This window comes from Mesoplodon bidens, assembly GCF_964165515.1.
Source record: "Mesoplodon bidens genome assembly, chromosome: 15".
Classification (NCBI taxonomy): domain Eukaryota; kingdom Metazoa; phylum Chordata; class Mammalia; order Artiodactyla; family Ziphiidae; genus Mesoplodon; species Mesoplodon bidens.
This window is the reverse complement of record NC_138171.1, coordinates 64827106-64932704: the sequence shown is the minus strand read 5'-3', so window position 1 is coordinate 64932704 and position 105599 is coordinate 64827106. Positions and strand designations below refer to the sequence as shown.

The window sequence follows — 105599 nt, the reverse complement described above, 5'->3', positions numbered from 1 at the left end:
TTCAAATCTTGACCCTATCCCCTAACTAGTGCAGGCACGGCATTTAAACTTCCTGAACCTCAATTTCCTATCCCTAAAATTAAAATAATACCAAACTCAAAGGTAATTAGTATTTCAAAGTGAAATGAGAAAAAAACATAAGTGCTTATCACAATGCCTGGCACATAAATGCCAAATAAATAGTAGTATAATGGGAATATAACTAGAGACTTATATCTGGTCTCTGTAATGAGGATTCAGAAAAAAAAATTGAAGGCAATTACTGGATAGGTAGAGAAGTGGATTATTAGTATGTGACAAACATCTTAAAAACCGTCTCTCCCCCTTATTCCTCACAGACTGCACCCCTTCCCTCCCAACAAAAGTGTTGGGAAAAACTATGAACCTGGCTGACTGGTCCTTCTCTTCACCCTGCTTCTCTTAATCTTTTTTAATTTCAGGAACCCATCCTTCCCATTTCTAACTTACATTGGTTACACCTTGCAATTTTTTTCAAACCCCTTCTAAACCTGATCCTAGTTTTGCATAACCAAATCCAGAAACAGAACTGGCTGACTCAGAATTTCCCTTATATGGAAGGTGAGGGTAGGGGCACTGGGAAAAGAATGACCATGCAGATCCAGACAGACATCTGGGGACTTCCCTGGTGGTGCAATGGTTAAGAATCCGCCTGCCAATGCAGGGGACACAGGTTCAAGCCCTGGTCCGGGAAGATCCCACATGCCGAGGAGCAACTAAGCCCGTGCGCCACAACTACTGAACCTGTGCTCTAGAGCCTGCGAGGCACAACTACTGAGCCCACATGCCACAACTGTTGAAGCTTGAGCGCCTAGAGCCCATGCTCTGCAACAAGAGAAGCCACCACAATGAGAAGCCCGTGCACCGTAACGAAGAGTAGGTCCCGCTCTCCGCAACTAGAGAAAGCCCGTGTGCAGCAACAAAGACCCAACACAGCCAAAAATAAATAAATAAATAAATTTATTAAGGAAAAAAAGACAACTGCAAAGAGTTCTATATCTTTGTTCTTAATCATGTTAGGGTGCCTGCTATTGTAATTATATCAATTATCATAATCATGAACGGGAGGGTGTGAAGGTCACTGGCAAAGGCAGATTGTCACATGCAAAGATTCCAGGCTCTGGACTCCTGTTCAAAAACAACTGCCCACAGTGGGCTGGACTCTTCTGATGCTCTTCAACAATCACTGAAAAATCCACCAATGTTCTGCTCAAGGCCCACTACTGAAAAAAACAACAAACCTAGATGCTCCACCTAGTCTTCTCCTTCCATTGGGAGGCCCACATAATGGTCATAATTTTGTTCATAGTACACAGTAGAGATGAGACCGGAACCCAGGTGTTCAGGTTCGTGAGCTCTTTAATATTTTCTGGTACATGAATTACCCACATTCATATGCCATGAATATATGCATAGAAATTACATGGTATACTTCTTGGGATTCACATGGCTCAGATATTTCTCAAGATTGATGGCAAATGTTAAAGTCGATGGTGTCACTCATAAACAAATGTTATGGCTTTACAAAAGGCAGTAAACCTAGTCATTATAATAGTTGGCTGACATACATAATAATATACCTATGTATACTATATGCGTTTTTAAAATGAAACCAATATTTTAGCACCTATTTCTTTTGAGGGGCACAATACTAGCTAGCTACATATGCTTATATATGTATTTTTTTTTGTATGGTAGTTACTGGTATTCAATGCAGAATTTATTTTATTTAATTAATTTATTTGGTTGTGCTGGGTCTTAGTTGTGGCAGGCGGCCTCCTTAGTTGCGGCATGCAAACTCTGAGATTTTGCATGCGTGTGGGATCTAGTTCCCCTACCAGGGATTGAACCTGGGCCTCCTGCATTGGGAGCACGGAGTCTTACTCACTGCACCACCAGGGAAGTCCCCAATGCAGAATTTTAGAGTAGGGTTTCTCCAGTTGCTTCCATAGGACTATGTTATAATTGGGGGATGCCTTCTAGACTAAGGGCTGTACACATACTCCTTTATTCAATGATTAAGAGGCATTATATTGTAGTGGTTAAAACTGGTTATAGACTCTGGCTACACAGCCTCAAATTGAATCCCAGATCTTAATGTCTTAAATTTTCTGTGCCTTGGTTTCCTTGTGTAAAATGGGGATTGTATAGTACCCACTTCATAGGATTGTTGTGAGTATTCGATGTATCAAAACATATAAATCCATGGTATATTTCTCCATCTGTTTGTATCATCTTTAATTTCTTTCATCAGGGTCTTATAGTTTTCTGCATACAGGTCTTTTGTCTCCTTGGGTAGGTTTATTCCTAGGTATTTTATTCTTTTTGTTGCAGTGGTAAATGGGAGTGTTTCCTTAATTTCTGTTTCAGATTTTTCATCATTAGTGTATAGGAATGCAAGAGATTTCTGTGCATTACTTTTGTATCCTGCTACTCTACCAAATTCATTGATTAGCTCTAGTAGTTTTCTGGTAGCATCTTTAGGATTCTCTATGTATAATGTCATGTCATCTGCAAACAGTGACAGTTTTACTTCTTCTTTCCTGATTTGGATTCCTTTTATTTCTTTTTCTTCTCTGATTTCTGTGGCTAAAACTTCCAAAACTATGTTGAATAAGAGTGGTGAGAGTGGGCAACCTTGTCTTGTTCCTGATCTTAGCGGAAATGGTTTCAGTTTTTCACCATTGAGGACACTGTTGGCTGTGGGTTTGTCATATATGGTCTTTATTATGTTGAGGTAGGTTCCCTCTATGCCCGCTTTCTGGAGAGTTTTTTTTATCATAAATTGGTGTTGAATTTTGTCAAAAGCTTTTTCTGCATCTATTGAGATTATCATATGGTTTTTATCCTTCAATTTGTTAATATGGTGTATCACACTGATTAATTTGTGTATATTGAAGAATCCTTGCATTCCTGGGATAAACACTACTTGATCGTGGTGTATGATCCTTTTAATGTGCTGTTGGATTCTGTTTGCTAATATTTTGTTGAGGATTTTTGCATCTATGTTCATCAGAGATATTGGGCTGTAGTTTTCTTTTTTTGTGACATCTTCATCTGGTTTTAGTATCAGGGTGATGGTGGCCTTGTAGAATGAGTTTGGGAGTGTTCCTTCCTCTGCTATATTTTGGAAGAGTTTGAGAAGGATAGGTTTTAGCTCTTCTCTAAATGTTTGATAGAATTCGACTGTGAAGCCATCTGGTCCTGGGCTTTTGTCTGTTGGAAGATTTTTAATCACAGTTTCAGTGCTTGTGATTGCTCTGTTTATATTTTCTGTTTCTTCCTGGTTCAGTCTCGGAAGGTTGTGCTTTTCTAAGAATTTGTCCATTTCTTCCAGGTTGTCCATTTTATTGTCATATAGTTGCTTGTAGTAATCTCTCATGATCCTTTGTATTTCTGCAGTGTCAGTTGTGACGTTTCCTTTTTCATTTCTAATTCTGTTGATTTGAGTCTTCTCCCTTTTTTTCTTGATGAATCTGGCTAATGGTTGATCAATTTTGTTTATCTTCTCAAAGAACCAGCTTTTAGTTTTATTGATCTTTGCTATTGTTTCCTTCATTTCTTTTTCATTGATTTCTGATCTGAGCTTTATGATTTCTTTCCTTCTGCTAACTTTGGGGATTTTTTTGTTCTTCTTTCTCTAATTGCTTTAGGTGTAAGGTTAGGTTGTTTGAGATGTTTCTTGTTTCTTGAGGTAGGATTGTATTGCTATAAACTTCCCTCTTAGAACTGCTTTTGCTGCATCCCATAGGTTTTGGGTCATCGTGTTTTCATTGTTATTTGTGTCTAGGTATTTTTTGATTTCCTCTTTGGTTTCTTCAGTGATCTCTTGGTTATTTACTAGTGTATTGTTTAGCCTCCATGTGTTTGTATTTTTTACAGTTTTTTTTCCTGTAATTCATATCTAGTCTCATAGCGTCGTGGTTGGAAAAGATACTTGATACGATTTCAATTTCCTTAAATTTACCAAGGCTTGATTTGTGACCCAAGATACACTCTACCCTGGAGAATGTTCCATGAGCACTTGAGAAGAATGTGTATTCTGTTGTTTTTGGATGGAATGTCCTATAAATATCAACTAAGTCCATCTCGTTTCATGTGTCATTTAAAGGTTGTGTTTCCTTATTTATTTTCATTTTGGATGATCTGTCCATTGGTGAAAGTGGGATGTTAAAGTCCCCTACTATTATTGTGTTACTATTGATTTCCCCTTTTATGGCTGTTAGCATTTGCCTTATGTATTGAGATGCTCCTATGTTGGGCACATAAATATTTACAATTGTTATATCTTCTTCTTGAATTGATCCCTTGATCATTATGTAGTGTCCTTCTTTGTCTCTTGTAATAGTCTTTATTTATTTATTTTTTTTGCGGTACGTGGGCCTCTCACTGTTGTGGCCTCTCCCGTTGCGGAGCACAGGCTCCGGACGCGCAGGCTCAGTGGCCATGGCTCATGGGCCCAGCCGCTCCGCGGCATGTGGGATCTTCCCGGACTGGGGCACGAACCCGCGTCTCCTGCATCGGCAGGCGGACTCTCAACCACTGTGCCACCAGGGAAGCCCCCCAATAGTCTTTATTTTAAAGTCTATTTTGTCTGGTATGAGAATTGCTACTCCAGCTTTCTTTTGATTTCTATTTGCATGGAATATCTTTTCCCACCCCCTCACTTTCAGTCTGTATGTGTCCCTAGGTCTGAAGTGGGTCTCTTGTAGACAGCAGCATATGTATGGGTCTTGTTTTTGTATCCATTCAGCCAGTCTGTGTCTTTTGGTGGGAGCATTTAATCCATTTACATTTAAGGTAGTTATTGATATGTATGTTCCTATTACCATTTTCTTAATTGTTTTGGGTTTGTTATTGTAGGTCTTTTCCTTCTCTTGTGTTTCCTGCCTAGAGAAGTTTCTTTAGCATTTGTTGTAAAGCTGGTTTGGTGGTGCTGAATTCTCTTAACTTTTGCTTATCTGTAAAGGTTTTAATTTCTCCATCGAATCTGAATGAGATCCTTGCTCTGTAGAGTAATCTTGGTTGTAGGTTTTTCCCTTTCATCACTTTAAATATGTCCTGCCACTCCCTTCTGGCTTGCAGAGTTTCTGCTGAAAGATCAGCTGTTAACCTTATGGGGATTCCCTTGTATGTTATTTGTTGCTTTTCCCTTGCTGCTTTTAATATTTTTTTCTTTGTATTTAATTTTTGATAGTTTGATTAATATGTGTCTCCACGTGTTTCTCTTTGGGTTTATCCTGTATGGTACTCTCTGTGCTTCCTGGACTTGATTAACTATTTCCTTTCCCATGTTAGGGAAGTTTTCAACTATAATCTCTTCAAATATTTTCTCAGACCCTTTCTTTTTCCCTTCTTCTTCTGGGACTCCTATAATTCAAATGATGTTGGGCTTCCCTGGTGGTGCAGTTGTTGAGAGTCTGCCTGCTGATGCAGGGGACGCGGGTTCGTGCCCTGGTCTGGGAGGATCCCACACGCCACGGAGCGGCTGGGCCTGTGAGCCATGGCCGCTGAGCCTGCGCGTCCAGAGCCTGTGCTCCCCAACGGGAGATGCCACAATGGTGAGAGGCCTGCGTACCACAAAAAAAAAAAAAAAAAATGGCGTTGTGTTTAATGTTGTCCCAGGGGTCTCTGAGACTGTCCTCAATTCTTTTCATTCTTTTTTCTTTATTCTGCTCCCTGGCAGTTATTTCCACCATTTTATCTTCCAGCTCACTTATCCGTTCTTCTGCCTCAGTTATTCTGCTATTGATTCCTTCTAGAGTATTTTTTTTTTTTTTTCTTTTTGCGGTATGCGGGCCTCTCACTGTTGTGGCCTCTCCCGTTGCGGAGCACAGGCTCCGGATGCGCAGGCCCATCGGCCATGGCTCACGGGCCCAGCCGCTCCGCGGCATATGGGATCCTCCCAGACCGGGGCACGAACCCGTATCCCCTGCATCGGCAGGCGGACTCTCAACCACTGCGCCACCAGGGAGGCCCTAGAGTATTTTTAATTTCAGTAATTGTGTTGTTCATCACTGTTTGTTTGCTTTTTAGTTCTTCTAGATCCTTGTTAAATGTTTCTTGTATTTTCTCCATTCTGTTTCTGAGATTTTGGATCATCTTTACTATCATTACTCTGAATTCTTTTTCAGGTAGTTTGCCTATTTCGTCTTCCTTTCCAATTTGGATTCCCTTTATTTCTTTTTCTTGTCTGATTGTTATGGCTAGGACTTTCAATACTATGTTGAATGAAAGTGGCAAGAGTGGACATCCTTGTCTTATTCCTGATCTTAGAGGAAATGCTTTCAGCTTTTCACTGTTGAGTATTATGTTAGCTGTGGGCTTATCATATATGGCCCTATTAGGTTGTGGAATGGTCCCTCTATACCCACTGTGTGGAGAGGTTTTATCATAAATTGATGTTAAATTTTGTCAAAAGCTTTTTTTTGCATCTATTGAGAAATGATATGGTTTTTATTCTTCAGTATGTTAGTGTGGTGTATCATATGGATTGATTTGTGGATATTGAGCCACCTTTGCATCCTTGGGATATATCCCACCTGATCATGGTGTATGATCCTTTTAATGTGTTGTTGAATTTGGTTTGCTAGTATTTTGTTGAGGATTTTTGCATCTATGTTCACCAGTGATATTGGCCTATAATTTACTTTTTGTGTGTGATATTTTTGTCTGGTTTTGTTATCAGGGTGATGCTGGCCTCATAGAATGCGTTTGGAAGCATTCCTTCCTTTGCAACTTTTTGGAATAGTTTAGAAGGATAAATCTTAACTCCCTTTTTTATTCTTAATTAATATGTCAGTGTGTTGGCTCCCTTTTTGTGTTGACTTGGTGTGCTAGTGGATTATTTATTTTAGGGGTTTTATTTCCCAACCATCAATCCTTCTTTTCTCTTTTTAAATTTAAACTCTCTGCTATGAAACAATATCTTCTGTTTCTAAGAAATTTAGAATAAAGAAAACACATTACATAAACAATTCTTTCAATTGGAAAGCGTTGTTATAGACTAGAGATAGTCATGCGTACTATAACAGTGATCCTCTTCTTGCCAGAATCTCAACTATCATATTTTAAAAATACCTTTCAAGTTATAACTACATAAATGGAACATTTGATTACATCTATATTTTGTTTAAGAAGGACTGCCTTTCTTTCCTCTCATCAACAATACTTTCATTAAGCTAAAGCATCATACACATCCTTAGTATCCCTAACAATGGGTGATAAAGATGTTAATGACCTATAAGAAGCTCTTGCAGCTGTGTAACTGCGCAGACCTAGTTCCTTGAATCAGTTTAACCAGTTATGGTCCGTGTAATAAAACATTACACACATTCCCAATTAATTGATTTTTAATTTAATTTATAGGACTTTAAAATTTTTCTAATTTATTAGTGAAGGGGTTTAGGATTATGAATTTTCCTGTTGATACAATTTTGCATCAGTATAGTTTTTTAAATAGAGTTTATTTTTTAGAGCAGTTTTAGGTTCACAGCAAGATTTAGAGGAGAGTACAGAGATTTTCCATATACTCCTTGTCCCCTTACAGACACAGCCTCTTCCATTATCAACATCATTATTCCCCAAAGTCCATAGTTTACAGTAGGATTCACTCTTGGTGTTGTACATTCTATGGGTCTTGACAAATGTATAATGACATGTATCCACCATTATAGTATCATACACAATAATTTCACTGCCCTAAAAATCCTCTGTGGGTCACCAGTTCATCCCTCCCTCCCCAACAACCCCAGGCAACCACTGATCCTTTCACTGTCTCCATAGTTTTGCCTTTCCAGAATGTCATATCATTGATATCGTACAGTGTGTAGGCTTTTCAGATTGGCTTCTCTCACTTAGTAATATGCATTTAAGTTTTCTCCATGTCTTTCATGGTTGATAGTTCATTTCTTTTTAGTGCTGAATAATATTTCATTGTCTATGTGTACCACAGGTTGTTTTCCATTCACCTACTAAAGGACATCTTGGTTGTTTCCAAGTTTGGGCAATTGTGAGTAAAATTGCTATAAACATCTGTGTGCAGATTTTTGTATGGACATAGTTTTTCATCTCATTTGGGTAAATGCCAATGAGCACATTTGCTGAATTGTATGGTAAGAATATGTGTACTTTTGTAGGAAACTGCAAAACTGTCTTCCAAAGTAGCTGTTCCATTTTGCATTCCTACCATTAATGAATGAGACTTTCTGTTGTTCCATGTCCTAGCCAGCATTTGATATTGTCAGTATTTTGGATTTTGGCCATTCTAATAGGTGTGTAGTGGTATCTCATTGTTGTTTTAATTTGCAATTCACTATGATGAATGACGTTGAGCCTCTTTTCATGTACTTATTTGTCATTTCCTTAGTTCAGGTCTTTTGCTCATTAATTTTTTTTCATTTTTTAAATCTGACTGTTCATTTTCTTACTGTTGAGTTATGAGTTCTTTTTATATTTTAGATAACAATCCTTTATGATATATGTCTTTTGTAAATGTTTTCTGGCAGTCTATGTCCTATAGACTCTCATTTTTCTGGTCTATATAGTGTTTTGTGGTTTAGGAGAGAGTTTTTAATTTTCAAATTTTTGCAGTGGGTTTTTTTGGTTTTTTGGTTTGTTTTTCCTGTGCTTAGTGCTTTTATTTTATTAATATTTGCATTCAGTGCATTTTGGTCTAGGAATATGGTCAGCATTATTCAGCTCTTTAGAATCTGACATTTTCTTTATGGTTGACACAACTCTGTTTTCATGAATAGTCCATGGATGTGTATGAACTTTTCTGACCCACTTATATTGACCCCTTTTTCATATGGTGGACATTTTGACCCCAAGGATGATTTGAATGCATACTTTAAGTCAGAATTACACCAGCAATGATGAATTTTCATTTAGAAAGTATTTTCAACAAGAACTCCACTAAACTAATTTCAGTGAACCACATCAATATCTTAGTCCTTTTGGAGTCAGGGGTCAAGTCTTCTAGAAGTAGTAAACTGAGAACCTGGGAGACCTTATCTGTGGAAAGAGACAGAACTCCATGGCTGCCATCCAAACTCAAGTCCTGTGGTTGGACAGAGTATCTGGTTTTAGTTCCTAGCTTAAGGAGCCAACATAATGTAAATTGACTGGCAACTGACTGATATTTTACTGGAGTTTTATTTCTGGGGCATGGGGGGAATGTTTAATAAGCAAAATTCTGTAATTGTTCAACCCCTAACTTAGTCTCTAGGTGTTTCTCAAAATCACACCAGTAGGAAGTGGGCTACTAAGGGTCTGCAGCTGCCCAGAAGGGAAATTGTCTCCTATTCCCTGCTTGTGAAAGGCCATGAAGGATGGCAAATACAACCAGTTTTCCCTCTTTCAGTGTATGTTGGATGACTTGGGTGGTCATATTCTCATCTTTTAGCCCAAACTACCATAGCCCAGGGAGTCATATGTAGACTAGGACCAGAGAAATGCGCATTGCCCAGACAGCCTAGCCTTGATCTTGGATACAGAAACTGCACAAAACCTAGCAGATCTTCTTTTGAAGAGGGAGCAAGTGTGTTTTATGTTGCACATAGATGGTTTATTATATTAGGCTGAGAAGTTTGGAAATTTTGTATGTAGGAAGGATTTCTGTTTTCTGGAGAGCAAAGGAGGTATGCTTTGTGCACCCCCCCCCATTTCTGCTGGTAATAGAAACCTTCTTTGTGTGTGTGTATGTGTGTGTGGGGGGGTAACTATTCCATATAGCTTAGGAGGTGCTGACCTCTTCTCCCCCATTTTCCATACCGTCCTTCCACCTGCCACTCTGCTGGGACCCAAGCTAACCCAATAAGAGTCCTCCTAGGAACTACCAGGAAGGAGATACTCTTCTCTCTGGGATTTTGATATAAGCCTAGAGCTCCTGGGGGCCATCTCCTCCCCCCACCCCACCATGTATTTAGAGACTGCCTGACAAGAAGATATACAGAAGAAAGTAGAATGGAGAGAGAGAGAGACAAACTTTGATTACATTATTTGAATACTTGGATTCAGCTGTGTTCTGCAGTTTATTCCACTTTGGACTTCCAGTTATGTGAGTAATGAATCCTTTCTGGGGGCGGGTACTTAAGCTAGGTTGAATTGGACTTCTGATACTTGTAACTGAAACAAGAAAAGAAGTGGATGGCATTGAGGTATCTTTCAGAGGCAGAATCATCAGGACTTACTGATGGATTTGATATGAGAGGTGAGGGAAAGAGATTAAGGTTAAAACCTAAATTTTTGGCTTAAGCAACTGGTATAGACTTACCATTTACTGAGCTGGATAGTAGAAAAGGCAGAGAGAATAAAATCAAGAGTACCTTTGTGGACACTTCAAGTTTGAGATGCACATTAAATTCAGTGCCCACTACAAGTACTTTCCTGTGAAAGCTGCCCCATTTCTGAGTTATTTGGAATCATTTGAGCACTGATTGCATTTCATCCTCAATTTTTTTCAAGTGTGTTTATGGGTCCATCGATGTTTGCGTGCTTGAAAATGGCTGCCTGTTAACTTAGTTGATTATAACATCTTAGAATTGTACTCTTTTGCCTCCATCCTCTGAGGATATTCCTGTACTGTCTGCTGACAGTCTCTGGAGAGGGGACTGAAAGAGGGTGGACTGATTTTCTCCCTTCTGGTCAGTAATTTGAGTTGGTATTTTGGGGTTTTTTTCGCCTGGATGCTTGTAGGAGTCTTTCTTTATCTTTGAAGTTCGGTGATTCACCAGGATGGTCTCTACTTTTACAGTGCTATTTAGGTTTTTATTGGAACATGATGATCTTTAAAACTTTTTTTCTGATTTAGCTATTCCTTCATTTGACACGTTTTCTCCTAATACACACGTATTTAAATATATATATATTTCTGTTCTAATTATGCCATTTGCTATGGATTGAATTGTATTCCCCTAAAATTCATATGTTGAAACCTGAACTCCCAATGGGGCTCATCTGGAGATAGAGTTTTTAGGTAATTGAGGTTAAATGAGGCCATAAGAGTAGGGCCCTAATCTGATAGGACTGGTCCTATAAGAAGAGGAAAAGAGAGGGAAGTCTCTCTCCATCATGGGAGGACACAGTGAGAAGGTGGCCATCTGTAAGCCAAGAAGTAAGCTCTCACTGGGACCTGACTATGCTGGCACCCTGATCTCAGTCTTCTAGCCCCCAGAACTGTAAGAAAATAAATTTCTGTTGTTTAAACCATCGAGTCTATGGTATTTGTTATGGCAGCCCAAGAAGACCAACACACCATTCGCTATTTCAGGAACATTAATTATCTGCATCTTGCATATCTTTTAATCTTTTCTATCTATAATCTTGTCTCTATTTCTTTTGTCTCTATTCTTTTTCTCATATATTTTCTCACATTTATTATAAATAAGAAAATTATTTTTTCACATATATCTTGCAGATCACAGATTTCTGCTAGTACATAGAGCTCTTCCTTTTTTTTTTAAAGATTGCACATTACTTCATTGTTTAGATAAATAATAGTTTTTATAACTAATCCCCTATTGATGAATACTGGGCTGTTTACAATTATTTGCTGTTATGAACACTGCTGCAGTGAATAACCATGTACATATGTCATTTCATACTTGTGCAAGTATGTCTGTAGAGTAGATTCCTAGAAGTGGGATTGGTGGGTCAAAGGGGTAGTAATATGTTCTTGTAGAAATTCTGAATAGTTGCTTTGTTGCTTATTTTAAGCCCATTTTTTCTTTTTCGATCTCAGTCACCTGTTTTCCCAAATATAGCATAAATGGACTTTCCTTAATCCCCTTCCTACTTATCTGGGACCTGTTTGAATCCTGTCCTCATAATTGAGCTTGAGGCTGATAATTCATCATAGTTTGTGTATGGTTGTGATGTTGTGATCCTGCAGAAATGACTGAGGCCTTTATTCTGACTGCATTGCAGCCTGGCTTCTCTCTGCCCAGGCCTGCTTCCTTTACTCTCCAAAGCACTGATTTTGAGAGTGCTCCCCAGTAAACTTCCTGTGCAAAATCTCCATCTCAGCGTCAGCTCTTGGTTTTAAAATGCATTTCCCTGATGACCAGATAGGTTGAACACTTTTTCATGTTTATTAGCCATTTGGTATTCTCTTTTGGAAGTCATCTGTTCAAATCTCTTGCCTATTTTTCTACTGGGATGTCTGTCTTTTTCTTAGTGACTTATAGGAGCTCTTTAAATATTCTATATACCAGTTGTTTGTCAGATGTATGTATTATAGTTGTTGTAGATGTCTTTCATGGAACAAATATTCTTAATTTTGATATAATTCCATTTAGCGTTTTTTCTTTATATTTAGCGGTTTGCAGTCATGTTTAAGAAATCTTTACCTACTTCAAGGTCATGAATATGTTCTATTTTTTTTCTTAAAAACTTCATTGTTTTATCTTTCACATTTCGATCTGTATTTCCCCTGAAGTGCTATTTTGTGTGCGGTGGAGGCAGGAGTCAAGATACATTGTTTTCCATGTGGACAGCCAATTGACTCTGAGCCATTTGTTGAAAAGACTGTTTCCCTGTGTTCTGCAGTGTCAGCTTTGTTATAAATGAAGTGACCATATACCTGTGACGTCTTACTAGACTTTTATTTTGTTTCATTTGTCCTTAAGTTTGCTTATCCTTAAGTGCATCTCTTTTGATTCTCACTTTACTTGTGCTATAATGTTTTCCTTTGTATATATTATTTTCCTTTACTAGGCTTATTTTCCACTGCTGGGTTCCATGAAAATGAGCTCCATTACTGATCTTTTTATATCATTTTCCCCAGACACAGTGCCTTCAAAACATAATTGCTTTAGTGCATAATTGCCAGTTATTGTACATTACAAGCATCTAAATAAACTTTCTTTATTTTTTAAATTAATTTATTTATGGCTGTGTTGGGTCTTCGTTGCTGCGTGCGGGCTTTCTCTAGTTGCATCTAGTTGCGGCGAGCGAGGGCTACTTTTTGTGGCAGCGTGCAGGCTTCTCATTGCGGTGGCTTCTCTTTGTTGTGGAGCATGGGCTCTAGGTGTGCGGGCTTCAGTAGTTGTGGCACATGGGCTCTAGAGCACAGGCTCAGTAGTTGTGGCACACAGGCTTAGTTGCTCTGTGGCATGTGGGATCTTCCTGGACCAGGGCTCGAACCCGTGTCCCCTACATTGACAGGTGGATTCTTAACCACTGCGCCAGCAGGGAAGCCCCCTGTCTTATGTTGCCAGTGATCCTAACCCAACTCCAGTTAGCTTAAACAAAGCAAGGCCACACATGTCCGGAATCCCAGGCCACCCCTCGAGTTGTGCACAGCCCCCCTGCAGGCTGGCAGCAGTACCCCACTCCTGGGACAGGGAAGTCAGAGGCGGTTAGATGACGTCGCCCTGTCTCTTTCCTCTGTTGACTTCGGTTTCAAGCATGTTTTTGTGTTTCCTTTCATCTTTTGATGATTAAATGAGTTAACACCTGGGACGTTTAGAACAGTGCCTTGTACATTGTAAATGCTATGTGTTCATTAAATAAAGTTAGCTAAAACGGCCCTATGTTCTTACCCCACTAACACCCATAGAGACCCTCAAAGGAGATTCATGGACCATATGCTCACCCTGGACCTATCCCTGTGTCCAGGGAAATGGCTTAGATGCTGAGTGGACAGCCAAGTCACAGTGCACCCCTGGGGGAGCGTGGTGGGCCATGTTACTGAATGCCCCACCATGGGGCGTGAGCACTTTCTTAATAGAGAAGAAAAAAGGGGGGAGGATTGTATTACTGGAAACTTAAGATTGCCAATCACCCAACTTCTCCCCCTCTGCCCCAGCGGTGGCAACAAGCGGAAGCTGAGCGCCGGCATTGCCTTGCTTGGAGAGCCCACGGTCATATTCCTGGACGAGCCGTCCACTGGCATGGACCCCATGGCCCGGAGCCTGCTCTGGGGCACCATCGCAAGGGCCTGCAAGTCTGGCAAGGCCACTGTCATCACCTCTCACAGGTAAAGCCAGGACCGGGGCTGTGGGAGGGGTGGACCAGGAGGGGCTGGGTGGAGAGAAGACCTGTCAGCATCTGGTAAGAGTCTGTGAGGAGAGTCCCCAGGCTCTACCATGTGGGCTACACCCCGAGCATGGGAATCAGGAACAGCCTGATCTGGGCATCAACACCTTCCCATCTGCACAAGCCTTTGATGTGGATGGTGGGCATCAGCATCTCCCAGCCGTTTGTCAGGCCTCCACCCCCTCTCCCCAGCATGTAGGACTGTGAGGCCTTGTGCACCTGGCTGGCCATCATGGTGCAGCATCATTTCAAGTGCCTGGGCAGCCCACAGCACCTCAAGAGCAAGTTTGGCAGTGGCTACTCCTTACGGGCCAAGATCTGGAGCGACAGGCAGCAGGAGGCCCTGGAAGAGTTCAAGGCATTCATGGACCTGACCTTCCCAGGTATGTGCTGCTGTGCAGAGGTCATCTGTGCGTCTGTCCATCCCTGACCTCTGGGACTAGGGCCATGATTCCAGGGGCCTGGGCCGCCCTCCCCTGGCCATCCAGCCCGGCCCTCAGGGGGACACTGTGCAGGCAGCATCCTGGAAGATGAGCACCAACCACCTGCCTGGCAATGACCTCAGCTGGGTGAAGGTGAGCACATACCTGGGCATCAGAGGGAGCACACCTCTGATGTCACCCACTTTCTGGTGTTCTCTCTTTCGGGTGGAAGTCTTACTCAGTGCTGCTGCAACATTCATGTGGATTTCATAGAAAATAAGAATGTTTGAGTTGGAAGGGACCTCAGAGATCAGCTCCTCCCGCCCCCTCATTTCACAGAGAGGTGAGCAGACCCAGAGGGGGACACCATATGCCCAGGGTCACACAGCAATCCAGGGACCCAGCTGGAGCCTCTGCCTTCTGGCACCACTCGCAGCCAGGGTCCCTTTCCCTAAAATCACAGAGAGCTCAATTCTGTAGGACTGACTTCTTGAGAGGTGGTCTGGGAGCAGCTGAGAGAGGGATGGGCCTTGGGGGGGCTTTGTAATAACCCCAAAGACCCTTCCTCTTTCCAGCCCCTGTTGCCCCCTCTCCCCTTCCCTGTGCCCATCGTCTATAGCGGCTTCCTCCTTTCCCACAGGTGTTTGGCATTTTGGAGCAAGCCAAGAAAAAGTACATGTTGGAAGACTACTCAGTCAACCAGATCTCTCTGGAGGACATCTTCCTGAGCTTCATCTGCCCTGTGCCCACCAACCAAGGGGAAAACAAACAAGCGAAGGCAGAACCAGCAGGCCCCCTGTTACCCTTTCCACTTCCCTCTCCACCTTCTTCCCAGCCTCCCTCCCTGCCTCCCTCCCAGCCTCCCTCTCCACCTCTCACTCCACCTCCCACTCCATCTTCCTCCCAGCCTTTCTCCCAGCTTTCCTCCCAGCCTCCCTCCTGGCCTCCCACTCCACCTCCCTTCAGGTCTTCCTCCTGGTCTTCCTCCTGGCCTCCCTCACAGCCTCCCTCACCACTTCCCTCAAAGGCTGTCTTGCTGTAATAAAGAGTTCCCAGTGCCAGGTTAGCCCAGGTGCACACAGCCTGCCATGGGCTGCAAGGGTTACAGAGGCAACTTGAGGACCCAGTGAGCTCAGCTTGGGGGTGGAGGGGAGGGGGCAGCTCTCTGCCAGATTGAGGCCACTCACCTTAGAGGCCTGATGGAGGACCCAGGTGCATTTCTGTGGAAAAGGATCCCCTCGAGTCCCACCTGGGTGGCCTTCAGCCTCACTGAGACCTGGCCATAGAAGCAGCCTCAGAGGAACAACACCTGCCATGTCCTGTCAGGAGTATGGAGGCCTGGGGGTGACCATGGTTGTAATGATGCCGTAGTTCTGAAGGTAGGAGGAGAGAAGAGATTGACAAGTTTGCAAACTTAAGGCACCATTTTTCAATATTTGGATTTGTGGGGCTCCATTTGTTCTCTGCCCTGGCCCACGCGAATGTTAGGGGTGAGCCTGTATGTGGCCCTCCGTCAACCCATGATGTGGACATGATTATTATCCCATTGCCCAGAAGAGTAAGCCGAGACTTAGAGATATCCAGCAACTTTCCATGGTCAACAGATGGTAGAGCCAGGATTCAACTCAGGCAGAGGTTCTCAAAGTGGAGTCTCTGACCAGAAGCATCCACGTCATCCCGAAACTTGTTAGAAATGCAGATTCTTAGGCCCCACCCCAAACCCACTGAATCAGAAGTCTGGGGGGTGAGGACCAGCAATCTGTGTTAACAGGTGCTTCTGATGCAGCTCAGGCGTGAGAAGCACTAAGCTAAGCCTGTGAGCTCAGACCATCCAGCCTGAGTGCAGATGGATGTGGCCGTGTACCTTTGACACGAGGGCTCTCCTCCGAGAAGTGCCCTGCCCAATAGCCTTTCTCCCTGCAGCATGGTCACACCAGCCCCTCTACAAAGCCCCATTCGGCTTCTCCTTTGCAGGTAGTTCTCTCCCTCCCTTCTCAGCTCAGCTCTGAGAAAGTGGTGTCTACTATCCCTGCCCGCACTCCCTACCTCCCCTCACCACTCACCAAAAGTACAGCGTTGTCACATGCCTGGCTGCCACACCCACTCTCCATTTTTCCTGTGACTTCTCTGAGGCATCTCAGTGTCCCCTGCCCCCTTCTCCCCACTGCACCAGGCCCCCCATGGCCCCTCATCTGCCTCCTCTGTAGGCTCCTCTTCCTTTCTCTCCGAGTGGGGGATGCCTCAGGCTCCCAGCCTGCTTCACTTTTCCTTACTCTCCCCTCTGCACCCTGCCACCCTTGAGTTTCCTTCTCATTCACCCCCAGGCCTTCAACTGCCATTTTATTCCAGTCAGAAACTTGCCTGAGCTCCCAAAAATCTAGACTCTTCCAGTGAGTTCTCTCAACTTCCTGAAGCCCAATGGGAAATGGGCTCTTCTCACACCTTCTGGGAGTGGTGGCTCATCACCCCTCTGGGCCCAGGGGCTCTTACTGCCAGGGCAGTGGGTGGGGGTGATGGATGGCATGGCTGCAGCAGAGCCAAGAGAAGAACACCTATTTCCTGATAAACAAGAAAACTTTACCTCTGAATAAATAAAAAGAGTGGTAAGGACATAGGAGCAAGATAGAGGACAACTGAGAGACTGGTCAGGGTGCCGCTTGGACTCCACAGACACGCAGCGTCACAGGGGAGCGAGAGCGTGACTTACTTACTCACTGGTGAAGCCAATGCCACCAAAATCTAACACAGAGTGCACCTCTGCCCTGGGGAGACCAGCAACAAAGAAAGTAACAGTGCAGGGGGAGGACAACAAAGTACCAAATTGGGAAACAGTAACCAATGGAAACAAAGGTGAGGTGAAGAAGACTGAAAACCCTTAGGAGTCCTGTGGATTCTCCTGTCCTCTGGTGTGGGAACGTGGGGGCATCTGGGGAGCAAGTTCCAAGCTTGCTCTGCTCTACCCACTCCTCTTCCCGTGCACATCACCCAGCTTCCAAGGCCTCATATTCCACGCTGTGATCATCCGTTCGTCTCCTGCTCCAGACTGGCATGGAGCCTTGGCACCATGGCTCCTGTGTGTGTTCGGCTGCTGAGCACAGACCAAGTACCCTGAAGGGGTTCAGCGAGTATAAGTGGTAGCGGGACAGAATGCTGTCTGAGGCTGTGGGGAAGGGGGAAGGAGAGTCTTGACCCAGATTCCCCGGCTTCTCCAGGAAAAGCCACTCTGTCCTCTTCCATCAAACACTTCTCCCAGGAGATTGCATTTCTTTCCTTGTCCGAAGGTCTCATGAAAGAGGTGGGATGTGAGCTGGTTCCGGAAAGACAGACTGGGTGGGCACTGCCTAATACCCGAGTAAACAGAACGCTCAGCTGTGGCTGAAAGCAGCCAGTAAAGCAAGCAGGTGTGCACTTCTATTTTAGTTGGGCTCCCAGGTGACCAAGAGGAGACAATGGGGACTGACAGGGGACGATATCTAGTCCAAGTGAGAAGGTGAGGGCTTGCCCTGGGCAGGGATGGAGGAGGGGTGCAGGGTGAGCCACGTTTCAAGGGAAGAAGGAGTCAAACGTGCTGGATGAGTCAATGAAGATTTCGAGCACCAGGTCTCTGGACTCCACTTTCTGCATTACGATCTATGCCAACAGCGACTCGGCCACCGAACCAGGGGTCTCCTCGCCTGAAGCAAGGGCTGGAAGCAGGGCGTGCGGCCTCGGGGTGCGGGTCGGAAAGGTCAGGGCCAGCCTCGGTGAGGCGCAGCCCGCGGGTGCCGGCTAGCCTGCGTCCCCGCAGGTAGAAGACCACGTCGGGGTCCCGGCTCCGAGACCCCGAGCTCGGAGGCGCGGCCAGTCCGCTCAGACCTTCACTGACAAACCATTGCACGCCGTGGCCTCCGGTCGCCGGGACCTCTTGCCGCCGAGTAGACCACAAGGCCTAAGCACAGAACAGGCCAGGTCCATGCGGGCCGGAGCGGATTCAGAGACGCCGCTGCAGCCAGGCCCGGAGCCACGCTCCTTAGGAACCCCCGCCAGGGCAGGGGAGGCGGGGCGGCCGCGCAAGCTCTACCAATCAACAGCCGGCGTTCGAATTCGCATCCTGGCGCGGCCAATCGCGAGCGCCCGAGCCTGAGGGGGCGGGGTGGGGGCGGGGCCCGGCCGAGCAGTGGCGCGCGCCCCCCCGGGCGGGCCAATGAGAGCGTCTGGTGCATTTGAAAACTCCGGCGGGCGGCGGGCGGGTCTGCGCCTGCGTGGGGAGTTGCGCTTTGGGCCGGCCGGCCGCACTGGCAGCAATAGCGGCGACGGCAGCGACGGCAGCCACGGTTATGGGGAGCGGAGGCGGTGAGCGCTGGGCGCGGGGCGCGGCGGGGCGGCCTCGAGACTGAGCAGGGCTGGCTCGAGCCTTTCGGCCCGGGGTGCGTGTCTTCCCGGCGGCGCCCGCCCGGCGCGCGATTTAAATGCCCGGGAGTGCCTTGCTCCGCGTGAAAGCGGTGCGCGGGGTCTGCCACCTGTCGAGGGCCGTGAGCGCCGCTCAGGTTTCCGTGGTTATTATCGTGGCTGTCCTAGAGCAAGGGGATGAGAAAAATGCGGTAAAACGCGGGGATCGGTCGCCCTGCGTGTACGCTTGGCTTTCGCAGCATGTTAATTGATGATGGGAAGACCCAGGTGAAGAGCGAGGGGAGGGGGGCAGGAAGAAGCCCTGAGGAGGGAGTCGTGCGGGTGCGAGAGCAGCCACCTCCTGTCGGGACTGGAGGAAGGAACGGGTGGGAAACCAGGTGAATTGTAGGTGATGGGCTCCTCCTGCCTCAAGCTTCTATGTTGTCTGCTTAGAGTCAGCAGAGACTTGCTGAAGTTGAAGTTGGAAGGACCTCCTGTGGGGAGAGAGGACACTGAGACTGGCTGGGCAGCTCTGACATCCGCAGAGCTGGGACAGGCCTGGCCTCCAAGTCCACCTTTGGCTTCTCTGCAGGGTGGACCCTCCTAGTTTGGACTCGGAAACCAGACTGTTCAAGTCCACAGATCCTTGTTAACATTATGCATTTTAGTCATGTGTGCAGATAGAAGCAAAGAGATCAGGAAGGGTCAAGGCGCCTCCCTGAGAGTGAAATGCAAGGCTAACCATCATCAGCGTTGGCTGCTTTTTTCCCCCTTCCTGGTTGTCACCTGGGCTCTGAATCAGAAGGTTTCCCAATAGCCAGGTTACATGATTACTGCTCACCATCAATGTTCATTGAATATTTGAATGAATGATGATGTCTTCTGTACCACTACTACTCTTTTATTTAATCTTTGTTTAGGACTGTAAATATGGCTGGGGCAGAGGACAGTAACTATTAAATCATGTTCAGATGTAACTTTTCATATCAGCACAACTCGTTTCCAACACATCACTTAGACCATTCTGATTTTTTTTCTTAAGTGATCCACTGTAGGTGTGCCAAGTGTTTCTGTTATCCTACAAAGCGGAGAATAAGAAGGAGACCCCGAAACCTAACGATCTTGAGTCTCCCTGAAGATGTGCTCTTTCATATCCTGAAATGGCTTTCTGTTGGAGACATCCTCGCTGTCCGAGCTGTAAGTTGTCAGATGAAAATAGTGTCAGGCCTGGCATCATTGATTATATTGTACCATGAAGGCTTCGTGTCTTAAATGTCAGAACAAAAACTTTGGCTACAAATGAGGGTAGAGAAAACAACGGTGATATTGGTAATAGGTGCCTGAGGTTGTTCTGATTGCAGGAAAGCTAAAACATAGGACAGCAAGGTTTGAGTCTGCTCATTGTAATGTTTATTTTGACAGAGAAAATACCCTTTTATGGCAGTGAAATTTGCATCCCTCAAGAAATAAGATAGTATTAAGAAGAAGAAGAATATGTTTTTGAGGACAAAGCCCATGTAATATTCAGCACTGAAAGGGACTCTGGGAGTTATTTTGCAGACTTCGGAACTGAAGCCTCACTTTGAGTGATTTAACCAGGGCATACAGCAAATTAGTGGGGGAACACCAGTAAGAACCCACTTCTCTTGACTCCCAAACCTGCCTCCATTGCGTTCATACTATCCATGGGTGCTGAATTTCCAATGGCAGTGGAAGCTTTAGCACTTAAAATGCTCACCTGTGCTCAGGGCCCCCTGCCTGGGCACTTCCTGCTATCACCCAGGACAGAAGTCCTACCTGAGGCTGCTGTCATGTGTTTCAGTCTTTTCTAAGAGCCCTCATTGACCTGCAGGCCCCAGCTGTGCTCCCACTAGCAAGACCCTAAGTAGAGGAGCTCAAAACAGATTTCTGACCTACCTGTTCCCATTAGAGTTGATTTCCCTGATCCTTGCAGGTATTATAGCATTATATCCCCTTTCTCAGCCTAGGTGCTTATTCCCCCTTCCAGGACCACTGTCCCCATCTTTAGAGCCACAGAGAAAGTTGTTTCTGGGCTCTTTTCTCTATTTAAAGCAATTTTTAGTTACTTTGATACACAGAGGCTGGGCCTTTACTACTAGAGTGGGGAGGGAAACAGGAGACCCTACATCTGTCTACACCCTGTCTTCAAGAGCTCCAGAAGCGGGGCTTCTGGGAGGTCCCTTGATTAACCACCACTCCCCCTCTTCCATTGTTCTTCAGGTGCACTCCCACCTGAAGTACCTGGTGGATAACCATGCCAGCGTGTGGGCATGTGCCAGCTTCCAGGAGCTGTGGCCTTCTCCAAAGAACCTGAAGCTCTTTGAAAGGTATCTCTGCACCCTGAGAAGAACGTGGCTTTCTCCCACCTTTGGGCCTCCCTGCTATGCCAGTCTGTGTCTCAAGGCCTGGGAATGATTTTTCTCTTGCTTGTTGCTCCCGCCAACACCTTATCCCCCAGGGAGTGACTGAGGGCTGTCGACCTCACCCATCGAGTCACACAACTTCCAGCACAGTCATGGGTCATCCACACCACCAGCACAGGCCTGACTCTCATTAGTCACAGTGGTGCTTCTGAAGGGTCCACTTGAGCTGTGACCCATTGTGTGTGACTCAGATGCAGGTCACCTGCCTGTGGAAACTTTCCTCAGCCCTCTTCTTTTGGTCAGAACAATGCGATTTGAATGCTATTACATTATACTCACTGGCTGATCCCACCTCCCCGGCCGGGGTTGGGACCTAGAGGAAGGGCCGGAGGGGCTGCAAGCTGCAGTGTGCCAGTGGTCACAGGCAGGCTGCCTGAGACATAGTCCACCAACCACACAATTTACCCTTTTAAAGTGTACAACTCAATGGTTTTTAGTATGCTCACAGAGTTGCACAGTCATCAACACTATCTAACTTTAGGACATTCTCATGACCCCCAAATGAAGCCCCATAACCATTATCAGTCACTCCCTATTTTCCCTATAGTAATGCAAACCCTACGCAGCCACTAATCTGCTTTCTGTCTCTATGGATTTGCCTATTCTGGACATTTCATATGAGTGGAATCATACAACATGTGGCCTTTTGTGTCTGCTTTCACAAGTGTGTTTTCAAGGCTCATCCATGTTGTAGCATGTCATGGATAATTGATATTTAGCTTCATTGCCAAAAAATTTTTCTGTTCAGAAAATAGGTACTGTAGTTTTAAGTGCTCTGGTGGAACATAACCTTTATGGAATAAAATCATGTGATGTTTCATGTTCTTAATGTTCTAGGGCTGCCGAAAAAGGGAATTTTGAAGCTGCTGTGAAGCTGGGCATAGCCTACCTCTACAATGAAGGCCGTAAGTCCTCGTGAGGCTGGGGCTGGGGCTGGCGCTGGGGCTGGCCTCACCCCACTTGGTACTGATGTTTTAGAACAAGCACAAGGGACTTCCCTGGTGATCCAGTGGTTAAGACTCTGTGCTTCCACTGCAGGGGGCGCAGGTTAGATCCCTGGTTGGAGAACTAAGATCCCGCATGCTGCGTGGTGTAGCCAAAAACAAAAAACCTAATAGAACAAGCATGAGCTCTTGCCTGTGTCAGCAGTTTAGTCGCTGTTCTTGCTGTGTCTGGCTGTGTACTGTCCCCCCTGGGGAGCTTGTGCCAGAGGTGTCCTACTCAGGGACCCATGGATGAAGTTTGATTTTGTAGTTTGGGGGAGTTGCCTCTTTTTTTAATGAACCATTAATTTCGGTTGACAACGAGTGACTCTGAGCAGAGACTCAGAATGGGGGCTACTCAGGCAAGCCAGCGCTCCCTGGCTGCCTAGTTAACACCACAGCCCATGCGTAGACCCCAGCTTCTCTCCTTGGCACAGCTCATCTGAGGAACCTGGGGCAGCGGTCAAAGCGTGCCTGATGCCAAGTGTCAGTAACACAGGGAGCCAAGGCTCCAAGTGGGAGGCAAGTACAAACAGGTCAAAGCCAGCCTGGTACCTAGATTCCTTCACCCCTAAGGGGCAGGTGCTCCTCGAAAGAACCTGGTGTGGCCCTCTCTCCCAATTCCTGCCTGTCTGCTGAGCACACTAAGGAGCGAGCCTGCAGTTGATCCTGTCCCAGCTCCCAAGATGCATAAAGACTTGGGAATAGTCGCCATTTTTCTGCTTCTGAAAGACCTGGCGTCTTGCTGAGAGGTCACCCCGGTCACAGCTGGTTGACAGGACTGTTGGACCTGCAGACGATGAGCAGTCCTGCGCCCACCCTCCTGTCAGATGGCTTTGCCCAGACGAAATTCACACACCACTCAGCTCACCTGTCTAGTGTGTACAGTCCAATGGTTTGGGTATCTTCAGAGTCGTGCAGCCATCACCACGCATTTTGGAGCCATCATCTCATTACCCCACAAAGAAACCCCCTACCCATTAACAGGGGTCTGAGCAGCAGTTCCCCACAGGAAGGAGGGTGGGCATCTGATGCCTCCACGGCAGGGATTACCTTCCCAGATCTTCGGAATCCAGGCCGCTGGGAGGAGCCGCAGGGCACTTAGTTCACAAAACATGGGAAGAAAAGGGAGGAGCCCCCATCCCAGCTCTTCTGTCCTAAGACACCAGCAACTTCACGTTGTAGCGGCTTAAGGCTTTAAACTTTCCAAAAAGACTGGGGAACTTCCCACACCCCTCCTCCAGAGACATCCCAGGCTGTGTTCTGTCTGTCTCTTCAGTGTCTGTGTCTGATGAGGCCCGGGCGGAAGTGAACGGGCTGAAGGCCTCTCGCTTCTTCAGTCTCGCGGAGCGCCTGAATGTGGGCGCCGCGCCCTTCATCTGGCTCTTCATCCGCCCACCTTGGTCAGTGTCCGGAAGCTGCTGCAAGGCCGTGGTTCACGAGAGCCTCAGGATGGAGTGCCAGCTGCAGAAAGTGAGTCCTGGCAAGGGGTGCAAGTAGGGCAGGCCGTGCTGGGCGGGCTGAGCCCCGTAGGGTCCCGGGAGGTGAGAAAACCTTGAGGGGATATGCTGTGGACCATGTAAAGTCAGGGACCCGAGAGCAGTGGAGGCACAGAAAATAGTGCGGATGTGGGAGCATCTGCTAATGACTTGCAGGAGAGGAGGCCTCGGAGCCAGGGTCAGGGGAATCGGGTGAGGGGCTGGGCTGCAGACGGGTCGACTGCTGGAAAGGCAAGACTGAGGCTCTGTGAAGCAGTTGGCGGAGGCCTGGAATCAGGGAGCGGTCCTCTGCGCAGAGGGGCTGGGCAGGGAGCAAGGAGGACCTACACACTGAGGGACAGTCCCCGGGAAGTTCTGTCTGCTGACAGTCACCCCTCCTCCTCCACCTCCTTTCTCTAGACTCCCAGAGCGTCCATACTGCACTGCCTGGGGAGAGTGCTGAGTCTTTTTGAGGTGAGTCCCCTCTGCCATCCCATGGGGCCCTGCGTTGTTTGGCGTCCTGGCCCGGGTGAGCACACAGGGCACGGCGGGTCTGCATTTTTGTGCTGCTCGCCTTTCTGGCCGCTTCAAGCACCAAGAACCAGGAACTGTGTGAAAGGCAGCAGAAGGGGGCTTCCGGGGTTCCAAGCCAAGATGAGCCCTGTCTGTGAGGCTGTGTGGAGCCAGGAAGAGCGAGTGGGACAGGACCCCGGGTCTTTTTGTTTCACGGCTCTGCTACTGGCGGCTCCCTCCCACTCCTCATGCAGACCTCTCCACTTAGTGAGCCTTGTGATGTGGGAACCCCCTCTGCAGCAGTCTTGGGGGAGGTGGTGGCTCCTGGTGCTAGGTGCTCTGACAGCAGCAGGGAGGGACACTTAGTATGAGCGAAAGACCTTGGGAAACCCTCCCCCATCACCGTCCGGGCAGTGCCCGGAGCCGAGTCCAGCACAAACCTCAGGTAGGAGGAAGCAGGGCCTGAGGGCAGAACTCGTGGGCTTGCTTTCACGAGTTGGTTGTCAAATCGTGTATCTTCAGAGAAGTTGTTTTTACTCTAATGTAGTTAACTCATTTTATTAAAGATGAGAACAGTATATGTGGTTACTTAGAGGTACTTATTCTAGGATGAAGAGAAACAGAAGCAGGCCCGGGACCTGTTTGAAGAGTCTGCTAATCAGGGGTGTTTGACCAGCTCGTACCTCCTCTGGGAAAGTGACAGAAAGATGGATGTGAGTGGGCCTAGGTCTGGGTAAAGAATGGATTATGTTGGCCAAAGGCACAATCTCCAGAGTAGCCCTTGGACAAGGTTCTGCCCCTGCAGCCGGGGTCCTCCTGGGGCTCCAGGAGCTGCTGGTCATGGGGCTGCTTTCAGCACTGCCCCTGAAACGACCACCACCATTTGGGGGATAAAGGGCTGGGAAGAAAGCACAGCTGGGGACCCTCTGGAGGTGTCAGGGGGAACATATAAGAAGACTATGGGTTGGTTCTGAGTTTCTCCAGAGATATGACCATGTAAGGGCATGGTGACTCTCCCGTTGACAGATGTCAGATCCCGGACGATGCCTCCACAGCTTCCGGAAACTCAGGGACTTTGCTGCCAAAGGCTGCTGGGAAGCGCAGGTGAGCTGGGAGCTGGCCTTTGTCCTGACACCTCCTCTTGTGGGGACCATGGGGGCAACACTGCCAGGTTCCCACCCAGGACGAAGTAAGAGTGGCCCAGGGTTTGGAACTGAGTCTAAGGGAGTTCAGCTCTAGGGTGTGCGGGGAGGAGTGCCCAGAAGCACTTTCCTCATCTCTGCCCGTTGCATCTAAGACAGCCAGCCACTTAATTTCTAAGTGCTGTGGACTACATCTGCATCAAAATTTATACAGCTCCCTAAAGTTGGCCTGTAGGGAAAGCATCTTGGCAACAGAACTTAGAGTTCCTTAGAGCAGATGGGTGTGTGGAATGCTGTCCTCTTCTCATTATCTGACCTGCTCACCAGGTTGTCCAGTGTTGGAACCAGGACATCAGGGGTCTGTAGTTGGCGTTCTCCAGACAGTCCCCCTGTGCAGCTGTAAAGAAGTCATTATTTCAAGACAAATCAAAGAAAGTCCCCCTTTGCCAAGCTGGTAGACGCTTGCTCTTGTCACCCCACCAAGTTGGGGGTTGAGAGTCATCTGCCCTTAAAAGCTAGGGAGGAAATCACAGAGGGATGGCCCGCCTGACACATCACAGGACGTTGTAATGTTTATGTCCAAAAAGGCACTTAACAAGTTTACAAGAAATACAACAATGAACAATGTGGTTCTAGTTTAAGCTCAGACTAATCAATAAGAATAGTAAGGCCCTGTAGAAGTTCACAGGGCCTCAGTATACTCAAAAAAGAGGAAATAAATACAAGCAGTCAAAATACGGAGCAGGTTTGACCTCTCTGCTAGTCAAAAAGGCACACGTTTAAAGAGATCATGGCTGATCACACTAACAAGTCATATACACGTAGTCTTTGTGTTTTTGAGTGGATAGCTAGTAACTTCTGAAAATACACTTCGGCTTTTCTTTATTGTTTTTTTTTGGCTGTGTTGGGTCTTTGTTGCTGGGCACAGGATTTCTCTAGTTGAGGCAAGTGGGGGCTACTCTTTGTTGCGGTGCGCGGGCTTCTCATTGTCGTGGCTTCTCTTGTTGCAGAGCACACGTTCTAGAGTGCAGGCTTAGTAGTTGTGGCACACAGGCTTAGTTGCTTCACGGCATGTGGGATATTCCCGGGCCAGGGATCGAACCCGTTTCCCCTGCATTGGCAGGCGGATTCTTAACCACTGCACCACCAGGGAAGCCCTGAAAATATACATTTTTAACGATAGCAGTTTTTGCTGGCAAACATGTGATAAAATAGTGTTCCTATGAGTGTGTGTGAAAACGCGCGCAGGAATTTCAGAAAGCACCTGGGCACAGGTAGCGCCTGTGGGTCGACTGCGTGAGCAGAAGGTGCACAAGACTGCACAAAGGTGACCCTCAATGTGACAAAACCAACAGAAACCCCCTCAAAGGAAGAACAAGGAAAACACGCTTACAGAAGTCTCCTATCACAAAGAACCACGTTATCGTGAGGCAGGCAAAGAAAAGGTAACGTGTGTTCCGTGATCACAAATGCACATGCACACTGCTACAAGTGCATAGAAAACTCTGGAAGGAAATACGTAGAGATGGTCGACAGTAACCACTGAGGGCTTGGTGGGCCCCGGCAGGTCCTGAGCAAGGTGTTCGTGCATCTCATTCAATCATCACGGCATCTGCCAAAGCAGCTGCTGTTGTGCCATTTGGTGAAAAGGGAAACTGAGGTGCAGTGAAGCCCCCAGTTCGCCTGTGGTCACACATAGACCCAGGTCTTAAAGCCGGGTCATTCGAGCCCCCAGCCAGCTCTCGGCCACTGTGCTACATGCCCTCCCCCAGAGCATCAGCTTTCACTAGGGAGTGGTGAGCAGAAACAAACTTAATTTAAAAGAAAATGCTGGCAGAAGACTGGAATTGGCCGTGACGCTGTGCCGGGCAGGAAGTCAACTGATATCCCATTATGCACCTTTTGTCCCTTTTAAAATGTTCTGTCGTGATATATTATTTATTTCCAAAAGATTAAAATCTTGGCCCTCCTGGTTTCAGAAGGCTTAGAAGGTTTAAGTGGGCCAGTGTATGTACAGGCAGAATCCTGCTCGCGTTCAGAAGCAGGAGCCTCAAAACCCCCTGCTCATCCCTCGAGTCTTTTCGTCCTCAGCTGTCTCTAGCCAAAGCCTGTGCACATGGAAACCAACTTGGACTGGAAGCGAAAGCCTCCAACGAGATAGTCTGCCAGCTGTTCCAGGCCTCCCACGCTGTCAGTAAGCAGAGGGTCTTCTCTGTGCAGAAGGGACTCAATGACACAATGAGGTGAGGGGTCTGAGCCAGAGCTTCCGATGAGGAGGCAGAGCGACAGCCGTCCCGTCTCCGCGTGACAGGGTCTGCCTGTTGTTTCAGCTGAGCCTCCTGTCACAGGGTCCCTGCATCATCAACCCCACCGGGGGTGGGGGGGTGGGGTGTGGGGTGTGTGTGTGTGTGTGTTTTCTAAAACCAGTAATGCCTAAGTTATCCAGGGCTTTGAAAAGAAAAATTTCCCACATAAATGTGTGCTCTCTCCAGTTTTCCTTTTTAAGCCTCAGACTATATTAAACCATACTAAACATCTTTCAAAAATGATGCCAAAAAAACACCTTTTCTTTCCAACCCATCATCACGCGCATCAGCGTGCGCAAGTGTGGGGGCAGCTGCCATGTGCCTGCAGCCTCAGAACCCCCACGAACTGCCTCTTCCTGCAGGTCCATTTCCTCCAAGGTTTGGAGATAACTCACTTTTACACTCAGTCACAGAACATGTTTAGAGAGTAAAATGGAAAATGTGAATAATCTTTTAAGCTTACACCAGAGATTTCAAATACATTTTAGATTTATAATGGGCAGGCTCTGGCTGTACTGCGGCAGACAAAGCCCAGCACCTGGTAAGCTCTCTTCCCTGGAGAGGCTCCGTCTTTACTCACAGCAGGGGGTGCAGTGTCCTTGGCTCCCACATTAAATGTCACCAAGCTGCTGTGATTTTGAGTCCTGTGCCTGTGCTGGGGGTGGTGCCCCCTCCCCCACACCGTGCCCTCCCAGTCTGCCTTTCTTTTGGCGGCGGGAGCCAGGGGACTGTTGCTATTCCTTTCGTGTGCTGGGGGTGGGGGTTAACATAAACTTAACCTTTCTTTTCTTTTCAAGAGCTAAAGTAGTTTTATTGAAATAATATCATTTCAACCCCCGAGTTAAGCATCTTTACATTTTCCTCTATGTTAAGCAACAGCTGACTTTTTCTTCCTTTTTTCTATTGAGTTATAATTGACATGTCACATTAGTTTCAGGTTTAACCATTTTAAAGTGTACAGTTCCGTTGGTCTGTTTTTATAAGTCAGATCATTGAGCTTGTCAAAGGTGTCTGCGTAGGAAGCTTCCTCTTCTGCCCCTAACCCTCAGACACCTGGCCTTGAGTGTCTTCCTCCCCAGCCCGTTCCCCCTTCATCCCGCCTCCTTCCTCCCCTCACCAACTCCAGCACTCCCTCCTTCCCTCTGCCTATGAAAGATGCTCCTGTCCGGGCTGACACCTGGAGCAGTCCCTCCTGTCTGCCTAGAATCACTCACCACCACGTTTCTTCTCTCTCTTGCTTCTCTTCTCCCCGTGTCCTCTCCCTTGTGCAAGAAGGCGTTCACCATGCTTGGGCATCCTTGATGTTGCATGCAGTATCCCCTTGTGATGTCTGTGTCCCTGGCCCGGCTTTTAGCCCCATCGAGGAGGGACCCTATGTCTGTTGGCTCTGCCAGCCCAAGTCCGCCATCACGGTTGCTGGGTGACTGAGAATACCAGCACACAGGCTCAGGGAATCCTGCTTTAGCTGCATTTCTGGCTCTTTGCTCCACTGCGGAGGGTTGTGGTAAATGACCCCATGGGTGAGAGTTCCTCAAAGAGAAGACAGGTTTGCAGGACGATAAACTTTGACTTTTCTCCTGTCCTGTGACCTGTCCCAGGTCCACAGAGCAGACCTGCTTTGCTCCCTTACAAGTGACGGTCCAGGCTTTTCCAGTGCCTGGGGGCCCCGGGGTGGGGGAGGCAGAGTACACATATGTGCAGCCCACCTGCCTCCCAGGAACAAAGTCGGGAGTCATGGGGCCTCCCAGCCCCTTGGACAGGGTGTCTCAGCCTTGGACAGGTGCCTGGGTAAGCCAATGATGCCTAAAGTGATTGCTCACCCCTCGGGACAGATGGCTGGGCAGGAATAGGATTCGGGACACACATGAAGGCTTGGCCTGGTTTTCAGGGATGGTGCTCTTCCCACAGGTACATTCTCATCGATTGGCTGGTAGAGGTCGCGACCATGAAGGACTTCTCGAGCCTGTGCCTCCACCTGACTGTGGAGTGCGTGGACCGGTACCTGCGGAGGCGGCTGGTGCCCCGGTACAGGCTCCAGCTGCTGGGCATTGCCTGCATGGTCATCTGCACCCGGTGAGAAGCCCCACAGGCTGGGCCCGCAGACGGAACACAGCATGCTGGCGCTGCCCAGTTCACAGGCTGGCTTTTCAGTGGAACAAGCCTTCAGCACCCCACCTCCTTATGACAGGGGTTTTCATTTTAGGGGGTGCCCATGCCGAGTGGTCCTACCCACACGGGGGTGGCAAGGCTGACCCTTGGTGTGTGGGCAGCCGCTCATCCCAACACGTGGCCTCAGGACCCAGAACATGGCCTCTGTCGGGCAGGCTCAGGCTGGAACCCTCTTCCCCTGGCCCCTGAGGGCAACACAGCGATGAGGGAGGGTCACAGGCGGCTGCCCTTGCCAGTCCAGTTCTCAACTCTGCGTCCAGAGACCTGCGTTTCATCAGTGTCATGTGCCCCCCACCCCCAACTCCCCACAGACCCCCTCCAACCACGTGGGCAGGATGCGTCCTCAGAGAGGCAGCCTACCCCTGCAGCAGCTCTGACTTCAAATCAGACCATTTTTAAGTTTTACCTAAATCCACCTTTCCACCCAGTTTTGCCTTTGGACACAATGTGGATGGCAGTCCCCACCATACATTTTGCATTTTCTTGTTTTCCTAAAGCAGACTTCTCCTACGTGGTCTGCTATCTCCCCTGGGTGGTGCTTTCCAGACCAACATCCTTATCTGTAAGGCTTGCGAGGGAGGAACAGGCTCATTGCACACAGTGGTGTCAACTATGGAGAGACTGATTTGTCTTCTGCACGGTAACCCAGAGGCCTGTGTCACTGGGATGGTTCATCTGTTTCATGACGTCATGAAGGAGGCCCAGGTCCTGACTTGCTCTCTGCTACCTGCCATGACCCCTGGGGCCACCAGGTCCACCTTTGCAGTGAGCGCGGTCATGTGGCCACGACAGGAACTGGGAAGTGGGGTCTCTAGGTGGCTGTCGAAGCAGGGTCCGTGGGCTCAGCGTCGGTGAGCAAATGGCACACGCTGTCTGGCACCTCTCATGTGTGCTCTTGGAACCCGGCGTTCCAGGTCTTGTCACCAGAGAGGGCTGAACAGACGGGTCTCCAGCCTCCCTGGATCTAAATGGCATAGTTACGTCCTTGCAATGAGAGACTGAGGTACCAGACCACGGGCTGCTGGCAATGAGATGATAATTACTTTAAAAGATTTTTAGAAGCCGAGATGCCGCTACATCCACTCTCAAAGCAGCACCTGCCACTACTCTGAGCACAGGGCTTTCGCCCGCCCCACTCACATAACATCCCCCAGCACCTGCGGTCCCTACAACTCCTGTCCTCTCTCTTGGCCCAGCCAACAGCAAACACGGGAGCTGCAGAGTCCCCATGACAGAGCAGCCAAGGGCCCAGTCCCAGTCCACCCTTGTGTGGGGAGGTGTCCTCGGCAGGCCGCTGGACTAGCGTGTTCCCTGATAGTTGGAGCTGGTGGAGAGTAGAGAACAGGGTGACCACCTGCCTAAGGACAGTCCAGTTCCCATGGCCAGACCCCGTGCTGGGTCCACACCTTCAGACAACCTCTATCTCTGGTTCTGCTGGCTCATCTGCCTTCTGGGTTAAAGCTGATTATACTCGCTCCATAAAAGCTGACACAAGGCAGGGCGAACCCTCATCCCTTGGGTCGTTAAGAGGATTGACCGATCATGTCATTTGTGGGTGCGTTTTGCAGAAACACCTGCATGCCTAGCAGTCCAGCAGCTCTCACTGCCACTGATCTGTGACACTAATCCCCCTTCCCTTCCAGCCCCCATGATAGGCTCATCTGACCTTTTCAGTTCCCCTCAGCGGCTAGGGGCAGCCGGGTCCACTCTTTGGACCCCCCAACCCCATCATTGAAGCCTAAAGTGATCACCCCACTAAGGGGAGTGGGCTCAGTGCTCAGACCCCTTCTTAACACTCCAGGTTCATCAGCAAAGAGATCCTGACGATCCGGGAGGCTGTGTGGCTCACAGACAACACGTACAAATACGAGGACCTGGTGAGGATGATGGGAGAGATCATCTCTGCCTTGGAAGGGAAGATTCGAGTAAGTGACCACTTGCTTTTTCCTTTTGAATCAAAGTTGAGGTCATGTGAGGGCATGGAGGGGCAGAGGGTATCTGCATGGCTTTGAGCTTCCCTGCTCTGGGAAGCCCTCCTGGACCCAGAGGGCGCGAGGCCACAGCTGTTTGGTGTGCACAGCAGTCGGGCCAGATGCTGGGCTGACCACGCCGAGGGTGGTGTTTCTAAGGTCCAGCCTCCCCACCGAGTGGGTGGAGGGGTCCTCTGTGTGCTGAGACCCCACGTCCGCCTCCCCGTTCCCTCTAGGTCCCCACTGTGGTCGATTACAAGGACGTCCTGCTGACGCTGGTCCCCATGGCGCCAAGAACCCAGCACCTGTGCAGCTTCCTCTGTGAGCTCTCCCTGCTGCACACCAGCCTGGCCGCCTATGCCCCGGCCCACCTGGCTGCAGCTGCCCTGCTCCTGGCGAGGCTGACACACGGGCAGAGTAAGGAGTTGGCCTTCCCCACCAGCCACTCAGAACATGGGCTGAGCCAGTGGTCCGGGGGATTCCTGGAGTCAGGAGCCAGTGCTCAAATTCAAGGGGGTTGGAGAGAGAAAAAGAAGTGTGTTCATCTCCTGGAGAAGGAAACACCAGAATGGACTAAAAGCCATTGTCTGAGGGTGAGGTTAGAGACAGTTCTAGCTTAATGTTTCCCACGCTGTCGACAGTGAGCACGCATGCTCTGTACCTGGGGCCTTTTCAACCCTGAGCCCTAGGAAACTCCATCCCAGAACTATCAGGGCTGTGGGGCATGAGTGGGCGTCAGAACGGCCCCACTATTCCTGCTTTCCTCCCCAGCACAGCCCTGGACCACTCGGTTATGGGACCTCACTGGGTTCTCCTGTGAAGACCTCATCCCCTGTGTCTTAAGCCTTCATCAAAAGTGGTAAGCGTGTAAGGAAGCAATTCCCTCCCCACCCCACCCCCGACTGTCCCCACACACAGAGGGTGTGTCCTCAATACCACAAGTCCAGGGGGAATTTGCTCTCACGTGAGGGCTGTCAAGACACTCAGACCTTCCCTGCGTGAGCCGCGTGTCTCAGGATTGACATTTAGAAATTCCAGGGCCATGTTGCTTATTTCATACGTTTTTAACATTTGATGTGTGGGCAGCAGCTCCCCCCAACCCAAACCTAATTCCATGGGCAGTGGAACATAAGAAAAGAGATTGTCTCCCTCACCAGCGGTAATTTCAGTCTAGGACTGGTTGGCCTCCAGCTCTGGAGTTGGCAGACCGCAGCTCCGGGCACACAGCTTGGCCCTTTCCCTCGCCTCCTGTCTCAGCTTGGCTGGCAGACTCGCTCCTCCCACTCCTCAGTCTCACCTGCACTCCCCACTGCATGCATATCTGCTAAAGCCCCCAGGGACCTCCTCCTTTCTCCGCCAGGCCACGCTGCCTCAGTGTCCCCTTCCCCGACACGAGGGCCCGGGTAATTCTGCCTTTCTGCCTGTCCCCAGACACTCCCTGGGAGACTTAACCACTTCCAGGATTCAGAACACATCTAAAAGCCAACCTCTGACCCGAACCACAGACCCCCCTGCCAGCTTGTCTACGCCAGGCCATTCCTCCTCGTAGATTTCATTTGGTGCTTGGTGGACAAGGCCCCGGTCATCCTTTCAGAGCCCTCAGGCCAGCCCATTTCTGCTTCTCTGTCCCTGCATCCCAGCGGCTCTCGGGGCTAATGCACTTTCTTCACCTGCCCACAGTCATTGCCCCAGCCGCCTCCTGGATTTCCACAGGGCAGCCTCTGAGCACGGCACTTCTGCTTACACCTTGGGGATGAGATCAGAACTTGGGCACGAGTCTAGAGATTCCTCTGACCAGCCCCTCTGGCCCATCTGCCGCTTCTCCCCCTCCCCGCTAACACGGGGAGCCTGTCAGCATTTCCTGGGGTAGTGTGTGCACCACGTTTCTCCTGCAGGGCCCAGACCTCGTCGCTGGTGGATGGGAGCATGGGTGACGGTGGCAGGTCAACACGTGTCTGACCCTGAGGCTGCTCAGACCTGTGCAGAGAGTCGGTGCCTGACCAGGCTGCCAAAAGCTGCTGCTTGGCTGCCTTCCTACACCCATCCCCCGCCCCCCACCGAGTTTTTTTTTTTTTTTCCCAATCCAGATAAACTGGAAACATATTTATTTACCAACGAAACTTTTTTTTTAAGTGTACAATTCAACAGGCTCTTGGTATTTTCAGAATTGTGCAGCCATCACCACAAACCACAATCTATTCGAGAACATCCTCCCCACCCTCAAAAGAAACCCCACCCTCGCTACCTATTACCTTCATGTTTCCCCTCCCCACCAGCCCCCAGCAAACACTCATCTATTTCCTGGCTCTTTCTGTTCTGGATGTTTCACCAACATGGAATCGTACAACATGGGGCCTTTTGTGACCAGCCTCTCACCTACATAATGCTTCCACTGTACAAATAGCCCACCGGATGGAGGGACCACATCTTCTTTATTCAGCCATGCACTGATGGACCTTTGGGGTTTTTCTACCTTCCAGCTGTTGCGGGTAGTGCCACTGTGAACATATGTGTCCAGGTTTCTGTGTGGATCTCTGTTCCCCTTTCTCCTGGGGATGCACCTGGGGGTCATAGGTGACTCGAGGAACCGCCAGACTGTGCACAGCAGTGCTGGGCTTCACTCCCATTGCTGGGCTGGTTTTGAAAATGTCTTGTCCTCTCTCACTTCAGTGAGTGGCGGCTAAAGATGGGAGCCTTTGGGGTGGAGGTGCCGGCACCGTCTGCCCCCCACTACCCTTCATGTGTCCCTCTGTCGGCAGCTTCCATGACGATGCCCCCAAGGACTACAGGCAGGTCTCTCTCACCGCCGTGAAGCAGCGATTCGAGGACAAGCGATACGAAGAGATCAGCCAGGAAGAGGTGCTGGTGGGTGCTAGGGAGCGGGGGTCCCCGTCTGCCCCTCGGGGCTTCGGCCCTCCCTGACCCCGGCTTCCCCTCAGGTGCTGAGCTACGGCCAGTTGTGTGCAACTCTAGGGGTGAAACAAGAGAGCCCAGAACCCGCGTCTTTCCTCAGCACAGGGGACATTCACACCTTCCTCAGCTCTCCCTCTGGAAGGAGAACCAAGCGGTGAGTGAGCCCTGCGGGCCAGGCCTGGGTTCCCTTGTGACCTGTGCAGCCATCGGGGCTCCTGAGGAGCGGCAGGGAGAGAGCAGATCCCCAGAAAACTGAAGCTGCGGGTGGTAGTCTCCACTGCCTACAGTACCGTCTCCTTTCCCCATTGTGGCTCTCTGACTCCAGCCTGGCTCCCTGTGAGGGATGGTGGTCCCGAGCACAGGTTGAGCTCCCTCAGGCTCTGGCCCCGCCCCACGCCCGGTGTGAGCCGTTCGGGACTGCTCTGCTCCACCACGTTGTGTCACTCCCAGCACTCCAGCTGTGCCCTCATTGTGTGCATCCCTTTTACCCCGGTCTCTTCCATCTCAGTGTCCCAGCTGTACTGCCTGGAATAACCTCCCCCTCCACCTCACCCACCTAAAGAACTCCTATCCATCCTACAAAGTCCAGATGAGCAGGAACCTCGCCGTGCTGCTGGCTCTGCCTCTGTGAATCTGCCCTGAGCTTCTGAGGGCAGTTCCTGGGTGGCTGTGTTGTCCCTGCTCACAGCACATGGGGGCAGGGTCAGGCAGGTGCCAAGAACCAGACTGGGCCTCCCAACACTGCTGCCTATGACCCAGCTCCTGGCTCTCCCACTGCACAGGAAACGGGAGAACAGCCTCCAGGAGGACAGGGGCAGCTTTGTCACCACGCCGACCGCAGAGCTGTCCAGCCAGGAGGAGACACTGCTGGGCAGCTTCCTGGACTGGAGCCTGGACTACTGCTCTGGCTACGAGGGTGACCAAGAGAGCGAGGGCGAGAAGGAAGGCGATGGTGAGTGCCAGGGCCAGAGACCACCCAGTGCTGCCCCAGAGGGGACAGCGGGCAGGAGGGCCCCCAGCCTGAGCTGCAGGAGAGTGTGTCCAGACACAGGTAGACATGAGAGAGCAGAGCCCCTGGAATACCAGCCCACAGAGAGGATAGGATGTGGGCCCAACCTGCGCCCAGCTCCAGCTGGATCTGTGCTGGTGGAAGGACCTCACAAGGTCAGGGACAGAGGAATAGACCTTTCTAGAAGGTTGTGTGAGATGTGCCCCCTGCTGGGCTCTGTCCCTCAGGCACCCGTCCAGGGCAGGCTGCAGGAGGCTCTGTCCCCATGTCTCGTCAGCCATCTGCACAGGAAGCCCAGTTCGACAGCTTCTGTTGATTTTCCAGCTGCTATTTTTGTGTCCACTCGGGATTACCTAAATTATTAGATGGCCAGTTTGTGTCACTTCCTACTGTCCCCTAAGTCACATTGGGTATTACCCCAAGTTTGAAAGGAGACACTTCACCCCCAATTTCTTACGTAAAGGAAAGGGGACTGTCCAGCGAGGTTCAGGATGTGTGGCCGAGAGCTGGACCCTGGGCTCCCCTGGGTCCTGACCGGGCATGGGGTCACCCTGATGATCAGGCTATGGCCTGACCTCTCCCCCATCTCCCATAGTGACGGCTCCCAGCGGTGTCCTCGATGTCACTGTGGTCTACCTGAACCCGGAACAGCACTGCTGCCAGGAATCAAGCGATGAGGAGGCCTGCCCGGAGGAGGAGGGGCGTCAGGACACACGGGCGTCAGCACCAGGCAGCCAGACGCCTTGGACCCCAGGGCTCGAGCGCCCTCTGTGCAGCAGGAGGGGGCCAGGCAAGGACATAATGACCTCAGGGTACTCCTCTGTCAGCAGCACGAGTCCCACAAACTCCGCAGACGGCTTGGGGGGCCTTCCCCGATCTACCTCAGTACTGTCCCCGGGCAGCGACTTGAACACACAGCCTTGCAACCATCATGCAAGGAAGTCGTGTGTACAGTGTCGTCCCCCAGGCTCCCTGGAGAGCTGTGCTCCCCAGCAACAGGTGAAGAGGAAAAACCTGTCCGCCCACAGTGAGGAGGAGGACATGAACTTGGGCTTTTTGAAGCTGTGAGTGTGTCAGTGCGTTTGCTGCAGTGAATGTTTGCTGAAGTAAATGTTTGCCGAGGCAGGGCTGCTATTGCACTAGCAAGGGGGAGGGGGGGCGCTGGAGATGGATCCCTGTAGACCCCTGGCGGCAGTCACACGGGGAATAGAAAGGAGAATTTGGGGCAGTAAGTTTCTTTCTCTAGGGGAGCCCATTGCGAACCATCAGAATGTCTAAATCACAACAAAAACTCAGTTCCTTCTCTCTGGAAAGTTTAGCCTCAAAGCAATCATGCCATACTGTGTGAAGCCTATTTCTCTGTCCCCTCCCATGTTTGTCCTGCTTTCTCTGGGAAACTTAAGCCCACATCCTGAACTTCCCAGCCCCATGGAGCCCCAGGCACCCCGGGAACTGAGAGCTTTCACAGCTGAGAACATGTGTGACCCAGGTATCCTGGCACAGCTCACCCCCTCCCACATTTATCTGGTTCGGGGTTCCAGGGGGAGCCAACAGCTCTGAGCACACCATCCCTGCGCCCACATTGGCCTGCCCTGCCCCAGGCAGCCATTCCTTTCCTCACTGGGTGGTGGGTCCTATCATGAGGGAACTCTGCCCCGCGGATCGTTTCAGACTGCGTGTGAATACCGGGCGAGTGGGCCCTGACATTTTTGCAGGCCAGGGCCTTGATGTCTTGGTCACAGGCTCTCTTCCTCGCATATTCTCAGCTCATTTGAGAAATCTGCCCCTTCTCCTGTGATGGTTTGTCTGTGTCCCCAACAGATAATGTCCATATGAACATCGGAATGTCTGGGCCATTTCTTTCCCTGTCTTTATTTCCATCCTCCATCCCTCTAAGATAAAAAGCAAAAGAAAAATTAAAAATAAAAGGTATGAGGGCTTCCCTGGTGGCGCAGTGGCTAAGGATCCACCTGCCAATGCAGGCGACACGGGTTCGAGCCCTGGTCCGGGAAGATCTCACATGCCACAGAGCAACTAAGCCCGTGCGCCGTAACTACTGAGCCTGCGCTCTAGAGCCCGCAAGTCACAACTACTGAAGCCTACGTGCCTAGAGCCCGTGCTCCACAGCAAGAGAAGCCACTGGATCGAGAAGCCTGTGCACCTCAAGGAAGAGTAGCCCCCGCTCGCCGCAACTAGAGGAAAGCCCGCGCACAGCAACGAAGACCCAACACAGCCAAAAATAAATAAAATAAATTTAAAAAAAAACATTAAAAATATAAGGTATTAATTTTTTTAAATTCTCAACATTATTTAGGCTGAACTAAAAAAAGAAAATTCGATTCAAACCCCTCAGTGCTATCCTGACACTGTATGCAAAACCAATTTTCCCAGAGACGTTAGCCAGAAAAAAAATTAAATGTCATTTGTAACATCTGAGGTGACCAAGATACAGAATAGCAAGATTCAGAGGACCTGTTTGTTGGGGTGAGGGTGGATCTGCTGTGAGTTCCTGAGAATAATGACCACAGGGACTTGGGATCTGACGAAGACTGACCCTGACCTCTCTTCCCTGCTGACACACTCACCCTGCTGATAGCTTTCTTTGTTTGTTTGGAAAAAGAAATGTTTTATTTCTCTTTGTGCAGAGCAGTATATGAAGGTGGCTATCATCCTGACTCCGTACATCTCTTACACAAAAATGCCTCCTCCAGGATGCCCAGTTATCCGCCCCACGTGGAGAACTGGCAGTTAGTGGGTGGGGGCAGGACGCTAAGTCTCAGGAAGGTTTCTTGAGACATTTTTGTGGGAAGTTTTGGGTCAAGGGGAAACATGACCCAACAGTGGGTGTGCCAACCTCCGTCTTCCTGCGGAAAGCCAAATCCCAAAGGTCTTCTAAAGAAAGGCACCTCTCTCAGCGACCTAGGGAAGGGAGGCGCCCAGACCTACTGCCTACATTCTTTCTCCTGCTTTGATCTGAAGCGTAGCTGCAGCAAAGGGCACAGAAGTGGAGGAGGAAATATGGGGGATAGGAGAGCATGGGAGCATAATCCAGCTGAGCAAGGAAGAGAGTGCTTCCCCTGCCCTGTGTCCAAATCTGCTGAGAGCTTTACTCCCAGAACTGCAAAAAAGAGAAGGAACAGGAAGCGTATACAGGTTTGCGAGGGGGCAACCACAGACAGGATGGAGATTTAAGGATCCCTGTTATCCCCGAGATGACCCTGAGAGCATCAACTGGGGGGCTGGATGAGAAGTCACAGCAGACGTGGATTTTTTGAGGGGGGTGAGGAGCCAGGAACAGTGGGATCTTCACCGAAGGAGTGACCACTTGATCTGTTTTTTGGCTGACTGCAGCATCTGAGACACGGTCTGCTCCGTAAGGGGTACATCTTCTCCCCTTAATGCCACCCGGTGTACCACTTGCTGGGGATCGCTCTCCAGGATCACCCCTCCATCTATGATTTCATCCACAGCCAAGAAGAGCCCCTCCATGTTCTCCAGCAGAGCTCACTTTTCTACATTTTTCCTCAGCATCTGGCTCAGTGAGTCGAAGAGGCAATTCAGAACAGCCATGAGCATCAGCTCATTTTCATAGGAGCTGCCGATCACATAGAAATAGAGATCAATGCTGCTTTTGTATACCACTGTTGGGCCTTCCAAGAGGGCAATTTCACTGTCAGTCCGGTGGCTCTTGTTGAAAATGTTCTTCTCAAAGGTCTTTTGCTCCTTGACACTGGGGTAGGTATCGTCATAGTACTTGGCAAAAAGTCGATCTCCATCATTGTCCAGAATCAGGATGGCTTTGACAGTATACAGGGAGGGTTCCAAAATCAGCGCCTCCATTTTGCCCCGCAGCTGGTGCCGACGTGGAGCCCTGCTGATAGCTTTTGCTTCCTCTTGAAAATGTCAGAAAGAACCACTTATCCAGGAGTGTCCCCCAAATGGTCTTGAACCAAAACGACAGGGACAGGGAGATGCTGACTCCGTGAGGCTTTTCTGGGTGTTGATTTCCCTGTAGGAGCTCTTTTTGCTACTGTAGTAGAATTCTGACCACCCTGGGTCAGGCATGGTTGAGTAAGGGAATCCCAGCATAGGGATTGCAGACCTCCCTGTTGACTGTATGCCCCTAGGCATGTGTGAGCCTCAGTTTCCTCATCTGTAAGATGGGGCAATAATACCTACCTCACAGGGGTGTTGTGAGGATTAAATGTGATGAGGGTAGTAGCAGCCACGTGATGTGCATGACTGAACTGCCTTCTCCCACTCCAGTGGGGACCTAGTACCACCTGACCGTGGGGTGGGGTGGAGTCTCCCTGCATCTTCTAAGCACTGACTGAAGCCCTCTCCCCTCCCCTCCTACCTCACAAAGAATCTCATTTTAGTCAGAATGCTGTCAGCCTCCCCGCACTAGGCAAGAAAACAGGCCACTACTGATGGAGGGGCCCACCCTAAGGGCAGTCCCAGGGCTGCCTGGGTCCTCACCCCCTTCCCCTTCTCTGCCTGGCACCCTCAACTCCCCTCCTTTGTGTCTCTGTCCTCTGCTGCAGCACCTTCCTATCAGCACTATGAAATGGACACCTCGTCAACTTGAAACAACCCCTCCCAGGTCTGTCACCCGTCCTGCTCTCCCCTGAGATTTCTTGGCCCCTGAGGGGTTGGCATTCATCTGTTTTTCCTGTTATCTCCAATTACAGTGGACCCTGCTGCCCGCACCACTCCTTCCAGCCAGCATCTGTCCCCACAATCCCTCCTCACCAGGTGTCTCCTGATTCTCTGAAGGCCCCGTTCCCCCATCCCGCAGACATTCCCTCCTGGGATAGCCTCCTGTGGTTTCTGAGACACCAGGCTCTGCTGTCCCTCCACCTCTCTGGGCTCCAGCTCCCCCTCACCTGTCCCCATTCACGCACACCTGCCCCACCTTGGACCAGCTTGCCCAGGCCCATTGCTCCATGTGTCACATCCTTGGCTCCTGGGCTTCATCCGCCTCTGCCCAGGTGCCCACTGATGCCTCCCCGGATGTCATCACCTCACCAACATATCCAAAAGTTGACACTCCCTCCTCCCTTGTCCCTGCTCCCAACACACATGTAATCCTCACTTCTATCGACTGCAGTAAATACCTACTGGGCCCCTCCATGTGCCTTGCCCTGTGCTAGGTGGCCCGGGGTCAGCAAGGCAGCAGGGCCCTGCTTTAGAGCGCCTTCAATACAAAGACGAAGCCAACCGTTAAGCGATCACAGGTGCCACCATCTACCCGGTTATCCAACCCAGAAGCCTGCGCGTCACCCGAGGTCCTCACCCGCGTTCCCTCCACGGCTCCCGGCCCGAGCTCAGAACCGGAGTCACGGCTTGGACCCCGCGGGAAGCGGGGGACCTTGAGGCGGGATCGTCATCGGGTAGGGCGGGCCCTGAACTCTGGGCTCGGGATTGGGCAGTCCGGCCGGAAGGGGCGATCTTCTAGGCCGGAAGGGGCGGGATTTGGCGGCGGCGGCAGATCGCGAAGAATGGGTACCACCTTCATGTTGCTTGCCGGCAGCTCGCGCCGGTGGGTCCCGCGCCGCTGGAGGGGGCGGGAGGCTACGCGGCCCGAGGCTGGCCAGGGTGCTGAGCCTCTGGTGCGTCCTTACCAGGCTAGTGGCCGAGCTGCGTGACGCCCTGGACTCCTGCGCCGAGCGACAGCGGCAGCTGGAGCGGAGCCTGCGAGTTTCCCGGCGGCTGCTGCGTGCCTGGTACGCGGACCCCGGGACCACCCGGCTAGGCCTCCCTCGGGCCGTCAGAACCCCGCTTAGAGACCCCGGGCTGGGAGACCCGGCCCAGCGCTCACTTCGGAGTTGCGGGTTGTCAGTGCTCCCCGCTTTTCCTGCAGGCTCTGAGGCTGCGGCTCTGCCCTTAGGCCAGGCGGCCCTGGAGGCCTCTTGGGCCCGGGCCGTGCCTCCTGGCCGTGCCACGGCTGCCTTGTGTCTTTGCAGGGAACCAGCCGAGACCCTGGCTCCGGAGCCAACCCCAGGGCCAGAAACTAATGAAGAGGCCCCATCTGCAGGTAAACCTCAGCCATCTACCTTCTCCAGGTGCTGCCCCTGGCCTGTCTTCTGACATGCAGTGGTGAGGGACCTCTACATGACTCTTGGTTTTTGCAGCATGCATACCCAGCCCGCAAGACCTCAAGGAGCTGGAGCTTCTGACCCAGGCGCTGGAGAAGGCTGTACGGGTGCGAAAAGGCCTATCAAAGGCTGGAGAAGGAGACAAGGCCCCCAGCCTGAAGTCTGGGTCCATTGTCACCTCCCCTGCCACCAGAGCCTCTGCCCCACCCAGCACCTCACGCAGGGCTGGCAGCCGTGCATCAGAGACAAAACCCCCCAGGGGCATCCGCCAAACCAGGGTGCATGCCAAGGACCTCCCTGAGCGCAGGCTTCTGTCAGTGGGGGATCAGGCCTGTATGGGGCAAGGGGCTGGAGCCACCAAGCCTGAGTCAGGCCTCAGGAACGAACAAATAGTCCTGTCGGCTGCTCCTCAGGCCCCAGAAGCTTTTACACTCAAGGATAAGGGGTAGGTTTCCAGACCCTCATTAGAGGAACTACTGTCTCTACCTGATCAGATCCTGGGCAGTAGCAGGAGCCTGGGTTTGGGGTGACAGGGAGGACAGGGCATTGAGCTGGATGTGGGCCAGGGGAACCCCAGGATGCCACCCCATGAGGCCCAAGCCCAGAAGCTGGCAGAGTGGAACAGCTGGCTGTGAAGGTGCCATGTTTGATGCACTGGGGCCTGACCTGTGCCCTATCCACTTATCCACCCAGCCCCAGGGCTCCACATGAGCTCTCGAAGGCCTGGGCTCTGCTTTCTCTTCTCTCTGCCAGGTGGGACCTGGACTGGGCTGGCTCCTGTGGTCACCCTGGAAGCCCTGTCTGAGGGGTGGGTGAGCTTCATCCCTCACTGGGCTCTGAGTAGGGAGTGGGGCCTGCAGCCCCCAGAGTGAGACAGAGCTGCCCTGAGCACCGGCTTCCCTGACAGGATCCTGCTGCAGCTGCCCGAGGCCTTCAGGAAAGCGGCTTCCCGGAATTCCCGGTGAGGCTGAGTCTTGTGGCTGGGTGAAGGGGGAGGGGAGACCAGGGGAGTGTGGAGAGCAGGGAGGCTGAGGCTTCCCACTGGTAAGACTTTTCCCACGGGTCCCTTGGCTTTCTTTGCTGGGTGGCGACACTCCACATTAGGAGAGTCAGCCTCCCTAGGATGGCTGTAGTCACCTTAGACTCAGCCAGCAGCCTCTGAGGCCCCAAGGCACTTAGTGTCTCCAAGTCCCCATTTGTCTTCCTTGTGGAGATGACAATAATAGTACCAGCTTCTAGAGGTGTTGTAGGGGTTAAACGAGGTGGTGCCTTTTCGGGTGTCTGTGCTGTGCCTGGTACAGAGCCAGCATCCAAAGCTCTTACCAGACATTTTGGTCGCCAGTCACTGCTGGCTCCTCTCCCCTCTTTCCTTGAATTCTCTCCTAGAATTTCCCAGAGTGGGTCAGCTCTGTCCCGTTTTCACGGATAGTGTCCCCCTCGGTTCCCCAGGACCCCCAAAGGTCCCTCCTGACATTCAGCAGAGCCAGACACCCCAGGCTGGGGCTGCTACCCTGGCCGTTGCCTACTTTTCGTGGCCCAGCCCAGCTGGCTGGAGTAACCACGTTGCTTTCTGGTTTGTGGGCTGTGCATGTGTGCATCCCAGCCTGTGGGCCCAGCTCAGTTCTACACAGACCAGTGATTCTGTGGATGCTGCTACCACCGCCAAAACGCAGTTCCTCCAGAAAATGCAGACAACTGTATCCTTCCGGGGCATGGGGGAGTGAGGGGTGGGGGGCAGAGGTTCTGGCTCTAAACCTGGCGAGTCTGAGGAGGAGCAACTCCACGAAGGGCCAGAGCTACTCCAGGACCCAGCCCTTGGGGAAAGCGGAGGGGCCTGACCACAGGGGACTTTCCCTGACCCACATGCAGTCAGGCTGGCCTGGCCCCAGGCTCAGTGCCACCGAGGTGGAGGCGGAGGTGAGGCACCTGCAGAAGGCCTACTTGCTGCTAAGACTTCGAATGGGGGACGAGCTCACGGCAGGTTAGTGGGCCCTTAGTTGAGTCTCTGGTCAGGGTGTGGAGGGCTTCAGGACCGGCGTGGACCTGGCCTGCTCCCCCTGGCTCTCGTGTAGACCCCAAGGACTGGATGCAGGAGTACCGCTGCCTGCTCACCTTGGAGGAGCTGCAGGCCATCGTGGGGCAGTGTCTCCACAGGCTGCTGGAGCTATGCACAGGTGAGGCCTGCCCCGCCCGTGCTGAAGTCTGGTCAGGGCCAAAGTCCTTTAGCCACGGGGTGGTGTTGGGACTTTAACAGCAGCCTGGGAGCGGAGGCAGGCAGGCAGGCCGGCCCTTCCCTTTGTCACCCCACTGCATTCTGACTTCTCTGCAGTTGTGCTGTGGAGCTGGCCAGCACAGCACCCCTGCTCCAGTCTCTCTCCCAACACACAGACCCCACCACTCCGAGTAGCTTACTTATTTATCCAGTTATTGAAAAAGTGCCTTGTGACAATCAGAGAGGTACTGGCAGATGCCTGGTATTGCAAGAGTTAGTTGTTTATGGACAATAGGGCTTCATACAGGAGGCAAGGGGAGACTGCATCCCCTTAAAGGGGCCTGGGGAGGAGGTGCCTGGCTTGTGCCCTGTAAGGCCATGTCCCCTGTCCTCGCAGCAGTGGTGGAACAGCAGCTGGGGCCGTGGCCTGAGGGGAGGTTCCCCAGGGCCTCCTTGCCCTGTGGAGGAGGAGCAGACCCTATCTGGAGCCCCCAGCTGCTTCTCTACTCTAGTACCCAGGAGCTGCAGACCCTGGCGGCCCTCAGGCTGCGAGTGGCCATGCTGCACCAGCAGATCCACCTGGAAAAGGTACTTATGGAGTAGGGAGTGGGTAACTGAGTGTCGGGGAGCCATGGGCCCTGGGGAGGACTCTAGGTCTGGAGCCTCATGAGGGCTTGGCCTCAAGAGCATATCTGTGCTCCTCCCGCCAGGACCTACCAGGGAAGGGTGGGAGCTGCTGGGCCTGTGCCCCTGTGAGGGTGCTGGAGCTTCTGGAGGAGGGATGGGCTGGGGCATGGTGCCTCAAAGCCAGCCCTGGTTTGAGCCCTCCTCTGGGGGCCCTGGGCCAGCTGGGACAGGGCCCCCTTGAGACCTTGGTCCTACACCACCCCCCAGGTCCTGATGGCCGAACTCCTCCCCCTGGTGAGCAAGCAGGAGCCGCTGGGGCCACCCTGGCTAGCGCTGTGCCGGGCTGTCCACAGCTTGCTCTGTGAGGGAGGCCAGCGCTTCCTCACCATCCTACGAGAAGATAAGCCTGCTGACTGAGCCCTTTCCATGGCCAGGTCCACCCCCAGTCCCCCAGAACCCTGCAGCAAAGGCAGGCTGGCTCTGCCCCTAGCCTGACTGTCGGTGAGAGCCCCCCTTCCCTAGGAGGAATCAAATGAATGGGCATTGAGGGGATTTTCACTGGTACAGTGAGCCAGGGGCCCAGAGATGCCTGTACCCCCTTAGGAAACCAGGTTTCCAAGGGGCGGGGACTGCCCCCTGGCTCTTCCTGAGGAACTTGGGGCCTTTCTAATGGCTGCTAAACCTGCTGGTCAGGGCTCAGCTTGGCTTTCCACAGGCTCAGGAGACCTGAGACTGGTGGGGGCTTTTCTTAGCTACTTCTGTTTTCTCTTGCTGTACACTTAAAAGCTACTTGTGTGACATTAAAACTACTTTAGAAAATTTATATATTTAAATCATACCAAGGTGCGACTTGGTGCATGTTTGTTTTCTTCTTGTGTTTATTATGTACCAAGAATATATCAAGTATATTTACCAAGAATAGGTATATCCCTTGTGTACTGAAGGGAGGGGGCAAAGCCACTCAAGGTGGGCTGCCCTGGGGACTTGCCTCATGCACTGGCTCTAGCATACCTGAAACCTCTCCCCACAAGTGCCTACATTTGTACCGGGCTTATCAAAAGACAAAAAAGCCACAAGCCAGTATCGCAGTGGACGGCCACTGTCTGCCCACAGCCATCTTTCCTGGCACCCATGCCCAGCACCTGCTCCTGTGCCATTGCTGTGGCTGATGTTGGCCCCCTAGACTGAGTCCACCCCTCCCCTGCTCCACTGTCACCTCCAAGGCTCCTACCTCCCCTGTTGAAGGAGCCACTGTTTCTTGGAAGGCAGAAAAGTGTAGAGGTCAAGGTCACAGCCTCTGGGTTTACAAGTCACACATCTTGGGTTTACATCATGACTTGTTTGCTGCTCTGGGACTTCCAGCAAGATTCTTGAAGACTCTGAGGCTCAGTTCCCAGTGTTGTCCCCACTGTCATACTGGGGTAGTGGTTATTAACCACTGGGCTGAAGATGAATAAGATGGTGTTAGATGCTTCACAGCTCTGGACCCTGGTGAGGGCTTCGAGGCAGTGTCCCTTTCATGAGCTTTTAGTGAGCACCTGTGTGGACTAGGCACAACCCTCAGAGCTAGGGCAGTAGCCCTTTGTGTGGACAGTGATGTGTGAGACCAAATAACATCTGCTTCTGCCCTGAGAAGCCCAGGCCCAGGAGGCAGATGACTCCTGGAGAAGGCCAGGTCTTCTGCAAGCCTGATGAAGTGCTGCAGGTATGGGGGATGAACTGGGTGAAGTTGAAGCTGCCTCAGAGTAGCCCCACCCTGCAGGAGGCCCTACTTGTAAAGGGCCCCACAGTCCAACAGGCCAGAAACCTTGGACATGGAGTCCCAGGTCCTTGGGGCTGCTGGGGGCCAGATGACAGACCAAAGTAGAAAATGAAAAATCAGGGCCCTCACTGCACTGAGGGGGCCTCCAGGGAGTGGAACTCCAGAGTAGGAAACCCAGGGAAGGGGGAGAAAGAGAGGGAGCGAGCCTGGGGTACAACCACCTCCTTCTGGCCACTCCATTCTGCCTCCAGAGCTTATGTCCAGGTGCTGGGATCTGGAGGAACCCTTAATCTCCAGGGCAAATCCCACCACCCCCCCTGTTACTGGCCACCCCAGAATCCGTTTCCATAGCAGGTGGTCTTCACTGCAATTATTTCACCCACTGGTTCTCTTAGTTTATTGTGCACCTTATCTGTTGTCAGGGATTCTGTCCACTTGCATCTCTAGCTAAGCGCAGATGGGCACCCAGAGGTTGTTGACTCAATGACCCACCTCTCCAGGGCCAGTCCTGGGCACTGGTGGTGTCCTGCGGACCTCTGTGGGCACCTGGGCCTTCATGGGCAGGGAGGTGCCAGCAGATAACATGAGGGGAGAGATCTGGGTAGGTCCCAACACAAGGCACCCAGAGCAGAAAAGGGAGACCCCCTGCGAGTTAGCGCCCGCCCACCTTGATTCCACACCACGCCGGGAGGCTGCAGCGAAGAACTGTCCCCGTGGCGTCACTGCATCGCCGGCCAATCTGCTCCGACGTGGCGGGCAAGCGGGGCTGCAGGGGGCGCCCACACCCACCCGGGGCGCAGACCCCGCTTCTGCAGCATGAGCGTGGCCGAGCACCCGCCCCCGGCCGAGGCCCCTGAGCCCCACGGGGCCCTACGCTCGCTGCTCTTGGCTACCGGCGTCACGGGGGGCTCTTGGCCGCGCTGCGTCCTGCCGTTCGGCGCCGTGGTTCTGCTTGCAGGCGCCGCTGCCACGGCCATCACCTCGTTGCGCGGATCCCGCCTGGACCTGGCCCAGGGCTCGGCGCGGGCCTCGGGCTACTGGCCGCCGCCTTCCTGTGCTGGCGCGCACGGCAGCGGCGGCAGAGGGCCGGGCGCGGGGGGCGGCGGGAGCCGGGGACGCCCTGAACCCACGCGCCAAGCCCTCTCCCCTGCGAGGTCACGGCGAGCCGGCGCCTCCTCTCTCCGGATCTCGCCTGGGCCCGGCTGGCGCAGTGCCAAGCGCGTGTCGCGGAAGCCTTCTCCCCAGACGCCGTCCCCAAACCATTCTATTCTGAACCCTCAGGATGCCCGAGCTTTGGGCACTTCGAGCCATCTCCCTCCCCTCCCCCGACTCGGCTCTCCCGCTCCCGCACCCGCCTCCGCCCATGTTGCTTTTGAGCGTTTCGCTTGGCGCGCAGAGCCGGCCTGGCTGAGCGCGGGGCTGGCGGCAGTCTGCGCGGCACGGGGGCCCTGCAGGGTATGCAGGGTCCTGGGCGGCGGCGGGCCGGGGACTTGACGTGGCTACCCTCCTCGGGGCGAGACACAGTGGGCTGTGTCCCCCTCCCCTAGCTGTCTTCCCCACTGGTTTGGAAGCCCCTCGAGGCAAAATAGGCGCTCAATAAATGTTTGTGCTATATATGAACAAGTGGTGGCTTGCAAGAGTCTGGCGGGGACAGTAGGTCCTGGGCTAAGCCGGGAGTATTTGACCAGTTGGCCTTTTAAAAGAAAGACCCCAGCTCCCTGAGACATGTCAGGACCCCCTCGGTCCCTTTTCCCCCATAGAGGTTCCTGGAGCCCCCGAGATAGCAGCTGTCACTCTGAGTGGGGGCAGGGGAGGGGAGGCCTGCAGCAGCCTGAGTTGCAGGTGGGGAACTAGAGGCTGAGCCTCTTCTAAGGTGCCAGGAAGGGGCAGGGCCAGCAGAGAGGTGTGAGGTCTGAGAGGCCCTAGTCAAGGACTGGGGACAGATGGTTGAGTCCCAAGGAGCACTGAGCCTGGGTGGGGGGCTGTGAGGAAGGCCCTCCCTAACTCCCTAACTCCCGTCGCACCATCTGCCAGGGCTGCCCCAGGGGCCAGAATAGAAAGCACACCTAGGGCCACTCCAGAAAAGTGGGGCAACGACGCTCTGGGCCAGGTACCTGACTGCTGACCCCGATGAACACTCTGCAGGCTGAGCCCTGGGGGCCTTCACCCACACCAGAGGCCACCAGATGTTCTGCAGACCCTACCCCCAACTCATGAGGAGGCTGTGCTGCACACAAAGCCTGCAAGGCTGGGGAGGGGGAGCTGCTCCCTGCTTTCCTCCTTCCTAGCAGGAGTCCTGAAGTCCAGACAGCCAAGTTTTCCCTGGAGTCTTGTCTCAGGCCCCGGGGAACCACTGGCTTGGGCCTGGGCATTTCTCCCCACTGTGGCCACCTCCTTGCTTCTAACGGTCCCAGAAGGATCTATCACACCTCCCGCTCTCCCACCAGGGCCCCCCGCCATCCCAAGCATGTTTGAGGCTGATGATCAGAAGAACCTTGAAGAGAATGGTTGGGAAGTTGCTCTTTCTGAACTTGACCCATCCCAGAGCAGAACCGTGCTCCCTGCCAGCTACCTCATTCGTGCATGGATGTTTGTTATAAGGGACACATTCTCTTTATTGGGAAGTTGAGGGACAGGCCCCAGTGGCACCTGCTTTGTGGGGTGAGGGGCCCCCTCAGCCTTCCTGTTGCTGCCAGAGAAGAAGAGAGAGGCCAGCAGCCCCTCTGGCCCTCCTGGCTCAGTCTTTTCAAAGTCTCCTATTATCCTTTCAGTCCCTTCACCCCTCACCCCTGCATTTGTGCTGGTTAGGCCTGGTGAAGGGCCTGACCAGAGAGTGTCAGTCACTCCAGGTAGCCCATCAATCACCCTGTCTTCCTGCTGCTCCTTCTCCAAGGTCAAGCCCTTGTGTGTCCTCCTCTTCTCCTTCAGTATCCCCTGGGAGGCTTCTACGTCCTCCTGCTCCTCCTCTCCTAAATAGCACAAGGATTCTGCTTCTCTCCATCTTCTTATCTGTCCTTGCAGTGTCTCTGGCCCAACCGAGGGTGGCAGCCCTGCCTACACAGACACACCCATGTGGTGTCCTCCACTGACAGCTGGGCTTGGTCTGGGGTCAGCCTCCCATCTAGAACTTCAGGCCTCAGAGCTGCTCCCAGGTGGGATATATTCCCATGTTCCCTGCCCCCTTTGCATGGCGCTGACCCTTCCTGGGATGCTTTGCCTCCTCCATCAAGGAGGGACTCCAGTCTGTTGAGCTCCCTGGCTACATCCAATACCTATGTGGCTCATGAAATCCCAACAGCTTGGCAAAGTTGAATAATAGGCATCTGGCGGATGAGGAAACTGAGGCTTGGGCAGGTTAAGGAATTGAAACCACACAACTAGAAACTGGAGCAGCTTGGATTCAAAATCAGACCTGGCCCCAATCCTGGGTTCTTTTTACTACAGCAGACTGCTGCCCTGGGGACACCCCACAACCACCAGCCCAGCTTGGCTCCCTCTGTGTTGAGTGTGCCCTGTAGGGACCAATGGGAGCATGCGGGTCCCACCTTCAGATCCAGGGCCCAGCCTGCCTGATGGGCCTGAGGGAGGAGGCAGCCAGACCCCCACCCGGCACGTGGCACAACCCCAGGAGCAGTCAAAGCCTGGAGGCAGGCCGGGGGCCGGCTGGGTGGTCCCCCACGGGCTGCCTGGCTGAGCCACCCCCTCCAGAGCCCTCCCGCCAGCACATTCCTGGCTCCCCGGCCCCTCCCCCGGCTCCAGGGCCTCCCAGCCCCCTCCCCCGCTGGCCCAGCCAGTGTCTGAATCTGCTTCTGATTCCGGCTCTGCCGACGAGGCCCCCTCCCCGGCCCCCTCCCCTCCCCTCCCCACCCCTCCCTCCTTCCCGGCCCGAGCAGCCCCGCCCCCGGCTGCGCCCAGGCTTGCGCCTGCTGCGCCCCCCACCCTCTACTGGCACAGCTCACCCGCCCTCGCTGCAGCCGGGAGGAGGCGGCGGCCGGGGCGCCCCAGGCCCCGCCCGCCCTCGGCCGGTCCCGGGAGGCCGGGAGACCTGCTCGACCCGGCCCTCGGTGGGTGAGTGCGAGCGGCGGGCGGCGGGCGGCGGGTGGGGCCTCTGCGGGCGGAGGCGCCGAGAGCGGGGGCGACGCCTGTCAACGCTCCAGGCCCAGCGGGAGGACGCGCCGACATCCCCGCTGCTCCGCTCGGCCCGGGTCGTAACGGCGGCTGCGCCCACCTCTGGGCCCTGACTGGAGCGGCCTGGGGCTCTGGTTGCTCGGCACCGCGGGCCAGCGGGCAGAGCCTCGGATCGGGCTCTCTCTCCCGAGGGCAGCGGCGTGGGCCCCCGGCCGGCTGGCTGACCCACGGCGGCTCCGGCCATGCCCGGCTGGCCCTGGGGGCTGCTGCTGGCCGCGGGCACGCTCTCGGCCGCGCTGAGCCCGGGGCCGCCGGGGCCCGCCGACCCCTGCCATGACGAGGGGGGCGCGCCCCGCGGTTGCGTGCCCGGCCTGGTGAACGCGGCCTTGGGCCGCGAGGTGCTGGCGTCCAGCACGTGCGGGCGTCCGGCCACGCGGGCCTGCGACGCTTCGGACCCGCGGCGGGCACACCCCGCCGCCCTCCTGACCTCTGCAGGGGGCACCACAAGCCCGGTGTGCTGGCGTTCGGACTCGCTGACGCAGGTGCCCCTCAACATCACCCTCACAGTGCCCCTCGGCAAGGCTTTTGAGCTGGTGTTCGTGAGCCTGCGCTTCTGCTCTGCACCCCCCACTTCGGTGGCCCTGCTCAAGTCGCAGGACCATGGCCGAAGCTGGACCCCACTGGGCTTCTTCTCCTCCCGCTGTGGCCTGGACTATGGCCGCGTGCCTGCCCCTGCCGATGGCCCAGCTGGCCTGGGGCCCGAAGCCCTGTGCTTCCCTGAGCCCCAGGCCCAGCCTGATGGGGGTGGCCTTCTGGCCTTCAGCGTGCAGGACGGCAGCCCGCCAGGCCTGGATCTGGACAGCAGCCCGGTACTCCAAGACTGGGTGACCGCCACAGACATTCAAGTAGTGCTTACAAGGCCTACTATGCTGGGGGACACGAGGGACGCCACGGCCATGGTCCCTTACTCTTACTCAGCCACTGAGCTCCAGGTGGGCGGGCGCTGCAAGTGCAATGGGCATGCCTCCAGGTGCCTGCTGGACACCCAGGGCCATCTGATCTGCGACTGCCGGCATGGCACCGAGGGCCCTGACTGCGGCCGCTGCAAGCCCTTCTACTGCGACAGGCCATGGCAGCGGGCCACGGCCCGGGAAGCCCACGCCTGCCTTGGTGAGGCCTTGGAGGGTGGCCTGGGGATCTGAGACCAGGCCAGCCTGTCCCTGACTCATCCCTCCCTGCAGCTTGCTCCTGCAATGGCCATGCCCGCCGCTGCCGCTTCAACATGGAGCTGTACCGACTGTCTGGCCGCCGCAGTGGAGGTGTCTGCCTCAACTGCCGGCATAATACTGCTGGCCGGCACTGCCACTACTGCCAGGAGGGCTTCTATCGAGACCCAGGCCGTGCCCTGAGTGACCGCCGCGCTTGTAGGGGTGAGCCTGCCGCCAGCTACCTGCACACTCTCACCTTCCGGTTTCCCACATCCCTAGTGGGCTTCTGACCATCCCACTTCTATCCTCAGCCTGTGACTGTCACCCTGTTGGTGCTGCTGGCAAAACCTGCAACCAGACCACAGGCCAGTGTCCCTGCAAGGATGGCGTCACTGGCCTCACCTGCAACCGCTGTGCCCCTGGCTTCCAGCAGAGCCGCTCTCCAGTGGCACCCTGCGTTAGTGAGTGATGCTGCCCTGCTTAGACCACCTCAGGCAAGGTCAACCCAGCTCCCTGCTGCTGCCTACCTGGGCGCCGCAGATCCCCCTGCCCCCTCAACTGTCCCCTGAGCCCTACAGATTCCCTTGGCTCCCTTCAAAGGAAGGCCTTTATCCCGTCCTCTCCACAGAGACCCCTGTCCCTGGACCCACTGAGGAGAGCAGCCCTGTGGAGCCCCAGGGTGAGTGGAGGTCCCAGAGTGGGCATGTCCTTGGCTGGAGGGAGCTATGGATTCCAGGAGGGGAGGAGGAGAGGGTGGGAGAAGGAGGTGCAGATCGGTGCCAACCTCCTCCTGCGCCCTCCTCCCAGACTGCGACTTGCACTGCAAACCTGCCCGTGGCAGCTACCGCATCAGCTTGAAGAAGTTCTGCAGGAAGGACTACGGTAGGCCGCCCTCAGGCCTCCTGCCCCCGTCCTCCTCACCTTGCCCTACTTTCCCTCTGTATACCCTGACCCTCGCTGGACCCCAAGGCCATCCCCCGGCCCTCAGGTCCTCCGCTGTCGCCGGCCCCGCCCTGTCAGCCCCCGTGGCCTCTCGGTGCTCCCGCTGCGTTGTGTCCTCTTTGTGTTTCTCCTCCACCTCGCCTCCCACCCCCGCGGGCGCCCTGTCCTCCTCTGCGCGGCCCGCCCCCTCCGGGGCCCGCCCCGCCTGACCCCGCCCCTCTCGCCTCCCCCGCAGCGGTGCAGGTGGCGGTGCGCGCTCGCGGCGAGGCGCGCGGCTCCTGGACGCGCTTCCCGGTGGCCGTGCTCGCCGTGTTCCGGAGCGGCGAGGAGCGCGCGCGGCGCGGGAGCAGCGCGCTGTGGGTGCCTGCGCGGGACGCCGCCTGCGGCTGCCCGCGCCTACTACCCGACCGCAGCTACCTGCTGCTGGGGGGCGGGCCGGGGGCCGCGGCCGGGGGTCCCGAGGGCCGGGGGCCCGGGCTCAGCGCCGCCCGCGGGAGCCTCGTGTTGCCCTGGCGGGATGCGTGGACGAGGCGCCTTCGGAGGCTGCAGAGGCGCGAGCGGCGGGGGCGCTGCGGGGCAGCCTGAGCTCGCGGGCCGGGCGGGGGCCGGGCGGGGCGCTTCTCACACATCAAGGCACACGTTCATCCAGTGCATCCGCCTGCCGAGAAGTCTTTGCTCGCGTCGCGCGCGTCGCCATCTGGGCCCCCCGCCCCGACACTGCCCTGCGCCTCCCTCGGTGCCTCGAGCTCCGGCCCAGGAGGGTTGTGACGGACGCAGGGACACCCCCGCCCCAACACAGAGGGATGTGATAGCCCCAGAGAGCTGCTTTGAGGCCCCCTGGGGCAGCTGTCATCCAAAGGACCCCTTGGCCCCCCCACCTTCAAGCTATCTGCCTCCTCCAAGGGACACCACGATACCCCCAGAAGGCTGTGAACCCCCTGTGGGGCCGAATACTTAGAGGCTCTGCGAACACCTCAAGGGCCTCTGTGACACAGCCCCCCGTGATGTCGTGGTTCCTCAGCGTTCCCACCTTCCTGAAAGGCACTGACACCCCCCTCAAATAGTTATGAACCCCACTTCTGATGCCAGGACCCATAGAGATCTGCGAACACCCCAAGGGCCGCTGAGACTCCACCCGCCCCCGGACTCTGTGATCCGCCAGAGAGCGCCCTGACTCCCCAAGAGGCACTGTGGCTACCACAGACGCCTGTGGACCCCCATGGAGCTCGGTGACACTGGCTCCCCCGCCCCCTGTCAGGACACGCAGAGGGCGCTATGACTCCTCCCCCAACGAGGACGGCGGCCTCTGGTTCCCGTCTGTCCCGCAGGTCACCTCTGCCTGTCCTGTCTCTGCCGGCTGGGCGTCCGTGTCCCTGTTCCCCGCTGTGTTCAGCCTCTGTTTTGCCCCGTGGTGTCCCTGTCTCTTGTCTCCGTCTGGCTGTCTTTCTCGGCCTCGGCCTCAGGACTCCTCCACCCAGGTCCCACCCGGAGGCCCCCCCTGCACTCCTCCGCCCGCTCGGGACCGGACGTCGTGCCCACGCGGGCGAGCGTTCCCAGGTCTACGCGTAACCCGGCGCGGCAGCGACTCCGGCGGGCACCCCTGCCGACTCCCGATGCCCCAGCCTTGCCCACACCTGGGCCTGGCAGCCACCCGCCCTCTCGCGCGCGCCCCCTCGCCTCTCATCGGGACGCGTGCTGAGCCGGCGCATGCTCCTGCCGCCTCGCCTCGGGGCGTCAGCGCGCATGCCCGGAGCCCGCTGCCCCAGAGACCCGCGGGCGCCGCGGGTGGGCAGCCGGCGGCGCGTCTCGGCGGGGGCGGGGCCGCGTGCGCGCGTGCGCAGAAAGGCCGACGCTCGGTAGCTCAGTTAGCTGAGGAGAAAGCGGCGCGGCGCGGCGCCGGGAGGTGGGTTCTCGGCCAGCGCGGCGGGCAGAGGTAGGTGCACGACGGCGTGGGCGGGGGCGTGACGGCCCGGCGCGGGGGCCGCGGGGTCGGGTGGCCGACTGTCACCGCGTCCCGGGCGTGCTGACGGAGGGGGCGTGGGGGCCTGGCTGCAGGGCCTCCGTCCGAGCGGGGCGCGGGGGCCGGCCTCGGCGCGGGTGGCGGTTCCGCGGCCCGCGCGCCCGGGGCCCGCGGCCGTCCGCCGGGCACTGCCCGCCGCCGCCGGCGCTGCACCGCGGCCCGAGCGCCGGGCAGGGCGCGACGTGGGTCCGGAGCTGACCTCGGCCCCGCGGGACACCCACCCCGGGGGTCGCGCCGGCGCCCCTCACCAGACGCTGTCGGCGCTCCGGCCGGCTCCGGGCGAGGCGGCGGTGGGAAGAGCTGGCTCTGTGTCACTCCTTCCTCGGGCGCTTTCGGTCTCTGCGGGGTAGGAGATCCTCTTCTGGACTCGAAATTGCAACAGATTCTCTGATAACGTTCTGTCTTCGAAGACCTGCAGCTGCTCCCGTCCTGGTCCTACGCTTGCCCCAGGATGACACGCCGCCCACCTGCCACCTAGGTATCTACTCAGCCTCTAAGCCCTGTCCGGCGGGTGCCTCCTGGGGTGGCCGCTGTGCCAGGCGGCAGCTGTCCGCCAGGCTGTGCTGGGGACGGAAGCGTTTCCACAGGGCCCCTGGGCGCTGTGCTCTCTGAGCCTTGAGTAAGCACAGCTGGAGGTCGGGGGCCCCTGGGCGCTGTGCTTTCTGAGCCTTGAGTAAGCACAGCTGGAGGTTGGGGATGGGCTGCACTCGGTCAAGGTCCTCTTCTGGCAAGGGCGCTGGTGGCCTGGTGGCCTTACTCGGTAGGGAACAGACGAGCGGTGGGCTTCCTGGATTACCAGTTGCTGGGCTGACACTAAAGGCCAGAGGCTGAAGACCACCTGGGCAGTGCGGAGGCGTGGGTCAGCTGTTAAGATAGCGATGTGCCTGGGAGGCACAGACCTGGTGGCCGATGTGGCTGTGGTTGTGATGCTGGTGCTGAGGTCTTTACCCAGCTGCTTATTCCTAGTGAGGAGTTTGCCTGTCTTTCCAGGGCCAGTAGAAGGACTTGAAGGTGGTTTTCCTTAGTTCTGTGTGTGTTTGCTCCCAGGTCTGCAGGAACATCTAGGCAATTACGGGGGGGGAAAAATCCCATTATTCATCAGATACAGCGGTTTATCCTACTTGAGGCCGAGGGCTCCGTTCCGTCTTCACTTTCTAACCCCAGCACACAGTAGCCACCTGTAAACATTTACTTAATTGCCTTGAAGACAGGTGTGCTGTTTTTTTCTTTTTAAGGGATACAGGGTTGGAGAAACAAACCCAGGTAAGAAAAGATCAAGAAATCTCGCAGAGGTTTTACAGTTTCCATTTCTAGCCAGTGGTACAACCCCCACATATGCATCCTTTTATCCTGAATGTTGGTCCTCATTTAGTCTTCTCAGCCCTCAGGTAAAGCCTGTATGATGAAGTGCTTATCCAGCAGCGAGTGCTCTGTTTAGAAGCTCACCTCTCCCTATGAACAGGGCTGGAGCCACGTCGCATTCATCTTTGCTCCCCCATTGTTTCATATGGAATGGGCCAGGGGTTCTCCCTGAATGGTTGTTGAAATGAACCAAGGTGCTAAAACTAATGCAGTGGTTTTCATCTGGATGAAGGGTGACCTTCAGGGGATGTAGAAGTAATCTAGTAATCTAGGCAGGTTTTTCATAATAACAAAATTCACCCCCTGAATTTGCAAGTTCACCTGCTGGTGAGCCATGCTAGCTGTCGCTGACCACACCTGCCAGGACTGTCAGCAGGCCAAGTGACCTTGGGCATGCAGTGTTGCGCCTAATTCTCATTACAGTCTGAGCCAATCTCAGAAGACATATTTAAGTGTTTGCTTTTAGGTGGTTTCTGGTTTGAAGTACATAAGGATAAGGACAATGAAGCAGGTTATAAAAAAAGCACTTAATATTTACCCTGTTCAATGTTTTACCTGTTTGAGCATAGCTTCTCTGTTATGACAACTCTGTGCAGGGAAGAAAAAAGGCCTTCTCAACTCGAAGCAGCAGTTTCAGTGGCTGTTTCAAGTGTCACTTTCCAAATGGAGATAATATCAGAGAAACAACACCTTGGGCTTTTCACTAAGGACCAACCTAAATTCATTATTTGATGATTTTTGTTATTCTTTCAGTGCAAGTTTATCCAAATCATACTTCACATGATGAGGATTTGTGCCCGGTATTCTGTGGCTACAAAGTTGAGTGAGCCTGTGCCCTTGAAGAGCTTAGGGTACAGTGAGGAAACGGGCCAGTGAACTGTGGCACTGCAGTCGGCGCTCTCACAGAGGCAGACGGAGCTTGCTATGGGCCCAGAGGGGTGGAGTCCAGCTGGCCTTTAGTGGGGGCTCCTGAGAAGGGCTCGAATTAAATTTTGAAGAATGGGGCATTCCCTGGTGGTCCAGTGGTTAAGGCTTCACGCTCTCATTGCCAAGGGCATGGGTTCAATCCCTGGTCAGGGAACTAAGATCCCACAAGCCTCGTGGTGTGGTCAAAAATATATATATATTTTTTTTTTTTTTCTGAAGAACGAATGGGAGTGGCAGGACCACATGAGGGAATGAGACTTCCAGGCCAAGGGACGGTGTGTGAAGTACAGGAATACAGCTCCCACCCACCGGCTGTTGCGAGAAGGGCAGTGGGTAGCTCCGGTGGTTGGGGTGAGGAGAGGGAGATGAAGTTAAGGAGCTAGGCTGGTGGCAGTCAGGAGAGACCTTGAGTACCAGTCCCGAGTTTGCATTTTACCCTGAGAGTGGTGGGGAGCCGCTAAGGGATCTCGGGTTTGTGAGTGACTGGTCAGATTGTGCCTTCATGGGTGACCAGGCAGTGGTGGCCAGGGTGGGTTGGTGAAGTCCTGCACTGAGGGCGGTTAACAGAACACGGGGATATACCTGGCGGGACAAAAGGCCCAGCACCAAGGAAGGGCAGTGGGGACAGAAAAGAGAGCAAGACCTTGAGACAGGTGGCTGCGGGGATGGGAAGGACCAGGGATAAAGGAGGACTTAGGGAACATTCCAAGGTTGGGTGACTGGCAGCTGGTAAGGCCGTGCCACACAGAGTGTGCTGGAAGGGACAGGCCTGGGAGTGGGTGATGATTTGTGGTGTGGAGATGTTGAGCTGAGGGTCAGTAAGAATTCCTGGATAGAGATTGGTCTGGAGCCAAGGAGAGCAAACACAAAAGTGTTCTGGGCACTACTTCCTGTGTGGCACTGAAGCCAGGGAGTGGGGTGGTGTGGAGTGAGAAAATGAAGACTGAACCCTGGAGATGCCTGATGTTTCATGTCTGTAGAGCAGAGTAGATAAGGTAACAAAAATCAGATTAATGATCTCTTGCCTTTTGGGGGGACGGGGGCAGGATAGTGGGCTTTTTATTTCTGTCCTAGAGCCCCTGTTTGTTGGTTAAACAGCAAAATGTAAGATACTAAAGATGCAAAATCACATGATTGATTCCCGGGGCTTCCTGTCACATGTGTGTTTATTTGCCTTTTGGGAAACTTCTAGATTGTCACTCATCTCAAAGGACCTCATTCCCCTCCAGCCCGACGGTTGGTCCTCTCAGGGCGTCCTCACAATTAGATCTCTGAAAAAAGGCCTTCTCAGACCCAGAGATAGATCCAAGGTTGCAGAATTCTCTGGGTCCTGTCTCTCTCCTTCCAGGACCCCAGTTTCTGTGTAGTGCATCAGCATTAGCAGCAGGTGGGACTTTGGAAAGACTCTTGAAGATACAGAGGCCAAGTGTATAGTGCCCCCTCCGTAATCCTTCCCCCATGCTGAGGGGCCGCACGGGAGAGGGTGAGGAAAGGCAAAAGGAGTTCCTCTTTACCCAAAGGAGGCGCATGGCCCCCAGGGCTGTCCCGGCCTCTGGATAAGTGCTGTTAGCAGTTATCTTCGTCTCTTAGGGAACCTGCTCACTTAGGGGTACGTGCAACAAGCTCTCCTTCTATCTTGTGCAGTTATGGTCTCCTGCCTGGCCATGGGACCTTATCCATCTCCCCTGGGTATTGCCCAAGGAGCTGCTGGCAGGGGTCACGTGTGCGCGGTCATGGTTTCTCCCTCCATCCTGCCCAGCCTGCATTCTCCTCTTACAGGCCATTGAGAAGCCACTACACATGGCTTGGCCTGTTTCGCATAACCTGAAACTGTGTGTCCGCCTAAGTGTTACACAATTTTAATTGGGTACCAATTGATTACCGATGGGTGATTCTGTTACCAGTAAAAGCCCTTCCACTGTGTAGCATTCTAAATGTAGCTCATTACCTGTGTCCCACCAAAAGCTTCCCTGGCTTCTGTCCCTTCAGCCTTTACTTGAATCAGTTTGTCCTCATTCCCTAATTATCATCTGTAATTCATTTTTCAGCAAGGGTCATTCCGGCCTTCCTATCTTCCTAAACCTGTGGGCCTTCAAAGGATCCAGGGGTATACGTTAACTCCACTTGCCTCTGGTTTCTTTCCCTGCCTTCCTGGGCCATCCCCTCCCCACCTCCCAGCACACAGGAGCACTGTCCTTCCTCGGCAGCCTGGTGAACCCCAGGCCTCTGTCTTGGGCCCTTTGACTTCTTAGAGCCCATGAAGCTGGGCTGTAGAACTGTCTTTGAATCTGAGCCATGAATGACACTCACTGGCCCCAAAAGTCTATGCTCTCCAAGGCCCTGTCCTGTTCGCATGCTGTTTCTTCTGCTTCCTGGACGAAGGCCTCCTCAGCCTTCAGGATCTAGGCCAGGCAGGTGCTGGCTAGGGAATCCTTCCAGACCCCTCTTTTCTTGTAGGCTGGGGGCCCAGACACCCTGTGCTTTCCTCTCATAGCATCTGCTCCTGAGTTGGCATGGTCAATACACCATGTCCCCACATCCAGAAGCTCATTGAGAGCTAGGACTGGGCCTTGCATCTTCATATTCCAGCACTTGATACACTGGCGTTCAGGAAGTGTCTTGAATGCCTACTAAAATGATTAAACCTGCAAGATTCCCTCCCAGCCCAGCTCTGTTGTCAGGCCTAAAGATACTTGCTGAGAGCCTTCCATGTGCCCAGCCTTCCGAGGCACACCTATCATGGGCACCTTGCTTAGAATTCAGACCAGTCAAAATTCTAGCTTCTGACATCTGGGTTTTCTCCCTCTGCTTCTCATTCTGTGTAGCTAGTTGGTTTCTCCTATGCCCTTGGGGGCTGTTTTCCCAGACCTGCTGTTGGGAGGACCTTTTGAACTCAGAAGATAAAGACCTTGAATTAGCAGAGCCCCCTTGCAACCCCAGTCCCTGCTTGTGGGTGGACCCAACCAGCAGTGAGCGGGGGCTGCTCCTTATTGTGGTGCGCAGGCTTCTCGTTGCAGTGGCTTCTCTTCGTTGCAGAGCACAGGCTCTAGGCGTGGGCTTCAGTATTTGCAGCGCTCGGGCCCTAGAGTGCGCGGGCTTCAGTAGTTGCAGTGCATGGGCTCAGTAGTTGTGGCGCACAGGCTTAGCTGCTCTGTGGCATGTGGGACCTTCCCGGACCAAGGATCGAACCCGTGTCCCCAATCCGCATCAGCAGGCGGATTCTTACCCACTGCGCCACCAGGGAAGTCCCAGCGCCAAGTCTTAACCACTAGACTGCCAGGGAAGTCCCCGAGTCCCTGCAGGAAACCTTTCGAGTGGCTAATACGGTTAGGACTCTGCCCTGCTCGGGTCCCATCCATAGGCCCAGCTGCCACTGGTAAGACCTGCATTTGAACTTCCGACCAGCGGCAGCAGATGGGCCAGCCAACTGGCCTGCGGTGCTGTGACTAATGCCTCCTTAATGGTTACACCCCTTTATATCTGGCACGTGCCCTCCATTATGTGCCATCAGCAAAGGGCCCACTATCAGGTTCCAGGTAACTGGCAGCCTGGCAGTCACTGTGGAATGCCAGTTTCCATTAGCATTTGAAAAATCCCAGTGCTGCTTCAGGGCTGAGGCGGAGCCCAGCCTGCTTTCTCATCATGTGAAGATGTCTGCTGGGAAGGACACACGCCTAGAACAAACAAGTTGGCAAATGGCCCCTGTTATTTAGAGTTAAATTTCCCTCTTGGGCCCAAGTGGTTTGGGATTTTCCTGAGTCTCCATCTGTTTCCTTCTCTTGCTTCCTCCTTCCTGGGTACACTGAGTATATGGTGTGAGACACCTGGGCTCAAAGTCACAGTAGAGTAGAAGAGCTTGATTCATAAGCAGCTCATCACAGAGGGCTGCCAAATTCAAACACACTTGGACAAGGAAGGATGGAGTGTGGGGAAGTCGCCCTCAGTCCTGCCTGTGAGGTCAGGAGTCTAGAAAGGCTGGTGAAGGAGGGGGCATTTGGGCCGAGGCTTGAAGCAGACTGGCCCAAGAGGAGGAAGAAGAACAGGTGTGTCCTGCCTTTCCCGCTTCCCACTGTCAAGACTCCTGAAGCTGCCCTACCTGGAGGGCAGGTAGGGCCAAATCCTGAAAGGAGGTGGGGTGGGGCGGTGGGCGGGAAAGGGTTTCAGGTGGAGAGCGGGGCAGAGTGGGTTGGGAGTCAGAGCTGAGCTGCGTTGGAGTCACATGGAGTGTGTGAAGGTCGGGAGACTTCAGGAAAGCAGTTGGAGGTATGGGACCTGAGAATTCTTGGCTGAAAAGAAGATGGATTTCTGCAAAAGGGACATCTGAGGGATAGGGACAGGAGCAGCAGCAGCCAGAGAGGCAAGGAGACAGACGGAAGGGGTTTCTGGAGGCCTGGGGAGAGGAGAGCTGAGAGCAGTGGGGTCAGCTCTGTGTGATTCAGGGAGATAAGGGCTCAAAGGTGTCTGTTAGGTCTGGCAGCCAGGCGTGAAGGGCGAGGTGGGAGACATACAGCCTGCTCTCCCCGGGAGCTTGACTGGGAAGGAAAGAAAGAAGAAAGGCTTAGCTCAAGGGGAGTGTTGGGTGCTGGGGTTGGGGGTTGGGGGCCTGTCTAACAGATCCAGGACCAAGGGTGGGGGTGCAGATCAAGGGCCGGGGTCAGACAGGAGAGGATGCTTCTTGCCTGACACCGGGTTCTCAAGGAGAGTGGGAGATGTGAAGCTATTGGCTAGCGTGGGGACCAAGGGCGGGTGCCTCGAGGCATGCTGAGTGCTGCTAGGTGGCTCCAAGGGCCACGAGCAGGGCAGTGTGATTTTCTCTCTACAGTTGGTGTGCGGGCGTGGAGAGGCATGCCGTCAGGCTGGCCTCTCGTGGGGCGGCTTCTGGGTAGCTGAGACAGGAGCATGGGAGTGGTGGAGCTGAGGCTTGGAGGGTCAGGTCTAGGCTGAGCAGACAAAGAAGTAAAGTCACAAAGGATTGGCAGTGCGGGGAGGTAGAGTTATGGCGAGTGGGAGGAGGGCAGTGAAGAGCTTCAGGACAGTTACAAGAGAGTGGGGTGTTTGTGATATGCGCCCTCTGAGTGGAGGAGTTTCTGGGGCTGACCTGGGTGTAGATGAAGCATCAGAGATGTAAAGGTTTCTAAAGTTGGGGAGCTTTGAGCCAGGTCTGCCTGCTTGACCCTCGAATGCCCTGCAATGAGGGCAGCTGAGAGGAGGAGGCCAAGAACTGGGATAAAGTGTGTGGCACGTCCTGGGGAGACCCTGGAGAGAGGGGTGTCAGAGCCCTGGGGAGACCCTGGAGAGAGGGGGCAGGGTCCCAGGGAGAGACCCCTGCTTTTTGGCCTGGAGGAAGGGTGCATTAGGGGAGAGAATGAGGAGGTGGGGGATTGTTTGCTACAAGCCAAGCTCCAGAGCAAGAAGAGAGCTGGGAGTTGGGAGTGAGGTCAGTAAAAAGCAAGGCAGCAAAGGAAGCGAATGTGGGGGATCGATGACCATAGTCACCCCAATCAATGACACTGTCACCACCAGTCATCCGCAGAATTGGGAATCATCCTATTGCTAAGGCCTTGGGCGGGGAGATGAGTATCCTCGACCCAGGGCTCCAGACAGAGTCTTGAAGCTGTGTCTCCGAGGCCTCCAGCAGATCCTTGGGAGTGGGGTTGGGCATTTCCCTGGCCTCTCCCTATAGATGGACGGGAGCACTGGGCCTCTCATGAGGAAGTCAGACTTGGACTTGAGAGGAAGGTCCCAGTCTGAGGAGAGGGTGGAATGCATCCTGCTCCAGGCCCCACCCACCCCGCCCCTTCTGGGTGTCCTAGGTGGATGGCCTCAGGGATAACTCCCACCCCCACCTCCATCCACCTTCTCTGCCTCAGAGCTCCACCTGCCATACCCTACTCACCAGCCCAGATTCCCTTCCAGGCTGTCCCACCCGCCCTGCTCCTCTACCCAAATACCCTGCAAGCAGAGCCACAGGCAGGAGGTCATCTCCTCTTCCCCGTCCTGCTGCCACATTCTGTGCCTGGCACCCTGAGATCTTATCAGGCAGTGACCATGTCCTGTAATTGCTGTGTCTTTCTCATCCCCAGACCTCACATACCCTGAGGGCTAGAGTGGGGCCACTAGTTGTTTGAAGGATTCGTCATTCTGCTGCGTCCTGGCTGGGGACCGATGGTCTCTGAGGGTGAGGGGCTACCTAGAGAGCCCGTGCTCTGAATTCCACCCTGGGGAAACTGCCTGAGAGGAGCATACGTTTCTTGGTCACGTGGAACTCCTCAGGCCCAGGACCTAGCGCCTCTCACTGCCCCTCCTTCCCATCTGTCGCCCCATTCTTGGCCGGTCGGCAGGGCTGGAACCAGCCTCCTTCCTCTTCTTTCTTTGTTTCCTGATCTCACTCTCAGGAAACAGATGTGGGATTGCTCAGAGTGAAGGGGAAGAACTGAGACACAACTGTGCAGCACCCTGTCCTGTGGTGCAGGGACTAAGGCCCGGCCAGGCTGAGCCCCGGTTGCTCGGACTATGAGCTATTCCTGTAGCCAAGGGGGAGAGTGGGCAGTGGTCAGGCTGGGCTGGGCAGGGGTCAGTAGGAGTGGGTAGGTTTCCTGGGGAGCACCAGGCTCCCTCTGCACAGGGCTGCCTTTTTCCACCTGGGCCACAGTTGGCTCTTTGGTGGCCTCCGGGTGTGTGGAGGGGCCATCTGTGAAGCCCCTGGGTGACAGAGGAGTCCAGGAGCCAGTGTAGGTGTCAGGGCTGAGGGCTGGGTGACTGGGCAGGACCTCAGCACAGCAGCCCAGGGTTCTGCCTCACCTGACCTGTTCTGGCATTTGCCTGAGAGGCATCTGTGTCATAACAGGCACTTTAAAATGGAGCACTTCCTCTGCCCCCCCAAAACCCCACCCCTGGGCCAGAATTCTCTGTTCTTTGCTTGGGTCTTTGCCTCCCACCCCAAACAGGTCACCTCATCTGGTGGACTCCACCCCATCTTCTGCATCCTCCCTGGCCAGCTCAGCCCAGCCCTCCTCCTGCCTCCGCTTCTGGACTCTGCCCTCCTTCCTCCTCGGCCACCAGGGGTTTTTTCTAAAATGCAGATCTGATATGTCACCTTCTGCTTCGGCTCTTCTCCTCCTGCTCCCTCTTGTGTGGGGGTGATGTCCGGTCTTCTAGTGCAGCTGGCACAGAAGGCCATCAGCCCCTCCTGTCCCACCTCCGGTCACTCCCTACCATCTCTCTGAGGCTCTCCAGTTTGCCGTGCTCTCCCTCATGCATTTGTCCCCACTCCCGTCTTTGTACACTCAGGTACCATTGTCCCTTCTGTGGCACTCACACCGAGTCAACACCTGCCTCGGTGGTCTGCCAGTGCCTCACCTGGGCTCTCGTAGTCTCACTGTGGATGCCGTGACCACTGGTCTCCTCGAGAGCTGTCTTTTACCCTCGTATCCCCGGTGCCCTGCCCAGAAAAGGAACTTTGTAGAAGTTTGTCAAATGAATAAAAGTTTGAGTCAAGGGGAGGCATGATGGGGTGCTGGGTCCTCTGGGAGAGGCAGCCTGTAAGGAAGGCATAGTGCCCAGTGTTGTCGGGTGGTTAAGATGGAATCACCCAGGCTTAATGGGGAGGGGGGGTCTGTCACATGCAAGCGAGTTTTTTTTCAAATCCAGCTGTTTGGGAAAATCATGTTCCCCACTAAAAAGGTGAGAAAGGCAAGAGGTCTTGTGACTATCAGACCATGGGTAGTGCTTTGGGATAGCAGTGTGGCATTAAGAAGCCAGCCCTCAACTGGCTGAGGAGGGAGTGCAGTGGGGCTGGCCCTCCTGGGTGACCTGTGCTCCTGAGATGGGAGAGGGGTCGAAGACACTTGTGGGGTCACTCTGGAGGCAAAAGTGGCGGGTACGGGGTGGGGGGCTCCTCCCACCCCACTGGCCGCCTCCCTCTTCCTGTGGGCACACTTCAGGGGTTCACCAAGGAGGGCAGAGTTAGGGTTTATTTGACCTCCCATGGGGTGTTCCCAGCCAAAGCGTCATGTCACAGGAACTCCCCTCCTCAGAAAAGCTTCCTGGCCCAGGGCCCATGGGACTGCAGTCCTAGAGCTGCTGAAGGGGCCCCCTAACACCCCTAAATAGAGGTCACTTAGTTCCACTTAACGTTTTTATTTTTTCTTTTTAAGGAATACTTGCTTTCCATTAGGTAGCCTGAACTCTCAGAACAGGTATAGTATTTGTGAGTAAAGGGACATGACGGTGACTGGAAGGGGCTTCCGGGTGGGGAAGCAGAAGCACAGGCAAGGAAGGGGAAGAAAGGCCCTCGAAGAGGCCATTCGGAGGGACCATCCCAAAGAGAGCAGGGGCCTTCTCGGGCCCGTGGGAGAACCTTGACAGCAACCTCCTGTGGCTGCGCTGCCCCCTTGAGGGGCACGGTTCGGCCTCATCACAGGACTGATCGGGCATTAGCATTGACCTGCCTGACCCCATCACTCCCCAGATGTCCCTGAGCCAGTGCCAGGCCAGCAGGGCCCAAGGAGCAGTAACGACGAGAGGCCCTCAGGACTTCTGAGCTGCCCTGGTGAGCCAGGCTGGGCTGAGTGCCTTCTATAAACAGGCTCAGTTAATCCTCACAGCAATCAGCTTTTATACCCGTCCATTGGATCACATACCTTCCCTGCTTCCCACTGCACTTAAAGTCCAGGCTCCTCCCTGTGCACAATGCAACCCGTGGATGTCTCCGCTCTTCTTTCTCACTGTGCCCTGGCCGTACTGGATGCCTTTCCCTTCCTGGAGCAGGCCTCTTCCTGCCTCGGGGCCTTTGCACGCGCTCTTCTCGTGGTCCAGAGTGACCTCTCCTCAGCTCTTCTGGCAGCTTCCCTCTCATCACTTCAGCTCGGGAGGGGAGCGGTCCTCCTGACAACCCTAGCTGAAGTAGCCGCCACCCTCCAGACACACGGCGTGGTGTCCCCACTATCTGAAATGGTCACTGTGCGCAGTTCTTGTGAGTCTAACAGGATGCTGAGCAGAATTTTTCCTGTTTTCCCAGAATTGCAGGTTAGGCCCAAAGCTAAGGACGGAAAACACAAAGTTCCTTCCTACATTCTAAATTCAGGGAGCTGTGAGCGGCTGGGGCCAGCCTCCTCCCACAGGGCTGATGGAGAGGTGCCACCCCGGAGCCAGCCCTGCCCCCACCCTCTTCTTCTGCAGTGAACTTGAGACTGGGGGGGGCGGTGCTTAAGGTGAGTGCAGTGTTTGTGATTAGAATTCACTCCCTCCCTCCCCTTCCTGAGGCTGAGGGAAAGTGGTTTCCCAGTGCACCTGCCGCCAGGGCCCCACTGGCCGAGAAGAGTGGCCGTTTGCCCTGGGCTGCCGCAGGGCGAGGGGGAGTGGGAGAGAGTGGGATGTGCCTGTGTGCGGGGTGTCACCCACACCCCAGCCAGTGAGCCCAGAGTAAGAGCTTAACCCACAGGTGCTTTGTGGGGATTAATGTCTGTCCAGTGGCTCATATTCATCGGCTCCATTTTAGAGACGGGCACCAGCTGTTCGGGGAGGAGGCGCGGCTTATCTGAGGTTCAGCCCAACAAGCGGCAGAACTGGACTCTGAGCCCGGCCTGTCTGACTTTAAACTGGCTTGCTTCCCGAGTAAGCCCCTGCTTCCTTTCTCTACCACTGGCCGCCAGGCGTGCACCAGGGAGCACGGCCTCCTTCCCGGGCCTGGCACCTCAGTCAGGAGCTGGGGGACTGTGGGGAGCCGGTGAGGCCTTGTGTTCTGAGTGGGAGTTGGAGGTGTGGACAGTGTTGCAAGATGGCTGCAAGCCGCAGGTGGGACAGCTCGGGGAGGGTGTACCTTCACCTCCACACGGTGAGTGAGGGTCCAGCCCAGCGACTTTGTGTTTTTGATCTGTTTCCCATCTCCTGACTTCCCCTTCCCATTAGCCAGCTTAAACTATCTAACTGGGTTGTGGATGCGTGTGCACGTAAATGAAAGAAAAAGGTTTTGAAGGACATGCACTTAGATGTGAACAGTGATTACCTTAGGTAGAAGAGGGAGTAGGATTGAGGGGGTAGCTTAAACAGGACTTTACATTTTTACTGTATAATTTTGTATTACTAGATGTTTTCATGATTATGTGTTTATGTAAAAAACAAACCAAACAAAAACCTGCCCTGAGACCTGGCTTTATAGATGCCTAAGGAGGTCATCATAAGCCTTGTTTGCCCTGCTCCACAAACACCATGCTGTCTTTTCAGGTGGGGGGAGGCGTGCAGGGATCCAGGACCTCCTTCAGGGTCTTCTGCACCTGTCTTTGCCTCGGAGTCCCCAGGCTGCAACAACTTGCTACAACAAATAAAACGGTGGGGGACTTCCCTGGCAGTCCAGTGGTTAGGACTCTCTTCTTCCACTGCAGGGGGCGTGGGTTTGATCCCTGATCGGGGAACTAAGATCCCACATGCCCTGCGACACAGCCAAAAAAGAACAAACAAAAAGTGGGTCTGCTTCTCCCTGAAGGTCCTTTCTGAAGGAATTTGCAAGGTGCAATAACCGTTTTTTGGAGTTTCCAGTTTAATATTCAACCTGAATCTGAGGCCACTTAAGCAAGGTTTGGCACTGTCCTGCCTAGCTTTTATTCTGTTTATAAACATGTTTATTGCCCTGACAAGGAGTGGGTTCTATTCGAGAAAAGAGGATAGGCCTGGGGTCCCTCCAGAGGCTACTGGGCTCAAAGCCTAGAACGAAAGATGTAAACTGTACAGGTAATTCACAACCTGGGGAAATGGGGGAGCCCTAACTGCCATCCCTCCCAGGACAGAGCAAACAAACCAACTGCCATTTGGGATTCTTTTCTGGGGAAGAAGTTTCCAGCACTGGCAGTGCCTGGTCCTGCTGTGGGTAAGGTTTTTCCAGTGGGACGTGTTAAATGAATGTTGTCACAAAACCTTATTTATGTGGGAAGGTCCCTATAAAAACAGTATCAATGGATATATATCCAAGGACTTGAACAGATACTTGTACAGCTGTGTTCACAGCAGAATTATTCACAACAGCCAAAAGGTAGAAACAACCCAAATGTCCATCGACAGATGAATAGATAAACAAAATGTGTTCTGTCCATACAATGGAATATTATTAGCCATAAAGAGGAATGAAATTCTGATGTTGCAGGGAGCAAGGATGAATACGTGGAGCACAGGATTTTTAGGGCAGTGAAAATCCATTTTATGATACTATAATAAGGATACACGTCATTTTATATTTGTCCAAACTCATAGTATGTACAACACCAAGAATGAATCCTCATTGATCTATAGATTTGGGTGATGTGTCGGTTTAAGCTCATCAGTTGTAACAAATGTACCATCTAGTGGGGAAGGTTGATAACAGGGAGGCTGTGCATGCGTGGGGGCAGAGGATATGTGGGAAATCTCTGTACCATCCTCTCTAGCTGTGAACCTAAAACTGCTCTAAATAATAGTCTTAAATTCAAAAAATATATTCTCATACATGCTATAAACATAGATGAACCTTGAGGACATTATGATCAGTGAAATAAGCCAGACATGAAAGGACAAATATTGTATGATTCCACTAATATGAGGTCCCTAGAGTGGTCAGATTCATAGGAAGTAGAATGGTGGGTAACAGACTGGGGGCCAGCGAATGAGGAGATCGTGTTTAAAGGATGCAGAGTTTCCATTTGGGAAGATGAAAAAGTTCCAGAGATGGATGGTGGCGATGGTTGCACAGCATTGTGACTGTACTTAATGCTACTGAACTGTATATTTATAAATGGTTAAAATGGTAAATTTTGTTAGGTATATTTTAACCCAATAAAAAAACCCACCGTATCAAGGTGTTTTCTCAAGACATCTTCTTGAACATAACAGGTTTTACATTACAATTCTTTCCACTCAATATTTTTTAAATGTTACTTGCTTTTTATATTTTCAGATAAATGTTCTTGATGCAAGCAGAACCAGAATGATCTGGTCATTTACCAAAACTCACTGGAGCAAACCTTGTGATAACTCCGGACAGGGTACCATCCCAGGTGGAAAGGTTAGTCTGAGGTGCATGGGCAGACTTGTACTTTAGTGTTGAGGACAGTAGCCTTTGGCAAAAGCAAATGTCAAATTGTGGTATTCTGAATGGTAGACTTCTGTCTTGCTGTCCACATGCAGCCAGAGACTCTCAAATAACACATTTTATCCTTTTTTTTTTAATATCTGCACGAATCTCAATAGTTGCCCATAATGGAGAAACAGCACCAAATCCCCCAATACTTCTGGTTCATTTGGTTCCAGAAATGTCTAATTTTGAAGCTGTGACACCTTCCGTTTATTTCTCAGCCCTCATGTCTACTCCCCACCACTGAGTCTTCTCTGGAATACCTGCCCGAAACGTAGCTGTTATTTTTAGAAAGTTAAGAGCTGGCCTCCAAATTGCAAGCCAGGGGTCCTGGGGCAGAGTAGGTGTGTGTCTTCCTCATGATTCATGGCTGGTTAAAGGCCTAAAGCCTTTGAGAATTGAAACACAGCATCTGTTGACTTCATGGAGTCTTCTTGACTAGCTGCTCCTTTTACAAGGCCCACAGGCTGCAGGGTGAAGCGTGGGGGCCCGGTGGGCCACCCACCCCCGAGCAGAGAGTTGTTTACAGTAGAGTCAGCCTCTCGAATCCCTTTCTCATGACCCAGAATCTATGTGACCACTTCCAGTATCTTCATAAGCCCCATGGAAAGAAGTTATGCTCCAGAGTTTGCAGTGAATTCTCAGAATATCCACTTATCTTAAATGGAAGCCCTACTGATACTTTATAGAAAGACTAAAACAGGACTTCCCTGGTGGCACAGTGGTTAAGAATCCACCTGCCAGTGCAGGGTACATGGGTTCGAGCCCTGGTCCAAGAAGATCCCACATGCCATGGAGCAACTAAGCCCGTGCACCACAACTGCTGAGCCTGCACTCTAGAGCCCGCGAGCCACAGCTACTGAGCCCGCATGCCACAACTACTGAAGCCCGTGTGCCCAGAGCCCATGCTCCGCAAAAAGAGAAGCCACCACAATGAGAAGCCCCCGCACCGCAACGAAGAGTAGCCCCTGCTTGCCGCAACTAGACAAAGCCTGCGCGCAGCAACAAAGACCCAAAACGGCCAAAAGTAAAAATCAATTAATTAATTAATTAAAAATAAAGTATACAATTCAATTAAAAAAAAGAAAGACTAAAACAAAAACATGTTTTTTTTAAATGTAAACCTTTATACACGCATACTAAGCATGGTTTTTAATCCTGTAGGATATGGGATGGCAAACAGGTTAGCAGAGAAGCCTCAGACAGAGCGCTGGTGGATTTAGCTGCTCTTTGCCCCCTCCTGGCAGCCCTGGGCCTCCTCCTGGGCACGCCCTGCGCTATGGACTCCCCAGGCTACAACTGCTTTGTGGACAGAGATAAGATGGACGCCACCATCCAGGACCTGGGGCCCAAGGAGCTGAGCTGCACCGAGCTGCAGGAGCTGAAGCAGCTGGCGCGCCAGGGCTACTGGGCCCGCAGCTACACCCTGCGGGGGAAGGTGTACCAGCGCCTGATCCGGGACATCCCCTGCCGCACGGTCACACCAGATGCCAGCGTGTACAGTGACATCGTCGGCAAGATAGTGGGCAAGCACAGCAGTGGCAGCCTGCCCTTGCCCGAGTTTGTGGACAACACGCAGGTGCCCAGCTACTGCCTGAACAGACGGGGCGAGGGTGCCGTGCGTAAGATCCTGCTGTGCATCGCCAACCAGTTCCCTGATGTCTCCTTCTGCCCCGCGCTGCCTGCGGTCGTGGCCCTGCTGCTCCACTACAGCATCGACGAGGCCGAGTGCTTCGAGAAGGCCTGCCGCATCCTGGCCTGCAACGACCCCAGCAAGAAGCTAATCGACCAGAGCTTCCTGGCCTTTGAGTCTTCCTGCATGACGTTCGGGGACCTGGTGAACAAGTACTGCCAGGCAGCCCACAAGCTGATGGTGGCCGTTTCAGAGGACGTCCTGCAGGTCTATGCGGACTGGCAGCGCTGGCTGTTTGGGGAGCTGCCCCTCAACTACTTTGCTCGCGTCTTTGACGTCTTCCTGGTGGAAGGTTACAAGGTGTTGTACCGCGTGGCGCTGGCAATCCTCAAATTCTTCCACAAGGTGAGAGCTGGGCAGCCGCTGGAGTCAGACAATGTGAAGCAGGACATCCGCACCTTTGTCAAGGACATCGCCAAGACTGTGTCTCCCGAGAAGCTGCTGGAGAAAGCGTTTGCCATCCGCCTCTTTTCTCGGAAGGAGATTCAGCTCCTGCAGATGGCCAATGAGAAAGCTCTGAAGCAGAAGGGCATCACTGTCAAGCAGAAGAGGTAGGCAGGGGCTACCATCAGGGCCCGAGTGGGGTGGGGCTTTGGGGAAATGCATTCTGGATGCTTGGGGCCTGAGCCTGTCCAGCCAGCCATCCGTGTGTGGATAGAAAGCCACGGGAAAGGAGAAAGGGCCTTCCTGGCTACAGCCACAGGCTGCTGAGGCAACTGTGGGCGCAGAAGGCATAGGGTCCTGTCCCCGGGTACAGGGGCCATGGCTGAGATGGAAGCTGGATGCTGACCATGGCCCCAGCAGGTCCAGCAGTGAGCCAGGCTGTCCTCCTTGGGTCATTTTAGAGCAGCTTCTGCTCCACCACTCTAGCTCTGGGCTCCCTTGCTGGCCATTCTCATGGCTGCTGAGTGTGGCCCCCTGCCCTGAGCACAGGCCCCTGGGGAGCAGGCGTGGCAAAGGCCCATGGTGTCCTGAGACCTCGGCAGCAGACACTGTGAGTGTACTCTAGTTGTGGAGGCCTTTCTTGCAGGCCAAAGGCAGGCGTATCCTGGGCATCAGTACTTGCAACTAACCTCTCCTTGTCTGTTTTATTTTTCTTCCTCTTCTCCACGTCTGTTGCTTCCTCCTGTTTTTCAGTGTTTCACTTTCTAAAAGGTAGGTCTGGAAACCATGTCTCCATGCCTGGCTTCCCTCTGTCTTCCAGCCTGGCTGCTTGCTCTGGCTCTCAGCACTGGCTTCAGCAGTGCTGCCTCAGAGCCTGGCCGAAGTTCAGGCCCTGTCTGTCTGCCTGTCGGTGCTTGGCTGGCCAGGAAGCATTATCTTTCAGAGCTGACTCACTCTCTATCCCCATTAGAGAAAAGGTGCTTTTGTCCCCACCCAGGCTGGGCGCGCTCCCCTCTGTGTAGCGGGGTGGGAGCAGGACTCCAGGGGGACAGCTCCACCCCGTTTCTTCCTGAGGGCCCCTAGAACCAGACTCTGACCTGGCTGAACAGGTGAGACGTTTCCTCCAGGCTGAGCTCACACAAGAGGCTCTGCACACCTCCAGGGTGGGGGGCGTGGCCAGGGCTGGGGTCACAGCTGTGCTCTAACCTCTTCCCACTCCCTCAGGCAGTTTGTGCACCTGGCTGTTCACGCGGAGAACTTCCACTCAGAGATCGTCGGCGTGAAGGAGATGAGAGACATCTGGTCATGGGTCCCTGAGAGGTTTGCCCTCTGCCAGCCCCTCCTGCTCTTCTCTTCACTGCAGCACGGGTACAGCCTGACCAGGTAATGCCCAGGAGGCTGGGGAATGCTGGGCCTGCCCTCCCAAGGCCCTAAGGTATGGACTCCAAGGGCCAGACAGTTCAGAAGGGGTGGAGTGAGCTATGGAGTTGCCCAGCTTCTTCGTCCTGTCCCCACTTCCGGGAGGTCATGGTGGGGCTGGAAATGAGCCTTCAAACATGGGCACCTGGGCAAGGCCCTGTCTCTTCCTGGGGGGCCCTAGAATTGGGAGCCCCTTTTCTGGGCATCTCGCTCTCACTCCCAGGCCACCCAAACTTCAGGGGTCATTACAGTACACGGCGTAGCTCCAGGCCCCCACATAGGCGTTGTGATGACGCGGGAGGCAGAGTTTCCCTCCCGGGAGCTTACAGAACTGTCAGGACAACTTGAGGCGGCCGGCCTTGGTTCACTACTCCTCCACCCCACTTCATCAGTCCCCACGCCAGGTCCATGTTGGCCCTGTGGGCTGTGCCGGGCCCTGTGCAGGCTTCCCCCAGGGTACAGTCTCCCAGGGTCACTCTGCCAGGCGTGGCTGCCCCCCTAGAGCCTCAGATGGCAAGTGGCTTCTGACCCAAGCTCTGGCTTGAGTCATACGTGATGCAGTCAGGGCTGGCCCAGCCCCCACAGCAGGCACCGGAGCTGCGCTGACCTGGCCCCCACCTCTGTGCAGTGTGGGAGGCCTGCTGAGGGACGGCTAAGCAGGGCCACCAGGGATGCCAGCCAACCCCTGGGCACCTAGTGCTGGCACAGCGGCAGCCTCAGTCCTCCTCACATGCTTCTCAGTGCTGCCCAGCTTCCGAGGACATTCCGAGCTTTCCCAGAGCAGGGACCTGTTCCTCTGGTTCTTACTTCCCCGAAGCATCTGGCACATGGCTCTGTCTGCTGGGGGCCCTCTGCCATGCAGCTTCTCCTCTGTGTCACACCAGGGCAGAGAGTCCTGGGGCCTTTGACTGCTTGGCCTGCGGGCCTCCTGGCCAGGGCTCCGTCTTGTCTGAGAAAAGCGCCTGGGCCAAGGTGTTACCATCCAAGCCACTGTGCCTGGTCCCTGGGAGAGAGGACAAGCAGTTTCCAGGTCCATCCACCCCCAGACAGCCTGGGGCAACAGTGGCTGGCTGGAGGTGGCACAGGGAAGGAATGCAGGTGTGATTGTTACTGTCAGGACTGGCATGTGTGGTCTCTGCCCCCAGGTTCTATTTCCAGTGTGAAGGACATGAGCCCACCCTCCTGCTCATCAAGACCACGCAAAAGGAGGTGAGGAGGGACCAGAGGGAGCTTGGGGTTCTGGCCTCTGATGAGCTCTGGGGGAGTCTGTGCCCCAGAGAGGATGGGTGTTCCCCGATAGCCCCTACCCAGGCTCCCTGGGCTTAGGGGTGCAGAGCAGGGCCAGCTCTCTACAGAGAGGTGAATCTAGCCTCCCCTAGGACCCCCTAAGTACCCAGAGCCTCCCTGTTTCCCCTTGGGGTCCAGGCCCCCAGCCTGACACAACCTGGCAGTTTAGAGGAGCTTTGCAGAAATGCCTAGTGAGTGAGGCCTCACCTCCTCCTATAGTAGTTGGCCAGCACCAGGTGAGTTGTCTGCCTTCACCTGCCTCCAGCCCCTGACAGGTAGTTCTCAGGGCCTTGTTCTCTGCAGTGCTATCATCTGGAAAGTGTCTAAGATGTCTAGAATAAAGTCAGAGCTCACGTGCCCCAGTCCTGGGGGTGCCTGCATGAGATAGAGGCTCCTCATTCTGTGGCTCCCAAACCTGCACCTCTGGGAGTTTCAGTTTCTTCACCCTGTTCCAGAGTCTGCGTCGGGCCCTCCAGGAGAAGCCCGGGCATCTGTGTTATAGTAGATGACTCTGATTGTCAGATACTTTGGGCAAATCCTGTAGCCACTCAAAGGCGTGACTCGCTAATGGTGAAATCAAGCACTTTGCTGACTGATGGGAGGGTTGGAAAACGTTTCTTGAGCAGGGGTGCTTCCTGGAAGCTTCCATCTGAGGGGCCTCCCTGGCGCTTATGCCCACAATCAGAGTGTGGGTATGGAGCTTATTCCCACGCTTTAGGGCCCAAGAGGGAAATGAAAATATCCCAAGTAAGCTGATGGTGGCCGAGGCAGCCCCCGCGCATGCTCACTGCCAGCCCCACGCCCTCCAAACTCTGACTTTCCCATACTACTTTCCAGCCCTGGCCCTCAAGTGTGAGGGGGGCTGTGACCACAACACCCCCAGCTGTGACTGTACCATGGCCTCTCCGCAGGTCCTGAGTGAGAGAACGTTCCTGCAGGCAAGCAGGGCATAGCCTCACCCTGGGTCTTTTCTCCCCAGGTGTGTGGAGCTTACCTGTCAACAGACTGGAGTGAGAGAAACAAGTCTGGAGGCAAGCTGGGCTTCTTTGGGACCGGAGAATGCTTTGTGTTTAGGGTGAGTGGGCCTCCCTGTGGGAGGTCACCCCCACTCACGTGACCCTGTTTACTTCCATCAGAGCTGTTAACCTACAGGCTAACCTCCCCGTCTCCTTCTGGTTTGTGATCATTAGACCGTGAGCTCCGTGAGAGTAGGCAGGCCCTCATCTGCGCTGTGCGGCACCATCTCCCAGCCCCCACTCGGGGCCTCACTCAGGGCACTGATGATGAATTGGGTGGGGTGAGGGGCGGGAAGCAGGCAGGGGGCCTGTGGGCGCCATGTGCCAACTCCTCATGCTGCCCTTTTGCCCTCAGCTGCAGCCCGAGGTCCAGCGCTACGAGTGGGTGGTCATCAAACACCCGGAGCTGACCAAGCCTGTGTCCTTGGAGTCTACCACCATTCTGTCCTTGCCCTGCCACTCTGTGTCCTCAGACCCTGCTGACCGCCTCTCGCCGTTCCTGGCTGCTCGACACTTCAACCTGCCCTCCAAGACGGAGTCCTTGTTCATGGCTGGGGGCAACGACTGCCTCATCATAGGTGGGCGCCTCCCTGCACCTCAGGCTGGGCTCCTGTCTGCCCTTGGTCACTTAGCCTGGGAGGAGGGTACGGGGTAGTGGGTGGCTGAAGCCCCAGGCCAGCACTTGCTGCGCCAGGTGGTAGGTACCTCACCTGAGGGACAGGCAGAGCCCCTGTGATGGCGGAGGAAGGCATCGAGATTGTTGGGGGTGGAGCATGCATGCGGGGCAGGCGTGGGAACCTGAGGCTGCGTGCTGGGGAAGTGAGCTCACTAGCAGGGCCTCACCAGGAGCCGGGGGACTTTACAGAGTGGAAAGCCAGCCCCGTGGTTTTAGAGAGGCCTCTGGCAGGGCTGCGCAGGGATGGCTCCAAGACTTGCCCTGTCCAAGTGGAGTTGCTCAGGAGCAGAAGGAGAGCCCCTCGGGGGCAGTGCTGGACAGCGGGCAGCCACTGACCAAGCATCCCACAGGTGGAGGTGGCGGCCAGGCACTCTACATTGACGGGGACCTGAACCGGGGCCGCACGGGCCACTGCGACACTTTCAACAACCAGCCGCTCTGCTCTGAGAACTTCCTCATTGCTGCCGTGGAGGCCTGGGGCTTCCAAGACCCTGACACCCAGTGACAGGCATGATCTAACGGTGACCGAGCTGCTGTTGTAGGGTGGGGTGGTGGCTGGGCCCCTTCTTCAGGGAGGAGGCAGTGAATGAAGACCGCCCCCGCACCCCCCACGTGTGTGGGCACCATCAGGGTGCAGCTGGGCTCTGGTGCTGGGCTGGGCAGTGGTGCCAGGACCTCAGCTGGCCAGGCCTGTCCCTCCTGGCCCTTCTCAGACCTGCCCATACTTGCTACTGTCTCCACCTCGGACTCAGGCCCTGGCTGTCCTCTGTGCAGGCATCCTGTGCCCAAGACTGGAGGGGTTAAGTCTTGCAGCCCCTGAGCCTTGGTTCTGTGGGGTGAGAGGGGTGGGGGAGATGAGACTGGAAAGGCAGAGGGAGCCTGCCCCTCGAGTGTGGGTCCATGGCACCCCCTGCTGGTGCCTCTGAGCATGGTTCCCAAGCAGACCCTGCGGCCTCCTGCCGGGCCTGCTGCTGATGGTTCCCTAGGGGTGTGTCGGTCTTGGGAAGACAACAGGCATCCTGGGGACTATTCCTTAGCAGGAGCATCTGCCTGAAACTTCTGACTCAGTTACCTCCTCCCCATACTGGCCTTCTGGGGGTGCCTCTCAGACAGGAACAGCAGGGTGAAGGCAGGGAGGGCAGGCTGTGTGCAGGGCTCTGGGCCCATCCCGAGGGAGGGCCGTGGGCCAGTAGGATGAAGGGCTGCAGGGGACAGTACGTGTCCTTGTGTTTCCACAGAGCCTGATGCTTCTGCTGGGCCTCAGTGTGTAGTCACACCTAAACAGGCTGCCCAGGGAGGGGCCCTCCGTGACTGACCCCAAGCCAGCCAACATTTCCAGGGGCCTGCCTGGAGAAGCCTGGACCCCTGGAACCTTTTTCAGCCTTCCTCCTCTCCAGCTCGGGCCCTCCTTAGCTCCACTGCAGTCCTTGTGGCGGTCCCATTTCACTGCAGTGACGTGGCCCAGGATCCTGTCCAGACCCCTCAGCACAGCGTGCTGGCCTCATCCAGCCCTACCCACCTCACCTTCATTGTGCTCCATACGCCCTCCCCAGCTCCCTGCCCCCGAGGCACCTTCTTGACGCACCCCTCTGCATGGCACGAGTTCTCCCTCTGCGTCTCTCAGGGCTGTGTGAGCCCTGCAGGGAGTGGCCCTCCCACCCCATGACCTCCCTCAGCTGGTCCTGAGGGCCTGGGCACACCCCTGAGGAAAGAGAGGACAAGTGGACACCCAAGGGGCTGTGCCGAGGCCATGGCAGCCTGGGCCACAGATGCCAGGGGGTCCTGCCTCTCCATGTCCCCACAAGCCACGTCTCTGTCCTCCACATCTTGCTTGCTCTTCCTGTGGGGTGCTCATCCTCCCCTTCCCACCTACTCAGATCCCCCCTGAGCCAGGCCAAAGTGATACAGAAGGAAGGACCGGGAACCCTGTGTGGCTTTGGGCAAGCTGGTGAACCTGTCTGGAACTCAGTTTCCCCAACTGTAAAATGGGGCCAGTCATCCTGCTGTGCTGTCCCCACAGGTCTGCTGAGAGTCTCTGAGGGGCCAGTGTGAATCCCTGTAGAAGGGAGAGGTGTTGGGAGGTGGTGTCACAGCTTACCCCCCCACCAGACCCTGCAGCCCTCGCTGCCCGCTGTCCTCGAGCCCCCGCAGCCCTCACCTGTACTTTGGTGTTCATTAAACACGGTCTCGTTACATGAACTCCAGGGATCCCGAGTCTGGTTTCTTCAATTAGGGGGACCTCCCGGGGCTACCCGCCCCTGGGCATGCCACCGAACAGGGTGCAGCCTCCTGCTTGTCAGTGTTCTATCATGGGAACATCGAAGGCCTTTTAAAAGCACAGCCTTTCAGAAGCAGCTGAAGGCATACCTGAGCGCTATTTGCATGGCCTCCTCTGTAAACTTCCTGAACTGCGGTGTTCTTTTCCTGGTGAGTAAGTCCAGAGGGTTCTCTGTGGCTGCCCCAAGGGCCCCCAGAGGTCTGGCCCAGGGAGGGTGACTGCTGATTAGTCACGATTTCTGTATCATGAGATCTTCATGTGTGCATGCAAAATATTCAGTTTCTTTGAATTTCACATCTTCCTAACTTTTCTGCTAAACTAAAAGGTATGTGGTTATTTTTATTTTTTTCTTATTATTGTCCTTGTTATCTGATATTTGGTGTTAATATTCTCTATTATTTCTTCCTGATTATTACTAGTATTTTATGTTAAAAATTAGCCAAAATTTTATGGATTTGCATAATGAATTATTTGTTTTTCTAGAAATATTTGAAAATTTATTTTAAAAACAAAAAATTAGGGACTTCCCTGCCTGGTGGCACAGTGGTTCAGAATCCACCTGCCAATGCAGGGGACATGGGTTCGATCCCTGGTCCGGGAAGATCCCACATGCCGTGGAGCAACTAAGCCCCTGTGCCTGCTACTATAGAGCTGAGCCTGCACTATAGAGCTGCAAGCCACAACTACTGAGCCCGCGAGCCACAACTACTGAAGCCTGCGCGCCTAGAGCCCACGCTCCGCAACAAGAGAAGCCACCACAATGAGAAGCCCGTGCACTGCAACGAAGAGTAACCCCCGCTCACCGCAACTGCAGAAAGCCCACGCGCAGCAACAAAGACCCAACGCAGCCAAAAATTAATTTTTTTTTAATTTAAAAATAAAAACAAAAAATTGAACATAGATTAAACCAGTTCATTATCAAAGTGGACTGTATGCATTTAAGGCTTTAGAAAATCAGTTTTTTAAAAAAATTTGTAATACAAGAGTAAGTCATTTGTATTTTATGAGTTTTTCAGTTTTAATTATTGAATTAAAATAAGTATTTCAATTTTTCCTATTTTTATAAGTTCCATGCTTATTATTTTTTTCAGGTTTTCAGGGCAACTTGTTTTAGAAAATTCTGAATATTTCACAAGGCCTTCAAATTTCTTTTATCTGTTTCCTGAAGCCACAGAGCCTTTATAACAGTCTCCTTACATATTTTATGTTTAGTAGATTCAGTTTTTGTCACTTTATTTTGAAATAATTTTAGATTTACAGAAGAGTTTCACGGATGGTATAGAGCTCCCACAACCCCTCCCCACCGTCCCCCAGTGTTAATAGTGCACATTTATCAAACCTAAGAAATGACCATTAGTACAATGCTGGAAACTAAAACTAAAGTCTGTATTCAGAGTCCCTCAGTTTTTCCGTAGTCGTTTTTGTTCCAGGAATAGATTTAATTTTTATAACTTTACTTCCCCGCATTTTAATTAAATCCTGAATGTCATTAAGTTCACATGACTAACACTGGTCAAAAAAAAATTGCCATAATTAGGCCATACAGTGACTGTGTCAAATATATATTCCTATATCTCAGCGGTCCTCCCCCAACTGTTGTGTTTGCACAGAGAAGTTGCCAAATGAGGCAGGAGTGCCGGGCACACCTCACAGGTGCTTCACCCTACGATGTCAAGTTAGGCAGAAAGAAAAGTGTTTGCATGTTTAAAAATAACCTGTTGTAAAAAAAAAAAGAATTTATGATCTTCGTTATATACATGTCAGACTGTGCTTGAAGTTAGGTGCAGTGTCGTGTGACTCATGTCTGGAGCTGAAATGCCTCCTATGCGTGCAGACCCACTCATTTCACCCGACCGTGTGGAATTTATCAACACTGCACTTGGCGACCAAGGAAGCAAAGTCAGTGGACACACTGTCACACAAGACACTGACCCATGATGTGACATGGGACACACCAACTAACAAAAGCTTCCGCCTTAGACCGCTAAAGCCCAGGTGTGGCTGCTCAGTTAGGTTCCCCATTAGATGCGCCCCTGGTTGCAGGGAGCCTGCAGGTCTGATCTTGTCCAGTGATATGGTCGATAACATGGTGAAGCTAGCTCAATCCAAGCTATCCCCGCCCCTGTTTTTATTTTCACACAAAGATACAGGAGCAAACCCCTGTTCTATTTCACCCTGAAGTGCGTTGACTGGCAAAGGACACGTTTTGTCAAAAGTTTACAAGCTAAAGATCGAAGAGAAGAGCTGTGTGAATAATTTTACCTTCTTGTTCTTGTCTAGGATGGTTATTGGCTGAAAAATGGATTACTGGACTGACACTTTAGAGCATTTAAATGAATGTAAAAAACATATTTTGAGGACCTTTTGGAAATACGTGTAGTGAGCGAATGTGTAACTTTGAAGCAAAATCTAATTCTGGAAAAATAAGTGATTTAGTGATATGTTTGGTCAGTGTTAATTTTGAGTCCTAAATAAAATGAATGAGAACAAATGGATCAACATCACTGTGAAGTATTTGATGTGAAAATGTTTCAGTGGGATGGGAATTCCTGAAGGAACCACTGGACGTGAATTTGAGGGACTGCATTAACTGATCCTGATCAACAGGGAGAAGTTTCTTCATTCCAGAGATAGATCCTCTGCTGCCTCTGGTGCCAACCAAGTCTTCCCCTGATGGATTTTTTCTACTGTTGTTCACAGCGCCTGGCATGTGGACATGCTCCGTAAACGTGAGGAATAGCCATCAGGAAATGTCGCCTAAACATCTCCATCCAGAATTGCAAGGATCCCTGTCTCTGTAAAACTCGGTGTCAAAAAGGTCATGCTCATGGGGCCTCCCTGGTGGCGCAGTGGTTGAGAGTCCGCCTGCCGATGCAGGGGATACGGGTTCGTGCCCCGGTCTGGGAGGATCCCATATGCCGCGGAGCGGCTGGGCCCGTGAGCCATGGCCGCTGGGCCTGCGCATCCGGAGCCTGTGCTCCGCAACGGGAGAGGCCACAACAGTGAGAGGTCCGCGTACTGCAAAAAAAAAAAAAAAAAGGTCATGCTCATTCAAAATAAGCATATTCTATCTGGAAGTTTATAGAAGTCACTATGAATGTCTTTTCTAATCCCTTGCATTTTAGTTGGGTGTGCGTATACAACAAACACGTAAGACCTATTTTCTCTGCCACGTGCACACGCCTGTCCTTCAGTTCCTCCCAGGGCCGGCGGATCACCAGCGGCCCGCCCATCCTGCTGGCAGCCATGGCGGCTCTGTCCCGCTCTTGCCTTCTGTTCCTCTTCCCCACACTGGCGGCTGGACACTCACTCCTGCTGCTCCCCCTTCCTTTACCGTTGCCTTCCAAGACCTGCATGCTTCCGTCATCCCTTTCTTGCTGCCACCCTCAGATGGCCTGGCCCAGGTCCCAGAAATCCTGGGCTGGCAGAGGGGAAGGGAGACTTGGCCCCAGTGCTGCCAGCTCTCTGACACCAGCTGTTTCAGTTCCTCTTCTGAACAAAGAGCCTGGGCCTCTGGACCATTTCCCATCCGTCAGTGGGCTGTGTGCCCCTGCCCCAGTACCCCTCCCCTGTCGGCCTGTGAGAGCAGGAGCCCCCCGTGGTCCTGCCCATGCTGGTGTCCATTGGACAGTTCTGGACGGGGGTGGCTGTGCACCTGTCTCACGTGGCAGTGTGTGTTCCTAGGGCCTGCGGTTGGGGATACCCCAACATTCCCTGCAGTCCCTTCTTACTGTAAGTGGGCTTAGGCCCATCTTATGGTTGACATTAAGACACTGTGACCCTGGGACTTCCCTGGTGGCGCAGTGGTTAAGAACCCACCTGCCAGTGCAGGGGACATGGGTTCGAGCCCTGGTCCAGGAAGATCCCACATGCCGCGGAACAACTAAGCCCGCGAGCCACAACTACTGAGCCTGTGCTCTAGAGCCCACGCGCCACAACTACTGACGCCCACGTGCCTAGAGACCGTGCTCCGCAGCGAGAGAAGCCACCGCGATGAAGAGTAGCCCCCTCTCTCCGAACTAGAGAAAGCCTGCGCACAGCAACGAAGACCCAACACAGCGCACCCCCCCCAAAAAAAGACACTGTGACCCGGGTCAGAATTGGGCAAGATGTGTTCCCTGGATGGGGGGATGGAGAAGGCCCCCATAGGGGAGGTAGGGATGCAGGCCTATATCCTCCAACGTTTCGGAGGCCTGCCTCCCTCAGGCTGGGTCAGCTATGGTGGCCACGTCTGCCCAGAGCTCCACCAGCCTGGGCTATCTCTCTCCTCCCACCACCACCTCACGTGGGCCCCTTTTTGGGCCTGGTCCATGGTAATCGTATCTCAGCTTGTGTTCCCATCTGTAGCCAGCCTTGGAAATGCTTTGTTGTATTGTCCTTTTAAACATTCAAATGGTTAAATTCAAAGTGAGCAATGCAGTGGCCCTTAGTGCCGTCACAGTGCTGTGCAACCACCACTGCTATCTAGTTCCACGACATTTTCATCACTCCAAAAGGAAACTCATTTAAGCACTTGCTCTGCATTTCTCCCTGTCTCCTGGTTTTTTAAAAGGTAAAATATGCACCTCGTAGAAAATCAATACAGTACGGGAATATCCACAGGGGGAGGTCTCCCTCCCACTCTGGTCTCAGGGGCCCACCGCTGTCAGCAGGGTCTGTGTGCACTTCAGGTAACCCACCTGTGCACTCTCCCCACCCTGCTGCCTGTCACTTAATTGCATCTCAGGGGTCATCCACCTGCTTCCATCTCATCAACAGCTGCCCAACTTTCTGTGGTGTGGATGGTCTGTAATTTAAGCACAAACAGGATCCTGTCTCTCCCCTGCTCAAACCCTCTTTATCTTTTGGGACTTCCCTGGTGGTCCAGCAGTTAAGACTCCATGCTCCCAATGCAGGGGTCCTAGGTTCGATCCCTGGTCAGGGAACTAGATCCTACATGCCACAACTAAAAGATTCCACATGTGGCAAAGAAGATCCCACATGCCGCAACTAAGACCCGGAGCAGCCAAATAAATAAATAAGTAAGTAATATATTTTTAAACCCTCTTCATCTTTTTTTTAAAAATATTTATTTATTTAGTCTGTGCTAGGTCTTAGCTGCAGCACGTGAGCTCTTTAGTTTTAGTTGCGGCATACAGAATCTAGTTCCCTGACCAGGTATTGAACCCAGGCCCCCTGCATTGGGAGCGTGGTCTCAGCCACTGGAACACCAGGAAAGTCCCTCTCTTCATCTTTTAAGCCTTCATTTAGAGATCACCCGCTGGGGGCCATCTGAGCTTTCCAGGCTCCTCCCTCCTTTGTAGCTGATTTGGCACTGGGATGTCATTGTCTTCAAGTCCAGCCCTCCCAGGTAGGGTAGGAGCTGTCTTCCTCAATCTTGTATCCTCAGAGCCTAGCTCAGTGCCCGCACACGGTAGATGCTCAATAAGTGCCAGACAATTGGCTTAGAGTTGAAGGCTGACTGTTGGAGTGGAGGGAGGTCATACTGGCCTTCAGGGTGCTGAGCCCAGACCAGGGCCGATGGTGCCTACCAGGGCTGAGGATTCATCCAGCGCCCTTTCTGAGAGCTTGCTCCCTGTGCCAGGCCTGGCGCCTGGCCCTGGTTTACTGTAAACCCATAGGATTCTCCCTTCATTCTTCTGACTGGCCCGGGTAGAGAGTCACACACTGCCCCCTGGCAGTCGGGGCCGGCCCCTGGGCTCCCTGCCTGCTGCCAGTCTGGTTCTCAAAGAGTTTTAAGTATCAGTCAGGCTGGGAATTTCCTGACAGTCCAGTGGTAAAGCCTACGCGCTTCCACCGCAGGGGGCCCGGGTTTAATCCTTGGTCAGGGAACTAAGATCCCACAAGCAGCTCTGCTTGGCCAAAAAAAAAAAAGAAAGAGAATCAATCAGGCCCCTTCTCATCAGTCGTCAGAGTTGGGGTCAGTGGGAAGTGGGGGGACCGCTCCATCTCTGGGACCACCCCAGTCCTCCACCTCTTGCCTCTCTCAGGGCCTGACATCCAGCTGGAGCCACTCAGGAAAACACAGTCTCCCCTGCAGGACTGGCTGCCCCAGCTGTGCCCCTGTCCTGCTTATACATAGACAATTTTTTATTAAAAAAAAATACCTTGTATCTTTTTGTAAGCTCCAATTATTTTAATTATACCAAAAAGTCATCTTTATGCACCCTGCCCCTTCCCCCTCTGATATCGCAACTATATTTTTTGTTCCATCTCCTCCCAGCCTTGCCTGGGCCACACTTAGCTCTTATCTAGTCAAGTCAAGAGAGCCTGGTGCCCTCTCTGAGCATCACACCCTATGGTGTGTCTTCATGGCTACTCGGAAGAATGGGACTGTCCGCTGGGAGAAGACGTTCTGCCTGGACACCTTGTCTGCAGTTTCCTGATGTTCTTGATAAGACTGCCATGTCAGGCTGCAGGACTCTCTCCTTTCTTCTTTGAAATGGCTTCCTCAGGATTGGTTCATCTTTCTAATCATTTGAGGCCCTCTGTCACTTTATTCGTGGTCTCCATCTCCCCAGCCATCTCCTCCTTCCCTGAGGTCTCTGCAAAGTGCCATTGGATTTCTCTTTCCCACCATCTTTCAGTCCAGACAATGGGCCTGTTCATCCCCGTTAGAACCCTCGGGGAAGTCGGGACCTCACCCCGCATCTCTCTATACCTCTCCCTGTTGGGGTCTCTGGCTTGAGTTTCCCAAAGCCCCTCCTTCTTTATTCCTGGAAATTCCCACCTGCACAGTGACAGGCCAGGGGCTTTTGACACTGTGATTTCACTCCAGGGGCTGCACAACTGTGAGGGAGAAGGCAGAGGTGTGTGTCCCTGGCCATTCCCTTCCACATCCCCTGGCCCACCCCATTCCTGGGCCCTGCCTGATGCTGGGAGGCCAAGGGGAAGGTGACCTGGGTCTCTCCTGTCCCTGTCACTGGTCACCAGACACTCCCTGAGCTCCTATGCAGGAAGCAGGAGGTGTAGTAAGCCGCACAGGCTAGGCTCAGCCTGTGGAGTTTGAGTTTCAATTCCACTACTCGCTAGCCGGCTAACCCTGGGCAAGGTACTAAACCTTCCTAGGCCTGTTTTGTCCACAAAATGAGAGTAATGGTTATATCTTCCTCAAAGGATCATTATGAGGATTAGATAATGCCCCCAAATGCTTAGAGGGACATTGAAGGATTCCAGGACCAGAGTGACTAGTCAGATGTTCCAGTTAGGAAGCTCCCATGGTGACAGGGCGAGGAAGACTGGACAGGCAGACCAGGATGGAGGCTGTGAGAAGACCCAGGCCAGAAGTAAAGGCCTGCCTGAGGGGCAGCAGCAGCAGTGAGGCAGGGGCAGAGCTGAGAGCTGGGAAGCCACAGAATCTCGGGGTCTGGTGAGTAATGAAGAGGGAGCTGTGACTCGAAGGCTGCTGGTGTGGCGGTGGCTGATGGCTGTGCCTCTTGCCGGAAATGGAAACAACCAAGTGGAAGCTGGTGGTGATGTGCCAGGAGGTGAGCTCAGTTTGAGACATGCTGGTTTGAGGTGTCAGCACAGTCCCACTGGAGACCCGCTGTGGCTTCTCACACCAGAACTTGGGCAGAAAACTAGAGGACAGTGAGCAAAGCCAACCTGCCCTCTGAGCCTGAGGGGGGAACTGTCTCCCTGACCTCCCAGTCTCAGGACTTCAGCTGTGCTGGGGTTTGTGTGCTTTGCCACTACTGTGCTTTTGGCTGTGCAGTTTCCTGAGGGAGGCTGTCCTGTATCTCCTTTCCTTAGTCTGAATTCTGCCCCTGCATGCAGCCTCCCCGCCCCCCAGCCAGTGACAGCTCCCTGGTCTGGGCTCCCTGGGCCCTGGACCCTGAGTGCCTGTAATTATGGGGACTGGGCCTGGGGCAGACACTTGGGCATTCGTTTGCTCGGGCAGCTTCAGGTCTGGAAAGGTGCAGGTGATCACCCAGGGTAGGGCAGGGCAGGGGGAGCCCTGGGAACACCCGGGACCTGCAGTGAAGCTGAGGCTTCAGGGCTTGGGTCCGTCCTTGCTCCTCCTTGTGACTCCAGGAAGGAATGAGGGCGTCAGGGCAGATGGTGGTGAACTGGAGAGAGTGGGGTGTGGAGAAGTGGGCAGCAGGCCACGGCAGCAAAGAGGCCCATTCAGACAGCCTGACGAATGCTCCTCAGCTTAGAGAAATGGCGGTCACCAGCAACCTTGGCAAGGGCAAGGAGCTGGGGAGGAGGTGGAGATACTGAGTGAAGATTCCTCTTTCCAGAAGTTGGTCAGGTGGCAGAGGGTGGTGGGGAGGGCTATAGCAGAATGGTGGCCTCCTCTCTTTTGAAACACGACAGACATAGCACTCTGAGGGCTGCAAGTTCAGAGGGGGGCAAACTCAGCCTCACCGAGAAGAGGCTGTGAGGGAGGTTCCTGTCGTGGAAGGTGGGTCTGAGAGTCCAGTGGGAGGGCTAGGCCAGGGGAGGTGACCCCACCACCCACATGGAGAAGGTTGATGACAGCTACCGCTCAGGCTGTTCAGGGAGAGTGCTTTAATGCTGGGACAAGGGCTTGGGGCTCAAGGGAGACCCAGGACCAGATGGCAGCCACCCAGGGCTCCTGAAATGGACGGGACAAAAAGGCAAAGGGAACCAGAGCTGGTGGGCAGAGATAAGGCAGCCAGTTGGGGTGCCAGGATGGCCACATGGGATCATCAGGGTGGGGCCAGTCCCAGGCCAGGCTGCCTGCTGGGCTGAGAGGGAACCACTTATTGCTGCTCCAGAAATAAGGGCAGCCCTGCATTTGCAGGCTTTGTGTGGGAACAGGCAGGACAGGGACCCCAGAAGATGTAGAAATCCGGGGAAGCCTTCACAGGTTGCAACACCGACAGGACTTCAAACCAGTCATGCTTACATTTTGAGGGGCAGAGACAACCCCTCCAACTGTAGTCTGGGTCCCTGATGCAAAGTAGGGAACAGATACGGGGGAGGGGGCTCCTCTTCCGCGGAAGCCAGGGGAGAAATCACCAATTGCTGGGTCGGGGCCTGGTGGGTCTGGAAGAGTCTGGGGACGGTTTCAGCGGGGTGGGGGTGGGGGGCAACCGGGGACACAGGATTTCAGCTCCGCCTGCTTGGACTCTCAGGTCACCCCAGGAAGTATGAGGACGTTCGGGGTAGACGGTACTCCTGGGTCCCTGCGGGATGGGCCGTGAGAACCCCTCGTGCAGCCTGCACACCGAGAACGCAAAGAAAAACGACGCTCAGAAGCGAACACCGAATAGTGCCGCGCAGCCGCAGAGGAGGCGGGACACCTCGAGCCCCGCCCCATATGCTAATATGGCGCGCCACCGCCCCGCCCCGGCCCGGGGACCGGACGGGCCCAACGCCGCGGGGTTCGAGAGTCCGGCGGCGCCCGACAGCGCACCTGAGGAGGCCAAGGTGGGGCGGGGTGCAGGGGTCCAGGCCGGCAAGGCGACAGCACAGTGCGTGGGCAGTCAGCGGGCCGCTAGGGGGCGTCCCGGGGCCATGACGCCCCCTACCGGCGCGAAGTGGTATGGCCCGCAGGGGCGGGGCCCGGGTCATGTGACGCGGCCACCGCCGCCATTTTGTTCTGCGGTGCTGGTATTTAGAGCACAGCGGCTGACGGCCCGGATCGCTTTCCCGGCCGTCTCATTGCTCGCTTCGTACAGCTCGGTGCTCGCAGCGCCCGACCCGACCTCGCCCCCGCCTCACCCGCAGACATGTCCGAGGCCAAGAGCGGCCCCGAGTACGCTTCCTTTTTCGCGGTCATGGGCGCCTCGGCCGCCATGGTCTTCAGCGGTGAGCGCCGTGGCAGGAGGGACCCGGGAGGCGGGGGGCGCTCGGGGCTCGTGCCTGCTGCTCGCCGGGGTTCGGCGTGTGACATCACTCTGACGTAATTTTGAGCTGTTGGGGGGGTCCCGGGTCTCACGTGACTGCAGGCCTGGGCCGGGGCCCTGAGGGCTGCAGGGGGCCGTCGGGTGTCTGGAGGGCAGGGCATGCGGGCTAGGCCCCGGTGTGGGTCCCAGGGTCTCCCGAGGGTCCCCGGCTGGCCCGCGGCCAGCCGGTCGTGTCGGTGCGGGGGTGGGGCGGCGGCGCCGCTGCCATCTTAGCCCCTGGAGAGGCGGGAGCGAGGCTGGGGTGGGGGCTCGCGGTCCTGCGTCTGCTCCGCACCCGACCCCCCCCATCCTGCGGGCAGGTGTGACATCACACCTCGGAAAGATCCCCCGACACAGGTCCGACCCTGTCCGTGGGCGGCGGAGGTGGGGAATCCGGCCCTGGCGCTCCCCGCCGTGGTCCACAGCCCTCGCCCTTTTGGCGGCCTGGCCCGTCGGCGGGGGTCAGCACCTAGGCAGGTGCTTCCGATTAGGGCTTGTCGGTGTTTCCCAATACCCCTGTAGGCGGTGTGGGTTGGTTAGAAAAGCTGGGTTGAGAGGTTGGTCTTGAGAGCCGGCAGGGACCCAGAGGTGGGAGTGGAGTTGGGGGGTGGGGGTGGGGGTGGGTCAGACAGGCCGAGGGTGCAGTATGGATGTCTGGGAGACAGGCCAGCCTCAGCACTGCGTTTGAGGACGCTTGTCTGGGTGAGCGAGGTAGCATGAAGCCTCAGTGTTGAGGGGATTGGGTTTTTTTCCATAGAAGGAAGTCTTCAGTTCAGGCCTGAATGAATGAATGACCTTTCTCCCCTTCCCTGAGGCTTGGAATTGGGAGGGGCTGCCCTAGGAATGGAGAAGGGGCCTTGCAAGGTTTTTGATGGCACCTTGGTTTTGAAGTTTGGTCTTATCAGTCCTGGGGTGTAAAATTCAGTGAAAATTGGCCCTTCTGGGAGAAGAGCGCTTGGGCCCGGCCAGGAATGTGGGACCCAGGGAGGTGAGTCCTGACCCAGCTGCAGCCCCTGTGGACTGGTCTGGCCTGGTCTGGTCCAGGCCTTCTGAGGTAGGTCTGGTTTTGGGCTTTGATGACTCGCCCTGCCCCACCCTGTGTGGTGGACTGGAGAGGCTCCCTATGCAGGTATGTGGAGGGATTGAACTCTAAACACTCTCTGCTGACTGTAAACACTAGTGGGGTGGGGGTTTGGGGCCTCCCTCTTTCATGCGGGCCTGCCTGCCGGTCACAAGCTGCTGAGTGGGCCCTGCCCTTCCCATCATGTGCGAGTTAGGGGTCATTTGTGGTGGGAGAAGTGGCCTTTACTTCCCCTTCTGTCCTAAGCGACGCCTACTATTTCCACATCTTCCCAGAGCTGCCTGCTCTCCCGTGCCTCCCAGCAGGCTGCTGTACCCCCTTTTCCCCCACCCTTTTCTGCTCTTTGCCTCCGGAATGCCTCCAGGGCCAGTGCCTGGCCACTTGTGGGTTGTTGATTGTCTGTCATTGACCATTCAGCAATTCTCCATTGAGCTCCTACTATGTGCCAGGCACTGGGGGACATCGGTGAACAAAACAAGAACCCTGCCCATGTGGAACTTGAATTCTGGCTGAGTTTGCCCCCGAACCCTTTTTCCGTCTCCAGCTCCTGGCCTCCTTCCGGTCACCAGGTGCCTCTCTTCCTACCCTTCTAAAACTTACATGGTACTTTTGAATGAAGCCTGACCAGCAGGTCTTTGGAAGTTACTGAGACAGGGTATCACTGGTCCAGAGGTATTTTGCTTGCCCCAGGCTCCTGGGAATTGGGGCCACCCATTCTGGTTGGCTCGTATGCAGCTTCACTCCTGCTCCCCTCAGTACATGGGGCTTACTGTGGCCCTACAGTAGCCAGCTTCTTACTTGGTCAGTTGGGTCAGACTCTGACTTAATTTCTTTCTCTAGAACCTTTCTCCAGGGCCTGTCTTCGTCTACTTCCTTGTGCCTTCCTGAACAGTTCTCAGGCCTCAGGTGTTGCTGCCAGGGTGAGTGCAAGCTCTGTCCGCTTCTCCTGGCCCAGATTGCCCCTGGCCTGCCTAGCACTTGGCTGACTGATCTTCTTACGACTGAATGAGGTCCACTTCCTCTCCCAATCCCCATCACCCATTCCAGCTTCCCTTTTTTTCTTAACTTACGACCCAAGTCTTGTGTATTTTTTCTTCATCATGTCTTCCACAGAGCCGTCAGTTGCTCCTTTTCCATATCTTCTGTGACTTCCTCCCTACCAGGGAGCCGCTGGTGTTTGGCGCCATGTTCACGCAACAGTGTCCTGATTCCTCTTTCTGTTCCCTGCTCCATCTGGAGCACCTTCGAGCTTGGACTCTGGAGCTGGCATCCAGGGTCTTCGCAGCCCCGCAGCCTGAGCCAGGCTGCTTTTCCCTCTTGATGGTCATCCTTGTTTCTTCCCTTTGTTCCTCTTGTGGTTTCACCACCCCCAGGGGAAGCACCGCCACATGATCTCCATGCTGCACTCTACAGAGAAGGGCCCAGCTCACTTGCCGACTCTCTCCCGCTCCAGCCTTGCAGCAGGGCCCACTGCCTGGGGTGCTGGCTTCCCTGTAATGGGGTCTCACCCAGTGCCACCTATCAGTCTGTGCCCTCGTCCTTGAGTAATGAGCCCTGGCGCTGGCCTGGTGTGGTGCTGGGCCCGTAGTAGGAGGCCGAAGAATGCACTGTTGCTCCAGGAGCGGCTTGGTGAAGATTGGCACCTGAAGGCTGGATGTCGGGGGTGTGGAGGGGAAGCAGTGAAGGTCCTCCTGCCCCACCGCTGCCTCCCTCCCTCTGCTCCCTATCTGGTGTCTCTGCTCTGTGTGGTCTGGAATCTTCTTCCTCTGGCCTCGCCTTTCTGTGACCACCACCTCACTATCAGCCCTCTGCTCAGTTGTCAACTCCCTTGTGAAACCTTTCCCCAGACCTCCTCACTCTTCCTGGAACGTGTTGCCATGCTTGGAGGGGCTGCGTCTTGTCTCTTCACCAGGCTCAGAGCCCTGGGAAGGCAGAGCCCCTCTGACCTCATCCCTGCTCTGCAATGAGCACAGATTAGTCATCTTTTGACAGCCCAAACAGGTGAGTCAAAGATGCACAGGAATGTCTGGGATTGTCCTGGCCCCTTCCACCTCTGACCCATGTCAGCATCTGCTCAAGCCGCACATTGGGAGGCTCGAGGGTGGCGACTGGAGTCAGAAGAGCTGCCTGGGCTCCTGTGGATCTCTGTTGTACTTGGAAATGTTTTTCCTAGGCTTGGAAGACAGGCCAGGAGAAGGGGGGCTTTCAGGAAGGCAGCCCACCCTGGGAAGAGGGAGGAGGGACAGTGGCAGGGGAGACAGGAGTCCTGCAGTGCCTAGAGCCTCCCCCCCACTCCCAGTTACCAGAGGCCTCAGCACAAGCTAGGCTTCTCACAGGTCTGCAGGGGTCTTGGGGTCGGCCTGGGTGCTGGCTTCACAGCCCACTGTCTTTCCTGTACCCTGTCCTCTCTTTGACTTGCCCTTTCTCTGGTTGTTCAGAGAGGATTCTCCCTGAACTCAAGGGTTCTGGCCTGCTCTGTGGCTGAGGGTGCCGAGAGCTGCCTTTTCTGGCAGAGCATTCAGTCTGTTGACAGACACGCTAGCCCTTGCTGCAGCGTGTCCCTGGGCTGGGAGTTGTGGGAAATGCGGTGGGCAGGGTGGGGAGTGGGCGAACCTCTGGCCTGAGAGGACGAGAACTGCCAGGCCAGCTTCCCCTGACCCTCCATGGCAGTGGCTCTTCCAGCGTGTTGTCTCTGCACTTAGTCCCAGGGCTTGTGGGCTGACCCGGGCTCAACATCTGGGCTGTTGACATAGCTCGTGCTTTTCCAGGCCTTTGACGTGGGAAAGTGCCTGGTGGACAAAAGGTGCCCAGAATCTGCAAGGCTTCTGTGCCCAGCTGCCTGTTTCCCCACGTGACAGGGCAGCCTGTCACAGCTCCACCTTTTAGGTCTGAGGCTCCATGGGAGCATGGGATCTATGTAGCAGGCATGGGGAGTGCTGGTGAGCCTGGGTTGGGATTTCACAGGAAAGCAGGAGCCCGTATGGGCCAGACAGCCATAAGGGCATCTGGTGGAGGAACCCATACCGTGGTTTCCTTGAGTGCCCAGCTATGGCCGTTCCTCTGAAAGCCACCTGCTCCTGGCCGAGTGCCACTTTCGTCTTGCCCCTTGTGGGTGATAACTTGCGTTGGCCTTCAAGTATGCCAAAAGCTGCCCCCAGGGTCCTGGCCACAGGTGCTCGGGGCTCACCTCATCTTCTCCCCCTCAGCCCTGGGTGCCGCCTATGGCACAGCCAAGAGTGGCACCGGCATCGCAGCCATGTCTGTCATGCGGCCGGAGCTGATCATGAAGTCCATCATCCCGGTGGTCATGGCCGGTATCATCGCAATCTATGGCCTGGTGGTGGCAGTCCTCATTGCCAACTCCCTGAATGATGACATCAGTCTCTACAGGTGAGGCCTGGGTTGCTCTCCCTTCACCCTGCCTGGGGTAAAGCCACTGTGCGGAGCCAGGAGGGGTCTTGGGTGGATGGCTGGTGACCCATGCCTGTTGCCTTCCCTGGCTGTTGGCTAACATCCTCCTGTGTACTCTCTCCCCCAGGAGTTTCCTTCAACTGGGCGCTGGCCTGAGCGTGGGCCTGAGTGGGCTGGCAGCTGGCTTTGCCATCGGCATCGTGGGGGACGCTGGCGTGCGGGGCACTGCCCAGCAGCCCCGGCTATTCGTGGGCATGATCCTGATCCTCATCTTCGCCGAGGTGCTCGGCCTCTATGGTCTCATCGTCGCCCTCATCCTCTCCACAAAGTAGCCCCTCTGGGCCCACCAGCCACAGAATATGATGTAAAGACCACCCCCTCCTCATTCCAGAACGAACAGCCTGACACACACGCACGGGGCAGCTGCCTGCCAGTAGTTGGTCTTGTAAATGCGCAGTGTCCTAGTGCCCATCGTCTGTTGCCCCCAGCCTTGCCCCTGTCCGCCCCGTGCCGTGGACATCTGGGCCCACCACTCCCGGTCCAGGCCCCTGACCAGTGAGGATGCAGGCCTCTGGCCGCCCCCACCCATCTGCCCTAGAGTGCTCTGTGTATAAGGATGAATTAGAGTTGTCATTTTCTCTTCACTGGATGTTTATTTATAAAGATTTGACCTGTTCATACGTCTATGGAGCAGCCCTCCGTCTCCCAACTCTATAGTAATCTTAGGTAGACTGTTGCGTTGTGCGGTTACCGTTTGCCCTGAGACGCGTTGGATGGAACCACCTCCTGCAGCCCTGGCTGCCAGGGCCGTGGCGCAGTGTGTTGGGCCCACCGGGCCCTGGCGCCGAACCGTGTCCAATAAAGTTCTCGGATGTGACTGGATGCCTGGGTGTGGGTCGCTTGTTGGGGCCTGGGGCTCGCGGGTGGCGGGGCCGGGAGGGAGGGGCCGAGGGCCGGGCCACCCGCGAAGACGTCGTCGCGTCACTGTGGACCGCGCTGGTCACGTGGGCGCCCGGATCACGTGGGCGCGCCTCAGCTGAGGGTCACGTGAGCCCGGCCAAGCTCTAGGCCGGAACTCGGCGCGGAATCCGGCGCCTCCCGCTTGGTTGGGCTCAGGATGCGCGGCGGGCAGGGCGCGGCGCGGCCCCCGGTGATCCAGTTCACCAACTGTCGCATCCTGCGGGGCCGGGCGCTGCTCAGGTGGGCGCGGGCCGGGGCCGGGGCTGCCCTGGTGGGCTCCGGGGCCGGTGATGCGAACCTCCGCCCCGCTCTGTGCGCAGGGAGGATCTGTGGGTGCGCGGGGGCCGCATTCTGGACCCGGAGAAGCTGTTCTTTGAGGAGCGGCGCGTGGCTGACGAGCAGAGGGACTGCGGGGGCTGCATCCTAGCGCCCGGCTTCATCGATGTGCAGATCAACGGTGTGGTCCGGAGCCCGCGGGGTAGGGACCCAGAGGAGGAGCTCTGAGCACCGTGTGATCTTCTCTTGTCTGTACCGCAGGTGGGTTTGGCGTTGACTTCTCTCAGGCCACGGAGGATGTGGGTTCGGGAGTCGCCCTGGTGGCCCGGAGGATCCTGCCGCATGGAGTCACCTCCTTCTGTCCCACGTTGGTCACCTCGCCACCGGAGGTTTATCGCAAGGTGAGGTCAGACTCCTGGCCTCAAGCGAAGGAGGCCCCAGGAACACCCAGCCTCTTAATTTTCAAATCTGATCTCTTTCCCTCACGAACACCCCTTGGCCCTTGAGTCTGGCCTCACCTGCTGGCATCCCTCCACCTGGGCTTGGGGGTCCCCTCTCCTGGGCTTTCTCATCCAGGTGTTCCTCCGCCTGGTGTGCCACTGAGGGTCTGACTGTCCCCATGGGCTTCCGCATTCGCTGCCTCAGCCACCTGCCATACTCCCTCCCCACCCTGCAGTCTGGCCGCCTCCAGGCACCTCCTTGACTAAGGCTGCTGGGGACCCTGTGATTGCCACGTCCTTAGTTGCTCATGCCCCACCACCGATCTGTGGTATGCGGTGCCAGTGGACAGCTCTCCAGAAAGAAGCTCCGTCGCCTGCCCCAGGCTTCCTCTGCTGCTCCCGCATGCACCACCACACTGTTCCACTTCTTTCTTATCTCCAAGTCTGGGGATTCAGTTGTCCACGGTCCATTTTTCCTTTAAGTTTTACTTTGTACGCAGGTTCTCCCGCTCTCACTTTGTACGCAAGTTCTTTGCCACATTATGTTATTCGATCTTGTTTTCTCTGTATATTGTTCTGCTTCTCTGAATTTCTGAATTGTAGCTGGCACACAACATACGTGTTTGCTCCTTAGTATTTACCCCTTTCTTAAAAGCATGGGTATTCGTTTACTCGAGTACCATGGAATTCTTGAGTTTGCGGAATTAACATGGTTACCTTTTATGTTCTAGTTTTGTAGTTTTTCTCCAGAACAGGATCCATCCCAGGATCCCGGATTGTGTTGCCTGCTGTGGGGTCCCCTCCTGGGTGTGTGCACGCAGACTCAGAGCCTGGAGCTAGGGGAGGTTGGCTGTGGACCCGGGTTCGGTCCCGGCCCCCTGACTTCGTGTATTGTCTGGGAGACTCGGGACAACGTTATTTGTTTCTGAACCTCAGTTTTTTCAAACCTTATGTAAGAATAATAGCGGTATCCATCTCTTAGGGTTGGGCGCTCAGCACTATGCTGGTTCATAGTATGCCCTTGGTAAATGTCAGCTATGGACATCTTTCCGGAAATTTCCCCGAGTCTCCCACGACAGAGTCAAATGTCAAAAACCAATCTCGTTTTCCTGCTGCAAACTGGCCCCTAGTTCTGTGTTTTCTCTCTCAGTCATCAGGCTGTAATTTCCCTGCCCAGGATCCAGGAACATGCCTACCCTCTTGCCCCCACTTCTTTCTCCTCCCCTCTCCTGGTCCCCAACCGTGAGGCTTAGTGACTCTTAACCCAGTCTCCCAACTGCTCTCCCAGCCCTGGGTCCTGCCAGAGTGGCCTTTCCCAGGTGTCAGGCTCCGCACAACACTCATGTTTCCCCCAACCTCCTGCAGGGTGGACCAACCCTCCTGAGCATTCCTCCCCCACCTGCATTTCAGCCATTCGAGGCAGCTCCCTCTTCTGCCCGCAAGCTCTCCACCTGGAAGGCCTCTGCCTCTCTCTGTCCGTCCTGTGTAGCTCCTCTGCTGTGCACTGCCCATGCCGTGCTGTCACCCGCTGCCCCTGATTTCAAGCAGTACCTTCGAGCATCATGATATGAACTGTGGGGCTTCTTCCATAGGGGAAGGAATTTTGGGCCAGTAGGGCTTCTGTCTTATGTTTTCTTCCTGTCACTCTTCATAAATGCTTACAGGATGAAAGCCTTGGGAGACATAGAGTAAACTGATTTATGGTGGAAATCGTGGAGGGCTTTGAATATGAAAACTTTGATACCAGTATCGCGTTAGAAACCAGAGAACTGTTCACTTGGATGTCCCCACACACACCCCTCCCTTCGTTCTGCCCCACCTCCCGCCAGGGCCGTTTCACAGTGGGCGGAAACGGATTGCTACTTTGTCAGAAGTTCTTCAGGTCCACTGAGATGACCTGCTCTTTTTCTGGGGTCTCCTCCTCCAGTCTTGCCCTTTCCTACCCTTCCAGGAGGAGGGTCTGAGCGCGTTGTTCTCTGCTTCAGGTCCATTGTCTGCTGAGTCAACATCAGGCACCTCCTCAGGGTGGCAGCCAGGTCCTTTCCTCAGGCCCCACATGCCCTCTACACTTTCACCTTTTCCACTGCTTTCCTGCCTTGAACGTGCCTCATTCCCTTCATCTCCAGACTGTTCTGTCTACTCAGTGCTTTTTAGCATTCCTTTTTAAACTTCTATTCTAGAAAAACTCAGCCATTATTTTTTTAATTTTAATTTTTTAACCCTTTAGTGAACTTACGTGTATCACACAGCTTGTTAGGAAAAACAGCAGTTCTTTGTTCCCACCAGTTCCCACCTAGAGGTAATCACTTTCAACTCAGCTGACCCTTGGAATTTGCCCCCATATCTCTAGAAAATGTGCTAGTACCCTTGCTCAACTTTTTGGTTTAGGGCAGCGTAAATGTTGCTTTCCACCAGGAAAGATAAGAGTTAGCTTTCTGTTAGCCCTTTGAGGCCCATCTCCTGCCCTTCCAGCCCCCCATTCTCCCCAGAGAGTCACACAAGTGACTTTGCCCCTGGTGTCCAGATCCGGGCACAGTGTGGCTGCGCCATCAGTGCCTGAGCTCTCCGGCCACCAAGCCCTGCTTCTGCCCCTTGCTCTGCCTGGACTGCGTGCCATCCTCCTGCGCCAGCCCTGCTTCCTGGGCCTGCAGCTCAGCGAGGCCAGGCTGGTCATCCTGTCTGGGTCCAGACCCTTTGGTGCACAGCCCGCTGTGTCCTAGCTGCTGACTGACGGGGCCACCTTGAGGGCCTTGGTGCCATGTGCCTGCCCCCTGCTTGGGAGCTGTCTCCCCGCTTCTAGGTCCTCTCAGGCAGGGCAGGCTTGCATCCTTGGGCACCTGTCATTTCTTTTTTTTTTTTTTTGTGGTACGCGGGCCTCTCACTGTTGCGGCCTCTCCAGTTACGGAGCACAGGCTCCGGATGCGCAGGCTCAGTGGCCATGGCTCATAGGCCCAGCCGCTCTGCGGCGTGTGGGATCTTCCCAGACCGGGGCACCAACCCGTGTCCCCTGCATCGGCAGGTGGACTCTCAACCACTGCACCACCAGGGAAGCCCACCTGTCATTTCTTGATGTGCTGTGCTTTCCCGTGGTTGGGGCCTTCGACCATCTTCTAATACCTGAGGGAAGGCCAGCAGGGGCTGGGCTCTGAACTCTGACCTCTGACCTTGACTGGGCTGTGACCTCTGGGTGCTGGGCCATGGGGGGCAGGGCTTTAACAGCTGGTTCCCCCCAGGTCCTTCCTCAGATCCCCGTGAAGAGTGGTGGTCCCCATGGGGCAGGGGTCCTTGGTGAGTGGCTGACCCCTCTCCCCACCCCTACCCTGGGAGGCTCCTTGGGGACCTGTTGGCAGCCCCTTGCCTTCCAGATGCCCAACTGGGGAGGGAGGGCGGGCAGGCAAGAGGGGCCAGGGTAGGGGCTGCAGGGCAGGGGGCCTGCTGGAACCATCCCCTCCCCTCCCCCCAGGGGTGCACCTGGAGGGCCCATTCATCAGCCGCGAGAAGCGGGGCGCACACCCCGAGGCCCACCTGCGTTCCTTTGAGGCCAACGCTTTCCAAGACTTGCTGGCCACCTATGGGGGCCTGGACAATGTCCGCATCGTGACACTGGCCCCCGAGTTGGGCCGCAGCCACGATGTGATCCGGGCATTGACGGCCCTCGGCATCTGTGTGTCCCTAGGTAAGGGGGTGTGTCATCACCTTGGGGGCCGGCCCACCCGGGGTTCTGGGCTGGGTGTAGAGTCTGAGTCTGGGTCCCCGCAGGGCACTCAGTAGCTGACCTGGGCACCGCGGAAGAAGCCGTGCAGAGTGGGGCCACCTTCATCACCCACCTCTTCAACGCCATGCTGCCTGTGAGTGCCACCCCAGGTCCTGGTGGGAGGGTGCAGGGGTCCTGCTGTTGCTCAGCGCCCCCCGCCTGCCCCTGCCCAGTTCCACCACCGTGACCCAGGCATCGTGGGGCTCCTGACCAGTGATCGGCTGCCCCTGGGCCGCCACATCTTCTACGGGATGATTGCTGACGGCATACACACCAACCCTGCTGCCCTGCGCATCGCCCACCGGGCCCACCCCGAGGGTGAGCGGCCATACAGGGCGGGAGCCGGTGGGAAGACCAGGCCGGGCAGCTCCTTAGGCCCTTTCCCCTTGCAGGGCTGGTGCTGGTCACTGATGCTGTCCCTGCCCTGGGCTTGGGCAATGGCCGTCACACGCTGGGGCAGCAGGAGGTGGAGGTGGATGGCCTGACAGCCTACGTGGCAGGTGAGTAACCCCTGTCCCGAAGACTGCCGGAGTGAGGATAGCCTCTCAGCTCCTCTGGTGGGATATAAGAACCTGGGTGTCCCCTGCAGACCCACTGGGCCCTCAGGTGGCCCAATGTGCCTGGTGCCCTTGGCCTCCCCAGAACCTGCCCTTTCTGCTCTCAAGGCACCAACACACTGAGTGGCAGCATAGCCCCAATGGATACCTGCGTCCGGCATTTCCTGCAGGCCACAGGTTAGTGAGGCCGGGGTGCGTGTGCCGCGTGTGTGTATGTGAGTGTGTGCTGGGGCAGAGGCTACATCTGGGAGTAGCTGGAGGGAAGAGTGGGGACCACCAGGGCCTGTCTGTGTCTGGTGGGGTCCCCAGGGGATGGGCACTAGGAATGTGGCCAAGGTCCTGCCTGCAGGAGCTCATGGCAGAGGGAGAGGGCTGCGAGCAAGCGGATGGCTGGAACCCACAGTGACAGGCACTGAAGCCACAGCACCCGAGGGCAGGGCCTTGGCCTGGGGCCTGTGGGACTGCAGGATTGGCAGGTGCAGAGCTGTGGAGGGCGGCGGGGTGGGGGCAGCACTCCAGCCTCCAGGGTCGGGCTGCTCGGGGGCCTCTCAGTGGGGTTGGCATGTTCTTTTGGGAAGGTGAGGAGGGTGTGTCTGGCAGAGGCTGTGGTGGGCCAGGCCCTATGGGGCTCTTGGCAGTGCCTTGGGGCTGGGATGTCATGCAGGGGGCCGGGGGTGGGGGGCACCGTGGTCCAAGGTGCTGTTTGGAGCCGCAGGGAGACGAATTGGGAGGCACAGACAGCTGTGGCCTGGCTTGGGGGGTGAAGCAGGGGATGGAGAGAATTGGGGTACCCAGCAGTATCCTCAGGTTGGGGGGAGGGGAGGGCCTCATCACCCTGCTGTGGAGTCCTGGGGTGTGACCTTAGGATTTGGAGCTCTGGGGCTGTGGGGGGAACCCTGCTGGGTACCCTCTTCCTGCCACTCACCCATCCCAGCCCTGCAGGGACCTCACTGACAAAATGCTCTAGACCCAAATGTCTGCAGGCCCCTCCCCTTGGCTTCCAAGGAGAGCACCCCTCCAGAAAGCAGGACCCCAGGCATCATGAGGCCACCCAGGACTCGGTGCTCTGCCGCTGCGCCCCCACCCCCAGCCCTGCCTGCCCTGAAGTCAAATGGCAGAGCCAGCCAGAGGTTGGGGGTAGTCACCCATTTGTGCTCCCTAAGCAGGCTGCAGCATGGAGTCTGCCCTGGAGGCTGCGTCCCTGCACCCTGCACAGCTGCTGGGCCTGGAGAAGCACAAGGGGACCCTGGACTTCGGGGCTGATGCAGGTCAGCGCCCAGTGAGGGGCAGCCTGGGAGTTCCTGGGAGGCCTGGGACAGGGCCAGGGAGGCAAGTGGGCAGGAGGTGGGCTCTTCCCCTCGCCTAGGTGGCTTTGCCTGGCCAGTGGCCTCGGTCCAGCCCCCCTTTCCCATCCGGCAGGCCAGGCCTTCTGGCATCTGAGATGGGCCAGGCAAGGGTCTGCGGGAGCATTGTTGGCTGTTCTCTGCTGCCCGGAGTCTTGCTTCTGGGGCTTCAGTCTGTGCTGGGCCGGGATGTCCTGCACAAGTCGTGTGCCAGGCCTTGGTTTCCCGCACCTGGGCCTTGGGGTGGGGACGGTGGCGGCCCTGCCCCTGCCTGCTTTTCACCACCCACCTCTGACCCAGACTTTGTGGTGCTCGACGACTCTCTCCATGTCCGGGCCACCTACATCTCGGGCGAGCTGGTGTGGCAGGCGGAAGAAGCCAGGCAGTGACTGAGGACCGCCGCTGGAGGGGATGCCTAGCCCCAGCTGGACACTGTCGGCTGGGCCATCGAGGAACTGGTCTCCAGAGAGTGGTGGGGTTCTCGGCCCGGAGGCGGCTGGCTTGGATAAACATGTGCCCTGTCGGGACTCGCCTGGTCTCTGAGTTTTTTGCTTCAAAGCGGGGCTTTTGCTGTTTCTTTCCTCACCTTGGTGGCCGTTGGTGGTGGTGGTTGGGGCTGGTGTTTGTGGCTCAGGGTTGGGAGTGGCTGGATTCCAGCTCCACCCTGCCCGTGGAGTTTATGGGGCCCGGTGGGGGCAGCAGGTCCCCTCTCTGTTAGACAGATGTGTCTGAGGCCTGCAGACCCACAGGCAGATGAGCTAGCTGAAAATGAATGGAGGGCAGGAGGGGGAAGCCGTGGACTACAGGCTGGAAAGCCGGCAGGAGGGGGAAGCCGTGGACTACAGGCTGGAAAGCCGGCAGGAGGGGGAAGCCGTGGACTACAGGCTGGAAAGCCGGCAGGAAGGGGCTTGGGGAGTGATTGTGTGGCTTCAGCAGTTTGCCTGTGGGGCTGAGCTAAAGGGTAGGTGCACTTTGGAATGTTTAACAGGAAAGAATGGATCAATGGTCATGGAGACAAGTTAGGGAACAGGCTGGGAGAAGCCAAAGACAGGAGGGGGCCTCGGGTGGGCACTGCAAAGGGTTTGGGAGGCTGGTGTGTGCGGGTGTCCTGTGGGTAGTTCTCTGCACCCCTGAGTTGGGTGGGCCAGGTGGAGGCCCAAGGCCACAGCGCTGGACCTGGACACGGCACTGGGCACTCCTCTCCGACCTTCAAGAGGAATCTGCACTGGCCTTGGGGCCCCTGGGCTGACCCCGGTCAACTTGCCCAACCAGAGTTCCCACTGCCTTGAGCCCTCAGGATAATCGAGGCTCCATTTCTTTTGGCTTCATTTCTGAACAGCTCTACCTCCTGACCCAACTCCTGAGTGGGTAAAATGATCCGCTTGTGCCCTGGTGTTTACACAGCTGTGGGTGACCCTGCCTGGTGCTGGTGGGCAGCTCGGGGGTCCTCGGTGTGTATCCTGCACCCTGCCACTGTGTTTGTCCATTAGTGTCATGCTGCAGCCTCCGGTGTCCTCTCAGCCTTGGCAACAGCCCCCCACGTTGGGAGCACAGGCCCTTGGGCTCCCTGGGTAGGACAGCTTCTTTTTTTAATCTCTGCATTTTAATTAATTAATTAATTTTGTTTATTTTATTTTTGGCTGCACTGGGTCTTTGTTGCTGCACGCAGGCTTTTCTCTACTTGCGGCGAGTTGGGGTTACTCTTCTTTGCGGTGCGCGGGCTTCTCACTGCTGTGGCTTCTATTGTTGTGGAGCACGGGCTCTAGGCGCGCAGGCTCAGTAGTTGTGGCTCTCAGGGTCTAGAGCGCAGGCTCAGTAGTTGTGGCGCACGGGCTTAGTTGCTCCATGGCATGTGGGATCTTCCTGGACTAGGGCTCGAACCCGTGTCCCCTGCATTGGCAGGTAGATTCTTAACCACTGCACCACCAGGGAAGCCCAGTAGGACAGCTTTGAGGCAAGGCGGGTGGGCTGTAGGGGGCCTTGCTGGCTCTGAGGACAGCCACGACACAGGCGTTGGTGAGCCCCAGGTCTGGGGTTGTTGTCTTGACTTCCCCCCATTTGGGTCCCGGCGTGGGCACCTCTCTCCGCCTTTCATACGGGAGCAGCCCTTGGTGCAGGAGGTCATGGGGCACCATTGTACGTGGCCGGGCCACTGCCCCTCCTGAGGCCTCTGCCTCAGAGCCACTAAAGGAAGTGTCTCCAGGCCCAAGGTGGCAAAAACGGTTGCAGGTCCCAGCTGTGTTTGATGGTGAATAGGCTGGGAAGAACAACCACATGATGCAGGCCTGAGGGATGGTCTGGGGTGGGGGCCACCTGCAGGAGCCCAATAGGGAGGAGCCTTTACAGTACCCACCAGTGCCAGGCCTCCTAGTGCTCTAGCATGTACTAGTACTCCTTCCTTTTGTCCACAATCCAAAGGGGGTTCCTGTTTGTCATCCTCATTTCTCAGCTGGGGAAACGGGGGCACCAAGTCCCAGAGCTGGTGAGCATGGGGGTGGGGACGTGGCCTGGCCTGCCTAGCTGCCGGGCCTCTGTTAACCCTGCTACCATGCTGCCTCTCTGGGTGGAGAATCACAGAGGGGCTAGTTGAGATGGTGGTCAGCAAGAGTGACACCAGGGAGAGTGGGAGCGAATGCTGGGCTGGAAGCGAAGGGAACTGCCCCACAAAGGCGCAGTGCACAGGCTTAGTGTGTTGATGGAACACAGATGGCTGCTAGGGCTGGAGGAGGAGGTGACCTGGGGGCTGAAGTGGAACCACAGCGTGGGGAGCTGGGCTTTGCAGTTGGCCTGGGAGTTTGGATTTTATTTGGGGTGTGGGGGCAGCCGCTGGAGCTTGTTTGTTTTGTAAAATATACGTAACATTCACCATTTTAACCATTTTTAAGTGCAAAGATCAGTGGCATTAAGTACATTCACATTGTTGTGCAACCATCACCATCATCATCTCTAGATCTCCCCAAAGGGGAACTGCACCAAGGACACTCTCACTCCCACCCCACCTCCCCCAGCCCCGCACCCACCTCCCTCGCTTTGGTTCTGAGTTTTGAGGCTGCTGGGTTTTAAACACAAGGATGCCCTGGCATTTTAAGTGCTCCTTCTGGTTGCTGGGGGCGTGGGGGTAACAAGGAGACCCCGAGGGACTGGCTGTCGGGTGGCAGTGGGGCCAGAGACAAAGTACGGGGACAGGCTTGCTCTGGTTTGGGTGTGGGCTGGGGGGGCGGGGGAGGTGACACCAGGTGTGTGCCTGAGTCACTGGTGGGTGCGGGCGACTTTCACTATTTGGAGAAGCTGAGTGGGATCCGGGGAGGTGACCTGGGGGCTCCCAGCTTCTCCTTCGTGGCTTGTTTGGGTGTGGGTGGGAGGACTCGAGGGCCCAGCGTTTGGTAAGAGAGGCTCTGCAGGGAGGTGCTCGGCCCACGTGGCCGCCGCGTCGCGACTCCCCTGGGTGGGGGCGGGGACACCTGGCTGCTGAGCCTGGGCGCTGCGAGGCTTCCACTGGACGCTTCGGGACTGTGCCGAGCGCCTGCGGTTCGAGTTGGAGTCTCGGCGCTGAGGGGTCCCTCCCGAAGCCTCGGGCTTGTCATCGGGATGACGGGTCTCCTAGGCCCCGAGCTCACCGGGCACCGTGGTGGGCCATTAATGCGCTCGGGGTCGCACGCGGATTCGCGCAGGGGTTCCGGGTGGTCCCGGCCGGAGAAGTCCGTTTGGGGGTTGGGGACCGACTTACGGGCCACGCCGAACCGGGCTGTGCCCGAGAGGCGGGCGGGTCGTCCACAGTGAACCTGGTCCAACCCGCTACGCCGCGCGCGCCGGGGCTAAGAGGACCTGCAGGTCCGGGAAGGGGTGCGGCACCCGCTGACTCGCTCGCCCTGTGCGGGGCTCCTTCCTGTGGGCGGGCTTCTGGCTCCGGCCAATCTGGGCCGCCCTGCGGAGAGCCGCGCCTCCGCCGAGCAATAGGGGTGCGCGGAGCCCTCTGACCCAGTTTAAGGGCGGCACGGCGCCCAGACCCGCCCGGCCCCGCCTCTCTGCGCCTGTTCCCTCTCCGTTCCATCGCCTGCCTGTGGAACCCCCTGCACCACAACCCTCTTTTCCACGCCCCTCTGCGCCCCACTCCCCCACCGTTAACAGCTTGGTGTGGTTCTTTACAACGTGACCCTGGACTTGTTTCCACATTTATGTCTTTGTTTTACAACCTGAGATTGCACTGTTTTGTTTTTGTTTTGGCCCGCTTTGCGGCTTGTGGGATCTTAGTTCCCTGATCAGGGATCAAACCGACGCCTTCTGCAGTGGAATCGCAGTCTTAACCACTGGGCCGCCAGGGAAGTCCTATGCACTTTTAATACTGCTCTGCCATTCGCTATTTTTTTAAATTGAACAACGTGAAGTGGAGAGCTTCCCAGGTGGGGATGCGTGGATTTGTCTCACTGTTTTAACAAGGTGCCCAGTGTCCTCTAAGATGGATGTTCCTTGACCTAATAACCAGATCCCACCATGGACCAGCTGGGTTCCTCCCCACCCACCCCAGCTGCCCTGGGGAGGATGGACCCTGGAGTGATGCACAGGGAACTCTGCGGATTCTGATGCTCAAGTGTATGTAGAAGGCTGAAGGGGGCCCTGCCTGGGCACTCCTTTGGGCCCTGTGGGTTCTTCCTCCATCCTGTGGCCACAGGAGGGCCACAGAAGGGTCTTCTGTATTAGTTTCTTAGTGCTGCTGGAACAAATTACCACAAACTTAGTGGTTTAAAAAGACATAAATTGATTATTTTACAATTCTGAAGGTCAGAGTCAAAAATAAACCTCAATGGGCTAACATCAAGGTTGCGGCAGCTCTAGGGGAGAATCTGTTTTCTTACCTTTTCCAGCTGGTACATGCTGCTGACATTCCTTGGCTCATGACCCCCTTCCATTAGCAAAATCAGAAATGGCAGTCCAGTTTCTCACATTACATCACTCTGACCATGACTCTTTCTGTCTCTTCCATCTTTAAAGGACTCTTGTGATTATATTGGCCCTACCTGGATGATCCCCTGATTTTTAAAATTTATTTATTTATTTTATTTTTTGGCTGTGTCACGTCTTAGTTGCTGCACGCACGATCTTTGTTGCGGCAGGCTCTTCGTTGCAGCGCGTGGGCTTAGTTGCCCTGCAGCATGTGGGATCCCAGTTCCCTGACCAGGGATTGAACCCGCATTCCCTGCATTGGAAGGCTGATTCTTAACCACTGGACCACCAGCGATGTCCCTAATCTCCTGATTTTAAGGTCAGCTCCCTAGCAACCTAATTCCCCCTTTCCATATAAGATAACATATTCACAGGTTGGGGGATTAGGATGTGGGCATCTTTGGAGGCGCCGTTATTCTGTTATTCTCCCCACCATACCTTCTAGAGAGAAGGGCCTAGGCCAGGGCTCCCCACTGCCTGGGTCTAAAGGGGACACTACATTACTACTATCAGTGTATGAAGGTGCTAGTTGCCCTACATGCTTATCGACACTGGATGTTTTCAGTCTTTGGAATTTTGACCAATTTGGGGAGTCAGCCCATTTTAAAGTTGGGGAAGCTGAGTTTCAGAGAGGGAAGCTTACTTGCCTGAGACCTCATGCAACTTTCCATTTCCAGACTTTCAGTCTAGGTTTTTTCCTCACATAGCATGATTCATATGGGAGGGTATTTACCCAGGTGGCTTGGAAATTGTTGGCTGAATTTGGCATCTTTCATCCATCCACTGGTAGCCACGAGCAAACCTCAGGCAGGGTGACCAGGGACTTAGTAGGCAGAGGCAGAGACCATGCCAATATCTTTTTTTTTTTTTTTTTGGTTGCATTGGGTCTTCGTTGCTGCACGCGGGCTTTCTCTAGTTGCAGCGAGCAGGGGCTACGCTTCCTTGCGGTGCGCAGGCTTCTCATTGTGGTGGCTTCTTGTTGCGGAGCATGGGCTCTAGGTGCGTGGGCTTCAGTAGTTGCAGCACTCAGGCTCAGTAGTTATGGTACATGGGCTTGGTTGCTCC

The 105599-nt window shown here is 54.4% G+C and overlaps 7 protein-coding genes across 20 annotated transcripts; 6 read left to right on the top strand and 1 right to left on the bottom strand.

The window, feature by feature from the left end:
- Nucleotides 1-18717: 18717 nt before the first annotated feature.
- Nucleotides 18718-38016, top strand: CCNF (cyclin F). Of its 2 annotated transcripts, none has more exons than XM_081256834.1 (17): nt 18718-18812; nt 19891-20045; nt 21090-21196; nt 22130-22197; nt 23555-23748; nt 24174-24227; nt 24875-24979; nt 25293-25370; nt 27500-27651; nt 29623-29787; nt 31685-31808; nt 32090-32270; nt 32625-32712; nt 34613-34718; nt 34793-34920; nt 35549-35718; nt 36371-38016. In XM_081256834.1, exons 1-17 carry the CDS (start codon nt 18797-18799, stop codon nt 36841-36843), a joined length of 2364 nt encoding a protein of 787 aa, XP_081112960.1. In that variant the 5' UTR covers nt 18718-18796; the 3' UTR covers nt 36844-38016. The 2 variants fall into 2 exon arrangements, with proteins under 2 accessions (XP_081112960.1, XP_081112961.1); XM_081256835.1 differs by having other exon boundaries at nt 34613-34712; nt 36371-38015.
- A 982-nt stretch (nt 38017-38998) lies between these two features.
- On the bottom strand, nt 38999-39910 carry LOC308629236 (coatomer subunit zeta-1-like). Its single transcript, XM_081256837.1, is given in 2 exon segments — nt 38999-39279; nt 39283-39910. Coding segments are annotated over 2 exon segments (531 nt in total). The 5' UTR covers nt 39616-39910; the 3' UTR covers nt 38999-39081.
- Nucleotides 39911-41245: 1335 nt separating this feature from the next.
- TEDC2 (tubulin epsilon and delta complex 2) lies at nt 41246-45550 on the top strand. Of its 6 annotated transcripts, none has more exons than XM_081257070.1 (10): nt 41246-41317; nt 41403-41501; nt 41742-41812; nt 41910-42318; nt 42781-42834; nt 43477-43570; nt 43743-43854; nt 43946-44047; nt 44486-44673; nt 44980-45550. In XM_081257070.1, exons 1-10 carry the CDS (start codon nt 41277-41279, stop codon nt 45127-45129), a joined length of 1320 nt encoding a protein of 439 aa, XP_081113196.1. In that variant the 5' UTR covers nt 41246-41276; the 3' UTR covers nt 45130-45550. The 6 variants fall into 6 exon arrangements, with proteins under 6 accessions (XP_081113196.1, XP_081113195.1, XP_081113193.1 ...); XM_081257069.1 differs by having other exon boundaries at nt 44483-44673; XM_081257067.1 differs by having other exon boundaries at nt 43216-43570.
- A 4958-nt stretch (nt 45551-50508) lies between these two features.
- Nucleotides 50509-53337, top strand: NTN3 (netrin 3; the record flags this gene model as incomplete). The annotated part of the gene is made up of 6 exons (XM_081256224.1): nt 50509-51772; nt 51844-52032; nt 52122-52271; nt 52439-52489; nt 52618-52692; nt 52988-53337. The coding sequence occupies exons 1-6, from the start codon at nt 50845-50847 to the stop codon at nt 53335-53337; spliced, it is 1743 nt and encodes a 580-aa protein (XP_081112350.1). The 5' UTR covers nt 50509-50844.
- Nucleotides 53338-54477: 1140 nt separating this feature from the next.
- Nucleotides 54478-81159, top strand: TBC1D24 (TBC1 domain family member 24). 7 transcript variants are annotated; one of them, XM_081255677.1, is made up of 10 exons: nt 54478-54685; nt 65532-65612; nt 66081-66273; nt 68985-69092; nt 70326-71405; nt 72463-72621; nt 73803-73866; nt 74924-75019; nt 75316-75538; nt 75987-81159. In XM_081255677.1, exons 5-10 carry the CDS (start codon nt 70441-70443, stop codon nt 76139-76141), a joined length of 1662 nt encoding a protein of 553 aa, XP_081111803.1. In that variant the 5' UTR covers nt 54478-54685; nt 65532-65612; nt 66081-66273; nt 68985-69092; nt 70326-70440; the 3' UTR covers nt 76142-81159. The 7 variants fall into 7 exon arrangements, with proteins under 7 accessions (XP_081111803.1, XP_081111808.1, XP_081111807.1 ...); XM_081255682.1 differs by lacking the exons at nt 65532-65612; nt 66081-66273 and having other exon boundaries at nt 75987-76144; nt 76875-81159; XM_081255681.1 differs by lacking the exons at nt 65532-65612; nt 66081-66273 and having other exon boundaries at nt 75987-76157; nt 76875-81159.
- A 6303-nt stretch (nt 81160-87462) lies between these two features.
- ATP6V0C (ATPase H+ transporting V0 subunit c) lies at nt 87463-93145 on the top strand. Its single transcript, XM_081256367.1, has 3 exons — nt 87463-87694; nt 92059-92242; nt 92391-93145. The coding sequence occupies exons 1-3, from the start codon at nt 87616-87618 to the stop codon at nt 92593-92595; spliced, it is 468 nt and encodes a 155-aa protein (XP_081112493.1). The 5' UTR covers nt 87463-87615; the 3' UTR covers nt 92596-93145.
- A 168-nt stretch (nt 93146-93313) lies between these two features.
- AMDHD2 (amidohydrolase domain containing 2) lies at nt 93314-100120 on the top strand. Of its 2 annotated transcripts, none has more exons than XM_081256143.1 (11): nt 93314-93463; nt 93544-93680; nt 93761-93900; nt 97173-97227; nt 97403-97615; nt 97699-97787; nt 97867-98011; nt 98086-98193; nt 98359-98427; nt 99417-99518; nt 99894-100120. In XM_081256143.1, the coding sequence occupies exons 1-11, from the start codon at nt 93381-93383 to the stop codon at nt 99980-99982; spliced, it is 1230 nt and encodes a 409-aa protein (XP_081112269.1). In that variant the 5' UTR covers nt 93314-93380; the 3' UTR covers nt 99983-100120. The 2 variants fall into 2 exon arrangements, with proteins under 2 accessions (XP_081112269.1, XP_081112268.1); XM_081256142.1 differs by having other exon boundaries at nt 99414-99518.
- Nucleotides 100121-105599: the final 5479 nt, after the last annotated feature.

Excerpts from the sequence above, each read along its gene's own strand:
- TBC1D24 (XM_081255682.1), top strand. The coding sequence starts at position 70,441 with ATGGACTCCCCAGGCTACAACTGCTTTGTGGACAGAGATAAGATGGAC. Across the intron at positions 73,867-74,923 it reads TCAAGACCACGCAAAAGGAG|GTGTGTGGAGCTTACCTGTC; the intron begins GTGAGGAGGGAC and ends TTTTCTCCCCAG. Across the intron at positions 75,539-75,986 it reads CAACGACTGCCTCATCATAG|GTGGAGGTGGCGGCCAGGCA; the intron begins GTGGGCGCCTCC and ends AGCATCCCACAG.
- AMDHD2 (XM_081256142.1), top strand. The coding sequence starts at position 93,381 with ATGCGCGGCGGGCAGGGCGCGGCGCGGCCCCCGGTGATCCAGTTCACC. Across the intron at positions 93,681-93,760 it reads CATCGATGTGCAGATCAACG|GTGGGTTTGGCGTTGACTTC; the intron begins GTGTGGTCCGGA and ends TCTGTACCGCAG. Across the intron at positions 97,616-97,698 it reads CGGCATCTGTGTGTCCCTAG|GGCACTCAGTAGCTGACCTG; the intron begins GTAAGGGGGTGT and ends GGGTCCCCGCAG.
- ATP6V0C (XM_081256367.1), top strand. The coding sequence starts at position 87,616 with ATGTCCGAGGCCAAGAGCGGCCCCGAGTACGCTTCCTTTTTCGCGGTC. Across the intron at positions 87,695-92,058 it reads GGCCGCCATGGTCTTCAGCG|CCCTGGGTGCCGCCTATGGC; the intron begins GTGAGCGCCGTG and ends TCTCCCCCTCAG. Across the intron at positions 92,243-92,390 it reads GATGACATCAGTCTCTACAG|GAGTTTCCTTCAACTGGGCG; the intron begins GTGAGGCCTGGG and ends TCTCTCCCCCAG.
- TEDC2 (XM_081257066.1), top strand. The coding sequence starts at position 41,277 with ATGGGTACCACCTTCATGTTGCTTGCCGGCAGCTCGCGCCG. Across the intron at positions 42,319-42,780 it reads TTTACACTCAAGGATAAGGG|GATCCTGCTGCAGCTGCCCG; the intron begins GTAGGTTTCCAG and ends CTTCCCTGACAG. Across the intron at positions 43,571-43,742 it reads TCCAGAAAATGCAGACAACT|TCAGGCTGGCCTGGCCCCAG; the intron begins GTATCCTTCCGG and ends ACCCACATGCAG.
- CCNF (XM_081256834.1), top strand. Across the intron at positions 24,228-24,874 it reads GAGTGCTGAGTCTTTTTGAG|GATGAAGAGAAACAGAAGCA; the intron begins GTGAGTCCCCTC and ends TACTTATTCTAG. Across the intron at positions 32,713-34,612 it reads TTAAGCCTTCATCAAAAGTG|CTTCCATGACGATGCCCCCA; the intron begins GTAAGCGTGTAA and ends CTCTGTCGGCAG.